Here is a 123,231-nt window from a genome sequence, read left to right as displayed (position 1 = left end):
GCACTCAATGCTTGGTCAAGAGGCACCCAAAGAATGGAGGCACTGGGGATGGGCCCTGGTGTTACGAGTTGAATTGAGTTCCAAAAAAAAACAAACGTTGATGTTCTAACTCCCAGTGTCTCAAAATGTGACCTTTTTTGGAAATAAGGTCATACAGATTAATTAGTTAAAATGAGGTTGTACTGGACTTTCCTGGTTGTCCAGCGGTTTAGGAATCCATCGACCAGTTCAGGGTACATGGGTTCAATCCCCTGGTCCAAGAAGATTCCACATGCCAAGGGGTAATTGAGCCCGTGTGCCACAACTGCTGAAACCTGCACACTCTAGAACCCGTGCTCCACAGCAAGAGAAGCCACCGCAATGAGAAGCCTGTGCATCCGAACCAGGTAAAGAATCTGCCTGCAATGCAGGAGACCCTAGTTCAATTCCTAGGTCAGGAAGATCTGCTGGACAAGGGATAGGCTACCCATTCCAGTATTCTTGGGCTTCCCTGGTGGCTCAGGTGGTAAAGAATCTGCCTACAATGCAGGAGACCTGGGCTCGATCCCTGAGTTGGGAAGGTCCCCTGGAGAAGGGAATGGCTACCCACTCCAGTATTTTGGCCTGGAGAATTCCATGGTCCTTATAGTCCATGGGGTCGCAAAGAGTCAGACATGAATGAGCGACTTTCACTTTCTTTCCTGCTCACTGCAGCTAGAGAAAGCCCGTGTACAGCAACGAAGACCTAGCACAGCCATAAATAAATAAATAATCATTTTTTTAAAATGAGGTTGTACTGAGGTGGGGTGGTCCTTAATCCAATATGACTGGAATCCTTATTAAAAGGAGATTTAGATGCAGAGACACACACAGGGAGAATGCCATGTGAACGTGAAGGCAGAAAATGGGGAGATGCATCAGTATGCCAAGGAATGCCAAAGATGAACGGCAGACAGGTCCCCAGAGCTAGGAAGGATCCCTGGAATAGACCTTCCCTGGCACCTCCAGACGGTGTGTGGCCATGCTGCCACCTTGATCTCAGACTTCTAGCTTCCAGAACTGAAAAACAATCCATTTCTCTTGTTTAAGCCATTGAGTTTGGGATACCTTGATACATGTGTATTAGTTAGGGGTTAGGTTTGACTGTGAGTAATCAAAATGCTGAGACCGTGGCTTAAGCAAACTAAGCATTTTTTTCTCACTCAGGAAAAAACCCAAAGGTAAACCTCCCGGATTTTATCCCCTTTCACTCCTTCATCCTCAACACATACTTTTCTTCCTCAGAGTATCTTCATGGTGGCAAGATGGCCACCCTTCCCCCAGGATCCCAACACTATTCCAGTCAAGACGAAAGGGAAGGGCAAAAGGCATGCCTCAGCTGAGTTGGCTCCCTTTAACCACTTTCCTGGAAACTCTTCTCAGACTTCTATTCTTTTTTTTAAATTAATGTTTTAATTGACGTATAATTGCTTTACAATGTTGTGTTAGATTCTGCTGTATAATAAAGTGAATCAGTGACATGTATACATCTATCCCCTCCCTCTGGGACCTCCCTTCCGCCCCTCCAACTCCAGCCCTCTAGGTTATCACAGAGCACCCAGCTGAGCTCCTTGCACTGCATAGTAACTTCCCGCTAGCTGTCTAGTTGACACTTGTGTGTTAGTTGCTTAGTCGTGTCCGACCCTCAGCAACCCCATGGACTGCAGCCCGCCAAGGCTCCTCTGCCCGTGGAATTCTCCAGGCAGGAATACTGGAGGGGGTTGCCATTTCCTTCTCCAGGGGAATCTTCCCGACCCAGGGATTGAACCCAGGTATCCTGCATTACAGACAGATGCTTTACCGTCTGAGCTGCTAGGGAAGCCCCATAATGTCAACGCTACCCGTCAATTCATCCCGCTCTCTCCTTCCTCACTGTGTCCACAGTCCACTCTCTATGTCTGCGTCCCTATTCCTGTCCTGCAAACAGGTTCATCAGTACCATTTCTCTAGATTCCAAATATATACAATAATATACGATATTTGTTTTTCTCTTTCTGACTTGCTTCACTATATAGGACAGACTCTAGAGTCACCCACATCACTACAATGACCCCCATTTCATTCCTTTTTATGGCTGAGTAATATCCCATTGTCTATATGTACCACCAGGTCAGTATCACATGGCCACCCCTGGCTTCTTGAAAATTTTTTTTAAAAATTAAGGAGGGTTCATTGTTGCCTGAAACAAAATCAGGGTTCCATTGGTAAGGAATTGGGGAGAGGATTTTGAGTGGGCAGCTAGCAGTGGTGGACCAGGTTTCATAGCACCTGGAGCTTTCACAATTTTGAAGGTTCTCTTGAAGAAAAAGAAAATTTAAAATTATATAACAAAACTAGGTACAAAAGTGAATGTTTGTTTAGAATAATTTAGAAAATCAGAACAAATGTTTAAATGTTTTAAGTTGTCAGCTATCACAAGCAATATAAAATCCAGGAAATAAGATAATAATTTTTTATAAATTTATTTTTAATTGAGGATAATTGCTTTACATATCGTGTTGCTCTCTGCCACACTTCAACATGAATCAGCCATAAGTGTACACAGGTTCCCTTTTTCTTGAACCTTCTTTCCCACCCCTTCCCAACCCTCTAGGTTGTTACAGAGCCCTGGTTTGAGTTCCCTGAGTCATATAGCAAATTCCCATTAGCTATCTGCTTTACATATGTTAGTGTGTATGTTTCCATGTTACATTCTCCATTTGTCCCACCCTCTCCTTCCTCCCCTCTGTAAGTTATAATAATTTTAATTAACTAATATTCACCTTTATAATATCTTTCTCTACATTTTTTTTTAAATTTTTCATCCTTTTGGATTGTGTTTCCATAAGACAATTTTGCAATGTTTTTTTCTATGGAGAAAAAAGATAATTCAGAGTACTCCTCTGATGATGGATTTTTTTTAAGTGTTAATTAGGAATTTTTCTTTTGGCTTCATAATTCACCACTAGTAGTCATGGACATTTTTAGGATTGTTGTCAAATTTGGGACAACCTCTATCATTCTTTCCTAAGTGAACACTAGGATTTGGAAGAATTGCTTTTTCTCTTTTTTTCAGTTTCTCCTTGTGATTTTATTAATTTGGGGGATAAAAGACAGTTGTCCAAATTCAAATAAATCTTCCAGAAATTGTATAAATCTTCCAGTTTTTCCAAAACCTCGGTGCCCCTCACAGGCACACGGGGAAGCGTAAAAAACTGCAGATGCCCAGTTCCTCTGCTCCACTATGAAGAGGGACCTTGGAATAGCAGGGCCCAGAAATGAGTATTTTAGTAAGTGCCTCAGGTGATTCCAGTGTCTGCTAAAGCCTGAGAGGCCCTGGATTAGATGATTCCAAAGTTGTCTTGTGACTCAAGTTCTGCAAATCTAGGTCACCTCACGGGAAGGACTCCCTTTTAAACCTCATGCTTCCTTTATCCATATTCTCAGGCAAGGTGCCCGTGGGTTGGCACAGCATAGGGGAGGGCACACTTGGCAGTCATCAGAATCGCTTAAGGAGCAATAACTCAACCTATACAGATCGGGGAGGATATAAACATTGCCCAAGAAGCGCATATCAAGTCATCCTCCAGTCAACTTCCCTTCAGCTACATCCCCAAAATGCCTTCAGCCACCCCAGCACTTCCCAATAGGAGAAGTATGATGATGCGAAACTGGTGGGAAAGAGGGGAGGAGGGAGTTGCGGGCTTAACTGGTCCCCCTGCAAATTTGTATGTTGTAGTCCTAGCCCCCAGCACCTCAGACTGACTATATTTAAAGATAAGGTCTTTAATGAGCTAATTAAGGTAAATGAGGTCTTTAGGGTGGCTCCTAATCTGTATGACTGGTGTCCTTATAAGAAGAGGAGATTAGAGACACAGACACACACAACAGGAAGGCCACGTGAGGACACAGGGAGAAGACGGCCATGTGCAAACCAAGGGGAGAGGCCTCGGAAGGGACTGACCCTGCCGACACCTTGATCTTGGACTTGTAACCTCCAGAATTGTGGGAAAATGGCTCTGTGCCGTCCGGTCTATGGTACCTTGTTATGGCAGCCCTAGCGGTGGTCTTGACCAATTGCAGCTAAAATATCTCACGTTTGCAAAATTTCTAAGACTATGTGACCACCTGAACCCATAGCTCAGGCCCCCCAGAGCTTGGAGGCACCTGCACCTTCACCGTCCTTAGCTTTGCAGTGAATCTATGCCCCTCTGCTCACTACACACCCTCAGGACAAGCCCCTGAAGCTGGTATGGTCACTTCCTCCTCACTAGTGCTGAGGGTCCCCAGGACATAGCAAGCAGCCACATGGGGGCTGGGAACCCATCCTTTCCTCCAAAAGGCGGCCTCCCTGGCACATGGGCTTGTGCTGTGTGACCCAGGCCAGGATGTCACGGAGGTGTGGTCTCAGCTCAGCATCATGAGGACATCATGCCTGTGATGGCCATGAACTTCGGAGAGTGTTGGAGAAGGGATTCTGCCAGGGTGAACTTGAAGCTCCTGCTCGTCTCTGCGGGAGCCAGGCTGCCTGCCCTGGATCCTGCCTCTGCCTCTTCCTAGCTGGTGACCTTAAGCAAGCCATTGCCCTTGACTTTTCTCGCTTTCCCCATCTGTAAAGTGGAGCTTATAATGGTAATAACCTCCTAGCTTTGAGTGGAGATTAAATAAGTTAATGTATATAAATCTCTATTGGTTTCCTAGGGCTGCCATAAACTGGGCGGGGGGCGGGGGGGCTTAAAACTGTAGAATTGCCACAAACTGGGAGGCTTAAAACAATAAATCTATATCATTTCTGTTGTTTTAAGCCTCTCAGTTTATGGTAATTGATTATGGCAGCCCTAGGAAACCAATAGATGTGTAGATGTAGGGGATAGGGGGAGTGGGATGAATCACAAGGTTGGGATTGACATATATATACTACCATACATAAAACAGATAGCTAGTGGGGACCTGCTATATAGCACAGGGGGCTCAGCTTGGTGCCCTGTGATGACCTAAAGCTCATCAGGAGTGGGACAGGGTGGGAGAGGGAGGTCCAAGAGGGAGGAGATATGTGCATACACAGAGTTGATTCACTTCGTCATTGTACAACAGAAACTAGCAACATCCCAAAGCAACTATACCACAATAAAAAATGAAAACAAGTACAAAACAACAGAAATGTGGGCTTCCCAAGTGCCAGTAGTGGTAAAGAACCCGCTTGCCAGTGCAGGAGACATAAGAGATGCAGGTTCAATCCCTGGGTCAGGAAGATCCCCTGGAGAAGGGCGCAACAACCCATTCCAGTATTCTTGCCTGGAGAATCGTATGGACAGGAGCCTGGCAGGCTACAGTCCGTGGGGTCGCAAAGAGTCGGACACAACTGAAGCAACTTAGTATGCATCCACAGTGTTGTAGGGTGGAAGTGCCAAATTAAGGTGTTTACAGGGCTGTGCTCCCTATGGAGAATCCAGGGGAAGTTTCCTTCTTGTCTCTTTAGCTTCTGGAGGCTCCCGGTGTCCCTTGGCCTGAGGCCACATTGCCCCGATCTCTGCCTCTGTCTTCGAGTGATTCTCCCTATGTCTTGTCCTCTTTTATAAGGATACTGAAACTGGATTTAGGGCTCACTTAGATAATCCAGTATGAGCTCATCTCATGATCCTTAATTGTATCTGCAAAGAGCCTTTTCCCAGACAAGTTCACGTTTACAGATTCCAAGATGTTATTATAAATTATACAGTTATTTAACTACATTGTGATCATTCCTAAGAAGGAAGAAACGATGCTAGGAGATCATGTAACATGGAGCTTGGCCTGTCTGAGGATCAGAGAATCTTCCTCAAGGAAATCAGCTCCAAGTATTAGCTAGCTTGAAGGGGAAGAAAAAGAGAGTGAATAGTGGTATGAAGTCTCCAAGTTTGGACTTGACCTTGCAGTTGAAAGGGAGCCACTGAGAGTTCTTGCTGCTCCTGCTGCTGCTGCTGCTGCTGCTGCTAAGTCGCGTCAGTTGTGTCCGACTCTGTGCGACCCCATAGACGGCAGCCCACCAGGCTCCCCCATCCCTGGAATTCTCCAAGCTAGAACACTGGAGTGGGTTACCATTTTCTTCTCCAATGCATGAAAGTGAAAAGTGAAAGTGAAGTCGCTCAGTCGTGTCCAACTCTTTGCAACCCCATGGACTGCAGCCTACCAGGCTCCTCCATCCACGGGATTTTCCAGGCAAGAGTACAGGACTGGAATGCCAGCGCCTTCTCTGGAGAGCTCTTGAGGAAGGGCATTGGTGACAGAATTAAAGGCGGCCTGATGAGCATGTGTAGAAGGGCAGGCCAGCCCCACCAGCTCCACTGATGACTCTGCAGACACCCATGGGCTTCTACTGTATGCCCGTGCTCTGCCTGGGTGACTGGGCCGTGTTGTGGAAACAGCTCTGCCCTCAAGGGCTCATGGACCACATAGAGAGACAGAAGAATACATGGACCACTATTGTGGGGTAGCTCAGAATGACAGGAGTGCAGGGAAAGGAACTGTTAGGGCCACTTAGGCGGTCAGGAGGGGCTTCCTGGAGGAGGAAGCAGGCATTTCAGATAGGGGACAGCATGTGATGAGGGACCACGGAGGCATGAAGAACAAGGCATGGATTTCAACCCACTGTCCCCTAGAGGACACTGAAGGTTAAGAGACTCCAGATGGGGGCTTTCCAGGTGGCACTAGTGGTAAAGAACCTGCCTGCCAGTGTAGCAGACGTGGGTTCAATCCCTGGGTCAGGAAGATCCCTTGGAGGAGGGCATAGCAACCCACTCCAGTGTTCTTGCCTGGAGAATCCCATGGACAGAGGGGTCTGGTGGGCTACAGTCCATAGGGTTGCAGAAGACCCTGGTTTGAGTCAAGGGTCAGAAAGATCTGCTGGAGAAGGCATAGGTTACCCACTCCAGTATTCTTAGGCTTCCCTGATGACTCAGCTGATAAAGAATCCTCCTGCAATGTGGGAAACCTCCATTTGATCCCTGGGTTGGGAAGATCTCCTGGAGAAAAGAACAGCTACCCACTCCAGTATTCTGGCCTGGAGAATTCCATGCTCTGTATAGTCCGTGGGGTCACAAGGAGTCAGACACGAGTGAGTGAACTTCACTTCCATCCCTGCAGGACAGGTGCTGTGATTCCCATTTTCTAGATGAGACAATGGAGACTCAGAGAGGCCAAGTTACTCTAACAAAAAGGATCTGGAAACTATAGCCAAGTCTCTGCAATCCCAAGGTCATGCTCTCCATCAATTCATTTTAAAATCCAAAGGATGGTGATGAGAACTATGCTGAGTGAAAGCAGCTGTATGATTCCAAATATATAATTGTATCAAAATGACAAAATTCTAGAAATAGAGAACTGGTTAGTGGTTGCCAGGAGTTGGGGAAGTGGCTGTGACTATAAAGGTTTAGCAATAGGGATCTTTGTCTTGAACTACTCTGTATCCTGACTGTGATAGCCACACACGGAGCTGCATACATAAAATTGCATAGGACTAAACGATACGTACACGAGTTCATATAAACCCAGGGAAATCTGAATAAGGTGGATGGCTGGTACCAAGGTTAATTATGATACTGTGTTATACTTTGGCACAATATTCCCATGGGGAAAACTCGATGAAAAGTACAGTGAGTTGCTCTGTATTTTTTCTTACAACTGCATGTGAATCTACAATTATCTCAAAATTAAAAGTTAGCAAAAAAAAAAAATGGTAACCATTAAAGTAGCTGATCAAGGCTCTTGCATTGGACAGGGCTCTTCCCTTTGGCAGGCATATGCCGCAGGGTGGGGGGGATTCTCCTCCAGAAACGGTGGAGCAGCCTTGAGGGAGGCAAGGCAGGAAAGCACCCTAGTTCTCTACCACCGTCAGTGTGGAGGCTCCGGCCTTCTCAGCCACAAGGTCCCTGGGCCAGAACAGGCTTCCTTCATCTCCTTTTCCCCTTTCAATGAAAACAGCTTTCTGTGGGCTATTTCTGGTTCTATGAATAATACATGCTCATGTAAAAAGTTCAAACAGTACAGGCAGATATAAAGAGGAAAACAAAGTTCACCTTGAATCTCAATGCACAGGGTAACCCTCATGGGCCCTCGGGTGACTGGTCTTCATGCAGCTCCTCCAGTGCAGATATATGCGACTATGAACAGACTACTTTTATGCAGCATATTTTATTATGGAGGCTTGGAACTATATGCTATATACATACAGATATACACACATGCACACACACATGTAGGGATTTGGAAAATCATTGAACCCATCGCAATTACATTTGTCTGCTTCTAACTTTTCATGCTCATCAACACCTGGTGAAAATCCCTGCCAGCATCCAGAGGGAACGAGACTCACCCTTTTGAAAGGTTGAAAGGATGGCTCCTATGATTGCAGGCATCCTTTTGTCCTTGCCAGCTAAGAACTGTGGACAATAAATACCCTTGCACGCGCATCCTCACATAGCTTTCTACAGATGGATTCCCAGGCACAGAATTGCTGGTTTGAGGTTTAAACTTTTAGTAGACATTGAGAGGTCACCTTACCAAGATTCTGGGACACCTTACCCTTCTATGTCAATGTATTTATTTCCCATCATCAACCAATGCTGATGTTACCACGTACCATAATTGTTGCCATTGTGATGAGTATAAAGTGATATGTCTTTTTCATTTTAGTTTTCATTTCTGTGTCTATTGGGAAATTTGGCAGAATTTGAATATATACATAACTTTAGATTTGCTCTTTTGAGAATTGTCTGTTCAACTCTTTTTAGTTGGGGCTTTTTTCTTTTGTCAGTTTTTAGGAGCAGTTACATCTTTGCCTATCATGACTATCCAGGCACTTTTTCTAAATCCAGTCTTCATTGCTGGATGAACTGTGAATTTTTCTTCACCTGTGGCATCTTTGTCACATTACAACAAACTTTTTATATAATCAAATATATAAATATTTCTCACTTTATCTTTCTTATTAAATATAGTTTCTGAGTTTTATTCATGATAAGAAAGTCTCCAAGATTTCTAGACTGTACATGCAGCCTCTTAGATTTTCCTGCAAGAAAAAAATTCGTTTCATTAACAGTTATTAGGTAGTGTTTACTCAGTTCAGTTCAGTCTCTCAGTCGTGTCCGACTCTTTGCGACCCCATGAATTGCAGCACGCCAGACCTCCCTGTCCATCGCCAACTCCTGGAGTTCACCCAAACCCACGTCCATCGAGTCGGTGAAGCCATCCAGCCATCTCATCTTCAGTCGTCCCCTTCTTCTCCTGCTCCCAATCCCTCCCAGCATCAGAGTCTTTTCCAACGAGTCAACTCTTCGCATGAGGTGGCCAAAGTACTGGACTTTCAGCTTTAGCATCATTCCTTCCAAAGAACACCCAGGATTGATCTCCCCAGAATGGACTGGTTGGATCTCCTTGCAGTCCAAGGGACTCTCAAGAGTCTTCTCCAACACCACAGTTCAAAAGCATCAATTCTTCAGCGCTCAGCTTTCTTCACAGTCCAACTCTCACATCCATACACGACCACTGGAAAACCATAGCCTTGACTAGATGGACCTTTGTTGGCAAAGTAATGTCTCTGCTTTTGAATATGCTGTCTAGCTTGGTCATAACTTTTCTTCCAAGGAGTAAGCATCTTTTAATTTCATGACTCACAGTATAGCAAATTGAAAAGTGGCTTGACTGGCAAATGTGACCCTATAAAGTACTAAAATAGAAGTTTTATATTATTACAAAAATATTTTCAACTTGAGATATTGCAAGAATGCCAAATGATATACGTAATGTATATATTCTCCAAAGCTCAATAGAAAAGTTTCAGGAAAAGTCAGTTGCACTACATACTGCCTTAGAAAGAAAGATTTCCTGAAAGAAAGAATGAAAAGAAAAAAAGGAGGAAAGCAAGAAAAGGGGAAAAGGTACACACAAAATCCGTGATGATATATGTATGCTGCTGCTGCTGAGTCGCTTCAGTTGTATCCGACTCTGTGCGACCCCATAGATGGCAGCCCACCAGGCTCCCCCGTCCCTGGGATTCTCCAGGCAAGAATCCTGGAGTGGGTTGCCATTTCCTTCTCCAATGCATGAAAGTGAAAAGTGAAAGTGAAGTCGCTCAGTCGTGTCCAACTCCTAGCGACCCCATGGACTGCAGCCTACCAGGGTCCTCTGTTCATGGGATTTTCCAGGCAAGAGTACTGGAATGGCTTTCCATTTTAATACATGCATAGATATGTGTATATGCATGTATAAAAGAATATATACACATATAAAAGGAGGCAGCAGAGGATAAGATGGTTAGATAGCATCACCTACTCAGTGGACATGAATTTGTGTAAACTCTGGGAGATAGTGGAGGACAGAGGAGCCTAGTGTGCTACGGTCCATGGGATCCCAAAGAGTCAGACACAACTTAGCGAGTGAACAACAACATATATATATATATGTATATACATATATATATACACACAGAGAGATGCAGTGTAATATTACTTAGTCATAAAGAAGAATAAATTTTGCCACTTGCAGCAACATGCATGGAATTAGAGGGTACTATGCTAGGTGAAATAAGTCAGGCAGAGAAAGGCAAATACCGTATGATTTCACTTATATGTGGAATCTAAAAAATAAAACAAACTAGTAAAAATAACAAAAATGAAGCAGACTCAGATCTAGAGAACAAACTTGTGGCTACTGGTGGGGACTGCAGTATAGGGGTAAGAGAGAGAGATGTTAACTTCTGGGTGTAAGAGAGGCTATAGGGATGTATTGAATAACATGGGCAATAGAGCCAATATTTTGTAACAACTGTAAGTGATTTGTAACCTTTAAAGATTATATTAATTTTTTATTTAAAAGAAAACATGCAATTAAAAAAAAAAACAGTGAAATTTTACTGCACATAAGCAGTGTAGCCCCATAAGGACTTGAGAGAGCTTCAGGTAACCATAGTCTTTCAACCAGTAAGAAATTTTGATTGCCCCTTCTGAGAAGAAAAGATGAACAGAGGATTCAATGCACAATTATTAAGCAGAAACTGGTGTGATCATAGGATTCATTACTTTAAGATTTTACTACAGTCAAGGAATAAAAATATTAAAAACTAATTGTCATTTTACCCACCATTCAACTTAAGAAATGGAATGTTACCATGTCACATGAGCCCTTACCTAGTTAGTAACCATTCTTTTCAAGCATGTGTTCATCTCTTTCCTAACTTCATACACATGGTATCATATATATTAATATCAGTATATATATTAATATAGTGTTTCCCAGGTGGTGATAGTGGTAAAGAACCCACCTCCCAATGGTGGGAGACATAAGAGACTTGGGTTTGATCCCTGGGTCAGGAAGATCGCTTGGAGGAGGCCATGGCAATTCACTCCAGTATTCTTGCCTGGAGAATCCCATGGACAGTGGAGCCTAGTGGGCTACAGTCCATAGGGTCGCAAAGAGTCGACCCTAAGTTGTGCTGAAACAACTTAGCACACATATATTAATATATATTTTACAAAGTTTTAGTTTTTACATGACATTGAGTTTTAAAAATTCATCCATTTTGACACATATGGCTGAACTGTAAATAGATAGTCCGGTGATTTTTTTTTCCTATTTAAACAGTGTGGCAATGGACACAAGGATTCATATCTCCTGATGCACAAAGATAGATTTCTAGAGCAGGGTTTCTCAACAGCAGAACTATTGCCATTTGGGGTAGGATAATCTTTGGGAGGAGGAGTTGTCCCTGGCCTCTAACCACTAGATGCCAGTAGCATCCTCCCACCTACTTGTGACAACCAAAAATGCCTCCAGATAGTGACAAATGTCCCCCTAGACAGCAAAGTCACCCCAGGTTGAGAAGCGCTGTTACAGAGTATGTGCCACAGGAATGGAATTGCTAGGTCATGGCCATGAACATCTTCAACTTTACAAGACAACTGCCAGTTTTCCTAAATGTTCATGCCAATTTATCTTCCAACCAACGTTCTCCAAAAAATCCAGTTCCTCCTCATCTTTGCCAACATATTCTCTTGGCTGAATGTTAACTTGTTGCTGATCTGGTGAGAGTAAAGTGGTGTCTCAGAGTCATTTAATCGTGAATTTCTCTGACAGCAACTCTTCCTGTGTTTCTGGCTACTCATACTTTGTCTCAATGAACGTGCCTTTCCATGTATCATGCCTATTTTCCTACAAGGTAGTCTTTTTCATATTATTTCAGGGATTGTTTATATTTTCTACATACTAATGTCTTGTTGAGCATATGTTTTACATGTATCTTCTTTCAGTGATGGGTTTGTCATTTCATACTAATATACTTTACTTGGGGTGAATATAAATATTAATTTTAATACAGTCCATTTTTCAATCTTTTCATTTATGATTTGTGCTTTTTGCATTTTAAGAAGTTCTTCCATATCTTGAAGCACTAAAAATATTCTCCCATATTCCCTTCTAAATGTTTTAAAGTTTTACTTTGTCTTTTTAAGAATTAATGCCTTTGGAATTGGGTTTGGTGTGGATTGTGAGCTAGAGATCCGATTTCAATTTCTTCTCTGATAGGAATAGCCAGTTGTCACGTCATCACTTATTTAAAACTCCATCCTTCCTCGCAGTGAACTGCAGTGCAACCTGTGATATATATCAAATTTCCATGTATTCATGGTCTGCTCATTTTATCCCATTTGTCTATCTCTATGTCAATATCACACTGTCATAATTACTTTAACTTTACAGTAAGTATTAATATCTGTCAAAGTTAATTCCACCTCATTTGTACATCTTTTAAAGGAACATTTGAGCTATTTTTAGCCCTTTGCACTTCCATATACATCTTGGAATTAGCTTGGCAAATTTTGCAAAGAACCTTATTGGGATTTTGATCAGAACTGCATGAAACCACACAATTTGGAGAGCTGCAACACTCTATCAAGTCCTTCTATTGATAAACACCTCTATTTACTTGGGTCTTCCTAAACATCTTTCTATATGAAATTATGATTTGCCACTTTAAAGTCCTGCATATCTGTCAGTAAATGTATTTCTCATTTCGTTTTGCTTTTGTAAATGGCATCTTTCTTAAAATGACAAATGTTCTTTATATGATAAGTTGAGGATTCTCTATGTGTTCATTAAATAAAGCTGGTTATAAATGTGTTGTTCAGATATTCTCTATGTTTACCTGCTCCTTTTTCCTCTTTGGCTTACAAATCATCAAGAGGTACATTGACAGTTCACACTTATTTTGGATAGCTACTATCAGGAAAGCCCCGAAAACAACAGGTGTTGAGAGGACGTAGAGAAACTGGAATTCTTATGCACTGTTGCTGGGAATGTAAAAATGGCACAGCCATGTGGGAAAATGGTGTGGTGATTCCTCAAAATGTTAAATACAGAATTACCATGATGGTGGTTTAGTCACTAAGTCAAGTCGGACCCTTGCAACCCCATGTACTGGAGCCTTCCAGGCTCCTCTGTCCATGGAATTTCTTCAGGCAAGAATACCAGAATCGGTTGCCATTTCCTTCTCCAGTGGACCTTACCAACCCAGGGACTGAATCTGTGTCTCCTGCATCGTAGGCTGATTCTTTACTGCTGAGCCACAGAATTACCACATGAACCAGCAAGTTCACATTTATACGCAAAAGAAGTGAAAGTAGGGCCTTGAACAGATATCGATACACTCATATTCACACCAGCATTAACTACAATAGCCAAAAGCATTAATTAATTGTTGTTCAGTCAGTCAGTCATGTCTGACTCTTTGCAGCCCCATGGGCATGCCAGGCTTCCTGTTCATCACCATCTCCTGGAGCTTACTCAAACTCATGTCCATCGAGTTGGTGATGCCATCCAACCGTCCCATCCTCTGTTGTCCCCTTCTCCTCCTGCCCTCAGTCTTTCTCAGCATCAGGGTCTTTTCCAGTGAGTCAGCTCTTCGCATCAGGTGGCCAAAGTATTGGAGATTTAGCTTTACCATCAGTCCTCCCAATGAATATTCAGGACTGATTTCCTTTAGGATTAACTGGTTGGATCTTCTTGCTGTCCAAGCGACTCTCAAGAGTCTTCTCCAAAACCACAGTTCAAAAGCATCAATTCTTTGGCACTCAGCTTTCTTTATGGTCCAACTCTCACATCCATACATGACTACTGGGAAAACCATAGCTTTGATAAATGGACCTTTGTTGGCAAAGTAATGTCTCTGCTTTTCAATATGCTATCTAGGTTGGTCATAGCTTTTCTTCCAAGGAGCAAGCGTCTTTTAATTTCATGGCTTCATTCACCATCTGCAGTGATTTTGGAGCCCCCCAAAATTAAGTTTGTCACTGTTCTCATTGTTTCCCCATCTATTTGCCATGAATTAATGGGACCAGATGCCATAACCTTATTTTTTGAATGTTGAGTTTAAGCCAGTTTTTTTCACTTTCCTCTTTCACTTTCATCAAGAGGCTTCTCAGTTCCTCTTCACTTTCTGCCATAAGGGTGCTGACATCTGCATATCTGAAGTTATTGACATTTCTCCTGGCAATCTTGATTCCAGCTTGTACTTCTTCCAGCCCAGCATTTCTCATGATGTACTCTGCATAGAAGTTAAATAAGCAGGGTGACAATATATACAGCCTTTTCATGCTCCTTTCCCAATTTTGAACCAGTCTGTCGTTCCATGTTTGGTTCTAACTGTTGCTTCTTGACCAGCATACAGGTTTTTCATGAGGTGGTAAGGTGGTCTGGTATTCCCATCTCAATTTTCCACAGTTTGTAATGATCGACACAGTCAAAGGCTTTAGCCTAGTCAATTAAGCAGAAGTAGATGTTTTTCTGTCATTCTCTTGCTTTTTCTATAACCCAACGGATGTTGGCAATTTGATCTCTGGTTCCTCTGCCTTTTCTAAATCCAGCTTGAACATCTGGAAGTTCACAGTTCATGTACTGCTGAAGCCTAGCTTGGAGAATTTTGAGCATTACTTTGCTAGTGTGTGAAATGAGTTCAACTGTGTGGTAGCTTGAACATTTCTTGGCATTGCCCTTCTTTGGGATTGAGTGGCCACTGCTGAGTTTTTCAAATTTGCTGGCATATTGAGTGCAGCACTTTCACAGGATCATCTTTTAGAATTTGAAATAGTTCAGCTGGAATTCCATCACCTCCACTAGCTCTGTCCTTAGTGATGCTTCCTAAGGCCCACATGATGTCTGGCTCTAGGTGAGTGATCACACCATTGTGGTTATCTGGGACATTAAGATCTTTTCTGTACAGTTCTTCTGTGTATTCTTGCCCCCTCTTATTAATATCTTCTGCTTCTGTTAAGTCCATACCATTTCTGTCCTTTATTGTGCCTATCTTTGCATGAAATGTTCCCTTGGTATCTCTAAATTTTTTGAAGCTATCTCTAGTCTTTCCCATTCTGTTGTTTTCCTTTATTTTTTGCCCTGTTCACTTAGGAAGCTTTCTTATCTCTCCTTGCTATTCTTTTGGAACTCTGCATTCAGATGGATATATCTTTCCTTTTCTCCTTTGCCTTTCACTTCTTTCCTTTTCTCAGTTATTTGTAAGGCCACCTCAGAAAAACATTTTGCCTTTTTGCATTTCATTTTCTTGGGGAGGGTTTTGATTGTCACCTCCTGTGCAATGTTATGAACCTCCATCCATAGTTCTTCAAGCACTCTGTCAGATCTAATCCCTTGAATCTATTTGTCACTTCCACTGTGTAATCATAAGAGATTTGACTTAGGTCATAGATGACTAGCCTAGTGGTGGTAGCAACCATGTATCTAGGTCACACCTGAATGGTCAAGTGGTGGCAGCAACCCAAGTATCCATCCATGGACAAATGGATAAATAATATGTGATTGATACACACAGACACACACCAGAATATTCACTCTTAAAAAGGAGGAAAATTTGACACCTGTGACAACATGGTTGACTTTATGCTCAATGAGATAAGACAATCATGAAAGGACAAATACTATGTGATTACATTTATATGTGGTCCCTACAGTAGACTCATTGGAAAAGACAGCTGGGAAAGATTGAAGGAGGCAACAGAGGATGAGTTGGTTGGATGGCATTACCGATTCAATGAACATGAGTTTGAGCAAACTTCAGGAGATAGTGAGGGACAGGGAAGCCTGGTGTGCTGCAGTCCATGCGGGTGCAAAGAGTCATACACGACTTAGTGACTGAACAACAAGAGTAGTCAAATTCACAGACACAGAAAGTAGAATGGTGGTTATGACGGGCTTAGGGAGAATGAAAAATGGGAAGTTATTGTTTAATGGATATGGAGCTTCAGTTTGGGATGATGAAAAAGTTCTGGACATGGATGGTGGTGGTGGCTGCACAGTGTCAATCTGAATATTCTCAGTACCACTGAACTGTGCTCTGAAAATGGTTCCAGTGGTAAACTTTATATTTCACCACAATAAATAAAAATTTAAAAAGAGGTATGGTGAACTGTCCCACTAAGACAGTGGATTTGTCAATTTCCCCTTTAGTTCCCTCCATCTTTGTTTCATATACCATGCATGTAATTCTAGCTTGTGGCCTCCTGCTCCTGAATTCATTATGTGGTAGTAATCTTCTTTATCCTAATGATTGTTTATTTTAAGGTTTATTTTGTTCAATAGTAAAAGCTACCACAGCTTTCGTTTACTTCATAAATTTTGTTTCATCCTTTGACTTCCAACCTTCCTATGTCCTTCTCACAGTTCAGGTGTGGCTTATATACTTGGGTTTTGAATTTTTACAACAATAACACTTCAGCCTAAGTCAATCAGCTTGTTCACCTAAGCAGATCATAAGTGTAGGTCTCTTTAGAGCTGTTTCTACCCATCTGATTTTGTCTTGCTTTTTTCTCCTTCTTCTTTTTTCTCTCTTTCTTCTTCTTTTAAATTACATGAACTTTTTCCTTATTCTATTTTCCTCTCTTTGAAAGGTTTATTTTCATCTTTTCAGTTATTAACCTGAAAGTTCTACCATATTTATTTTGCAAAGCCTAAATTAATCAAACTCTCAATTGTCATTACAAACGTCAAGTACTTTAACGTCAATCACTTCCCTTTCAGGTTACATGGTTTTTATCCAGTATTTTAATTATGGCTTCTATTCTTATAAACTCAATTAAGTAGCTCACTAATTTTATATACATAATATGTATGATTCGATTTTAAATATTTTGTTTCCCCTTGTTTCCAGTCAATCCCTTAATTTCTTCTTTGACCCACATATCAATTTCAAATGTGTTGCTTAATTTCCTAATACTTGGGGGATTTTACATACATCTTCTTCTTATTGAATTCTAATTTAATCCTACCATTGGTGAAGATCATACTCTGTATAGGTTCGCCCCTTTTAAATTTATTGAGATGGATTTTATGGTCTGGCACAGGATCTAGCTTGTTGAATTTTCCATTTGTACTTGAAAAGATGCAATAGCTGCTTTCAATGGGTAGAGAAGTCTGTGAATGTCGATGAGGTCATGTTGGTTGATAAGGCTGTTCAGACCTTACACACCTACTGATTTTTGTCAATTACCAAGAGAGTGAGTGGTGTCAAAAAGTCTACAACTACAATTGTGAATTTGTCCATTTCTCCTTTCAGTCCTGTCGCTTTCATTCATGTATTTTGAAGCTTTATTATTACAAATGTGATGGACAGAGAGGCCTGGCGTGCTGCGATTCATGGGGTCGCAAAGAGTCGGACACGACTGAGCGACTGAACTGAACTGAACTGAAGGCTGTCATGTCTTCTTCACGAACTGATCCTTTATCATTGTGAAACCCCTCTGGTAACATTCTTGGCTGTAAAGTCTGTTTTTTTCTGATATTTGTATAGCCTTATGAAATTTCTTATCCTTAAGAATATCTAATGGTCTATTTTTCGAAAGACTTTTACTTTCAGCCAATCTTTCTTCATATTTAAAGAGGATTCCTTGTAAACAGCATATCATTGGGTCTTCCTGTTTATTCCTCTTCCATGGAGTGGTAAATCCATCCATTCTTAATGTAATTGTTAATACATGTGGGCTAAAGTCTGCCTTCTTGGTATATGCTCTCTGTTTCTCCCACTTATTTATTCCTTTTTTTCCCCCTTTACCCTTCTTTAATTTTAAATTAAGTGCTTTTAGTATCCCATTTTCTATCCTCTAGTAACTTTTCAGCTATATCTTTATTTTATTTCTTTTTACTGGCTGACTTAGGATTTATAATATGCATCTTTTATTTATCACTGCTGCTGCTGCTAAGTCACTTCAGTCGTGTCCGACTCTGTGCGACCCCATAGATGGCAGCCCACCAGGCTCTGCCACCACTGGGATTCTCCAGGCAAGAACACTGGAGTGGGTTGCCATTTCCTTCTCCAATGCATGAAAGTGAAACGTGAAAGTGAAGTCGCTCAGTCTTGTCTGACTCTTTGAGACCCCATGGACGGCAGCCCACCAGGCTCCTCCATCCATGGGATCTGCCAGGCAAGAGTACTGGAGTGGGGTGCCATTGCCTTCTCCTTTATTTATCACAGTCTAGTTCAAATAACACGTATCACTTCCCATGTAATGTGAACCTTATATTTCAGTCTTCTCCCATCCTTTCCTTTGTGCTAATGTCCATTATTTTACTTTGATATTTCTTATAAATTGAAAAAAATGAAAGTCACTCAGTCATGTCCAACTCTTTGTGATCCCATGGACTGCAGCCTGCCAGCCTTCTCTGTCCGTGGCATTCTCCAAGCCATGGAGAGTAGTGGAGTGGGTAGCCGTTCCCTTCTCCAGGGAATCTTCCCAACCTAGGGATCAAACTCAGGTCTCCTGCATTGCACGTGTGGTGTAATTATATTTGCTCAAAGCTGTCAATTTTAATTTTTGTGACAGCTTTATCAAAGGAAAATTAGTAAGGATAAGCTGCACATATATAAAGTGCTGATAAACATTGACACGTGTAGACACCTATGTAGCCATCACCACAAATCAAGATAATGAACGTGTTCATCCTTTGAAGGCTTCCTGGACCTGTTCTATGAGCCCTCCTTTCTGCCTCTACCCCTTCCCCACACAGGTGTTTTCCTGGTCTTCTTTCACTAGGCAGTTATTCTGAGATTCAGAATTTTTGTACCAATTAGTAGTTCACTCCTTGTCTTGCTCAGAAGTATCCTGTTGGACACCATTTGCTTGTCCAAATTCTCATGTTAATGTTTGGATTGTTTACAGTTTTCAGCTGTTACAAATAAAGACACTGAGAACATTTATGCATAAGTTTTTGTGTGAACATATGCCCTCATTTCTTTTGCATATGCATCTAAGAGTGTAAAATCCAGGTCAGGTAACAAATGGGGCTTCCCTGGTGGCTCAGTGGTAAAGAACTCGCCTGCCAAAGCAGGAGACATAGGTTTGATCCTTGGGTTGGGAAGATCCCCTGGAGAAGGAAATGACAACCCACTCCAGTATTCTTACCTGGGAAATCCCAAGGACAGAGGAGCTTGGTGGGCTACAGTCCACAGGGTCACAAGAGTCAGACATGACTGAGCGGCTAACCAACAACAGGTAACGAATGTATGTTTAACAGTTCTAAGAGCTGACAAACTGTTTTCTAAAGTGGTTGTACCATTTTACATTCCCACCAGCAGTGTATGAGAGCTCCAGCCAAAACCGGGCATGGTCTGCCTTTTTAATTTTAGAATTCTCATAAGAGTGTAGTGGTAGGACATTATACCTTTAATTTTCATTTTTATTTGCGTGATTAATGCTGTGACATCTTTTCATGTGCTTGCTGTCTGTATGTCTTCTTATAAAGTGTCTATTCAAATCTTTTGATATTTTTAAATGGGTTTGTTTTGTTGCAAGAGTTGATACACATTTATTTGTATAATCATACAGTTTCTCCTAGTATATCATTTGTCTTTTCCCTGATTTATCAATGTCATATGCATTTGGTATTGGGCTTTTCTGGTGGCTCAGTGGTAAAGTATCCGCCTGCCAGTGCAGAAGACTCGAGATGCCGGTTTGATCCCTGGGTTGGGAAGATCCCCCAGAGTATAAAATGGCAACCAACTCCAGAATTCTTCCTGAAAAATTCCATGGACAGAGGAGCTTGGTGGACTATAGTCCATGGGGTCTCAAAGAGCCAGACACGACTGAGCACACAACCTCTCATGCATTTGGTATTGTACCTAAGATCTAGGCCCGAGCCCAAATCACAGCAATCTTCTCTGATGTTTTCTCCTGGAATTTTTATAATTTTTATTTTTATGTAAGTCTATGATCTATTTTGAGGTAATTTTCACATATGGTTTAAAGTATGGATCACAATTCATTTTCATGTAGATATCCAATTGTTCTGGCACCATTTGTTGAAAAGACTGTCTTCTCTACAGAATTTTCTTTGCACCTTTGTCAAAAATCAATTGACCACATAATGTGTGAGTCTATTTCTGGAGTCTATTCTGTTCCATTGACCTATTTGTCTGTCTTTGATGCCAATACCACAGACTTCACACTGAATCTTGAAAATTCAGGTAGTGTAGATCTTTGCCCTTTGCTTTTCTTTTGATGTGATATTTTCTCTGACTGCTTTCAAGATTAACTTTTTTATCAGTGATTTTCAGCAATGTCAGACATGAGTCGGTATGTATGTGTGTGGGTGCGTGTGTGTGTGTGGTGTGCATGCTTTTTGACGTTTGTTGATATTTTTGGATCTTTATGTTTGTAATTTTCATCAGATTTAAAATTTTTTATTGTTATCTCTTTACATATTATTTCCTGCTGTACTTCTTCCAACAAGCTAATTATGTAGCCATTTGATAGCCCACAAGTCACTGAGGCTTTTTCATTATTTTCAGCTTAGACTTTTACATTCTCTCACGTGTGTCTTCAGAACTCACTCTCCTATCTGTCACTTCCTTGTCACTTTGAGTGGCATTTGGGTAACATCTTGAAATCTGTCCTTCAGTTAACTAATTTCATCTTCAGACAAGCAATCTGCTTGATCCACCAATTGAGGTTTTTATTCTTGTGCTTATACTTCTTATTTCAAGTTGCTTTAGTTGGTTCTTTTTCAAATGTTCCTGATCATTTTGTTTGATGTTTGTTCTTTGAACTGTTTTTAAATTGTTTTTATTTCTTTTAAAATTTTATGTTTATACATGATTAATTTTAGTCTGTGATTTGTCTACTCTCAGAAACACTTGAGGATCCTAAATTAATGTTAACTGCAAATTATCTAAGATCATGGCATCCAGTCCTATCACTTCATGGCAAATAGATGGGGAAACAATGGAAACAGTGAGAGACTTTATTTTCCTTGGCTCCAAAATCACTGCAGATGGTGACTGCAGCTATGAAATTAAAAGATACTTACTCCTTGGAAGAAAAGCTATGACCAACCTAGACAGCATATTAAAAAGCAGAGACGTTACTTTGCCGAGAAAGGTCCATCTAGTCAAAGCTACGGTTTTTTCAGTAGTCATGTATGGATGTGAGAGTTGGACCATAAAGAAAGCTGAGCACCGAAGAATTGTTGCTTTCCAACTGTGGTGTTGGAGAAGACTCTTGAGAGTCCTTTGGACTGCAAGGAGATCAAACCAGTCAATCCAAAAGGAAATCAATCCTGAATATTCATTGGAAGGACCAATGGTGAAGATGAAGCTCCAATACTTTGGCCACCTGATGAGAACTGACTCATTGGGAAAGACCCTGCTGCTGGGAAAGATTGAAGGCAGGAGGAGAAGCAGATGACAGAGGATGAGATGGTTGGATGGCATCAGTGACTCAGTGTCCATCAGTGGACATGAGTTTGAGCAAGCTCTGGGGGACTGTGATAGACAGGGAAGCCTGGTGTGCAGCAGTCCATGGGGTTGCACAGAGACAGACATGACTGAGTTGAACTGAACTGCAGACTCTCACTTATACTGCATTATTTTTTTGTGTCTGGTAATTTTTATTATGAGCTCGTATATGGTATATGGTGAAGGGCCTGGACTGGAGATGCCTTTTCTTCAGAAATCATTTGTATCTGTTTATTTTGTGCTCCAGGGGGTGATGTGTGCTGTGCTAAGTCACTCAGTGGTGTCCGACTCTGCGACCCCATGGACTGTAGCCTGCCAGCCTCCTCTGTCCATGGGGTTCTCCAAGCAAGAATACTGGAGTGGGTTGCCAGGCCCTCCTTCAGGGTCATCCCCACCCAGGGATCAAACCTGCGATGTCTTACATCTCCTGCATTGTCAGGCGAGTTCTTTACCACTAGTGCCACCAAGGGGCAATACTAACTTCAGTTCAGTTCAGTTCAGTCGCTCAGTCGTATCTGACTCTTTGCGGCCCCATGAATCGCAGCACACCAGGCCTCCCTGGCCATCACCATCTCCCGGAGTTCACTCAAACTCACGTCCATCAAGTCAGTGATGCCATCCAGCCATCTCATCCTCTGTCGTCCCCTTCCCCTCCTGCCCCTAATCCCTCCCAGCATCAGAGTCTTTTCCAATGAGTCAACTCGTTCCATGAGGTAGCCAAAGTACTGGAGTTTCAGCTTTAGCATCATTCCTTCCAAAGAACACCCAGGGCTGATCTCCTTCAGAATGGACTGGTTGGATCTTCTTGCAGTCCACAGGACTCTCAAGAGTCTTCTCCAACACCACAGTTCAAAAGCATCAATTCTTCGGCACTCAGCCTTCTTCACAGTCCAACTCTCACATCCATACATCACTACTGGAAAAACCATAGCCTTGACTAGACAGACCTTTGTTGGCAAAGTAATGTCTCTGCTTTTGAACTTACAACTATTTTAATTTAGTTTGATGGGTGTTTACCTTGGGGGCAGGGCAAGTTTGAAACTCAGACACACATGGGAGCTGTCTTCCGGCTTCAAATTATCAGGAGAGACTATCATTTGTATTATTTGTGGGTTTTCCTCCCAGATGCAGCAGATATGAGCAGGTTTTTTTCATTGGTCCACCGTACCAGCATGAGTCCCTAAAACCTGAAGTTCATGTTGTAAGTGGTTTTACCCAGTGGAGCTCAGACGTCTGTGTTAATAACCACTCTATCCTGGGCTGATTATTCCTTTTTTGTGTGGAAGACATGGTTCTTGGGTATTTCTCTGTGGGTTCAGCAGAGCCTTTTGTTATAAATAATCCTCCATCTCAGTACTTTCATTTGGTGTTCCAGTGGAGCTGTCTAGCTGAGCATGCTATTGGGATCCCAATGTCTTATATTATTTTTATTGTTCACTTTATTAATTTAGGTCTACAATCCATCTAGAATTTACTTTTATATTTGAAATTAGATTGAAGTCCATCCTTTTTTCTTCTCAGATAGCTAGCCAGTTAATAGTATTGATTAATAATTCTATTTTTCTGAATTAATTATGTTTGTCATAGAGTAACCTAACATGCATTCCTATGCCAAAGCCTCTGACTGTGTGTATCACAATAAACTGTGGAAGATTCTGAGAGAGATAGGAATACCAGACCATCTGACCTGTCTCTTGAGAAATCTGTATGCAGGTCAGGAAGCAACAGTTAGAACTGGACATGGAACAACAGACTGGTTCCAAATAGGAAAAGGAGTACGTCAAGGCTGTATATTGTCACCTTGCTTATTTAACTTATATGCAGAGTGCATCATGAGAAACGCTGGACTGGAAGAAACACAGGCTGGAATCAAGATTGCCAGGAGAAATATCAATAACTTCAGATATGCAGATGACACCACCCTTATGGCAGAAAGTGAAGAGGAACTCAAAAGCCTCTTGATGAAAGTGAAAGAGGAGAGTCAAAAAGTTGGCTTAAAGCTCAACATTCAGAAAACGAAGATCATGGCATCCGGTCCCATCACTTCATGGGAAATAGATGGGGAAACAGTGGAAACAGTGTCAGACTTTATTTTTTGGGGCTCCAAAATCACTGCAGATGGTGACTGCAGCCATGAAATTAAAAGACACTTACTCCTTGGAAGAAAAGTTATGACCAACCTAGACAGCATATTCAAAAGCAGAGACATTACTTTGCCGACTAAGGTCCATCTAGTCAAGGCTATGGTTTTTCCTGTGGTCATATATGGAAGTGAGAGTTGGACTGTGAAGAAGGCTGAGCGCTGAAGTATTGATGCTTTTGAACTGTGGTGTTGGAGAAGACTCTTGAGAGTCCCTTGGACTGCAAGAAGATCCAACCAGTCCATTCTGAAGGAGATCAGCCCTGGGTGTTCTTTTGGAAGGAATGATGCTAAAGCTGAAACTCCAGTACTTTGGCTACCTCATGGAAAGAGTTGACTCATTGGAAAAGACTTTGATGCTGGGACGGATTGGGAGCAGGAGGAGAAGGGGACAACAGAGGATGAGATGGCTGGATGGCATCACTGACTCAATGGACGTGAATCTGAGTGAACTCCAGGAGTTGGTGATGGCCAGGGAGGCCTGGTGTGCTGTGATTCATGGGGTCGCAAAGAATCGGACACAACTAAGCGACTAAACTGAACTGAACTGAACATGATTCTGGGATTTCATTTTGGTTCTACCTTCTGTTCCACTCATATATTTAACCATTCCTCTATCAACACTTTACTGATTAGATTCCAGAGGCTTTATGTAGTCTAATGTATGAAAATATAAATCTCATTTGAATGTTCTTCTGTTTCATAGTTTTCTTAGCTAATCGCAAGGATTTAAGAGAATATTCTTAACTCAGTTTTGCAAGGAGGGGAATCTCATCCTGCATTTACTGCATTTAATTAGATTGAATTGAGAAGATGCATGGGGGCGGGGGGGGGTGGTTGAAGGACCATCACTTGAGGAAGCCACGTTCCCTGTCCAGGACTCAGTTTCCTCCACTGGTGAAAGAAGGACTGGCACTCTGGATCCCTGAACTCCTTTCCTGCTCTGGAGTCCCAGCCCATGTTGACTCAGCCCTGGGGCTTCCCTGTGGACATGGACAACACCAGCTAAGAGTAGCTATTTATGTCATTAGCTAGGAAATACACACCAAACTTGGTAGTCAGCGAGTCTATATACTCCTCACAGCATCTCATTTAATCCTCAAACATCCCTGTGATGCTATTAATACTATCTTTACTCTCTATAGGAAGAAACTGAGGAACAGAGAGCTTTAGTGACTTATTTGTTGAAGCCACTGGTTGGTTAAAAATAAAAATAAGGAAATGGAGTGGGGAGCTGTGCAGAGTATGAAAAGACCAAATTATGTTTTTACACAGTTATTGCTCATTACCCTTGATACATGCAGACGAAGGACCTCAGAAACAATAACTAACACATTCGTTGAGTGCCTCTGATGTACTTTAGGAATATTAACTCATTGATCCCTACAACCATCCTATATAATGGGCACTATTTATTATCCCCACTTGTCAGATGAAGAGAGTGAGGCCCAGAGAGGTGAAGTAACCAGCCCAAGATCACCCAGCCAGAGGTAGGCTGGTGAACCCACATCCTCCGACTCCAGGGATCGTGCATTCCTACAGGAAACCTCGAAATTACACAGAGAGTGTGTTGAACTCATGACTGCCTTCAGATCACCTGCCACAAGCTGGACGGAGACACGTGAATGTGGGAGTGTTGCCACTGAAGGGGTGGAGCTCGTGGCCATCTCTAAGTGTTTAGAATTATCTTTGAAAGTGTTTGTTGTTGTTTTTTTTTTAACGTTAAGGAGGCACTCCCGTGGATTAACAGGTTGTTGGCTTTGAGGGGCAGAATTCAAGGAGAGGGGGCTGGCTGCTTTGAGTTTTCCAAATTTCGCCACAGTGCTAATACAGTATGTATTCCTGTGTGACTTGAAAATATTCAGAGACGTATAAATAGGGGCACTTATGTAACTGAGGGGGCGGGTGGAGGACCCGTAGCAACCAAGGCGGGGGTTCGGTGGCGGGGCGGGGCTTCCCACCCCTCCGCCCCGCCCACTCCCCCACCCCCCTCTCTGGCCCCGCCCAGTCCCCGGCTACTCGGAAAGCCCGGAGCCCGGAGCAGCCTGCGCAGCTGGAACTCTTGCCCCACGCGCCTGCCCACACCCAGGCGGCGCGACGCGGTCCGGGGCGGGTAAAGCCCGCACCCCGGGCACTCGCAGCGGCTCAGCGAGTGACGCCTCCAGAGGGCCCGCCTACGGCGCACGGGGAGGGGTGGAAACGGAGCCCAGGGCGCGGGGCGGAGCGGCAGGCGCTGGGCGGGTGCACCTGGTGGGCCGAGGCCGGGCGGCGGCCCGGGCGGGCGGGCGACATGCAGCGGGACAGCGGCCAGGCTGCGGGTCAGTGGCTGGACTTGCGGCCCCTCCCCTCGGTCGCGCGCGCCCCGCTCCTTGGGAGTTTGGGGGGTCTTCCCCGGGACGGGGTGGGCGCGTCCCGGTGCAGCCCGGCCCCGCGGCGCGGGTGTGGATGCCCGGGGCGGTGCCCAGGGCCTGGCACGTGACTCGGGCCTGCGTCCGGCCGGTCTGCTCCCCGCGCGTCCCTAGGCGCAGGTGCCCATCTGTCAGCCCCCTGCCGCGCTCCCGTCGTCCCCGCGCCGATGACCTCTTCCCCTCTCCAGCGCGGCCCCAGAGCCGGTCCGGTGCCCTCTGCAGCCGCCGGTGCTGATGGAGGGGCGACCCCGGCTCCGGTGACAGCCTGAGATCCCGGCCCCCTCCGCCGTCACCAGCCGCTGTTGGGGCCGGACGCGCGCGTGCGCACGTCAGCCGGAGACTCTGCTCATAAGAGCTGTTGCGTTGTGCGGCGTTCGGGCAGCTCTCGGCTCAGCGAATCTGTTCTCACCTGTCCCGCGTAATGACCTGGCGACCTGGGGGCGGGGACTGTGCTCCACAGTGAAAAATAGAGGACATTCGGTGACTCGAACGCAGCCCCACGGGTCCTTAAGTAACCAGGATTCGAGCCCAGGTCGGTGGGTGTCAGAGCTTTGGCGTCTACAGCGCAAATGTTGACACTGATGCTGGAAAGATCCAGGTCTCAGTCCAGAACCTTCCTGTATGCAGAAAAAGCCCATTTCCTGCCCTTCATGATAAGCCCTGTGATTTGCTCCTGGCTAATCTGTTTCTGTCACCTGCGGGCAGGTGGCATTTGAACTTAAAGTTGAACTTGCAGACTGGATTATCATGTTCCAGTGAGGACTTTGAGGACTGTTAGGCTACCAGCAGTTCTTAACTATAGCCTGCTTCCTGGGTGCCAGGCACTATAATAACAAGTGCCTCTTAGTAGCCCAGTCCTGCAGCTGAGAAAACCTGAGGAACAAGAGACCATGTGGTTAACAGGTGGCAGAGCTGGCTCTGGGATCAAAAGTTCTATCTGAGGTATAGGTGTGACCACAGTACTGTCCAGCCAGTGGGGAGGCCAAGACCCCAGGACAAGCACCACTTGTCTCTGGATTGGAGATCTTGAGCAGGTCACAGAACATTCTAGAGCCTCAATATTAGGCAAAGCAATCACCATTGCAACCACTTTGCCCACTTAGGAGCTGGGACTTAATATGGACCTAGAGCTCCCTGAAGTCTGTATTGTCAGCCACTGCTGTTTCTGCAGCTGCTGCCTGTGGCCTGGCACTCTGTCTGACCCTGGTCTTAATGCCTGTCCACTGAATGAATGAATCAGCTGAGAGCTGTCCCCCCAAATGGGCTCCTTCCTGCTGAGCCTGGATCCTTGGAAGAGTGGGAAGGGAGAGGCAGGGGAGATTTGGGGCTGGCCCAGCAGGATGAAGGCATCTGAGGTCGGGCTGTACTGGATAGGAGAGGATTACTGCTTTGGGGAGATGGCTGGGGAGATGGAAAGAGTAGGCAACCCAAGGTGGGGGGTTCCTATCTGCCCTGCCCTTCTCTGGGCACTTGGGAGAGTCACTGGCCTGAACTTCTTTCCCTACCTGTGGGTGTTGCCATGGCAACTAGAGTCATGCTGAAGATTAAATAGGATAACGTGCATAAAGGGTCTGATTATCACCCATTTTTATCACCACCTTCTGGAGTCAGTTATATCATTTGGATGGGTGTGAGACTAGTTGAGACGTTAGGGCCCAGCCTCCTGGAGCTTTGAATACCAGGCTAAAGGGTCTGGACTTCATGCCAAAGTCAGGAGGAGCCATAAAGAAATGTGAGCAGAGAGGGAGGTGGTGGGATTCTCACCTGTGGGTCCAACGGCAGGGATCCTCGAGAGGAAGTTGAGTCCTGCACTGCTGTGGGCGTAAAATGGATCCAGCCCTGTGGAGGGGCATGTGCCATCCAGAGTCTATCTGAATTAGAAACACACATGCCCTTTGACCCAGCAACCCGATTTTCTAGAGAGCCCATTGCATACATGAAATGCTATGTGTGCAAGGCCCAGAGGAACATGCATTTCTTACTGGGTCTGCTAACTGCTCTGAGACCCCTCCTCACAGCAGAATTCCAGGCCCCCTTCACCAGAAAATGCAGCAGCTCTAAATGGGCTGGTGCAGAAAGTACTCAAAGACATAGTCAACAAAAGAAGTAAAGTTTCAGTGCACCCAGTTTGCCATTATGCAGGGTACAGAAATGTTTGTAAATGCACAGACTAGCTCTGGAAGGGCCCATGAAGAGCCTCCTAATGTAGCCTCCAGGGAGGGGACTGGGTGCTGGAGGACCAGGGAGGGGTGCTGTCTGACCTTTACCATCACCCATGGGAGGGCCACCCCTAGTTCTGAGTCATATCCGCAAGTTATGATTCAAAACAAAAATACCATTAAAAAAAAAACAAGAATAGTCCTAGTGATGGATTGCAAGACTGGATCAGGCTTGGCCATTTGGATACAAGCCAAGGAAAGTTCTGGAATGCTGGGTTTTGTCATCACTCGGCTGTATTTCCCCTTCCTAGGAAGCTGAGAGGGAAGTCAGTGGACACCTTCTTGTCTTTCCTCAACCTCAGACAAGTCAGCATCCAGAACTGTCTGGCAGGGTCTGTTTCCTGCATTGTGGTGGTTAAGTAGGACAGAGGATGAGGTGGTTGGATGGCATCGCCGAACCAGTGGACATGAGTTTGAGTAAACTCCAAGAGTTGGTGATGCGTAGGGAGGCCTGGCATGCTGCAGTCCATGGGGTCACAAAGAGTCAGACATGACTGAGCGACTGAACTGAACTGAACTGAAGCGGGATACCACTTCAGAATGGTAACTTGAAAGTTGTTACCTTCCCCTCCCCATGAGGAAGCACAGAGAGTGCAGGTTGAAGGGAGAGGACAGACCTCGGACTGGCAGCCAGGATGGTTGGGTTCAGTCACACCTGCCTCTCCCACCTGTGTGATTCTAGGCGTCTTTCAGGAATCAATCTGCTTCGGGGTACTTCATCTACAGTCACAGCGACAGTCAAGTGTGCGTGTGGGGAGGGAGGATCGTGCATTACATCTAACAGATTTGAGCTATTTGTTGTTCATTTGCTCAGTCTTGTCTGACTCTTTGCGATCCCATGGACGGCAGCACACCAGGCTTCCCTCTCCTTCACCATCTCCCGGAGCTTGCTCAAACTCATGTCCATTGAGTCGATGATGCCATCCAACCATCTCGTCCTCTGTTGTCCCCTTCTCCTCCTGCCCTCAATCTTTCTCAGCATCAGGATCTTTCCCGAGTCGGCTCTTCACATCAGGTGGCCAAAATATTGGAGTTTCAGCCTCAGCTGAAGCTTCAGCCTCAGATCTGAGCTATCAAGTGTCTCATTCCCACCTCCCTCCCATCTGTAAAATAGGATCATAATTACCATTCTGCCTCCTTCACAGGAGATCAGGAGTTGATTTGACTGCAGACAACATCCTCAACATTCTCAGAGGATAAATTTCTGTAAATGCACTGATTTAAAATGTCAGTAAAATAAGTGACTTTACTGAGAGCCTACTAAGGACCATGTGGTGCTCTGAGGACTCTGTAAGTTTGGGTTTAACCCCCCACCCTCACAATGTAAACTCCAGGGGGACTGTTGGTCAGTTCTACACTGTTGTCTGCCACACCCAGCATACAGTTGGCATCCTGTAAATACCTGTGCTGTGAATAGACCTTTCAACAACTCTGTCAAGTTGGTCTGAAGTTTGCCCTGACTTTGTGAAGAGGAACCCATGGTCCCAGCAGGGGATTGTGTTGCTGATGGTGTGAAGCTAACTCAAGGGACTTAGGGGCTGAGCCAAGAGAAATGACCATCAACTCAGGTTGTAGGCATTTGCTGTCACTTGTGGGCATTTGAAACATAAATCACAGAGTCCCTGTGCTGGACAGACTCTAGGTGGGATGGTGATTTCAATATCTCAGACCTTATGTGGCTGTTTCTTGCTGTTTTAGTACCCACAGAATTCCTTTTCCCACCTCCAAATGGGACAGGCAGCCTACTACCTGGGAGCTCTGTGATCCAGACCTACTGCCGGGACCTGGCATCTCTGCCCATGCAGCCCATTAGGCTGACTGACCCAGGGGACCCAAAGGAGCAGGACTCAGAGGAACCAAAGGCAAGTGCAGTCCAGGCCAAGCTCGGAGGGCCTCCCATGCGGCAATGTCATGGCATCATAACACGAGTGATAACACCTGCATGTTAAACATGTTCTGTGCTCCAGGTTCTGGGCTGGCACTCCTGGGCATTATTTTTTCAAACCTTCACTACACTGCAAAGCACAGAGAAGTCAAGGAACTTGCTCAGGGTCTCATAGTAATTGGCAGAGCAGGATTTGATCTTAAAGAGTTTGGTTCCTGAGCCTGACTACTCCTGGAAACTTGGGGTTTTGGTGAAGGTTCTCGGGTGACGTGAGCAGTTCTTAGCTGGGGGATGACCTAGTCCGTTTTCTGTGCGGGAAAGGCAGTTGGTGAGGCTTGGCACGGAGGGCACCGTGGTGGTTAAGTGGTGGCTAAGTGGGAAGAATGTGGGCTTGGAAGGCAGACAGATGGGTATTGGAAGTGTAGCTCTGCCATCTTCTAGCTGTGACACTTTGCACAAAGTGTGTTAACGCTTCAAGACTCAGTTACTTCTTGGTGAAACAGGGATAACATTATTTGTGTGCACGCTCAGTCATGTCTGACTCTTTGCAACCCACGGACTGTAACCTGCCCCTCTGTCCATGGGATTCTCCAGGCAAGAATACTGGAGTGGGTTGCCATGCCCTCTTCCAAGGGATCTTCTTGATCCAGGGATTGAACCTGTATCTCCTGCACTGCCGATGGATTCTTTACCCCTGAGCCACGGGGGAAGCCCTATAACATTATCTACTTTAAAGGAATTTCTAAAGACTAAACAACTGTTGCGTGCTGAAAGGTCTGGTCCGTAATAGGTGCACAAAAACCCTTTTTTTTCTTTTTACTTTATTATTGTGAAAGTACAGCTAGACATAACCAGGTCTGCTGAGAAATACCAAAAAGAAGCAGTACTCTGTACCAGTTAGGATTAGGCTCAGCTTCACATAACTAAAAACTCCCCAGATAGTAGTAATTTGGGCTTTCCAGGTAGCTCAGTAGAAAGAATCTGCCTGCCAGTGCAGGAGATACAAAAGACATGGGTCCGATCCCTGGGTCAGGAAGATCCCCTGGAGAAGTAAATGGCAGCCCCACTCCAGTATTCTTGCCTGGAAAATTCCGTGAACAGAAGAGTCTGGTGGGCTATAGTCCATGGGATTGCAGAGGTGGACATGACTGAGTGACTGAGCACGCACACACACACACACACACACACACACACACACACACACACACACACAAGCACACAGATACCACAGTCAGAAGAGACCCAGACTCAGACCCACCTCACTGCTCCACCGTCCTTAGCATAATGCCTCACCATCCTTATCATGATGCCGTATGATCCATGGTGGCTGCTTGAGCACTAGCCCTCACATCTGCATTCCAGCCAGCAGGTAGGAGGAAGAGGTTAAAAAACATAGGTTCCTTCCTTGAATGATATGTTTCAGAAGTTCCATACTATACTTCAGTTTACTTTGAATGGACAGAACTTAGTCACATGGCTGCCAGTTGCATGGGAGGCTTTATTCCAGGTGGCCTTGCCCAGCTGAAAATCAAATTTCAATTCCTAACGGAGGAGGGCAGAATAGATACTAGAAAGATGACTGGCAGTGTCTGTCATGCCCCCAGAGAAATGTGCAATGAACTTAACTCAGGACCTGTTCATCTCTTAGAGACAAGGTTTAGTCCCAAATCATGGCATTGATTTGGGAAAGTACTTTCCTTTGCAGAGATCTTCCCCAATGACCTTCTCAACAAGCCAGCTCCACTTACCAGGTGGAGGGGGCTCAGAAAGGACTAATGACTTTCCTGAGGTAAGAGGTGCAGAAGGTGGTAGAGCAGATTTAGAATGCAAGAGGGCTGCCTGTAATAACAATAACAGCTACCCTAACAGCTGGGTGCCTGACCCCACTCATTTAACCTTTGAAGATACTGGGGTAGGAGCTGGTATCTCCATTGCGCAGAGGAGGACACTGATGCACAGAGAGGTTAGGTCATGTGCTCAAGATTTCAGGGCCAGCACACGGAGTCACTGGGACTTGAATCTGGACAGTCTAACTCCTGAATTCATGCTTTCACCATGCTCCACTGTGCTTAGAATCATTACCTCTCTGGCTTTAGTCTGCAAACCTGGTTAAAACTGAGATGAGAAACTAGGCAACAGGATGCTGTAATGTCTAATAACCCTCATTTTAGAAAAACAGAAAAGTATTGGGTTGGCCAAAATGTTTACTTGGGTTTTTCCATAAGAACATAAAAAAAAAAAAAAAACCCAAACGAATCTTTGGTCAGCTCAATATTTCGTTTGCAGTGTGTATATTTCAGAAACAAATGAACTAGAATTTTGTTTTAAGTTAGGACCATGATATCCAAAGGTGGGAAGCCAGCCTTTGATGGTGTCTAAACATGTGATGCAGATAACATCTTGTAATAAACATCTTCAGTGGGAGTGGGGGATGCTGCATGCCCCTCAACAAAGCTCTGCCCACATGAAAACCACCAGGACTTTTCTGGGTGAGTTGTAAAACCACTGGGGCCAAGATCCTTTTCCTAACTGTGATTATAATCATCAATTGAGCTTTGGTCTGGTTCCCAAATGGTTGACACGGTTGTTACATACAGGAAAATGTTCTTCTCCTGGAGACCTGCTCAGTTGCCTTGTAGAATCCAGTTCATTGATGCATTCTGGAGTTTTTCCTACCTGATCGATAAAAGAACACGTGCACTGAGTGCTGCTGTGTGCCAAGAGGCCCTGGCCCTTTGCAAACACCCGCTCACCTACTGCACTGCTACCTTTTTCTGTGTCAGTTAGGAGCTGCGAGGTGATGGGGGCTCAGGGTCATGGTGCATCCAATCCACGGACTCAGCCCATACCTGTCACTCCAGCCCCCACACTGTACCTTCTGCCTCACCCTGCTGACTCCCAATGGACATTTTCTTTGTAAAAGAAAATTTGGTGTATAAAACCAAATATCCAAAATTCCCTGTCTGTTGCAATCTGAACATGAAAGGTCTGTGCTGGTCAAGAATCCTATTGAGATGGATTTTATTTCCCCCTTGAATTTTGCCCATCCGTTGATCTTCTGTTCTCTTGCTGATTGCACTTTTTTGCAATGTCTTTCCTTGCTCAGCCATGTTCTACTTCTGCTTTTCCTTTTAAACTAACATACTCAAGTGTGTGGGAAATGTTCTCCCTGTAGTAACACCCAGTGCTAATGATCAGCTCACTGTGGACGTGGCTTTATTTAGGGCAGAGTCAATTTGGTTTAAATCCTGTGTGAGAAATTCAGCGAGAACAAAAAAGCTTCAGAGAAAAACATCCCCACAGCCTTTCCAAGTGTCTTTGTCTCTGTAACTATGGTTTCTGGACAAATGCAGAAAACGCTCAGGAAGGATTTTCTTTGAATAAAGAAGCTGAAACAAAGGGCCAAGGATGGCAGTAAAATGATAAGCACTTTTATTTTGATTTTTGATTTGGAAAACTAGGATATAGAGAAATAACAATAAATATATGAAAGTGTTTCCTGCAGTTAAAAACAAGCAACTTTCCCTGTGTGCTTCAGCAGAGGAGCTGAGCAGGCAGACAGGAGGAGGCCACTGTGATGCAGGGCACAGGTGACCTGGTATATCTCCCATGTGACTCCAGGCAGCTGTGGGGTCTCCCTCAGAAGGCACAGCTCTAACAGAAGCTGCGGTGTGCGCTCTCAGCCTGGCCATTCGGTGGCCAAGTCAAGTCATCTTTCTGAGTTCCTTCCTGTGTTGTGGGGTGATTGAAAGAGCTCCTTTGAGCAAGGAATGTGAGATTCAAATTCAGGAACGTGTCTTGGTAAACTGGACGGTAGCAATGGTTTCAGCTTTTATCACCAGAAGTCAGAGCTGACCACAGGACCCGGGAGCTCTCCAGGGTCCTGAAAGGCTTGTCATTCCCTTTCTGACTCCGGGACTCAATCACATGGGAGTGAGCAAAGCAGAGTGTTGTTTCTTGTGTACCTACTACATGCCTGGTGCATTGCTAGGTGCTGTGCAGAATTCTCTATCTTAACACGTGTGGTTACTAGCCTGGCTCTTTGCCTCTGCATGGCCTGAGCTCTATGTTCTTGTTCCTTAAGTCCCCAGCGCCAGGTGCTGCCCTGGCCTCCTCTGTCCTGAGGCCCCCAGCACATGTGGCCTGGCTGTGATGGTATCAGATCCTCTCCCAGCCAGCCTGCTGGGCCGCTGACCAGCTGTGTATCTCCTGCCCCTGGGAAGGCTGAAATGGGTATGTCTGGGAGGGAGTTTTGAAAACTGGAAAACTGGAAAGCTGAAACAGCTGAAACAGAGGTTTTTAGGCCACATTTGGATTATTTGGCACCTGTATGTGTTTGATTTAGGAAAAAATTGAAACTGAGCACTGAATGTAAGGGTGTCCAGGCTGTCATTCTGTAACACTTAGTCCCTGAAACGAGTTGTTGCCATTATTTATATGCCCCAGACCTTCTCCATCAGACTGAGCCACTTGAGGGCCAAGCCTGTGTCTTATTCAGCCCTCTAGCCTCCGAGCATGGCCCAGGATCCTAGTGGCAGCGAGGGTGCAGGCACTGTTGATGAAGCAAGAAACACACTCAACAGAAGAGAGAGCTGCAGCTTGGCTCTCCCTCCTGAGAACTGGCTGCCACAGGAGGGGTCTGCATGTCACCATGGCAGCCTGCATTTAGTGAGCACCTACTGCTTGCCTGGCTCTGTTGTAAGAACTACATGATTATTTCCACATTTAATCGTCATCACAACCCACAAGGTTCAGGCTATTATGATTACAAGTCCCACATTACAAGTGGGGAAACAGAGGCACAGGGATATTACTAATTTGCCTGCAGTCACGTGACAAAGAAGTGGCCGAGCTGAGATGGGAACCTAGGCTGAGCTGGTCAAGCTCAGAGGTTAATGCCCTGCTTCCAGTATCAAGGCCTGGCCCCATCCCCACCCCCTCACCTTGAACCTAGTTACCCAAATCTCATGTTGCTTTCTTGTTTGTGCCCAATCATGTGGCCACATGCTTCCTGGTGATTGGGCTTCCCTGGTGGCTCAGATGGTAAAGAATCTGCCTGCAATGTGGGAGACCTGGATTCGATCCCTGGGTTGGAAAGATCCCCCGAAAGAGGGCATGGCAACTCACTCCAGTATTCTTGCCTGGAGAATCCCCATGGGCAGAGGAGCCTGGTGGGTCCATGGGGTCACAAGGAATTGGGCACGACTGAGCGACTAAGCACATACGGTAATAACACGATGGGAGGGAACATCCCTGGCTCTCGCACCTGCTGGGGACACCCAGGCAGTGATTGCATTCCTCCAAGCCTTGGCTCCCTCATCTTCAGGACATGACCGTCTTTACTCTGCAGAGCTGCCAGGAGGTCAGAGGTCACGTGGGTAGAGTGTGGCGAGGACTCTTCAGTGTGTTGCCGTATTACGGGCTGTGACTCAAATATGGTCAATCATTGTTGACAATCCTGAGGTCTTCCTGCGTATTACTCTTTCAGAAAAGGAAAGGAGGCTGGCCTAAAGGCAAGAAAAGGAAACCCCCAAGGGATCTTGCTGTTCCCCGTGCTCCTACAACAGGGTAAGATGGGGAGATCCCCTGACCCACCGTTAAGGTCGCATCACCACATGGCCTGTGCTATGTGCCGAGCCTGGATGGCCTCTGTCCCATCGCAGCCTTTATCTGTTGTTCAGTACCCTTGATTGTTACAGAGTCTCACACCACGGGGAGTGAGAGAGGGTTGTTTAGTTCTTTAAGCTGGAATAAGGTTCTGATACACAAAGGAGAGCTGGGCTTGAGTCACAGACAGGAAAGTGGGTGGCCGTGGGGCCAATGTGTCTGGTTTTCCTTCCAGGCTTGTGATACCTGGGGCTCCACGGCCTTGGATGATCTAGTGAACCTTCCTCAAGGCTCAAAATGCAACCCCCAGGTGCCCTGAGACCTGTGCCTCATCCCCTGGCATCTTGGGCTGCAGAAAAGAGGCCCCAGGCCAGTCACTTCCCACTGCTCTGAGGGTCACCTGACTCTTCTGGAAGCTTGAGTGGTTTTCTCTTTATCTTCAAGGTTCACACGTTTCGCAGGGTGAAGGTCTTTTCTCGGTTTTCCCATAACTCCAGTGCACATGGCCTTTGGTCCAAAGACTGGTTTGTCTCACTCCAACACCTGCAGACTTTCTCCCTGTGCCTTGACACAAATCCTTCGTCAGGAGGGTGGGAGGGCTTGTACCTGGAGCATTTGAGCCACAGAACAACCCCGTGAACAGGTGATATTATGTCCATAACACAGAAGGGGAAACCGAAGCTCGAGTAGGCTTGAGCAAGTTGCCCACCCAGTCTTCATGCCCGTCCTGTGGGAGGGGAGAAATCCCTCTTAAGTCTTCCGTCAGTCTCTGGATAAGTCAGCCATTCATGTATTTCCCCATCTTCAAATAGCCCCCATTTCACTGGTTAGATTGAAAATTACGGGCAGACTCATGGCTGCTGGTTTTCATGAAACCCTGAACGCAGGAGTGGCTGCAGCAGGCCTCCCCTCCAGCAGCAGCTCAGCACCACTCTGTGTGTTCCATTCCTGGCGCAGTTACGCGATTTTCCTGAACGAACAGAGGAGCCAGCTGAGGGCCCAGCACCCCAATCTGCCTTTCCCGGAAATCACGAAGATGCTGGCCGCTCAGTGGGCTCAGCTGCCACAGGAGAAAAAGCAAGTAAGTCTTCTTCTGCGTGGAGTGAACAGAGAACTGGATCTGGCTGTCTGCAGCCTTGATTAGGGGCTGCTCCCCCCGTCCCTGGGCCATCTTTTCATACCAGAGCCAGAGGGAGTGTTCCAGAAGACAGGCACGAGGTGCCTCCCACCTCACCCCTTAAAAGCAATTACTGGTCTCTGCAGCTTTGGCATCCACTATCTCCCAACCTGTCAGGCAGAATGGTGAATCCATGAAAAATGGCTAAATTGTCCAATAAGTTTAGGAAATTCTGGAGCAGACCAAGGGAAATAGATTTTTTCCCTCTGCGGGGTTTTTTGGGAGCCTTTTGGTATAACTTGATTCACTTAAAATAGTTCAGATGAAGTCCATGCTCTCCTGGAATGAGGTGTGAAGGGCGAGATGGAGCACAGCACTCTAGGGCACGAAAATCTCTGCCACCTCTCGTGAAAGGCTTTCTCAGAGTAATCCACCATGGAACCCCTTATGCAGAGCTCCTGTTAACCTCCTATGGAAGTATGTTCTGGGGTCACAGAAGAAGCAGCACTAAGTTAGAGGATAGAGTCATGCTTTTATCACAGCATTTATGTCCAATGTCAACTTCTGCCACCTCGTCCCCCACTGCATTCCAGTCACCCTGATCAAGCCCTGCCTGCTGTGGCGTCACCTCCTACAAGAAGCCCTCCCAAACTCCTTCTAAGTATGTCTGACCCCAAAGCCTGTACTATTCCCAGAAAAGCCTGCTGCCTCCAAAGTGTCATTTCTTTGGGTCAAATGCAAAAACTCTGAGATAAGCTTCTTTAACCCCTGCACTTCCAACTTTTTTTGCCGTAGAAAACCTTTGGTTCAAATGAACTATTACAGAGAAATCCTAATCTGAGAGCATGGTGTCAATTAATAGCGTCCCTCCCTTTGCTGCTCAGATCTTCAACCACTCAGGAAGTAGATCCAATAGCCAGTCAGACAACTGGACAAACCCTGGCCATCACAGTCAGGGCAGGCCCCTGACTCTGGCCAAGAGCAGCCTGGGACCCTGGCTATCTGTCTCCGTCAGGTCTCAGGGGAAGAGACAGGAGGGGCCTCACGGAGCATCTCTGGTTCTGGCTCCCAATTTACCCTTCGATAAGCCCCTCCTCGCACGTGGAGGGGAGGGTGATCCTGGAGAGGCCAGCAGGATCAAGCTCCCCACCTTACAGAAGGAAACATCAGGAGTGGGGAAGAAATGTTCCCACCACACACCCCTGCTAACGTGTAAAAGAGATCAAGGCAAAACTACCGTGACTAAGTTGGGTGAAGATGGTTAGGGTTAGTCCCCACCTGTCACAGTGGCTTAAGCTGCCAACATTCCAGTCTGAGCAGCTGAGACAAAAATGACAATTGTCTTTGGAATAAGCATGGTGCTTTTATGGGTCAGCGAGAGGCAGAACCTCTGATCCAAGATTTTAGGGAGTCTCTGAGCTACTTTCATGATTTCGGAAATCCTTCCCTCTCTCCCTGCCCCAGCCACTGTTCTGGAGCTCCTCCAAGTCATAGTTTCAAAAGCCCTGCTACAGCATTGTCAGCTGTCTCCTTGGTAGAGTCAAGTCCCTGCAGGAATGGGACAGAGGCCGTGCACCACGTGCCCGGTGGAAAGAGGCTCCGGAAGCCCAGGGAAAGAGGCCATGCTCAGCTCCTTACTTTGTTAGGACCAGTTCAACACGTGCATGCTAAGTCGCTTCAGTCATGCCCAGCTCTTTGCGACCCTATGGACCATAGCCTGCCAGGCTCCTATGTGCATGGGATTCCCCAGGCAAGAATATTGGAGTGGGTTGCCATGCCCTCCCTGAAGGGATCTTCCCGACCCAGGGATTGAACCCACATCTCTTACATCTCCTGCACTGGCAGGTGGGTTCTTACCACTAGTGCCACCTGGGAACCCCCCAGTTCAACACATCAGTGCTTTAAAAGTTTTTTTGCTTAACATGATAATTTATTTCAGATTACCAGGTGCATAAAATAGTCACTGTGAATAATAACTACTTGACAAGCATTCTTAGAGCAAATTTTGGCTACACACACACACACACACACATACACACACTAGTCCCTGGGTTACACCAGTTGGTGCCAGCCTCTGTGACTGAAGGTGAGTCCAAGTCCCTGCTTTCAAGGAGTTCGTAGTGTAGGGGGTCGGGACCTCCAAAGTGAACACATATAATCCAGTGTGAGGAGTGCCTGGGACAGACGTTTCTACCCGGCCAGGGGGTGGTATCCAGGAGGTATCTAATCCAGTGTGGGAGTGCCCGAGCCAACCTGGGGGCATCAGATAAATTCCCCAGGAGGTGAATGTTCTGTGATGGATCTTGAAGGATAAGTAAGATTTGGCCAGGGGAGGAAAGCTGAGACAAGTGTTCTAGATGGAGGGAAAACAATAGCAGATGAGGTAGCCTGAGGCTGGATCTGATTCATCTCTTTATCACCTGTTCTCCACCCAGCACCCTGCACAAAATTAAGCGCTGATGTCTTAAGCACTGCCACACTTGAATAGAAGTGTAAGGTCCCACAGTGGGGGTGGGGCCACTGATAGTGCTACCCTCCTCTGCAGTCATCAGACCACACCTGGCAGTTGTGGTGAAAGCCAGAGGGAGGCAGTTTCTAGCTGATTGGAAGGAAGACCTTCCCTATGGTCTGCATCATTGGAACAATGAGTGAGCTTGCTGTTAGGTAGTGAGGTTTCCATCCCTGGAGGTATGCAAGTAGAAGATGAGCAATAGCTTCTTGGTAGCATCCTAGAGAGACTGAGGCAAGTTGGACAAGGGGACCCCACCATCCCCCTCCAAATGAGGGAAGTCTCACAGGATCTCTGTGCTCCTTCTTCCAGAGGTATGTTTGTGAGGCGGATGAAGACAAGCAGCGCTACATCCGCGAGCTGAAGGCCTACCAGAACTCTGAGGCTTACCGAGCCTTCCTGCGCAGGCGGGCAGCGCAAAAGGTGCAGGCGCGGTGCGGTGAGTGAGCCTGGCCAGGGTGGGCTGCAGCTGCTGTCTCCCAGGCTTGGGGCTATGCGATGGTCTACAGCAGATGGAGGGTTTGGAGAGCTCCCTGTTAGTCTCAGCCTCTGTCAACATTCACATCTTTATGTATCTGGGGTGTTAACCCCTTGTGAGATGTACAGTTTGCAGGTGCCTTCTCCCGTTTAGTAGGTTGCCTTTTCATTGTAGTTTGCAGCACAGAAGCCTTTTCGTTTGATATAGTCCTACTTGTTTATTTTTTGCTTTTGTCGCTGAGCTTTTGGTGTGCTATCCAAAACACCATTGCCAAGACTGATGTCTGGGAGCTTTTTCCTGATGTTTTCTGCTAGGAGTGTTTTTCAGTTTCAGCTCTTACATTTAAGTCTTTAATCCATTTCAAGTTCATTTTTGTGTGTGGTGTTAAGATGTGTCCAGTTTCATTCTTTTGCATGTGGTTATCCCGTTTTCCCAAAATCATTTATTGAAGAGACTGTCCTTTCCCCATTGTGTATTGGATTTTCTGAGAGTAGATCATAAGTACCCACTCAGGAGACACACGTTTGATCCCTGGATCAGGAAGATGCCCTGGAGGAGAAAATAGCAACCCACTCCAGTATTCTTGCCTGGAGAATTCCATGGACAGAGGAAGGAGCCTGGTGGGCTACAGTCCATGGGGTCACAAAAGAGACTTGACTTAGTGATTAAACAACAAGATCACAAGTGCTCTCACCACAGATACAGAAAAGAAGACTATGTAAAATGTAACTTGATTGTGGTAAGGCATACTGTAGCCAGTCATCGGAACACCTGAAGTATGCACAATTTTTAATTTGTCAATTATACCTGAGCAAAACTGGAGGAGGGGAAGGAGCCACGCCCCCACACAAAGCAGCTGGCGTCATCCCTTTGTGGCTCTTTTTTTGGGGGGGTTGAGACACCTTGTGCCTGATTATGGAGGAGGCACCCCACTTCCTCCCCTCCTGGGGAATGTCAGAGTGGTGCTGGGCCAGCGATTCCATTTTAATCCTTAGAAGGAGAAAAGGAACCGGCAGTTATGGAACTCAGTTATGCAAAGTGCCCTGGATCACCCCGAGGCCTTTTAAAATGCAGGTTCTGACCCAGCAGGTCTGGGGTCTGCATTTCCAACACACCCCTGATTCAGTCCATGCTGCTGGTGTAGGGACTCAGCCTTGCCCAGCCTGAGTCATGCCTGATGTGCCAGGAAGTAAGACACTGAACATCCCTAAACCAGTGCACACAAGAAGGGCAACAATGGCGGATAAAGACCTCAAGTCGCCCCTACCCGCCTGGCTGAAGTGTGTCCCATGCGCCCTCTAGAGGCTTCTGGTGGGACTGCGCCCTGTTGACGGCTGGCCTCTGCTCAGCGAGCGCCAGCCCCACCCCACCCCACCCCTGCACTACTGGCTTTCCCCTCTCCCTTGACTCACTCCCCACTCCTCTACCAGCATTTCCTGGGATCGCTGTGCAAAAAACAAAAAACAAAAACAAAAACAAAAAACAAAAAACAATGCTTGCAACAGAGTCCTTGTAGTGTGCCTCTGGGGGATGCAGGCCTAAGGCAGAGACAGGAACTCCACCCTACTTGCCGCATGTTCCCCACCAAGGGGCACAGGACCTAGAACAGCGCTGGGCATTCTCACCAGGGCTCATCACTGTCCATCCTAAGGGTTCTTCCTGCATTCCGCATGCTGGGGCTGACCAGCTTCCCAACAGAGCCCGTCAGTTCTCCACTTTCTACTTCCCACCTGAGCCTGGTGGAGAACCGTCTCCATAGAGGTCAGGTGTGGGCTCAGTGGGCCAAATGCCTGGGGTCAAATCCTGGCTCTGTCATCTTGCACAAATCATTAAAGCATTGAGGGCCTCAGTTTCCTCATATGGAAAGTGGGGCTGTAATAGGACCTCCCTGCATTGGCTCTGGTGCTGATGGAGCAAATTAAACCATAGGAGCTTGGTACTCAGTGCCTGGCATATAGCGAGTTCAGCAAATATTCATACTTTGTACCCTTAGTTCTGGGCCATGAGCCCGCCACCATAGCTTCATCCAGATCAGGGATCTGTGAAAGGACTAGGTAGTAAATGCTTTACTCTTTATGGGTACCGTGGTCTCTGTTGCAACCACTGAACTCTATGGTTGTAGCAGGAAAGCAACCATAGACAATATGTTAACAAATGGGTGAGACTGTGTGCCAATAAAACTTTATTTACAAAAACAAGCAGAGGGACGGGTTGGTCCCCAGACAGTTCCACTCTGGTCCATTGTACTTCTTGGGTTTCCACTTAATATTTGTTTTCAGTGAAGCACCTCCAGATAAAAATAATCCTCTGAAAACTACTGGTCTAGGCACCCTACTCCAGTACTGTTGCCTGGAAAATCCCATGGATGGAGGAGCCTGGTAGGCTGCAGTCCATGGGGTCGCGAAGAGTCGGACAAGACTGAGTGACTTCACTTTCACTTTTCACTTTCATGCATTGGAGAAGGAAATGGCAACCCATTCCAGTGTTCTTGCCTGGAGAATCCCAGGGACGGGGGAGCCTGGTGGGCTGCCGTCTGTGGGGTCGCACAGAGTTGGACACGACTGAAGTGACTTAGCAGCAGCAGCAGCTTATAATTGGCATTAACAAAGTGGAGTGTCAGATGGCTCCGAGGGAGTTGTGAGGCCTCTGGTCCTCATGTGCAAAGTTAAGCAGATCATGCCGAGACCTCTGGCTAAGATCCCCAGAGAGCAGTTGTCATTTTCTGTTCATGTATTTCTCCCTAAAAATGCCATCTGTCAGACTTAGCAGAGAACACCTCAGTTCAGTTCAGTTCAGTTCAGTCGCTCAGTCGTATCCGACTCTTTGCGACCCCATGAATCGCAGCACACCAGGCCTCCCTGTTCATCACCAACTCCCGGAGTTCACTCAGACCCACGTCCATTGAGTCCGTGATGCCATCCAGCCATCTCATCCTCTGTCGTCCCCTTCTCCTCCTGCCCCCAATCCCTCCCAGCATCAGAGTCTTTTCCAATGAGTCAACTCTTCTCATGAGGTGGCCAAAGTACTGCAGTTTCAGCTTTAGCATCGTTCCTTCCAAAGAAATCCCAGGGCTGATCTCCTTCAGAATGGACTGGTTGGATCTCCTTGCTGTCGAAGGGACTCTCAAGAGTCTTCTCCAACACCACAGTTCAAAAGCATCAATTCTTCGGCACTCAGCCTTCTTCACAGTCCAACTCTCACATCCATACATGACCACAGGAAAAACCATAGCCTTGACTAGATGGACCTTAGTCGGCAAAGTAATGGTTGGTCATAACTTTTCTTCCAAGGAGTAAGCGTCTTTTAATTTCATGGCTGCAGTCACCATCTGCAGTGATTTTGGAGCCCCCCAAAATAAAGTCTGACACTGTTTCCATTGTTTCCCCATCTATTTCCCAGGAAGTAATGGGACCGGATGCCATGATCTTTGTTTTCTGAATGTTGAGCTTTAAGCCAACTTTTTCACTCTCCTCTTTCACTTTCATCAAGAGGCTTTTGAGTTCCTCTTCACTTTCTGCCATAAGGGTGGTGTCATCTGCATATCTGAGGTTATTGATATTTCTCCTGGCAATCTTGATTCCAGCTTGTGTTTCTTCCAGTCCAGCGTTTCTCATGATGTACTCTGCACAGAAGTTAAATAAGCAAGGTGACAATATACAGCCGTGACGTACTCCTTTTCCTATTTGGAACCAGTCTGTTGTTCCATGTCCACTTCTAACTGTTGCTTCCTGACCTGCATACAGATTTCTCAAGAGGCAGGTTAGGTGCTCTGGTATTCCCATCTCTTTCAGAATTTTCCACAGTTTGTTGTGATCCACACAGTCAAAGGATTTGGCATAGTCAATAAAGCAGAAATAGATGTTTTTCTGGAACTCTCTTGCTTTTTCCATGATCCAGCGGATGTTGGCAATTTGATCTCTGGTTCCTCTGCCTTTTCTAAAACCAGCTTGAACATCAGGGAGTTCACAGTTCACGTATTGCTGAAGCCTTGCTTGGAGAATTTTGAGCATTACTTTACTAGCGTGTGAGAACACCTCATCTTGTTTAATTCTTCAGCCATGTTGGTCTCCTATTGCCTTCTTATTTTTGTGATTATTTGTAGATTGTCATCACACAACAAGTTGCCATATTACAAGGAACAGCTACTCCAAAGAACTTGGCTTTTAAACAAGATGTATTTCTGCCTTATTGAAAACAGTAAATTTTAAAAGCTTACCATATAAATATAATCATAATGAATATTTTTAAAAAGACAACCTAGATTCTGCCATGCTAATAAAAACTGAATTGTTTATATTTTTCCTTGTTTCTCTCTAATCTTCATTTCATACCTGGCTAGATGTTTATTATAAATTGAAGTCAGAGGTATGTGGTGTTTCTTCTTGGTTTATAATAAGGGACTTTAAGACTTCTTTTAAAAAAAATTTTACGCATTTTCCCTGAGGTTTTTAATTAATTGATTTTTAATTGAAGGGTAATTGCTTTACAATATTGCCTTCGTTTCTGCCATATATCAACATGAATCAGCCAGAAATTGAGCAACTGAAGTCAAGTACTGATCCTCCAGCAGGAAACATGGAGACCTCTTAGGATAAGTGTTTTCGTCCTCAGAAGGCACCTCTGACCCTTGAATTGATTCTCTCCCGACACAGCTGAGGCCTTTTCTGACACAGGTGCTTTGTAAAATGATGCTGTTTGTCTATCAGGAACAGGTGCACCAGGACATGAATTTGAGGGCAAGGACCTTGACTTCTCGGCAGTTGATGTAAGTACTGGGGGAGTGTGGTTTTAAACTAATCAGCTTCATTTGGTGTGGGCGCCTGAGAAGTGGTACCTCTCAAAGGAGAGCTGAATTCTAATCCCTGGGGCCTGTGAATGTTACCTTATATAGCAAAAACCGGGGAAGTCCTTGAAGTTGTAATTAAGTTAAGAATCTTAAGAGAGGGGCATTAGTCAGAAGATAAGATGGTTAGATAGCATCACTGACTCAATGGACATGAATTTGAGCAAACTCCAGAAGATAATGAAGGACAGGGAAGCCTGGCATGCCACAGTCGGACATGACTTAGCGACTGAAAAACAACAATTATATAGTCATAAATGTCCTTACAAGAAGGAGATGGAGGGAGATTTGACACCAAAGAGGAGGAGGCCACGTGACCACTGGCAGAGACTGGAGTGATGTGGCCCCAAGGTAAGGAAGGCATCAGCCACCCCAAGAGGCTGGAAGAGGTAAGAACAGCTTCTCCCAGAACCTCCAGAGGGAACTAGGCCCTGCCCATGTCATAATGTTGGACTAGTCAGGTTGATTTGAGACTGCTGGCCTCTGGAACTGTGAGAGAGTAAACTTCTGTTATTCTAAGCCACTCATTTGGTGGCACTTGGTTATGGCAGCCCAGGAAACAGAACATCTGGGCACAGGGGTTCATGCATCGCTGGAACATGGCTCACACATCAGTCCCTTATGGAGGCCTTTCTTTGCGGGTTCCTTGGGCAAGTATGTATGAAGTCCAGCTCAACGGGAGGCGGGGCACCAGACTCAGGTTGCAAAAGTGGGTGAAGTGAAGCGCAGCCCCACGGCTCCTGTCCAGGGCAAACTGGCAAGTGTGCAACCCATGACACTAGGATCTGCTGTGATAGAGACGCATGCACAATAAGATGGACCCCACCCGAGGCTGTCTGGGCCAGTCTCAGGGCAGGGGTTCTGAGATGATGCTCATGAAGAAGAAATGGGAAATTCCTGGAGAAAATGCTGGCCAGATGGAAACGAAGCAAAGAGGGAGCACTAGGCTAGGGAACAGGACGTGCAAAGGCCTGGGGGTGGGAAGCAGCACAGGGTGTATGGGGGCCCTGAACAGTTCTGGAATCCTGGAGCAGACAGTGTGCGTACAGGGTCAAGGACAGGGTGGTGGGGACCTGGGTTGTCAGATGTCCAAGCTAAGCTGTAATTCATAGGCGCTTCCCCTTTGAGTTTTGAGTAATGATGAAATAGATATTTAACAAATGAAGAATAAATGAAAGTAAATCTTAGGGGCCAGAGAGATGCATTTATGGGGCTTCCCAGGTAGGGCCGTGGTAAAGAACCCGCCTGCCCATGCAGAAGACGCAAGAGATGTGGGTTCCATCCCTGGGTCAGGAAGATCCCCTGGAGTAGGAACTGGCAACCCACTCCAGTATTCTTGCCTGGAAAATTCCTTGGACAGGGGAGCTTGGTGGGCTACAGTCCATAGCGTCACAAAGAGTGAGACATGACTGAGCAGCTAAGCACACACACACACAAAAGTGTTTATATCAAAATGTTCTGGAAGGCTACACAAGAAGCTCTTGCCTACAGTGAGTAGAAATGGGATGTTGGATACCTTTTACTGTTTAAACATCCCTTTTCTATTACTTTCAACATGTATTCGTAATAACTTTAAACATTGTTTTAAAGTATAACATTCTTCATCGTTAGACAACGATTGGAAACTTAGAAGGTGAAGGACTTCCTGAGTTAATTGTCCACCTGGAATGGTCAGCCCCTCTGTGACCCAGGCTGAAGCCACGTGAGTGGAGTTTGCCCCCCAGCAGCCCCTCCCCCTGGAGGGGCCTGCTCTGTGCATCCAGCTACCCTCCCACCAGCCTAACCATCCTCTCCCTGGAGCCCGCACTGGCTCCCAGTGCCTGCCGTGACTTGGTCTCCATCTCCCTGCCGGGCTCACGTCTCCACCATTTTCCCCACCTGCCATGGATGAATACCAGCAGGGACTATGCTGTTTCAGAACCTCATTTTTTCTCCTTCCCCACCCTATGGCCTTAGTCCAGCACCTGGTAGTCTGAGGCTGGCCTTCCTCATAACTTTATGTAGCTCAAAGCTTGATTATGAGAGGATATTAAGAGCTGAAACTTCAGGCCTGTGCTAGGACCCATCTCTTGTCAGATCTTGGCAAGTTTTTATATCTCTGAATTAATACGTTAATCAAATATGTATACCTCTTTTATTTTTCGGTTAAGAATAATACATGTGCCTGGTTTTAGAAATGCAAACAGTGCACAGAGGTTTACAGTGTGAGGTGGGTTCGGCTCAGCCAGAGACCCAGTCCCTCCCTCACCCGCCCTGTCCCTGCATCCCCAGGTGTCCACCATGACCAGTTTCTGGTGCATCTTCCAGAAGTGGCCCATGGATAGGCAAGCACCCACAGGTTGGTGCATATGTGTTTTGATAAGAAGACACATCTTTGTCATTTAGTCATAGAGTTTGTTCAGCATTGCAAAGCAAACCCTTTGAACGTATGAAAAACTCAGAATTGGTCATGGACTCAGATAATACCACTGTCTCACTAATCGATGAACCCAGGGTAGGCAAGACGCGTGCAGGGAAGCGGGAAGAAAATTCAAGGAACTGTGGGACCTGCAGACATGCCCTGTTCACTCAAGGCTGATGCAACAGCAAGGGACGTTTCGGGTGGTGCTTATATAAGTATGCATGAACAAAGGCGGTGCGTGGCCAAGCAATTATATCATGTTGCATGTGTACAGTCCTGTGGATGGTCTCAGCCATTACATAACCCTGCAGAGTCATTGTTTACAGGATGTAGGGTGAAAGGGAAAGGACATGGGGCGAGAGAGCCTGGCCACCACTGTCCTGGCTAATTGCTATCCCTATATAACTGCCAATTCTCAAATACTCCCTGTTGTACCCTGTTTGCCGCATGCCCAATATTCTCTCCCACCCAGTGACACAGACCTTGGGATGAATTGAAATTCTCAGCTGTGCTCGGAAAAGCCTCAAACCAGCCGGTGATTTCACAGGTGGAAAAGGGACTAGCTGGACCTGGTTGGACCCCCTGAAGCCCATGTGCCATTTTAAGCTAATTTTATATTCAAAGAGGGGGCTTCCCTAGTGGCTCAGATGATAGAGAGTCTGTTTCCAATGCAGGAGACCTGGATTCAATGCCTGGGTTGGGAAGATCCCCTGGGAAGGGATTAGCAACCCACTCCAGTATTCTTGCCTGGAGAATCCCATGGACAGAGGAACCTGGCGGGCTACAGTCTATAGGGTCCCGAGGAGTCAGACACAACTGAGCAACTAACACTTTAACACTTACGTTTGGAGAAGGCAGGATCCCTGTGCCGCCTCCCTGCTCACCAGGAGCTCTGTCTGTCCACAGGGCGATGAGAACGATGACCTGTACTGTCGGACCTGCAGGCAGTTCTTCAGTTCCCTGCATAACAAGAGGGAGCACCTGCTGGGGAAGCAGCACCTGCAGAACCTCACAGGTAACCAGCTCACCTGTTGTTGTTTAGTTGCTCAGCTGTGTCCAGCTCTTTGCCACCCCATGGACTGTAGCCTGCCAGGCTCTTCTGTCCATGGGATTTCCCAGCCAAGAATACTGGAGTGGCTAGCCATTTCTTTGGCCACCTGATGCCAATACTTTGGCCACCTGATGCGAAGAGCTCATTTGAAAAGACCCTGATGCTGGGAAAGATTGAGGGTAGGAGGAGAAGGGGACGACAGAGGATGAGATGGTTGGATGGCATCGTGAGTTTGAGTAAGCTCAGGGAGTTGGTGATGGACAGGGAAGCCTGGTGTGCTGCAGTCCATGGTGTCGCAAAGAGTCGGATACGACTGAGCAACTGAACTGAAGCCATTTCCTTCTCCAGGGGATCTTCCCAACCCAGGGATTGAACCCACATCTCCTGTGCTGGCAGGCAGATTCTTTACCGCTGAGTCACTAAGGAAGCTCAGCCAGCTTGATGTGGCAAGGCAAACGCACACCTTGACTCCATCTATGCTGGGAGTTCACCAATCCACAGCCCAGAGATTCCTTGTCATTAAATTTAATTTTAAGGCAAGGTCTGTTCAAACAGTCTTAATGCTAGGTGGGTATGTGGGAGGGGAGTGGGTCTTCCAAGGCAGCGCAAATAGACTTGCCTCGTAATTGACAAGGGCCCTTCTGCTCTGGCCCCTCCCCTCAGGGGCCTTAGAACCTCCTGGAGCCCCACTGCCTCCTTAATGGCTCCCAGACCTTGCCACCATCCTGTGTGGCCTCCAGGCCTGAGCACAGCATCCTCTCTGCCTGTAGCACTCAGCCTGTCCCTGCGAGGCTCACCTCCCCACTTCACCTTCGTCTTGTTTAACTGACCTCTTCCCCAGGAGGCCAGCCCTGGCCATGCTGCACACATCCTGCCCCTCCCAGGGCCCCTCTCCAGCTTTCTCTGTCTCCCTGATTCCATCATCTCAGGTTGACCTCTTTTATTTGTCCATCTTTGCTATTGTTTGCTGTCTCCCACCAGCATACAAGCCCCTCGTGTTTGGGGATTTATTGCCCGTTTCAGTCACAGCATCATCCCCCGGATCTAGAGCCATGCCTGACACTCATAGTCAGTACTCACTGTGTATCTGTAGAATGAATGAATGAATATGTTCAACAAGTAACTCCTGGGCACTTATTCCTTCCTGGCACTGAGCCAGGTGCTAGGGACACAGCAAGAATAAGGCAGAGCTCTGTCCCAAAGACATGGAAGTATATGGATTAATGCAACATCTTTCCATTAAAACATCTTGCACTGAAGTGAAAGGAGACCCACAGAAGACAGAGACCCTGCAATGACTGGAACTGCACAAGTCAGAGGTGCGCTCTGGGACTAGGGAAGATGCTCAAAGAAAGAAAACCGTCATGTCAGGTGCAGAACTAGGGGGTGACATTCTTTCCCACCTATTTAATGTTAAAACAGAAATAGATCTGACTTAAGCCTGTCTTCTGCACCTTGCTTGCTGAGTGGCCTGGGGCCAATTACTTAACCTCTGTCTGCTTCCACTACCGCCTCTGTAACAGAAGGATGAACTGCTCTCCTCACAGGGCTCTTCCGAGGATGGACATCAGAGCCTTGTGCCCGCTTGGTGCAGCTGAGATGCCACCTCTGCTAGAAGGTTGTTCCTGGTCCCAAACTTGGGGGGAGGGGGCACTCCTGAGCCTCCAGCGTGTACCCTTTGGTTAGAAATTATCTTCCTCTTCTACTGTTACCATCGCCCTGTGACACGTGTGTTCACGTGCATGCAGAGACACAAGACACGCTTATACACAGACATGCCAACACACACAGACACACCCACATAGACACACCCACACGTCTACTGTCCTGGAAGGAAGGAGCCTATGGTTTAGGACATATCTCTTGCTAGATTCTCGATAGACATTTGATGAAGGAATGTACAGTTCTGCAGGAAGCTGACCTTCATCTGCGGTTTGTAAGGCAATAAACCATCTTCAGTAATGTCTTGTTGAAGGTGAATAATGGCAGTGAAGGTGAGAAGGCATCTCATTACTTGCAATTGAGTATAACGCGTGAGCTCAGATACCTAGAGTTATATCGTGTAAATTACCCACTGGAGAGGTTTACTGCTCATTTCAAAATCTATAAAATCATGTGCTGGGAGACGTGAGGCTGTACATACATGTGGCTCTGATTCCGAGTAACTCTCCAAGGACCTCTAAAGCTATTTATAGGGAAACGGACATGGGCACACCTCGCTTAGTGTTCCCCCTAAACAGCCTGCAAGTTCTGTGTTGATGGTCAAGCTCTTGAGAGCGTTTCCACACCTGCCTTTACTGCTGTGATATTGCTGGAAAGCAGGGCCTTGGGCAGCCGCACTGTCTGAGTCTCTGGGTCTCTGAGTCTCAGTGCTGATGGGAGGGGGTGTTAGCCATGTGTCCCTTTGGAGCTGGATCTCACATGGTTCACAGTACCCTTCGAGGCAAGTGTGAGCCCAGGGATCACCTGCTCCAGCCCTAGAAGAAGCTGTCTCTTGCCCAGCTCTCTGTTTCCGCTCACCAAAACCAGGACGTGGCACAGATGGGAAGCCAGGGCCCAGAGCTCGTTTTAACCGTGTTGCTGGGATCTAATTCACACACCATAAAACGCACCCACTGAGAGTGGTTTTCCGTATATTCCCAGATATGTGCAACCACTACTACAGTTTAGTTTAGAACATTTCCATCAGCCCAGACAGCACCGTACCCGTGAGCAGTCACGCCCCATTTCTGGGCAACTGCTAGGGTGCCTTCTGCCTCCACAGGGGGCTCTGGGGGTTTAATACTTGGTGTTTCCTTTCTGTGATGATAATAGGCATCCCCGCCTTTGTGATATCTTAGGTGGGCAGAGCCCTGTCACCACGAATAACCTGAGTTTGCCTCCCTCCTCTGCCACTTACTGCCTTTATCACCTTGGTTGAATTTTCTACCCACTGCCTTCTCTTTTTCAAGTGCAAAATTGGGACTAATGATAATAATACTGACCTCACGGGCTGCTGTAAGGAAACAAAATAATTCTGTGATGCTTGGCACACTTCGGGGTCTACTATTATTATGATGAGCTTGGGGGCTGTAGCAGATAAGCAGACCAGTTCCCTACCCCGCTTACCTTCCAGGAATCTCACACTGCTAATGGTCCCCATAGCTACATACTCTGCAGTTTCTTTGTCTCTCCCCTCAAGTTGTCCTTCCCTAGGAATGGCTTTCCCACCTCTGTGCACCTGTTCTCCCTCCTGTTCATCCTCCAAAGTCCTAACAAAAAGGTGAATAATAGCATGTTTTGGAGAAGATGGAGAGGAATCGTAGCCCTGATTCACTGCCGGTGGGAATGTCAAGTGGGGCAGCCACTTTGGAATGTAGTCTGCTGCTGCTGCTGCTGCTAAGTTGCTTCAGTCGTGTCTGACTCTGTGCGACCCCATAGACGGCAGCCCACCAGGCTCCCCCGTCCCTGGGATTCTCCAGGCAAGAACACTGGAGTGAGTTGCCAAATGAAAAGTGAAAGTGAAGTCGCTCAATCGTGTCCGACTCTTAGCGACCCCATGGACTGCGGCCCACCAGGCTCCTCCGTCCATGGGCTTTTCCAGGCAAGAGTGCTGGAGTGAGGTGCCATTGCCTTCTCCAGGAATGAAGTCTGATAGTTCCTCAAAAGGTTAAGCATAAAGTTACTATTGAGTTGGCAAAAAAGTTTGTTCAGTTTTTTCCATAAGATGTTACTGAAAAACCCAAATGAACTTTTGGCGCACCCGATATAGGATCCAGCAATTCCACTCCTAGGTGTGTGCCTAAGAGAACTGAGAACGTATGTTCACGCAACACTATGAATGTGCGTAACAACATTATTCATAGTAGCCCCAAGGGGGAAGCAACCCAAACATCCATCAGCTGATGAATGAATAAACAAAATGTGGTCCCTCCACGCAGTGGAATATCATTCAGCCGTAAAAAGGAGTTAGGTACTGATATGTGCCATAATGTAGATGAACCTTGAAGACATGGTAAGTTAAAAATCCAGTCACAAAGGACCACTTGTAGGATTTCCTGTATATGAGTTGTCCAGAATAGGGAAATTTGTAGAGGCGGAAAGCAGATAAGTGGCTGCCTAGGGTTGGGGCTTCCCAGGTGATGCTAGTGGTAAAGAACCCACCTGCCGAATGAAGGAAAAAGAGATGCGGATTCTATTCCTGGGTCGGGAAGATCCCCTAGATCTTCCCGAAAGCAAGAAAGCAAGGCAACCCACTCCAGCATTCTTGCCTGGAAAATGCCATGGACAGAGGAGCCTGGCGGGCTACGGTCCACGGGTCACAAAGAGTCAGACACAAGTGACTTAGCACGCAGGGGTGAGGGAGTGGTGGGGGATGGGAGGTCATGGTTAAAAGGAACCAGGGTTTTCTTGGGGTGGTGATGAATATATTCTAAAAATGATTGTTGTAGTGATTGCACGTATCAGAATACACTAAAACCCATTGAATTATACCCTTTTAATGGGTAAATTGCATGGTACGTGAATTAGATCTCAAAACTGTTTGGAAAAAAGATACCGATCTCCGTCTAGGACCCCCTTCTCCAGGAAGCCTCCCCTGCTGGCCTGCACTCGGCACCAGTACCAGTGCATTCTTTTTTTACATCTGGGGACCTGGCACTCAGGGATGGGGACTCAGGCAGGACGGGCCTGCCCACATCTGGAGAGAGGGCCAGGTCCAGAAGAGCTGCTCATCTTGTGCTCAGGGGCTGACCTTTGACATGGAGTTTCTTTGCTTTTTTAGGGGAATTTGAAAAAGACTCTGCTGAGTGCTTGAAGCATCTGGAGCTTCTGGAGGGAGAGGAAGGTCAGAATTTGAACAAAGGGGACTCAGAAGAGGAAGCTGAGTATCCTGACCCGCTTCTTCTTGGAGGCCTGATTCCAGAGAAGGGTTTTGCTTCATTTGACTTGTGTTTCTTGCAAGAGTTCATCTTTAAACTTCTGCAAAGTGAGTAATCAAGTTCTACCATTTGCTAGTAACTTTGGTGACCAAAGATTTTATAATCCCAGTAAAAGTAACCTACCTAATAGATTATATTATAATATTAAGTGGGAAAAATGAAAGATTGTTATTAATATTAGGAGAATAACAATAAATAAAGATAATCAGATGGAAAATAGCTGAGGCCTTCCAACGAATCAGGCACAGGTCTAAGACGTTTACATTAACTACCTTTTAATTGTCATAAAGGTACTGTGAGGTCGGTTATAGTATCACCTCCTTTTAAAGATGAGACAAGTGCAGCGCAGAGAGGTTAAGTAACTTCCCATGGTTGCACAGATAATGAGCTGAGATTTAAACCCAAGTCCTTGGGTTCCAAGACCCATGCTCTTCATAACTTCCTTATGATCTCAACTATATAAAACTACGCATATGTGAATCCATGCAAATGTTAACCATGTTATCTCTGGCAGGCAAGAGGAGGGTGTTTTTCTTTATTCCTTTTTATATCGGCCACATTTCCCCCAATGAATTGATGTCCTTTCTGTTATCAAAGGAGAAAATTAACTCTATTTAAAAGGGTTTTGAGGTCACCTGCACATATCAGGGTCTCAAATGTTGCCTATGTGAAGTAAATGAAAGTCACTCAGTCGTGTCTGACTCTTTGAGACCCCATGGTCTATACAGTTCATGGAATTCTCCAGGCCAGAATACTGGAGGCCTTTCCCTTCTCCAGGGGATCTTCCCAACCCAGGCATCAAACTCAGGTCTCCTACATTGCAGGCAGATTCTTTATCAGCTGAGCCACAAGGGAAGCCCAAGAACACCTGAATGGGTAGCCTATCCCTTCTCCAGGAGATCCCCCTGACCCAGGAATTGAACCACGGTCTCCCGCATTGCAGGCGGATTCTTTACCAACTGAGCTGTCGGTGAAGCCTATGCCTATGTGAGGTGTGGTTCAAAGAGAAGGGAAGGTTTTGGATGGAAAGGAACAGATAAAGACGGCCTTCTCTCTTTCTTCCTTCCAGTCAAAGAATCTGAGCTCAGAGAGCTGAGGAAGACTCTAGAAAGGGCGCAAGCAGAGCAGGAGGCCCTGCAGAGGCAGCTGCTGGAGTTCCAGGTGAGGCGCTCCAGAGGGAAGCAGCCAGTCCCCATCCCTGTAGCCCCCTGCTCAGCTCAGGGCCCGGCCTGGTGGGTCAGGAAGCTGGAGAGGAAGACCACGTGGTCCGATTAAAAGAACTCTTCGCAAGCTGCAGTGCCGCTTCCCTCCACACGGTTCCTGCTAGAGCACTCTTGTTGCATATTTTTGTAAAATACGGAGTGTCTGTCTGTAAAATACAGACTGTTTCCGAGGTACAGAAATCGTGCCATTGAAAGGTTGTTGTTGAATCATGACGCCGGGATTCTTGGCCCCCGCAGGAGAAGAATTCAATCCGGGGCCAGAGACGAGACTTGATCGCTCAGAGCTTTTGTGTAATAAAGTTTTATTAAAGTATAAAGGAGATAGAGAAAGTTTCTAACATAGGCATCAGAAGGGGGCAGAAAGAGTACCCCCTTGTTAGTGTTAGCAATGAAGTTATATACTCTCCAATGAATCCAAAGACTGTCTGGAGGTTGTAAAGACCTCACCAGACCTACTCCATTTTAAGATAACAGAATTAGCCAGAAGGTTTAATCCAGAGACTGTCCTCAGGCAGAATACATTATTGTTATATAATCCTAAGGAATGTAGAGAAGGAAAAAAAAGCTTGTCCTTTCTTCCTCCTCGAGAATTCCAGACCCCTCTCTCCTTGGGGACCCCTAGACTTCTTATCAACCTGCCTAGGAAATGACTGTCTCACCATGGGCCTTCTTGTACTGCCTGCTGGCTTCACTCAAGGCTCTGTGGTCATCCACCCTGCCCCGTGGCATTTGGCCTGCTATTTCTGCATGTCCTTGGCCCGCTACCCCTGTTGTGGCCCCTGGTTTGCTGCACTCCTTTGAGTGTAGTTTATTAAAGAACAGTGAGTATTTAAAACAAAAAAAAAAAAATAAAAAGAAACACCCCAGTTATTGTGCAATGGTCCAACGGACACAGGTCCCTGGATGTCAGCCCAGCCAGGTCCCCTGACTCAGCAGCCTGGCTGGTGGGGAGGGTGTGAACCGTGGGGCCGGGAGGGGGTATCCCTTACTGTCCGGGACCTTCTTAACAAAGCGGCTCACTGAGCTCCCAGCCCTCATCTTAGAGGACAGCCACGTCTGCCTCGCCAGGGATGTTGGGAGGGGCCGAGGGCCTGGCACACAGTCACACTTTATCTGCAAATCCTGCCCTCGCCCTGGGGCTGCCCCATCCTGGGGCATCCTGGCTGGGGGCCCTGCAGATGGGAGCCCGAGAAAGACTGACTTAGAAATCAGGCCCAGCTGTGGGTCTGGGCTCCTCTCCCTGGCTGTGGGGCTGGGGCAGCTCCCTGACCCTCAGGGAGCTTACTCCCCAGGCCTATTTATATACAGGAGGCAGGGACACCACCTGGGCAGGCGGGCAGGTAAAATGCTGAGAGATATAAAGAGTCCGGCACCAAGTAGTACTTTTAACAAGGGGAGAGGGTGGTGCTCTGTCAGTGGGACAGCTGTTTTATTCCTCGGACTCAGGGAGGGGAGATTGACTATGTTCATGGCCTCCGTGTGTGCCCTACAAGAGCAGCTGCGAGACCCTTTTGGTCTAATTGTTTGCTTATTTGATTACTTATTCACTTGGCGCCTATTTATTTACATGTATCCTTACTTCCTTATAATTATGTACTTATTTACTGGTTCACTTATTTACTTCCTCACTTATATACATAGTTATGTATTTATTTATTCGCTTGCTTATTTACTCATTCATTCAGCTATTCATTCATTCGGAAAGTTTTGGGGCTAGCCACATGAACACCTTGGTGTTCCTTTCAGAACCGACAGCAGTGGCTGGAGGTGGAGCTGGCCAGCCTGAAGACCTATGGGGTCGTCCTGGAGAAGGAGTTTGAGAGCCTGAACATGGTCATCATGCTGCCCCACTTTGGCCTGCGAGTAATGGACACAGGTGAGTCCCTCAGCCCCTCCTCTGGCCTCACACATGCTTCCTCCAAGTCCTCACTGGCGGTGAAACTGAGGCCTAGAAATTCCTGTCCATTCACTTAGCTGTGCCTGCATCCCTCACTTCTTCACTTAGCCTACTTCTTGCACGGCCAGCGAATCCGAGCTTGGTGCTAGGTGTGAGAGATGTGGAGATGAATGGTGTCGCTGTCACCCTAAATCCAGCATCCGCTGGGCATCAGTCCCTGATCTGGGTGCTTCCAGGGGATGAAGATATGGAGAAGCCCCTGGCCTCAAGCTCTAACTGCCTGTACAGACCCTCGGTCACTAGACTGTTGGGGTGCAATGTATCCCAGAGGAGAGCTGACCCCCATGGACAAGATGCTGTGGGCACTCAGGTGCGAGGCAGTCCCCTATCTCTGCGAGGTGGGCTTCTAGAAGGACTTGACAGAGGAAGGACCCAAGAGGACAGTCCCAAACTCCTGAGACAAAGAGGGCCCAGAGGTCTGCCCGGTGGGGAGAGGTGAGCGAAGGTGCAGAGCACGTTCATGCTGCGTCTCACGCAGGCCTGGTGCCAACACCCTTCTCTGAAGAAAATGTCACGAGTACCACTTCATTGTAAATATTTAAACATGACTGTTCGGGGGAACATAAAATGTGAACATTCCTCTTCACTCCCCACGCCCCTGCCCAATCCCTTCCCTGGAAGTTTTTACTGTTCACATCTTGCCATTTCCTGTTTATGAATGAGGTGGTGGTGAGTGCCTGTGTCCTAAGTCACTTTAGTCTTGTCCAGCTCTGCAACCCCATGGACTGTAGCCCCCCAGGCTCCTCTGTCCCTGGGGTTCTCCAGGCAAGAACACTGGAGTGGGTTGCCATGCCCTCCTCCAGGGGATCTTCTGGACCCAGGGATTGAACCTGCATCTCTTATGTCTCCTGCATTGGCAAGCAGGTTCTTTACCACTAGCGCCACCTGGAAAGCCCGAGGTGGTGGCAAAAGTCATTAACAAGGGGGAACTTCTCCGGACATGGCTGCCACATTGCTATATTGAGGCAAGGGGAAGGGGGCAGTTCCAAGGCAGTTAGGGGCCCTAGGACAGTGTCTGTGTACCAATCCGTCTGGCAGATTTCAATACTTTCAGACCTGGTACCACCTCACTGGTGCATTATTGGCTAGCTATCAGCATGGTGCCAGCGAGAAACAGCTGGATTTATTCATCAACAGCTTATCTGTTTCCTACAGATGGGATGGCACCCCAGTCCCCTGCTAATTCACACTGAGGTGGGGGACCCCTGGGGTTTCACCATCACTGTGGAGCAGTGACTCCAGAACACACCGCAGCGGGTACGAGGTGTAGCATCCCTGCTCTATAAATAGCTGAGCCTCAAGGCCAAGGGCAATGAGAGGAATGGAGCAGGTCCTGCTGCTTCAGGAGCTTGGAGGCCCCTCCCCTTCTTCCTTCCGTTCTCCTCTCCTCCCCATCCTTGCCTGAGAGCATTTGCCCCGGCCTGCAGAGTCGGACACGACTGAGCAACTGAACAACAACACGTAAGTATCAAAATTCACATGGATTCAGTCCGGGGCAAATGCTCTCAAGCAAGGATGGGGAGGAGAGGGAGAGAAAAGGAAGAAGAGGTGAACAGCCACTGTCCCAGAGCCCCTCACTGCCTAGCAACCGCCCCACTCTCCTCGTCCCAAGCCAGCAACCTGGCAGCCATGTCCAAAGAACCGATTATATAAGTGAGATTTAGGGAGAGGTGCCAGGGGTGAGCGTGCCACCTGGTACCTGATGTGGTGTGCTCTGGAATCACAGGTTCACCGTGATGGTGAAACCCCAGGTGTCCCCTACTTCGGGGTGAATTAGCAGGGGACTGGGGTGCCGTCCCATTCGTAGGAAACAGACAAGCTGTCAGTGAACAAGTCCATCTGTTTCTCGCCGGCACCGTGCTGGTGGTTAGCCAGTAATGTACCAGTGAGGCGGTACCAGGTCTCAAAGTGTTGAAATCTGCCAGACTGATTGGTACACAGCCACTGTCCTAGGGCCCCTAACTGCTTAGGACCTGCCTCACTCTCCTTGCCCCAATCCAGGAACCTGGCAGCCTTGTCCAAAGAACTGATTATATAAGTGAGATTTAGGGAGAGGTGCCAGGGGTGAGTGCTCCATCCGGTGCCCGATGTGGTGTGTTCTGGAGTCACAGGTTCACCATGATAGTGAAGCCCCATGTCAGTGTGAATTAGCAGGGGACTGGGGTGTCGTCCCATACATAGGAAATAGACGAGCTGTCAGTGAACAAGTCCAGCTGTTTCTCACTGGCACCATGCTGATGGTTAGCCAGTAATGCACCAGTGAGGTGGTACCAGATCTGGAAATATTGAAATCTGCCAGACTGATTGGTACACAGCCACTGTCCAAAGGTCCTTAACCGCCTAGGACCTGCCTCACTCTCCTCGCCCCAGTCCAGCAACCTGGCAGCCATATGTCCCAAGAATCAATTAGACAAGTGAGATTTAGGGAGAAGTGCCAGGTGGTGAGTGCTCCTAAGGGAGAAGGGTTACCCAGGCTCGGGTTCCTGTTGGATGAGGGAAGCAGATGGGAGGCGTGTTCTCCAGTCTTGATAAGCCCATGGACCCCTACTCTTTCTCCCTCCCTGTGGCCTCTTCCTTACCTTGTGAATCGGATCCTTTTACTGCAGTCACGACACCGGCAACTCTGGGGAACAGACAAAAGATGCTGTGGGGTTTGGTTAATGCCCAGGTGTGTTCGCGTGGGTGTCCTTCCCAGGGAAGGCCTGATGGGAGGCATGGGACGTGGTGCCTGTGTAATGTGTGTGCAGGATACAGTATAACGTGAAAGAAGGTCGGCTTTCAGAAAGCGTTTCTTGATCATTGGCTCCAAATTTGTCAATGCACCTGGCGTCAGGTAATGTCCAGGAAGCCGTTTTGCAGGTTCAGCAGCTTCTCTGCTCCTGCTACTCACTCTCTGCTTCCTGAAGTTCCCCTCGGCCCACTCAATCCACTCCATCCCGAGATGTCCTTTGAGCCCAGGGCTCAGTGCTGGGAAGCCAGAAATTCAAGATGTTTTATGACCTCACGGAACTCTGGGTCTCAGAGGGTGACACTGGGGAGTAAATCAAGGCTCATGGTGTGACCTGCTTCCCAGGTGGCACAGTGGGAAAGAATCCGCCTGCCAGTACAGGAGACATGGGGGATAGGGGTTCGATCCCTGGGTCAGGATGATCCCCTGGAGAAGGAAATGGCAACCCACTCCAGTAGATTCTTGTTTGGAAAATTCCATGGACAGAGGAGCCTGGCGGGCTAAGTCCATGGGTTCACAAAGAGTTGGACATGACTAAGCGCACACACACACCATGATGTGACTCAGCCATCCTATCTGAACCTGAGCTGTGTGCACGGGGTACCAAGCAGGCCCTCCTGTCAGGGGCCCCTCTTCCAGGACCCTGTCCCACTTCTCCGTCTAGGACACAGTTGTCTGTCCAGGAGCATCTGGGATAAGCAGAGCAGATGTGGATTGGGCTCCATCTGAAGCAGCCCTTGGGCTCCACAACTTTTTCCTGGTACTAAACTGTCTTCTCTCCCTTCCCAACTCTGCAGCATAAAGCAGTGCCCACCTTTCACCAGTGGAGACCCCAGGATGCCTCCCAGGTGCACAGAGGTCAGCTTCCAAAGGGCCATCTCCCTCGGTGGAAGAAGAGTGGAGGGTCCTGGGCCCCTGAGGATGGGGCAGCAAGGATGAGTCAGGAGAGCCATCTGCTGTACTGACCCAGGAGAAAATAAATCATGCGAGTGTGTGTGTTTGCACAACAGACTCAGTCTATCTTTTGTCTTGGGCTTGGCAGTGTCTGCCCTGTAAGTACTGCTCTCAGGAACTGTAAGCTGAGCGGCTTTGACCTGAGAAGATGTTGGTGGAGTGTGTCTGCCTCTGCGAGCACCGAGAGTGAGTGCCGCACACACCTGCTCTTGGAGCCCTTGTGCCCAGCGTCCCTGAGCCTGTGCCCGCCCCTCCCTCTCATGGTCAGTCTTCGTGGTACAGGAGCACGTCGGTTTCCTCTCCTGAATTATAAGGACACCAGCACTGCCCACCAACCACAAGGGGTGGGGTGAAGATGAAGTAATACAGCCAGACCCCAGAAGCTGACCTACAGGCAAGCAGGTTGTTTGGGAGGTAACCCCAGGTAGACGAGTAGGGAAGTGAAACAGGGAGGGGAGGACAAATGTGAGAGGGTACGTTGTCCAAGCGAGATACTGTGGCTGGGCCCCTGGGGAAATTCTGGGAGCCAGGGTGGGACACACACCTATAAGCATCCCACTCTGTGGCCTGGGAAATGGGGGAGTTATCCACCAACTCCCTTCAGACTCTGCTAGAGGATGACTTCTGGGAGGGGTTAATTCCTTTTTCCTTCCTGCCTGCTATGCAGATGACATAGAGAACACAAGAGACCAGAAGAGCCTTGGGCAGGGAAGGCTAAGATTAGAAGGCTGGCCCTTGGGGTGGCAAGGACAAGGGGTGAAAGTGGGACCCAACAGTGTTTGTTATGGGGCTGCTGTGGGGCTTTATAGGCTATTAATCAATACACAGCCACAAAATAGGGGCAATCACGGTGGTTCCTGCACACAGGGGTGTAGACATCAGGGATTAGGTCTGCCTACCTGCAACAAAGATGTGACCGCAATGGCCTTACCATGTAAGAAATGGTCCAGTGGTGAGCAGTGGAGACTAAGACAGCAGTTCTTGTGTGTACATGCATTGCCCACAAGGTAGCTCCCCAACCTCCAGCACTGCTTCTGTGCTCCAGGCAGGATGGAGGCAAAGGGAAGGGCAAAGAGGGGAGGGTGACAGCTGGTCTGCCTCTTTTTACAAAGAGCTTCCAGAAAGTCCCAATAAGAGTTTCCAGAAAGCAACTTCTATTTGCATCTCAGGGACCAAGGTGGCAGCATTTGGTCAAGATAGCTGCAAGGGAGTCTGGAAAAATGTAGTTTTAGCTGAAAACAGGGGTGTCCAGAGCAAAGCTGGGTTGGGTTAGTGAGGAAGAAGTGGGTAGAGAAAAACTGGTGGAGGGGACAGAGGGCAGTATCTGCCCCAGTGGACACTGTTTCTAGAGGAGAAAGCCAGCTTGTGACCCTGCAGAGGTCTGTGTGCAGTCTGGCTGGATCCTGGCAGAGGATCCCAGTGTCTTTCTCTCTGCTCAGCAAACATTGATGGGGTGTCTCTGAGCATTTTTATGGCAGGTGTTCAGCCAGGGTGATAGCTACTACGCTAGTGCTGCTGAAGGCCTGCTCTGTACATACGTGATGCTTGGCAACTCACTCCAATATTCTTGCCTGGGAAATCCTATGGACAGAGAAGCCTGGTGGGCTACAGTCCATGGGGTGGCAAGAGTCAGACACAACTTGACAACTAAGCTAGCACCACCACACACATCCAATCTCGTTGTGAGGCAGGTCCGCTTGAGCCACTCACAGATGGAAAGAGAGAAGCCCAGTAATTGGCCAGAGATGCCATCAGCAAGGAGATCAGATTTAGTTTCCATGACGACTGTATCCTATGGAGATTCAGCTCTTTGCTTTGACCACATGGACCTACAGGATGGGTAGCTGCTTTGCAGGAGGACAGTTGTCTTTCTCTTTCAAACCAATCAGCCTCTCCCTCCCTTTAATGACCCTGTCCTGCACTAACCTACGGCCAAGGTTACACTTAACAAAGTTTGCGGAATAAGAATACCTGGATTATCCAAATTAGACCATGAAGAGGCCTTCCAGATTTAGCAAATGAAAATACAGAACACTAGTTAAATTTGAATCCAGATAAATAAGAACTTTTAGTATAAGCATGTCCCATGCAGTAGTTAAGAAACACTGAAAAATGGTTTTTAACCGGACACCCCATATTTTATCTGGCAGCCCTCAATGGTTGTGCCTCAATGGTTGTGTAACTCATCAAGCTCAGCCCTTTATTTCATCACAGGAAAATCTGGATTTCTCCTGGAAGGGTGTACAGCACACTGATAGTGACCCCTGAGCTATATCCAGGTCCCAGGGTCTCAGGCCCTGACCTTTGGACCAAACAAACCAGAGAAGCCGGTAGTGGCAGGTTTTCAGTGAGGCAGAGTAGACCCAGGTGTCTCAGGGTGAGGACGACTCTTCTCGGGTGTGGGTGGAAGGCTTAACCATGGATGGTGAGCAGGGTTGATCCTCGCCTCAGCTTTGCTTCCGAAAACCTGCAGGGCCTGGAATCCATCCCTTCGTCTCCGTTTCCTCACTTGCCGCAAGAGAGCTGGACAAGCCTGCGTCTAATAAAGTGAAGTTGCTCAGTCGTGTCCAATACTTTGCGACCCTGTGGACTGTGTCCATGGGATTTTCCAGGCAAGAGTACTGGAGTGGGTTGCCATTTTCTGCATCTAATAAGTCGAGTCCGAATGCCCAAACATACCTAGACGTGTTATCTCCACTTAGCAGCTGTGGGACTCTGAGCAAAGCACTGCCTCCATGAGCCTCAATTTTCTGCTCTGTAAAATGGGGATGTTGACACCTAGTGGGGTCACTGTCGGGACTGAGGAGTTGTGCCTTCCAAGTCACCCTGCACAGGACTGCATGCTGTGGGGACACTGGATGTGGGTGTGCCTGTTGTCCCTGACAACTGTCCTGCCAGGATCCGTCCCGTGGCCACAATAACACCTGGATCGCCTGACAGGTGCTGAGCGGACGCCTGTCTCATGCTCATCCCCACGGCTGAGCCTCTTTGCTGGAGTGACTCCATTCCCCAGGCACCGTGGGGACCTGCTTGGGTTTAGGTTTCTCATGCCACTCAGGGGAGCTGAACTCCATGCCACTGTCCTAGATGGGATGTGGGACTGGGGTGGGAGATGATGCTGTTGGGGTGGTCCTGATGCAGAGAGGCCGGGTCTCAGAGCTCGGTGATGCCTCCTTTAAGAAGCCCTGCCCTCCACAGCCAAAGCCTCATCTGTGAAATCTGACTCCCTCCAGATCCAGTTACCTATGCTTCTGGGCAGTGCCTCCACCGTTCAGGCCCAGCCTTTGCACGACGTACCCCAGGGAAACCAAATCGCTGGGGGTGCTGGGGCTCACAAGGGGGCCACGGTGCCCTCAGATGGCAGGAGTGGCCTTTGCACTTCTGTAGCATGCCTGGGTGGATCCCTGTGCCAGGGGAGCTGAAACATAATTATCTGAGATGGACTTACATTCAAGGAAGCACAGAAAGAAAGAGAATTGCTGTGTGACCCAGCACATACAAACAGAATTAAAACCAAACTCGTGCAAAGCAATAGTCACCCTACTTCAGAGGTGCACTCTGACACTTTGTCTTCTATTTCATATTTTAAAACTACTGGGCACAGCCCCCTAAATTGATTTCAGGGCTTTCTAATAGGTGATGACTATTATAGTTGAATAGATGACTATTAATAGTTGAATAAATCTGGGGCATCCTCATTACAGACCCCTTACATTTGATTACCAGAGTCTATGACTGAGCAGGTCAGAGTTCTGGCCTGAACGGCTTCCTTTCTTCATGCTGGGAGATAAGAAACCTGGGCATCTAGCTCTGCCTGCCTGCTGGGATGGGCCAGAGTGGATGAGAGGCTGAGGACTCTGAGAGTAGAAATGGTGGATAATCCTCCTGCCCTAGAGTGAAGTAGAGTAAACTGTACAGCTGATGTGTTAGGAGCACTGGCTCTGGGGCCAGACTAGGTGCCCGGACACTGCCACTTGCTAGCTCTGTGACCCTGCATAAATTGCTTTACCTCTAGGATGCTCAGTTTCCCCATCTGTAAAATGGGGATGATAGCAAGACCTCATCAGGAACTACATGGGTTCCTAGACCAGGTCTGGCATGTGGGGAGTTCAGTAAATATTGACCAGGATGGTCAGCAGGGCTGGCTTCACAGATATGCATCTTCTCAAGTCTCACAGAGCCCTGCTCCCAGAAAGACTGAGTTTAATGCTTTGCGGTCTCCATCTTGAAAGTCTTAATCATTTTTTCTTTGAACCTGTGCTTTATAATTGACATCTGACAGGATGACAGAGCATGCTCAGAGGATGTGCCAGGTGGCAGTGCTGCGCTCCAAGCAGTCAGCTTGGTTGCTGGGTTACAAACATACACACATGCCTGGGGTGGCCTGGGGCACTGTGGGGTCCTGGGGAGGTTGTGACCGGGGCTGGGACCTAAGCTGCTGGTGGTGATCATGGTGGCCAGTGGGAGACCCTGGAAGAGAGGAGGAACTTCATGCCAGGAGTCTGTCCTGGGGCGAACCTATATAAATACAGGAACCAATATAAATATTGACTCTCAGGCCTGAGGGCTGGAGTAGGAATTGCTAGCGCTCTGGCAGGAAACTTTGTCAGTAAATTATTACAAAATTGTACACAGGGACATTGCAATACAGCATGCCAAGAGTTATTAGAACTCTTTAGTGAGCTTAGAATCTCTGGTTTTGAAAGCTATTGCAATACTTCAAATGTTCAAGGGCTTATAAATAGAAATTAAATGTAAAGATTGTCACTTTTGATGAAAAAAAAAAAACATTATCTCCATATCAAGCTTTGATGAACCAGTGATTAAAGAGGAAGACAATTTTAAAATGAATTTTCCTTGTAATTAAGATATAGTGAAAGAATGCATAAATAGGTGATCGAACTATATACAAGTCATGAAGTCACTTTTGCTTTCTGTTATAACCTCCACAAATTGGGAAATGAGTATGTCAAGACTATATTGTCACCCTGCTTATTTAACTTATATGCAGGGTACATCATGTGGAATGCCGGGCTGGATGAGACACAAGCTGGAATCAAGATTTCAGGGAGAAATATCAATAACCTCACATATGCAGATGACACCACCCTTATGGCAGAAAGTGAAGAGGAACTAAAGAGCCTCTTGATGAAAGTGAAAGAGGAGAGTGAAAGAGTTGGGTTAAAGCTCAACACTCAGAAAACTAAGATCATGGCATCTGGTCCCATCACTTCATGGCAAATAGATGGGGAAACAATGGAAACAGTGAGAGACTTTATTTTCTTGGGCTCTAAAACCACTGCAGATGGTGACTGCAGTCATGAAATTAAAAGATGCTTGCTCCTTGGAAGAAAAGCTATGACCAACCTAGACAGCATATTAAAAAGCAGAGACATTAGTTTGTCAACAAAGATCTGTCTAGTCAAAGCCATGGTTTTTCCAGTGGTCATGTGTGGATGTGAGAGTTGGACTATAAAGAAAGCTGAGCGCTGAAGAATTGATGCTTTTGAACTGTGGTGTTGGAGAGGACTCTTCAGAGTCACTTGTACTGCAAGGAGATCCAACCAGTCCATCCTAAAGGAAATCAGTCTTGAATATTCATTGGAAGGACTGATGCTGAGGTTGAAACTCCAATACTTTGGCCACTTGATGCAAAGAACTGACTCATTTGGGAAAGACCCTGACGCTGGAAAAGATTGAAGGGGGGAGGATAAGGGGACGACAGAGGATGAGATGGCTGGATGGCATCACCGACTCAATGGACATGAGTTTGAGTAAGCTCCGGGAGTTGGTGATGGACAGGAAGCCCTGGCGTGCTGCAGTCCATGAGGCCACAAAGAGTCGGACATGACTGAGCAACTGAACTGAACTGAACTGAAATGAACTCCACAAGTTACAGGAAATGTCAGACAGTAAACATCAAAATACCACTGTATACAATTACATTCAAAACTAGATTCAGGCTTACAACAAACTGATGGATGTGGGGGCCACTGGCTTTCCAAGGTCCTCAGTATAAGTTCCACGCTCACCAGCTGTGTGTCCTCAGGGGAATCACATCTCTGCCTTTTCTCTGGTATCAGGGTGGTGAGGTAGCACATGGAAGCACCTCTGTACTCAGAGTAAATCAAAGATGTAAATCAGATGTAAATCAAAGTTCCCCATCTCTTCCCTCCTCAAAATTCTGCCTTAGGCACCAGCTGCATAAACATCACCGGAGAGCTTGTCACAAACACAGAATCTACAGGCATGTGAGAGTCTTAGTGTCACAACCTTAGATAAACTGCTTGGGGAAGTTGTCTGAGTTCTTCGTCTCTTGAGTTTAATCCTTTTGTTTTTGTTGACTTATACTGAGGACCTTGGAAAGCCAGCAGCCCTCACATCCATAGCAACATGTTAGAAAACACTAACTAAGCGCACTACAGTTTACACAGTGCTTTTCACCTGCATTCCCATCACTTGGCTAAAAATTTTGGACCCAGTGAAAAATAAAAATGTTCCAAAAGCAGGGGAAAAGTGCAGTTGTTGCTGTTTTTGTTGTTCAGTCACTCAGTCGTGTCCAACTCTTTGTGACCCCCTGGACTGCGGCACGCCAGGCTTCCTTGTCCCTCACCGTATCTCAGAGTTTACTCAAACTCATGTCCATTAAGTCGGTGTTTCCATCCAACCGTCTCACCTTCTGTGGCCCCTTTCTCCACCTGCTTTCAATCTTTCCCAACAACAGCTTTTAGGAATTTAGTCCTAAAAATGGCAACCCACTCCAGTATCCTTGCCTGGAGAATCCCATGGACGGAGGAGCCTGGTAGGCTACAGTCCACGGGCTCGCAAAGAGTCGGACTCGACTGAGCGACTTCACTTATTGCTATTAAAAGTGTGTCCAGTAGAGGTCACCAGAATCAAGTGGTTAATTGATTTGCCTACCATCTGCTGGGAAAGATTGATGGCAAAAGGAGAAGGGGGCAACAGAGGATGAGATGATTAGATAGCATCACCAACTCAGTAGACATGAATTTGAGCAAACTCCAGGATATAGTAGAGGACAAAAGGGCCTGGTGTGCTGCAGTCCATGGGGTCACAAAGAGTTGGACACGACTTCACAACAGAACAACAGCAACCATTTCCTTGGAAAAAGAAAAAAAAATGTCAGTAACACGGCTGGGAGTAACCAAGAAGAGTCAAATCCTCCTGCACTCCCACCTCCCTCATACAGAAACTTTCTGCCCACCTTCTCATAGGCAAGTTTAATCAGAAATCTGCATTTGTAGAGAGCCTGCCATCAGAGGTCAGAGCACTGGTCTTCAGGTGAAAACCTTTCAGGAGGGGCTGGCCTGGTGGGATGGTGGGGTCCAGGGCCGGGGTGCTGAGTGCTTATGCTGCCCCCACTGCCATGGGGTGACCTCAGGCAAGTTGCTTCCGCTCTCAGCCCACAGGACTCCATCCATAAAGTGTAGGCTGTCAGACTACAGATTCCCAGGGCCCCCTGAGCTTGGATGATGTGGGTCTCTTCCTGATGCAGCTTTCCATATTGTGCCCCAGAATTTTCCAAGGAAATAGAGCCCATCTCCAAACTCCTGTGTCTACCCCTAAGCTGCCCTTCTGGCTGCTACAGCCGTGCCATCCAGGTTATCTGGCCGGCCTGGAGGCTTAAGGCACCCAGCATTCTAGAGGTAAAGACACATTCTTCTCTGTGATGAGTGGAGTGGATTCTGAGTGTGGGGGGAGACGTGTAAGATGATGGAGGGACAGAGCTGGAGGCTCCAACCATTTCACAGATGGGGACTCTGAGGTCCACGGAAGCATGTGACTCTATCCCAGGTCCCAAGAGCTCAGAGTCAGTGGTGGAGCTGGGACTGGAATACAGGAATTGCTGGTTGAGAGGGCTGGAGGATGCTTATTTTCATGGCTCACTTCCGTCTTTCTGGTATTCTCTCAATGACTATAAGCACTCCTTTTGGTTTGTTTTCAGAGGTTTAGTTACTCAAGTAATATCCTAGGCTGCCCAGGAAAACCCCTATGAGGGCATGTGTAGTCTTGTCTGGCCCAGAGCAGGAATGAGACAAAGATTTGTTAGGTGACCTGAGAAAGGTATTGGGTTTGGCAGGGGAGGGAGTTGACTTTGGTTAAGGCTACTTAATGGCTGCCAGGTTTTGTGCAAATCACTTTGCATGGTTTAGTAACCTTTTACACTCTTCACAACGACCTCTGAAGGCACGTGTTACTCCTGTGTCATAACCAAGGCTAGAAAAACAAGAGATACTTGCTCAAGGCTAGGTGGCCAGTGGAGCTGTGGACTCAGGTTTGTCTGTATGTCAGTTAAACAATGCTGACTGTTGTAGTAAATAATCCCCAGACCTCAGTAGTTTAACCAGTAGAAGGTAGTTTTTGTTTTCTGACAGTGCTATCTGGTGATCCTGATTGGTGGACACCCTTCCTCCACATGGTGATTCAGGGACCCAGGCTCTCCCAGTGAGTGACTTCACCGTTTCCCTGGCTTCAGGGACCTCCTGCCTGGCTGGCAGTTGGAGAATGAGTGTGTAGAGAAGGCGCATGCTTCTCTATACCCACAGCCTGGAAGTGACATCACTTCTCATGCATTTCATTGGTGAGAAGTAGTCATATGACCACACACAGAACCGGGGATGCTGGGAAATACAGTCCTTGCCTGAGCGGTGGCACTATGGAAAGAGGGGTACACGTTTTTGGAGGATAGTTTATCATCACTGCCGGAGTGTGATACCAAAGGCCATGCCCCACCCCTGCCTCTCCAGGCCACCATGCACTGGGCTGGAAGGAGTGTGGGCACTGCCCTCTGGGTGTGACTGGCCCTGCAATGTTGGTTGTGATAATAAATCACACAGCCTCAGGATTAGAAAGGCTCTTAGATTCTGCTCATCCATCTGAAGCTCCTCAACAGAGTCCCTGGCAAGATGGTGACACAGCTGTTGCTGGGCATGAGGCACAGATGCCCAGTGACCTGGAGCTCCCTGCTGATGAGGCAGCCACCCACGACCAATGTCCCTGCGACACTCCTGTCCTCTCTCCACCAGCTGAACCGAGGCCTGACTGCCAAGCCCAGTGGGTCAGTGAAATAAGGAGATGTGGGAGCACGCTGGCCCCTCTCAGTCACCACTAGTCCTTCTTCCTTTTGAGTTGAAATCTTCCTCCTTGACTCTTGCCCCATGTTCTGTCCTCTAGAACATTCCAGAGCATACATGCTCACTCTCCGTCTGGAGATAATGGTCATCTGGATAATGCATTAATTGAGTCATTCATTTAACAAACAGTGGACTGCTTGCCAGGGATAGTGGGTGCAGAGGGTTGAATTAGCATTGCCCCCTTCAAAAGTTATGTCCACTTGGAACCTCAGAATGTGGCCTTATTCGGAAACAGAGTCTTTGCAGATGTAATCCAGTTAAATTGAGGTCATCCTGGAATAGGATGGGCCCTAATCCAAGGATTTATGTTCTCTTATAAGGAGGGAGAAACCTGGACACAGACACACAGAAAGGAACGCCATGTGAAGATAGAGACTCCCGGGGAGAAGGTCACGTGATAACAGAGGCGAGGACTGGGTGATGTCACCACAAGCCATGGTCACCGAGGACTGCAGGCCACCCCCAGAAGCTGGGGGAGGGGAGGGTGGGTGGACGGTGCCTGGAAGGATCCTCCCACTGAGCGCCCAGGAAGGCACCTTCCTGCCAATACCTTGATTTTAAACTTCTGGCCTCCAGAACTGTGAAAGAAGAAAATTCTGTTTCAAGCCCCCTTGCCCCAGCCTTTTGAGGACGTTATTAGGCAGATACAGTGGAGTAACTAAAGTTCGGCTCTGACCATCAATCTACCTGCAGGCTAGTAAAGAAGAAAGATTAAAAATACAGTTCACAAACAAATAAGGGATACTTAGAAGAGCCTGCAGCAGGGTCAGTAATGCAGGGTGTTGGTGGAAGAAGCATGCTGTGAATATAATGGTCTGAGAGGAAGAAAGGCATAGAGCATGAAGAGTGACTGGTCAGGGAGGGGAGTGTGGGTGGAGGGAACAGTGTGGGCAAAGGCCCTGGGGTGGGAAGAGCTTGGTACCCTCTCAGAACAGAGGAGAAGTCAGAGTGGCTGAACAGGTGGGAACAAGGGAGATGGGTGTGAATTCAGTGGGGCAGTACCACTTCAGGGGCCAGGAAAAGGAGTGAGTTTTTTCTTCGAAGTGCAGGGGTGAGGAGGTCTTTGGACGATTTTTAAGAAAGAGAATGATATGACCAAACATGTCACTTTGACTGCTCTGTGGACGATTTGGAAACATTTCACACTCCATTCATTTATTCATTAAATGATTAATAATGCAAATAAATAATCTGGAACCATTTCATCTTCAGTCTTGCAGATGAAATGAAATGGCCAAGAGAGTACCCCGGGTGGTCAAGGTGGCCAGAGATTTCCACAATGGTGTAGATTTAAAAAAATATTCACAACCTAAAAGTTGAGAGTGGTATTTTATTCATTGGGAATTTTGGGGACTTCAAGCTGGACAGGCAGCATCTCAAGTAACTCTGAGAGAACTGCTCCAAGGAAGGGAGGGGAGGAACCAGGTTATACAGAAGTTTTGTAACAAAGGACAGGTAATCTGAACATCAAAAGATTATTGTGAATTAAAGGAAAACCAGATATCTCAAGTTAAGGAATTTAGTGCTTTTTTATTATGGGAAGATGCACATGGACTCAAAGAAATCATTCCTTCGCTATGCACCTCAGCTACCTAGGGCCAGTATCTGGTGTTTTCACATCCTGAGTTTCCTTAGGGCTCTCTGTGTGGAGTGGCTGCAGTCTGATGGCTGCTAGACAGCAGGTGTTATCCTCCTTCCTGAGTTTCCTCCGAGCTCAGCGGCTCACATGGAAGGCTGCAATTGTCGATGACTGTGACATCCTTTGTTACTGATATGGCAGGAAAGATTCCATTTCTTGATGGCGAGATGAGCTTCAAGCAGAGACCTGCTCTGCCAGGAGAGGGTCAGGGGACGGTGGCCCTAGAACCAGGCAGAGTGGGTGCAAAGTCTGAACCTGCTCTTGCTTCCACAAGCCATCTCTTCTCCAGGCTGGATGTGGCAATTCTTGCAATTATTTCTCATAATACTTTTTTCATGTTGTAATAAATTCCTGAAATGACACTGTCAGCTTGCTATCCAAGAGCTCAATTGTTCCACAGGCCTTACTAATCAGAAAGTTTATCATAACAAGTTTTTATAAACACTTTAATTTGCAGAGCCCTTTTGCAATTCTGATCAACACATCCTCCTGTGGCCTAAGGAGTGGGGAGAAGGAAGACATGCAGACAGATCTTATTTCACCTCCAGAGAAGTCTCATTCCATTCGGTCATGCAAGATAACTACCTGCAAGCTCCAGAGAGAGGCATAGGTAAAGACACACATCCAGGGGCTCCAACATGAGGGTTCAATTGTCTTTGAGTGATAACAGCCATAGTACCTAGAAGGCAGCAGTCTTTGAAGACCATAAAATCTGGCAGGCTTGATAAAGAGCTGGCTCTCAGGGTGTGGACTCAGGCACAGAGCCCCCAGCCAGGAGGAAAAGACAAGGTCTGTCCCTGGCTCAATGGCCTGGAGCAAATCTCTTAACCTTTCTGAGCTTCTGCTGTAAAAGCAGGATGCCATTTGAATTTCACAGGAGGACTGAGAGGAAAGCACCGAGTGGTTGGGAGTGAGTCAGGCTTGCCTCTGCCACCAGGATCTACATGACCCAGGACATATTATTTAAAGACTCTCTTCCTCCGATTGTAAAATGGGGGAGGGGATAACAGCACTTGTTCCATGAGGCTGTTGAGAGGATCAAATGAGACAGTAGATAGTAAGTGCTCAGTGACTACTAACTAGCACTATCCTGGTTTCAAGATGAGGAAGAGAGGTGAAGTCCCTAAGTTACTTGGGTATGTTTCTGCTCAATTTCCTTGTTGATGATAATGGTGATGATAATGATGGGATGGTGGTGATGATGGGATGGTGGTGATGATGGGATGGTTGTGGAGATGGTGGTGATGGCGGGATGGTGGTGGTGATGGCAAGATGGTGGTGGTCATGGTAGTGATGGGATGGTGGTGGTGGTGATGGGGGGATGGTGGTAATGTTGATGATGGTGGTGGTGGTGATGGTAGTGATGGGATGGTGGTGATGGTAGTGATGGGATGGTGGTGATGATGGGATGGTTGTGGAGATGGTGGTGATGGCGGGGTGGTGGTGGTGATGGTAGTGATGGGATGGTGGTGATGGCGGGATGGTGGTGGTGATGGTAGTGATGGGATGGTGGTGATGATGGGATGGTTATGGAGATGGTTGTGGTGATGATGGGTTGGTGACGGTGATAGAGATGGTGGTGATAGTGGGGGTGATGGTGGGATGGTGGTGGTGATGGCGGGATGGTGGGCTGGTAATGATGATAGTGTGGTGATAGAGATGGTGGTGGTGGTGATGATTGTGGTGGTGATAGAGACGGTGGTGATGGTGGTGATGGTGGTGATGACGATGGTTGTGGTACTGGTGATGGTGGTAATGACAGTGATAACAAATGCGTTCCTGTGTGCTGGAATAGTGATTTCCTCAGCACTAGGATCCACTACTGCCTGGGATGCCTGGAGCCTTTGGGTCGAGTGAGCTCCTTATAGGAGCAGCCTCACCCCTTTTCTCTAATCTGCACAAGTACCATTTTCTCTGTGAGCTGTGACTTCACAAAGGCTGGGAAGCCCTGTTTAATTTGATGCTGTTCATATCATTCTGCCTTATATTTGTTGCTTGGTAACACTGACTCCCACTTCTTTTCTTTTCTTTTTTTTCTCCAAAGACAAAGGCTTCCCACTTTGCTCTTTTCATTAATTTCTGCAGACTCTTTAAAAGGTCTCTGGACACTTGGTGGAAGGAGAAAATCAAAGCCCTGATCCCAATAACTTGTCTCTTTAGATGAAATATCTTCCTTTTCTGATAAGTGGCTTTGAAGCCTCTGTATTGAGGAAAGACCTCTGGCCAGGAGCCAAGGACTTGAACCTGAGTTCTGATTCTCCACTATGTCAGCCTGACACTGAACTGGTTACTTAACTTCCTGGGGGGTCCCATGACTGCAAACTGTTCATCACCCATCATGTAGAATGTGGGCTGACTCCCTGTGACTCATTTTGAACAATAGCTTGTGAACATATGATGCAAAGAGATGTTCATTTCTGAGGCTGGGTCTTAAAGGATGTTCAGCTTTCGTCCCCCTCTTGGACCTTCCTTCGTGTAAACCAGCTGCCACATAAGAAGCCTGACTGCCCTTGGCCACCATGCCAGGAGGAAGCCCAAGCAGCCACACGGAGAGACAGAGGCCATGTGCAGGAGCCCAGTGTCCACTTTATGTGAGTGAAGCTGAGGTAGGAGATCAATGGGTTCCAGGTTAGACATTTACAACTGGGCCTCCTGTTTGCATTTCATGGTGCACAAAGAAGTTGGCTTCAGGCTGGATCCTTAAAATTGTTAGCATTTCCTGAGACAGTGTTCTCCAGTTACGGCATTTACAATCAGCCTCCTGCTTGCCCTCTGAAATGGAAGTAACGACAGAAACAGGGTGAACAGCCAGTCTTTATCTCTTATAAGTACCTTAAGGTAATAATCTTGGCAAGGACAAAGAGGGGCAAGATCCTGTTTGAGTAAAGGATTAAGGGACCTCTGCTTCCCCTCTTTTTGAAACAAGGAAGACACTATACATGTGCAGAAAGGGAGTCAAAACTTAGTGGATAATGCCAGGCCATAATGAGTCTTGCTCCTCCCAGAAGCCTTCCCTTTGAGATCTATCTTGGCTGGGCATGCAGGCACAGCCAGGGAACAGTCCCAGGATAGGTCAGGTGTGGAAAAAGAAACCAGATAACTGGCTAAAGGTAAACAAAGACCCGGAAGAACTGACCTGTATCAATGACTTAACTGCCCGTTTACTGCTCTCCTCCTCACTGGGGGGGACACCCACACCCTTTCTCTCTGGGGTGCCTCTCTGCCTTCCATCATAACTAAGCGAACCATTTCACTGTGTGTTCTCCTACTTGTTGCTGTGCTGTATCTCTGATAAACTTTGTAGCTGCGTTCACAGTTTTGGCCTCCATGATAAATCCATTATCACCCGGGGCAAAGAGCTTCTAACCTCTAGCCCTAGCTGGTCGGGTGACTAGGATTCCTGGTTTTCATCCAGGCCCCCCAGGTTCACTTCCTGGGCAGAGAATGAAGATCTTGCTTCACGTCATGGCTCACTACTGCCTTGCTGAGATCAAAGCCTTCTTGGACCTTCCAGCCCTGCTCAGCTGCCAGCAGAATTCTGCCAAATGGAGGACCCCAGCTGACCCCTCACTGCCCCCTGCAATGAAAGAACCACCCAGCTGATTCCTGCCCAAATTCCTGACCCAAAATGAAGGGCAGGTGAACTGGTTGTTTTCGGTCACCGAGTCTGGGCATAGATTCTTACCTCTTAGTAGTTAACTGATTATCATGAAACATGCCTTCGTCCTCTCCAGGGGACCACTTTGGGACATCGGGAGTTGGGGAAGGGGTTGCTATTCCTTCACCAATTGGGTAATCTGCAAACTCCTCCGAACTCTTCACCATCCAGCCCTCTACGGCCTCCTGGGCCGCTGCTCCCACCCCCTTGGCTCTCATCAGCCGGGATCTCTGCCTGGCTCAACCCTGCTCTGTCTCTTCTCCATGCCTTTGCATCCATCCTGACTTCTTCCTGAAGAGCCTTTTCCTCCTCCTCTCCTACAGCAAAACTCTGTCCCTCCTTCGGGATCTAGCTCAAATGTCACCTTTTCTCCAGCTGCCCCCAGGCTACCTCTGGACCCCACAGGCCCTCACGAAGACATCTGAACCTTATTCTGAAAATAACACTGCTGCCCTTGGTGGGGCACATCCTGGATCCTGGTGTTTCTCCAGGCAGACTGTACGTGCAGACATCAGGCCAGACTGTCCCTCTTGGCTCAGGGACCAAGTTGGATGTGCTCTGGGATGGCAGCTCGTGGTCCCTGTATCAGGGCAACACAAAGACCACCTGAACCATGGCTAACCACCGATACTCTTATTTCCTATAGGAAAGAAATTTCAATTCAACACATTCGTGCAGCGTTTCGGGTACCACACAGTCTCAAAGAGCCAAGAGGATCTCCTGTACCCAGGCTCCTTTCTTGTTCTCAAAGTTCTTTTGCAAGTCACAGAGCAAGTCGCAACCACAGTCTGACAGCTTCCATTGTGTCAAAAACTTCGGGAAAACAATTATATTCGATCACAGTAAGCTCTCTGGGTAACTTATATTTCTAACAATTGTCAAAAACAATATCTCTTTTTCTAAACTGTCCAAATTGCTCCCACAAATATCAAAAGTGCTTTTTTTCCCCACCCAGCTTTCTCTGCCAATCTCCGTGTTGACACATACCTATGGTGTTTCTATCGCTGCTGCTAAGTGGGTGTCTGGAAAGTTTTGGGGAGGATTTCGAATTGGGTAATGTTCAGCACTTCTTGACATTGTTTGAATGCTGTGTGCCTAAGTTTTCTTCTATTGTTTCGTGCTAAAGTGAGTGATAAGTTCCCTCTCCCACTAACTCTGGGTTTTGTAAAGATGACAGCAGGGACTCAGACTGAGAACTTGTCACTTTGGAAGGGAGGGAGGAAAAGCCACACTCCCTCCCCAGGAAGGCACACGAGGAAGTTGGGAACTTACAGACTGGGGGTGTTTGTTTAAAAGGGCGCTTTTGGTGACACGTTTTATCTTCCCTAAAGCCACCTGACCCTCTGCCCAGGTGAGCTTGTTAGGGTTCAGACAGGGGGTCTGGGGGTAGTGTGGCATCACAGCAGGGATTGGGGACAATCAGACCAAAGAGGTGTCATGGCGTGACCTTGGTGGAGGTCCCTCCACCTCTCAGAGCTTCTGACTCTCTGTCTATAGCCTGGGGATAATACACACTCTCAGGGTCAAGTGTGGATTTAATGAGCCACCAGGTGTAGTGATCCTTTGCAAGGGGTACTAATTATTTCTGTGATGATGTGCAGGGGCCAGAACCCACTGGCCCTTCTGTGCACTGGCCCTGTGCTGGCTACTTCCCACAGGTTAGTTCATGGACCTTCCCAGCAACCTGTGGGGTAAAGTGTGCTCAGAGAGATCCCTGAATCTCCTGGGCCAGGCTTACCTAAGGACCCTCTCTGCTCTGTTCTCTGATGTCAGGCCTGCACCTCTCGGGAGCAGCCATGATGTCCTTCAGTAGGTGATGGATAGGTCAACTGACACATCCTCACCTAGAATACCATGCGGTGCTAAAAAGAGATGAGCTATCAGGGGAGGAAAGAACATGGAGGGACCTTATATGCATATTACTAAGTGAAAGAAACCAATCTTATAAAAACTCCCTACTATGTGTTTCCAATTATATGACATTCTGGAAAGGCAAAACTATGGAAAGAGTGAAAAATCAGTGGTTGCCAGGCTGATGACGGGGGCTGGGGATGAATGGATGGGGTACAGAGGATTCTGAAGGCAGTGAAACTGCTCTGTGTGATGCTATAATGGTGGATACATGTATTTTAAATTTGTCTATACCCACATAAGGTCTAAGACCAAGAGTGAACCCTCATTAAACTATAGACTTTAAACAATATAATGACATCATACTACAGGTTCCCATGTGGCACTAGCGGTAAAGAACCCACCTACCAAAGCAGGAGATACTAGAGACATGGGTTGGAGCCCTGGGTTGGGAAAATCCCCTGGAGAAGGGTGTGGCTACCCACTCCAGTATTCTTGCCTGGAGAATTCCTTGGACAGAGAAACCTAGGTCGCAAAGAGGCGGACATGACTGTAGTGACTTAGTACAATGCAAGTTCATTGATTATAACAAGTGTAGCACTCTGCGGGGTAGGGGTGAGGGGGCTGTTGACAGTGGAGGGGGCTCTGGGTGTTGAGGAGTAGGGGGTATATGTTAAAAGTATCTGTACTTTCTGTTCAGTTTTACTGTGAACCTGAAATGGCTTTAAAAAATAATGTCTGCTTTTTAGAAAAAACAACAATAACAAAAGTAAAGTCAGCACCTCCTCCAGGAAGCCTTCCCTGACTGCTGCAACTAGTGGCAATTTCTTCACGTTCTGGGAATCTGTAAGCCAGCACCACTTCTCCCTAGTTATCTCTTCATTCCTGTTCTCTTAACAAGTGGCTGGTATTTTCCAGCTTCTTGACCAAACCAGTCCATAAGCCCCTCCAGAACAAGGAAGTGGATACACCTTAGACTCTTCCATCTCATGCTGCCGTGCCCAGGAAGGGAACAAGTGGGGAGGTTCTTGGCAAATGTGGCTGCTGCTGCTGGTGACACAGAGCCCTGTGGCTTGTTGACTGAACCATCTGTGGCCCTTGAGCTGCCTTCAGTGATGCCATGGGCAGGCCCCCACGTTGGTGGCTTTTGCGGTCACCTCTCCCCACCCATCCCAGGGCAGCAGGCTGGGCCCATTTCTCAAGTGAAGGAGCCAATGCTGGGGGAGTGGGTGCCCCCCGACCCCGGCACTGCAGTGGCTGTGATGGTTAAGTTTATGTGCCGACTTGCCTGGACCAAGGGGTGTGCAGAGAGCTGGTAAGGCCTTCTTTCTGAAGGTGTACATGAGAGCGCTTGAGTTGGGACTGAGAAAGGCAGATCACCCTCCCCAGTGTGGGCGGACACCCTCCATCTGTTCAGGGCCTGAATAGAACAGAAAAGGCAGAGGAAGGGCGATCCCACACTGCCTGAGCTGGGCCGTCCATCTTCTCCTGTCCTTGGACCTTGGCTCAGGTGCTCTGACTTGAGTTGGAACCACCAGCCTTCCTGGGCCTCCAGCTTTACAAAAGGCAAACAGTGGGGCTTCCCAACCTCCATAGTTGCGTGAGAACCTCTCTAAGGCATTTCTGTCTATATATCCACATAGGTCCTATTGGTTCCGTCCCTCTAGAGAACCCCCCTAATGACCTAGTTGGGTAATGGGGACCCTGGGGGAGGCCTGGGCCTTGCTTCTCCCCTGAGCAGGCATTTGTCTGTCTTCTGCCCCAGAGCTGCCTCGGCATGTTGGGAGGTCTTTTTTCCAGTATGAAACTTTTTGATGTGTTCGGTGACTCATCCATCGGAAGGCCCTTAAGAGTGGCAGTCACACTGCCTTCAGAGATGAGTAAATCACGACTCAGACTCATGGGGGCTCAGAGCTCCCCAGCAACAATGAAGTGTAGGGGGGTGGAAGTGCAGGTCGGCGTGGGTAGGTGAGGTGTGTCGGGGGCGGCCCTCATGTAGCACCCGGCCCTGGTGACACAGAGCCATGTGACCGGCGCCAGGCCCTCTGTCACAACTCTGGACACTTCTGTTGCAGTTTTAAGGATTCTGCAGAGTGGACTGTGAGCTCGGGTTGATAAAGGCACATAAGAAAGGAGGGTGGTGGGGGATGGTTAGAGAGGTGGGGATAGAGGAAGCGGGGCTTGGGAGCCCAGAGATTCTGCCACCGACCCGCCCTGTGATGTGTGATCTGGGGAGCCTCCATCTGCTTGGGGACAGAGGGAAGCCACCCGGTCGTGGTGTCAGGAAGATCCAAAGGAGATGTAACACCAAGAGAGTTTCCTGTCTTAGACGTGGTCAAGGGCAGGGAGAATGGCCTCTAGCTGGGAGGCTGGGAAGGGGCTGGAGGGAGCATGGCTGGAGTGCGCTCCTGAACTTGCTGAATGCCGAGCACACCCTCTCTGCTGTCAGCTATCCAGGACTCCCCATAAATCCAAATTTCTGACTCCTTTGGCCTGGGCAGGGTGGGCTTTCCAGGTGATTCTTTGACGCATGCAACCTGGGCTGGGAACCTGCAGCCCAGAGCAGGGCACCTCCTACTTTACCATCCACACGAATCACAAGGGTGTCTCTCTGAAATGAAGACTCTGACTCGGGAGGTCTCAGGTGGAGTGGGTTTCTGCATCTCTAATAGGTGCCCAGCTGAAGGACGAAGACCACACTTTCAATGACGCACCTTTACAGTCATGGGTCTCAAATTTCCCTGCACGTCAGAATCCCTTATGGGAGTCTGTGAAGCAGGGCACTCAAAGCTGGTCCTCTGGGGCAACCCAGAGGGATGGAGTGGGGAGGAAGGTGGGAGGTGGGTTCAGGATGGGGGAACACATGTGTGCCCGTGGCTGATTCATGTCAATGTATGGCAAAAACCACCACAATTATTAATAAAGGAATTATCCTCCAATTAAAGTAAATTAATTAATTAAAAGAAATGTGGATACATGAGCGGTCCTAGGGTCTCACAGTCCTAGACACCCCGTGTGTGGCTGACATGCCCCAATGTTGTTCTGATCTCACTAGCTCAGGGGGCTACACACTTAGTACCTAGGTCACTGGGTCTGTGGAACTCTCAGCCTGGTCATTCAAAGGCACTACCCAGCCCTCAGTATGGCTTCTTTATCTTCCTGGTCCCTTGATTCCTTGATTTTGATGAGTACGGATTTGAATGCCAAGGGGTTGGTTCAGTGCTCTGGTTATGTTTATCCCAAGGCTGTGCTTGCAAAGGTTGGAATTTCCATGCCTTACTTCAGCTCATCTGCAAGACCCTGGTGAACAGCAGGTGACAGCAAGACCATAGAGACAACATAACATCAGGGTTACCTTAGTTTCCTGAGGCTGCTGTGAAAAACTGCCACAAACTCAGTGGCTTTAAACAACAGTTCTGGAGCCAAAGGCCTGAAATCAGTGTTGTTGCACAAAAATCAAGGAAAATCCATTTCTTGCTTCTTCCAGCATCAGTGGCTGCTGGCATTCCTTGACTTCTGGCTGAATCACTCCAATCTGTCTGCTCCATCTCCACATCACTTTCTGTGTGTGCGTGTGTGTGTGTGTGTGCGTGCGTGCGTGTGTGTGTGTGTGTAACCTCTCTTTGCCTCTCTCCTTCAAGGGTATCTGCAAGTCTTTGGTGCCCACCTGGATAATCCAGGATAATCACTCCATCTCATGTAAAGACATTATGTGTCATTTAGTCACATCTGCAAAGACATCTTTTTTCCAGATAAGGTAACATTCACAGATTCCAGGAGGTAGGGCCTGATATCTAGGGAACCATTCATGGCCTAATAATGATCTGAAAAAGGCCCCAACTCTGTTGCCTTTCAGATGATAGCTCACCAATGGCCTTCCTCATTTTTCCTTGTACGCTTGGCATGTAGCCCAAGGCCTGGAGCTGGTAGGACATCGCTGAATGTTTGTGGAGTAAACTAAAGTGGTCTTCCCTGGTGGCTCATCAGTAAAGAATCTGCCTGCCATGCAGGAGACCTGAGTTTGCTCCCTGGGTCGGTAAGATCCCATGGAGCAGGGAGTGGCAACCCACTCTAGTATTCTTGCCTGGAAAATTCCACGGACAGAGGAGCCTGGCAGGCTACAGTGCAGGGGGTCACCAAGTCAGACATGACTGAACAACTAACAGTATCTTAATATCTTAAATAGGAAGGAAGTGGGCAAGCACATGAATTCAGAATCTGAAAACAGTGAGGCATTAGAGAACTGCAGTGGGAAAGTAAGAATGAAGTGTGGGAGGCAATTTTTTTTTTTTGGCCGCACCGTGTGGCATGTGGGATCTTAGTTCCCTAACCAGGGATGAAACCCACGCCCCATGCAGCGGAAGCATGGAGTCTTAACCACTGGATCACCAGGGAAGTCTGTGGGAGGCTTTTTTAGATGTTCCATTAAAGAGCCTGGACACTGACTTGAATGCAAGAAAGAGCTCCTTATGAAGCCATTCATTCATTCAATACTCAACAACAAAGCACAGGGTTATTTTGACTTTGTGGGGAAGTGAAGACAGGCCTCCTAGAGAGATGGCATTGAATTAGGACAAGAGCTGTGTTTCAGTAGGTTCTCTTACTAGGTCTAAGTTAGTGTCCTATGAGTTTGGGTGCTGCATCAGTCAGGGTTCACTAGAAAAACAGAACCAATGGGAGATATCTGTACTTATATCTGTATCAACATCTGCATCTGTGTCTAATATATGTATGTTGTTCAGTCACTAAGTGACTAAGTCACTTAGTCTGACTCTTTGTGATCCATGGACTGCAGCACACCAGGCCTCCCTGTCCCTTACTATCTCCTGGAATTTGCTCAAATGTATTTCCATTGAATTGGTGATGCTCTCCAACCATCTCATCCTCTGCCACCCTCTCCTCCTTTTGCCTTCAATCTTTCCCAGCACTAAGTTCGTTTCCAGTGAATTGGCTGTTTGCATCAGGTGGTCAAAGCATTTGAGCTTCACTTTAGCATCGATCCTTCCAATGAGTATTCAGGGTTGATTTCCTTTAGGATTGACTGGTTTGATCTCCTTACTGTCCAAGGGACTTGCAAGAGTCTTCTCCAGCACCACAATTCGAAAGCAGCTATATATATATATATATGTAGAGGGAGAGAGAGACACAGAGAGAGAGAGAGACAAAGACAGAGAGACAGAGATTTCAAGGAATTGGCTTATGCGATTGTGGGGGCTGACAGGTCCAAAATAAGTAGGAGAGACTGGAGACCCAGTGAAAGGTTGATGTTGCAACTCAAATCTGAAGGCCATCTGCTGCCAGAGTTCGCTTTTCCTCAGGGGACCTCAGTCATTACCTCTTAAGATCTTCAACTGATTGGGTGAGACCCACCCACATTACAGAGGGTCATCTTCTTTGCTCAGAGTCTACTGATATAAAATGTTACTCTCATCTAAAAACTATCTTCCCAGCAACACCTAGACTGATGTCTGACCAAATCTCGGCCCTGTCAAATTGATGCAAAAAAGTAACCATTACAGCTGCTATATTTCCTGGTGAATTAAGATTTATAACCATTGAATCTCTGCAGATTGTATCTTGCTCCATTACATAATAGCCCTCTTTGTTCCTGTGAATGCTTTATTCCTTGAATTCTTTATGCAACATTAATTTGTCACTCTTGTTACATTTTAAATTTCAGTTTTCAAATGTAGTCCACTTTGGACCTCTGTTTGTCAGCATTTCGGGTGCAGTTCTTGGAAATAGCACTTAACCTGGCTTTGTATCCATCTCCCCAGTCTAATGGACTTTAAATAGGAAATGCAGCCCATTCATCTTTCTTATGAAAGTTGATGCCCATGGTTTTAATTTTTCATCTTTTATTATGTTTTATTGTTACTGCTGTTTCTTTTTTCCCTTTTCTTTTTGTCTCTTTATGCATACTCTCCCAATCCTCCCAACGTCCACCCATTAAGTCAGAAATTCTACTCAGCTCCTTGAACTTTTCCACTCCACCCCTTGCTCCCTCTTCTCCTCGGTTTTGCTAAGATCAATTCTATGTTTTTACTTCCAGGCTACACAGGTTTCCCTTACAGTATGTGGCTTATGTTTCAAGAATCCCTACTTAGCAATTATGGTACAGAATCCCAGGCATATTTAGATTAAACCATCAATTTTGCAAGGGTCATTGCTCACCACCATTTTCTGAGTTCTATCTTGGGATATCAACTCTGACTGAACTGTGTTGATGAGAAAGAAACTTCTGTGGGTAAAAGGGACCTTCTCTGTGTCTGGCCATGTCAGATTATTTCCCTTCTTTTGCCCTGACACATGAATTTTAGCACAGGAGGGGAAAGTCTCAGTGTCCAACATTCAGAATCCCTAGATATTGTCCCAAAGTCACTGAGGAATATGACTCTGCTCTGATTCTCCTTCTCTTGGATGTGACTGGCTCTTTCTGGAACTCTGCAAGACTTTCTCCTTATCCTTGGAGTTGGAGACTTTATGGCATAGCTTCAGCCCCCGAGACATTTTCTACTAGCATTTCTTTCATTTCTGCTTCCCCTCAAGCTCCTTTTGGAGTGCCTGTTCTTTAAATGCTGTACCTCTTAGAACTGCCTGCTGCTGCTGCTGCTAAGTCGCCTCAGTCGTGTCCGACTCTGTGCGACCCCATAGATGGCAGCCCACCAGGCTCCCCCGTCCCGGGGATTCTCCAGGCAAGAACACTGGAGTGGGTTGCCATTTCCTTCTCCAATGCATGAAGATGAAAAGAGAAAGTGAAGTCGCTCAGTCGTGTCTGACTCTTAGCGACCCCGTGGACTGTAGCCTACCAGGCTCCTCCATCCATGGGATTTTCCAGGCAAGAGTACTGGAGTGGGGTGAACTGCCTGCAAGCCTCCCATTTTCTCCCTGATGATTTTCATGTGTTTTTCCTCCACATTATCTCCCAGGTTTTCACTTTTTTTTTCCACCTTGACTGTTTTCTTTCTGAATTTACCTATGACTTTTAAAGCTTTTTCATTCCATGCACTGTGCTGTGCTTAGTTGCTCAGTCGTGTCCAACTCTTTGTGACCCCATAGACTGTAGCCTGCCAGACTTTTCTGTCCATGGGGATCCCCATGCCAGAATGCTGGAGGGGGTTGCCATGCCTTTCTCCAGGGAATCTTCCCAAACCAGGGATTGAACTCAGGTCTCCCGCATTACAGGCGTATCCTTTACCATCTGAGCCACCAAGGAAGCCCATGGTGTATGTTAAATGTTTCTGTGCTCTGACTGTAATTCATTTTCTCTCTTCCTTTCCCAGGAGGAACTGTTTACTCTGTCTTCTTTCCTCTATTTATTGGGTCCTTTCAAAGGTTTTGTCCTCTACTTGATGGTGGTCTCCTAGGCAGTGGCCAGCCAGTGGGAGTGGACGACAAGCCTCTTATGTTCTTGTAGACAGTGACAAATGAACTGGAAAACTCCTGTCGAGATGCTGGAGGAGGCGTCTCTGCTCCCAGGTTTGCAGGTGCAAGGAAGGCTGCTGGTTCTCAAGGGTGGGCTGCAGGAGCCATTCGGGTCAGCCTCCAGCCCTCTGAGCTGAAGGAGAGGGTGGGCAGTAAGGATGAGGGCATGTGTGTGCGCGTGCTCAGCTGTTTCCGACTCTTTACAACCCCACAGGGAGCAGCCCGCCAGGCTCCTCTGCCCATGGCATATTCCCGGCAAGAATTCCAAAGTGGCTTGCCTTTTCCTCCTTCAAAGATACCCATCTTTGGGTTAGAAATAAAAGAAATTCATCTGATTCATTTTCAAAGAGCCTCTAAGCTCCCAATATATAAACGAGAGAGTGAATGCTTCTCAAAATTAAGAAATATATAATGTCCAGCCTCTGAGTTACCATGGAAATGCTGATTGAAATTGCAAAGAGACCATTTTCCACTTACCATATTAGGGAAGAGCAAAACATAAAGTAATTGCCCAAGCTAGTGTGTGCCCCTTGGAGATACACTGGAAGTAACTTTGAGAAGCCTGTTTTAGAAAAATGTATCTATAGATGTGAAGAATCCTCTCAGAATCTAGTGATTCTGCTTCTAGGGTTTTGCCCTAGTGCCTTGGCCCCCAGCCTTTTTGGAACCAGGGACCAGTTTCTTAGAAGACAATTTTTCCATGGATGGGTGGTTGGGGGGATGGTTCAGGCAGTAACATGAATGATGGGGAGCAATGACAGGTGGCAGATGAAGCTTTGCTTAGTCGCCCACCACTCACCTCCTGTTGTGGAACCCACAGCCTGGGGGCTGGGAATCCCTGCCCTAAGGTACACACACATGCACCAACACGTGCAGTGTAATCACAGTGATTTCTGGAAACCCTTCCTTAAATATGCATAAACCATTACACAATGTGAACAGTAATAGCCTGTGGTTTTTTTTTTTTTCTTTTTCCTATTTTGTGTAATCCTCCAAGTTTTCTGTAATTAGTATATTGTATGGGGGAAAGAATTCTGTGTGACTCTGGACAAATAAACCATCTATGCCTAGAGCCTTAATCTTCTCATCAAGAAAGATGAAGCCAATGCTACCTGCCTCACAGGGTTATTGGCGGTGAAATGAAAACCATGTGAAAGCCCCCAAACTGAGCCTGGAGCAAAGCAAGTGCTGCTGGATGCTGGTTCCTTCGTTCTTCTGTGGGCCTCACAGGGTCGCACGAGAAGATGGCGATGGGATAGAGGTGGGGCACCTGGGAATAAACTGAGGAAACTGATGTGAATCACGAGGCTTTAAAAATTCCCTGAGGTAGTGTGTTCAGTAGATAGACCTCATCTCCGGAACCATATGGAATCTTTGCTCCCAACCTGTTGGTAACATGTTTCCAGCGGTCATTCTGAGGCGCAGTCTGCAATGATAACCCAGGACAGGCATCTCAGGTTGGCTGTGAGGATCAGACATAGAGCAGACACAGCCCAACCCAGGCCTCTCAACCCCAAGGCCTGGCTTAAGAATAGACCTTTGCCCTCATCTCCAAACCACCCCTCTCAGACCCCAGGGGTAGTGTCAGTCGCTCAGTCCAGTCCATCTCTTTACAGTCCCACAGACTGTAACTCACCAGGCTCCTTTGTCCATGGAATTTTCCTGGCAAGAATACTGAAGTGGGTTATCATTTCCTTCTTCAGGCTCAGACCCCAGAGCAGGACCGAAAGAAGAGGGTTTCCAGACTGCCTCATCCTTACACCACTTCTTGGGCTGGTAATAGATATTTTTAAACGAATTTTACAATTACTCTGTGAACGCATGCTATATTGCTTTTGATCTTGTGCTTTTAAAGCAGTCCTTGGTTAAATGAGTCACATTTAATGGGATTTCCAATTCGTGCTCCTCCATTAGGGCAGCCCTCTCCATCTTTGATGGGGCCGAAAATTAAGGCGTCTGGTGCATAGTAGGCCCTCAACGTGTCAGTTAATATTGTAAAAGCAATGATAATAAATCTGAAGTTGGGGAGCCTGGGGCCAGAGTACTGGGTGAAAGGTCGTCTTGAGCCTCGCCCGTCTTGAGCAGCCGGGCACAGCAACCCGGACGCCCTGTGGGTGTGGCGTGGCGTGCAAGGGTTCGGTCTGGGCCGCACCGCCCGAGTTAGCTCGGAAACTTTCGCAGTGGGCGGGCCGGACCCGCCCTCCCGGCGACCTCGAGCTTGGCCGCGCCATGGGCCCGTAGGCTGTAGCCGCCGAGGCGCTCTGTGATTGGCGAAGGTGCAGAGTGATTGGCAGGCAGACCGGCCGCTCAGCGGGCCGAGTCGGAGCCGCGTCCTCCGGGCCGCGTCGGGAGTGGAGGACGGCCTGCGGCCCCGCCCAGGCCCCGCCCAGGCCCCTCCCCTCCCCGCGCTGCTGCTTGCGCTCACGGGCTTCCACTGAAACCGGCACAGTCCGCTTGGTCCCGGCTGCTTTCCTTCGGCCCTGGTCTTTCCAGCTGCTGCCGATCAACTTTGTGGCGAGCTCGGAGGCCCAAGGGCGTCGCAGCGCCGCGTGAGGCCCACTCACGGGCCGGTGAGTACTTCGGGGCGAGGGGCGGTTGCAGCGGGACCTGGAAAGTGAACCGAGAGCACCTGGACTGGCCGCCCGCCTCGGCCTCAGTTTCCCCATCTGCGCGGTGGGCGGCTGGTACCAGTGTTCCCTGCAAGTTCCCCAGAAGTTGGAGGGCCAGGGCCCGTCCTCTCCGCGACACTCAGGGCTCCCCCTGCCCGGGCCTGGATTGCGGCTTCCTCCCGGGGATGCGCGCCCCCTCAACCCCAAGCCTGGGCTCCCCGGGCATCGTGGGGGCACCGCGCGCTCTGAGCACCGTCACGCCCACGAGCCCGGCTTCGAACCCTCCCCGCGCCCCGTCCCCCTCCCCGCCCCCGCCACCGCCAGCGGGAAAACCGGCCTCAGAGGAAGGCAGCTCTTGGCGCTGGGGACCCGGTGGGTGGAAGGGGGCGCCCCTGCCCCCTGCGTTCCACAGCGTGGATCTCGAGTTGCCCCGTCACGATGGCCCTTCCCCCGCGGCTCTCGGCCTGCTCGATGAGACCCTGAGCTGCCCTCAGTGCCCCTGGGGCCGCTGGAAGGCGCTTGTCACCCCCTACCCCGCCATGAGGGCTGCTGATGGTGTGTGTGTGTTGAGGGTCAGGTGATCCCAGCCCTCGGGGGAACATCAGTTTCTGCTTTGACAGATGGAAACTCTCTGGGAAATCTGACCCATCTCTTCTGGGTGTGATGGATCTGGGACCTCTCACACCAGTGGTTGTAGTTGATGTTAAGAAATTCCGAGGAACTAACACACAGTATTTGACTCTCCCAGCAGTCTTAGGGGTATGGGATTATGGACCCATTTGACAAATGAGGAAACCAAGGCTCATTAGGGTTTGATGACCTGCCCAAGACCCCACAGTGGATGGGGCAGAGCCTGGTGGAAATCAGTGCCCCTCCTGGGCAGTCGCTGAGAACAAATGCCTGCCTCTCCTCACCTTGGACAGTGACCCCTGGCACAGGGTCCATTTGTAAAGGGCTTTCCCTTCTTCCGGGATCCATCACTCAGGAAGCAGTGCCGGGGATACCTGGTGTGCTGGCTGTCTCCCTCACTACAGCCCCAGTGAGGAAGCCGTGCTGAGAAGCCCAGAGGTCACTCTTCCCTGCTGCTCGTCTCCAAGGGGCTGTGATTCTCACCGGTGCCCCCTTGGCATCTGACGGGGATTTGGAGGAAGGTTCCTTTATATTCTTGCTCCCCCCAGCAGCTGGGCCTTGACTAGACACAGGAAAGGTTGCCCGGAGACCACATCTCATCTTCTTTCCCAGATAGAAGGAATCTGGAGGGCTCCCCACTCAGGCCACCCCTGCCCCTCCCAGGCCAAGTCTGGATAGGCCTTTGGGGGCTGGTCACAGAGGGGATCCTAGTTCAGTCCCCAAAATGCCTGGACAGAGACCAAACCCTGGTCCACGATGCTGGTGATGAGAGGGTTCTGGTAGAGAGGTTGCTCCATGCTTCAAATGACTCCGTCCCCTCCCTCAGATCCCCTCCCAGAAAGTGGCACCACCACCATGGCCCTGCCCCATCAGTCAGACCACATTCTGCTTCCACACCCTCTCGTTCAGTTGGGGATGCTCTTGTCTCTCCTGGCCCAGGAATTGTCCTTAGATGCCTGCCCCAGGCCAGGCCTCCTCACTTTCCCTGGAAGGCTGCCCGGCTCCCTCCTTGGTCTCCCTGGCCTGTCCCCACACAGCCTGGATGGGCCTCAAACTGCCACTGCCCTGCAGCTCAGCCCTCAGTTTTCCTTCTGCCCAGGGCTCAGCCCCAGCACCAAGCCTGGCACTTGTTTAGGGCCTGCCCCAGCTTCCTGGCTGTCCACTCAGCCTCTGTTCTCCTCCCTGTGTCCTCTGCCCAGTCTCAGTTCTGTGCCACTTGCACCTTCCCCACCACGTTGCCATCTCCTTCTCTGTCCACTGCCTTTTCTCCTGGGCAGTCCCCCACTGAAATGCCCAAACACCTCCGTTCTTCCCCCTCCTTCACCCTTGCCTGGCTTGTCCTGAAGGCTTGGTCCAGGCCTCTCGTGGAGAATCCCCGCCCTGCTCCTTTCCCACGGCTGAGGTTGGACCCCTTCTGTGCCTGCTGCCCCCATCCCCCCACCCCTGCCAAGTAGGCCATCCTGGTGGTGGTTTGTTTAGGTGTCATCCTTCCCATCTGGACTGAGTTCACGAAGGCTGGCCCTGTGGGATCCTCAGTGGGGTGGGGAGGCCCAGCACAGGCCAGGCACAGAATCAGCCCACAGTCCATGCCCACTGACCCAGCCTGGCCAGGTGGGGGCATCCCCAGCCTGATTCCCCCTTAGTCCTGTGAACTTGGCACATTGGTAGAGCTGGAATGTTCCTTGGTTTGGCCCTTAAGACTCTGGGACAAAAATAGATACCTGGGAATCTCCAAGGGCTTTGTGCCCTTGTCTTGACCAGCCTCGTGCCAGGAGGCTGGGCTGTCCAGGCCAGAGCAGACATCCCAGACCCTGCGAACCCCGGAACCCTCTAGCTTTGGGCTCAGTCACAGATGGGTTTCAGGATTAACGTTTTGTTGTAATTCCAGAAACCTTCACATTCATTATAGAAAATTAGGGGAGCATATTTAGAAAAAAGAATAAAATAAAACTACCTCAGTGGCTCAGTGGCATAAAGAATCTGCCTGCCAATGCAGGAGACGCAGGAGACAGGTTCGATCCCTGGGTTGGGAAGTTTCCCAGGAGGAGGAAATGACAACCCACTCCAGTATTCTTGCCTGGGATATCCCATGGACAAAGGAGCAGGGCAAGCTGCAGTCCATGGGATCACAAAGAGCTGGACATGCCTGAGGACTGAGCACACACCTAGCCTCTTCACCCAGATGTAAACACTATTGCTATCTGTTGGAGGGGGTGCATTTTATTCCATCTTTTTCTACAGATGCATTTTGTTTTCATCTAAATAGACTCAGGGCAGTATCTAATGCTGCTTTAAATCCTGCTCAACAGAGTTATACAAACATGTCCTTACCTTTAAATATTCTTACGCAAGTCGTGGCTAATGGCTGTATAGTGTAGCAGCATCTAGAGGGGCTGTGAGTTTCACATCTGCCCTCTCTGGACGGCGCTGGAATGTATGATGGACACACCTGAGAGGTGTTCTGTAAGAGCAGAGACGTGGAGGTCCACAGTTGGGTGTGATTGTGGGGTGGGTGTGAAACAGTGGGCATCCCAGGTTATTCCCTTGCAGCTAGCATCAGAGTTCGTGAATGTCTTTGAGTCTTCCCCTGAGGGCATGTTTCAGAGGTGGGGTGGTCCCCTGGGGGTGGAGAGCCGAGTGGGCGTGGCCCTTATAAGCAAGGGTTAGAGAGCTTGGGAGAGGGCAGTGGCAACCCACTCCCCCTACTCTTGCCTGGAAAATCCCATGGACAGAGGAGTCTGGTGGGCTGCCGTCTATGGGGTCGCACAGAGCCAGACACGACTGAAGTGACTTAGCAGCAGCAGCAGAGAGCGTGCGCTGAAGTCCACATGCTGCCCTTCTCCCCCTGTCGGTAGTTGTGTGGTCCCAGCAGCCCCCTTCCAGGGGTGGCAGACCCTCAACTGAGCTCTGTGGTTGCTGGCGTTTTTGTGTTTTGCTGGGGTAAAATTATGCCTGGGTGCTCATGTGGAAAGAATGCCGGCCACTCTGGATCTGACACAATGACAGGTTCCAAGCCACTGCCCTGACCCTGGGGTGGCAGTCGGGTTGACCACCCCCCTTCTCGTAGGCATTGGAGGAGCCCTGGAGATGGGGCGGAGCGCGATGCTGATGCTCTCGTTCTGTGGTTGGGATTCAGGATGCCGGCAGGGCCGGAGGGAGGGACCTGCTTTCTCTGGTCACACAGTGAGATGGGGCCGGCTCTTCTCCAGCCAGGGCTCCTCCCCCCAGGCCAGACTACCTCAGATGTACCTTGCAAAGCACGGAGGCAGGTATTCTGAGTGAATGAGATGCCGGAAAGAAGACTGTCAGAGAAGGAAGACCAGACACCACTGTGGGTCCCTCCACCAGGAGAGCATCTGTGGTCTCTGTGACCTATCCATGGCGATGGGTCATCTTGTTTGTTTTTAAGTAATAAGGCGTTTGATCCATAAAAGTTTCAGGAAATCTGAAAATTAATCCTCCTCTGTTCGTCCATTTTCACTAACTAGAGATTTCACTTTAAAAGTTTCATTGTGATTGTAATGTGACATGCACGATACTTAGCCCAAGATGCCAGCCAGGGAAGCTACCTGTTCTCCTGAAATTTCTATTATAAGGTGGCTCTCAACTGAATGTGCCTTTGTTTTGCACTTGGGAGAAATGGTGCTTTTTTTAATGGTTGGTAGTTTGCAGGCTGGTTTCTCTTTCTTCACACCCTTGTGCCCCAGAGCACCCCTTCATTGGAGGCATTATTCCTTCTGCACAGATGGGTGAAGTGAGGCCTTGTGAGGTTTTGTGCTCAGTCGCTCAGTTGTCCGCCTCTCTTTAACCCCATGCACTGTAGCCCGCTAAGCTCCTCTTTTCTGTCGGATTTTCCAGGCAAGAATACTGGAGTGGGTTTTCATCTTCTCTTCCAGGGGATCTTCCCAAACCAGGGATTGAACCCGCGTCTCTTGCGTCAGGTGGGTTCTTTACCACTAAGCCACCAGGGAAGCCCTAAGTAGCTAATGAAAGGTAGAACTGACATGCACTCCCTGTGTTGGCTATTGGTGGAAAAATTGTGTCCTGATGGTGAGGGATGGTGCTGTCCCTCCTGACCCGTCCTTCCTTGTAGATGGGGAGACAGACAGGTGTGAGTTCTTCTTGTCCACCTGGCAGAGAGAGGGCTCTCCAGGAGACATGCCCTGGGTGCTGTGTGGTTACCTGAGAGCAGGTGATGGAGACAGGACTCGGGGCAGAGGCAGCTGGGAAACTCCCAGAAGGGGGCGAGTTGGGCCCTTGATTTGAACGACGTGTCGGAGCAACATGTCAGATTGGTCCTGGCGGAGAGGACACTTCCAGGTCTGGGGGGCGCTTCAAGAGCTAAGGCATGGGGGTCACAGAACTGTAGGTTTGGAAGTGAGTGGTGGGGGAAGGGAAGGCACGGTGGGGCTGGATCGCAGAGGCAGGTGGGCAGATTTTGAGAGGCCTCTTTTTCAGAAATGAGGTCTTTCTGAATGAGAGGCTCTGTGGTTTTGAATTCTAGCTCCAAGACTCTGAGCTACGAGGCCTTGGGAAGGGATCTCACCTTTCTGGAGCCAAGGTTGCTGTCTGTGAAAGGGGGTGAGCGTGGAAGGACAGGTTATCTCACCATCCATCGCAGCCGGGTAACAGCAGGACGCTCCTCCTGGGCCAGCCACCCCCACCTGCACCCCCAGGAGAAATCGGTGGGAATTGCTAAGAAGGGCACATTCCAGACATGCTTGTTGCGTTGTTAGTAGTGACAGAGGATCCCTGGTGTAAGTCAGCTCTCCGAAGGCCCGCTGCCCTCTGCAACTCCAGGAAGGTAGCACTTGATTCCGGGGCAGTGGGAGCCACAGGAGATGGTGAGGTCAGACGTGACTCCGCGTGGTTTGTCTCCGATCGGCCGGGGACCTGCACAGCTGGGTTCTGTCTGCAGAATTCACGGCTGACTTTCCCCGCCCCCCTGCAGCTGGCCGCCCGCCCACGGGGCCTGCCTGCCCGTCTACCCAGATGATGGATTTCACAAAAGTTGCCTCTTTGTTTGGTTCCCGGAAGCCTGGCGTTCGGGAACAGCACCGAGCACCGCATTGGTTTCCAAGCAGAGATCCGTGTGGCTTGATACGCTTTTGGTTCGCAGCCAAGGGGATGTTTTAAAATAAGGGCTCGGCCCCTCCAAGGGAGTCGTGCCCAGATTGAAATCTCCAGGGTCCTTTGGAGAATGAAGGTCTGATCTCTGGGGCCTCCTCTGACTCTTCCGGTGACGGCAGTCTCCAGGCACTCTTCAGGTACCCACTTTTGCAGGCTCAAGGGAGCCGGAGCTGGACACTTTGGATACCTGGGAGCCTGGCCCTTCCGATCTGTGATCTCATATAGTCCTCACAGTACCCCCATTTACAGTCGAGGAAACTGAGGGACAGAGAGGAATGTGACCCGCTCAGGACCCCAGAACTGGCAGCACAGTGGCCGTGGTGGGTTGGTCTGGGAGCCGGATTCCTCACCCCCGGCCTTTCCCTGCTCTGCTCTCATTTCCTCACCTCTGCTCTCATTTCCTCAAGGGTGAACGTGGCCTTGAGCCTGGGGTGGGGGCCATGGGATCCTTGGGGATACCCCACTCAGTGTACGCGGTCCTATCTGCTTCAGTGTCTGTGTCCATGGAAGCCCGTCCCCGCTCCCCAGGGCCCCGGTTTGGGGTCCTGGGGCTGGGGAAGGCCTGGAGCTCTCAGCCCCATAGTCCGGGGCTCATGGTCGCCCTCAGTTGTGTCAGTGGTGATTTTCGCCTTGTTGCTAAACAGCAGCATTGACTAATCGAGCCCTTTGCCCCTGTTTGTCATCAGCTCTCTTTGCTTGCCAGTCTGTTCCAGTCATCGGTTCCGACACACCAGCCCCCCGGTTTCCATCACCCACGTCTAGCATGGGCTCGTATCCGGTGCCGTCAGGCTCGCTGAGTTGTGTCCTGGGGGTCGAGCCTGGTGTGGGGGCTTTGGAGTTGGCCAGGCCTGACCACATCCTGCTCCAGGGGCTGTTCCCCCCACACCTGTCTTCCACGCCTCTTCCTCTCCCCTTTCCCTCCCTCCCTCTGCTTCTCATGTTTACTTTTTAAAAATATTTTATTATTCATTTATTTGGCTGTACCAGGTCTTCACTGAGGCATGCAGGATAATTTTGTTGCAGCATGTAGGATCGAATTCTCTGACCAGGGATTGAACCTGGGCCCCCTGCAATGGGAGCTCGGAGTTTTAGCCACTGGAACACCAGGGAATCCCCTCTCAAGTTTATTTTAAACTTCCACTTTGTGCCAGTGTATTCCTTTCGTAGAGCTCTAAGGAGAAATTGACAGAAGCTTGGTGGCTTTAAACAACAGAAATTTTTCGTCTCACAGCTCTGGAGGCAGAAGTCCGCGATCAGGATGTCGGCGGGGTTGGTTGTCCTGGGGGACTCTGTGGGAGAGTCCTTCCTTGTCTTTCCTGACTCTGGGTGTTGTTGGTGTCTCTGGGCCTGCAGCTGTGTCTCCTCCTCCACGTGGCATCCTCTCTGTCTCTGTGTTACCCTTTTATAAGGACCCCAGTCCTTGGATTAGGGACCACCCTAAGCCAGGATGCTCTCTTGTCAAGATCCTTGATTACATCTGCAAAGACCCCCGTCTTCCAAATAAGGTCCCTGCACAGATTTTGAGTGGACAGACTGGGAGACCAGCTTCATTCCAGCACAGCCAGATGCTGTGCCCAGGGCTCCATGTGGACCATCTCACTGAAGCCTCCCAACCTGCCACATCCCCATTTCTCAGATGAGTACACCTGAGGCTCGGGACTCAAGTCCTGGAGACTAAGGGCCCAGCTCATGGCTGCTGTGGGACCTGCCAGGCCAGCGGACCTTGAGCGAGTTTCCTCCCTCAATTTCCTCATCTGTAAAATGGGAGTGTCTTTGCGGGGGCTGTTGTGAGATTGAATGAGACCACGTGGAATGCTGGGCAGCGCCCTTCCATTTCCCTTTGCCATCCTGTCTCTCTACCAAAAGCTAGAGGCCAGGGCAGCCTGGGCTTGGCTGGCCTCATGTGTTTGATCCCCCGGTTTTTCTCGCATCAGAATGGCTTCCAGTGCCCCTCCTCTGAGCCCCTCCGGCGCCCAGCCTCCGCTGCCACCACAGCCACAAGCCCGCTCACGGCTCAACGCCACCACCTCGGTGGAGCAGGAGCTCAGCGGGGCGCCCCCCGCTCCTGGACCCCAAGTTGGACCTGGATCGGATGCGAGAGACCCAGCCGCTCCGGCCATGCCCCAGGCCTCGCGGGCCAGGAGCCGAGAGAGGATGGACAGAACAGGTAAGGGGCGGGGCCCGGGATGCCGGACTGTCCTCCGTGGGGGGTGTTTTGTGGGGGCCGTGGACACCTGGGTCCTGGCACGTGGGCCAGATGCCCCTGCAAGGTTCCTTCGCGGGTGGGCGTCCCCTGAAGTCGGGCCCAACCACTCCACCCAGGCCTGTCGACTCCCACCTCCCAGCAGGGTTTGCTCCCAAGTTCATAGACTTGGGCTGCAGCAGATGTCATGCTTCCTTCCTTTTTTTATCATCGAATGCACCGGCTCCCACCTGCTCAGCGACTCGGCAGGTGGTCTGCATCAGGCACTGTGTGGTGGGAGGTGGCGGGAGCCAGGCTCCCCTCTGGTCCCCCCCAGCACTCGGGGCGGCCCACGTCATCATCCCTTGTCCACCATGGCCACTTCTCAGGTGACCGTTCGGTCAAGTCCCTCTGCCTGGTCTGGGGGCCCCCCGTGGCCACTGCCCTTTGAGGCCAGCTGACACCCTGGAATTCCTGGCCCCTGGCCCCTGGCCCAGGTCCCTGCTGCCCTCTGGACCACCATCCTCCATGCCCAGGCCCAGCAGCCAAGGATGGCCCCAAACCCCAGTCCACTCTTGGGCCCCCCACTCAGGTTTCCAGTCTGTCCCAGGAAGCACTTCTCAGGGGCTGAGATGAGATAGTGTGAGGCCCCAGGTGGGCTGGGACTGCTGGTTGTCATGCCATTGACATTGGGGGAGGGTCGCCAGGGTTTGGTCAGTCTACCTGCTGTTCACTGAGCACGGCCTGGTGCCAGCCCTGAGCGGCCATTACCTGGTGGCACAGGTGAGCCCTGCCTCTAAGGGGTCCACAGTCTCCCAAAACATGGGGCCTGGGGATCACAGAGGTGGCCCTGGTGCTGGGCTGGGGAGGGAGCTGGAGGCCTGCCTTGGGAAGAGAGGATGCCTGAGCAAGTTGGAGCTTGCAGCGAGGAGAGAGCACAGCACGGGCAAGGGCCGGAGGGAAGAACTGACCTCGCCTTGGGTGGGCTTGGCCTGGAGAGAGCCCTGGACCTCCTGGGTGACGGGGTGGAAAGAAGGTTGGAAGGATCGGATGTGTGATGCTCGTGTGTCAGGCTTGAGGTTGAGCTACAGCAGGAGTGAGCAGGACCGGGCAGTGGGCTATAACAGGAGCTGTTGTGAAAGGCTCCTTTGCGCTTCGGGGGCTGTTGTAGGTAAAAAAAGCCTCAAGCCTTGCTGTCAGTTTCATAAAAGCAAGGATCCCTGGGTCTCCGGCTGTGATGTTTGGGGAAAATATAGCTGGCATCAACGTTACTTTTTCTAATAACTCACGCAGTGCTTCTCAGTATGTCTGTCTTGTACTCACAGTGACCAACCCCGTGAAATAGGGGCCTTGGCTTTCACTGTAGGTACAGTGATCAAAACAGAGCCCGCTGGGGACACAAGCTCCAGGAATGGTGAAAGCCCCGCGGCTTCTCTTCATGGCTCACTGCCTGTTAGACTTTCTGACCTCTGCCCACAGTAAGAAATACATGTACCGTAGTCATAACCTGGCGCCCACGCCCACGTGCCTGCAAGCACACAACACACGCGCACGCACACGCAGTGGGAATGGAAATTTCCAAAGCAATACTTGCCTTTACTGTGTGCCTGGCTGTCTGGTAGGTCTCCATGATCTTGCTTTTATGTGCAAACAAATGCTGCTTTGGGCAGTTCAGTTGGTTCTGTGACCTTCTGGGTCGACGTCTGCAGTTTGAAAACCGCTGTCTGGTTTGGCGCCAGTGCTGATTTCCTGCCCACCCCGGCTGGGACGCCAGAGCACGCGTCTCTCCATACGAGCTGTTTATGTATGGAGCATCCGGAGCCACGAGGTGGTGCAGGAAGGGTACAGACAGCCGGGGTGGGACGCTTGGCTGGGCTATCGACCTTGAGCTGTGTGCCCTCTCCTGGGAATTGGGAGGCCTCTCTGAGACTGTTTCTGTGAAGTTAGAGCAGCCACGTGGAGCCTGCATGCTGGGACCTCATGCTCATCAGCCCAGCGCGTGGGACGCAGTGCTGAGTCAAGGCCCCTGGTCCCTTAGGTGCCTGTGTGGTGGTGTGGGGGAAGGGGTCCGTGCCTCGAGCTGCAGAACCCGATGTGCTGCGTGGGTGTCATCAAGCCTTCCCCCCACCCCCACCCCTCTCCAGGCCCCTCCTGGGGCATCACCATGTGCATTGAGGCATCTGTCCAGTTTTAGGGCCCCACCCAGTCCCTCTTGGGTGACCGGCCTTAACCTCAGCTTCGGGCCCTGTGTGTATGCAGCAGCTTCGTGTGAGTGTCAGCCTCTTCTCTCCCCCTGGGAGGCTTGTGCTGCAGACTGTGTGTGCGTGCGCGCGCATGTGCGTGTGCTTTCTCGTGATTTGCACCAGCACAAGGCAAGATGTCGTGACCTTTGTGGTCACAGGGTCCTCCTCTCCCCCAGGTGCTCCGTGTAAGTTAAGGGGGTCTCAGCCCCCACCCCACCCTTCTCCTGCTCAGCCAGCCTTGTCGTTTCGTTTTTCCCCTTGAGAAGCCGGCTGCCTGAGGTGACCACCTCCAGCTCAGTACCACCCCTACTCCGTGCAGAGGCACCAGACGCGTGGTGGCAACACCTGCCAGGTGCCCTGTGAACCTGGAGGCTTTACGTGACCCCTTACGGCAGCCTGAGAGGAGGGCTCTGTCCGTGTCCCCATTTAGAGACCAGGAAACCGAGCCCCTGCCTTGCCAGAGTGGCCAGCACTGAGTGATGGTGGGTGTAGGGGTGACCTCAGTCTCCTGTCCCATAAGGCCCCCTGCCCCCAGCAGAGCTGCAGGGACCTCCAGACTCTGGAGGGTGAACCAAGCCTGAGCTCCCCTGTGTAATCGTGCTGGACTAATGCCCAGCTTACCCCAGAAACACACCCACTGGGCCCTTCTGAGCTCCACATCTCCTTCAGAGATCTGTGTTTTGTCTCCAAGTCCTTTGGGCAGACCCGGGCCTGATCTGGAATCTTGGTCTAGCCGCAAACACCACCCTGCAGCCGCAGGGCGTGGAGACCAGGGCTGGAAACATGCTTGGTTTCAATCTGGGTGAAGCAAAACAGCCTCCGAGGACAGACCGAGTCAAGACTGCCAGTTTCAGATAAGGAGAGTCAGGAAACAGATGTGGTCTTGATTGGCTTCTGTCCCCAAGGGGAGGTGCGGAGAGTACTGAGTGAGTTCTGGGCAGGTTGGCAGCCTTGGGCTCCCGACCCCACACTTCTGGGCTGTGCAGCGTCCCTTTCCTTAGTGCCGTCACCATCGCTGAATTGAACACACAGACCCTGCCCTGCCAGCCCTGCACAGCTCAGAGATCATCCACCCAGGGAGGGATTGGGGTTAGTTTTCATTAACTCCCCTGTCCATCTAGCAAAGTCTGAGCATCGGTCAAGTACCAGTAAGTAACAGCAAGAGGAAGATGGCATCACACCTCCCAGGTTAGGCCTTGCTTGTGGTCCTTGTCTGCGTTAACTCGCTTCTCCAGCCACATCCAGTTCAGTTCAGTTCAGTCGCTCAATTGTGTCCAACTCTTTGTGAGCCCACAGACTGCAGCACGCCAGGCTTCCCTGTCCATCACCAACTCCTGGAGTCTCCTCAGACTCATGTCCATTGAGTCGGTGATGCCATCCAACCATCTTATCCTCTGTCATCCCCTTCTCTTCCTGCCCTCAATCTTTCCCAGCATCAGAGTCTTTTCAAATGAGTCATCTCTTCACATCAGGTGGCCAAAGTATTGGAGTTTTAGATTCATCATCAGTCCTGATGAACAGTTGGGACTGACTCCCTTTAGGATGGACTGGTTGGATCTCCTTGTAGTCCAAGAGACTCTCAAGAGTCTTCTCCAACATCACAGTTCAAAAGCATCAATTCTTCAGCGCTTAGCTTTCTTTATAGTCCAACTCTCACATCCATACATGACCGCTGGAAAAACCATAGCTTTGACTAGATGGACCTTTGTTGGCAAAGTAATGTCTCTGCTTTTTAATATGCTGTCTAGGTTGGTCATAGCTTTTCTTCCAAGGAGCACGCATCAGGGGTTAAGTAGAGGGCCCCAGGCCACCAGCTGGTGAGGGGTCAAGTTGAGATGGAACATAGTCTGCGAGTCTGTGCTCAGCCACCGTGATAGCCTTCGGTGGCAGCGGTGACCACAGATGGAGCTCTGGAGTGCCCGGGGCCCTGGGCCTGCCTCCTGCATCGCGGCTCTGAGCAGTGCCCTGCGTACCAGCACAGCAGGGATGGCCAGGGTCGGAGCCCAGGCTGGTCTTCAGACTCAGGCGGGTGAAGGCTCAAGGGAAGGGAGAGACAGAAGAACCAAGTAACTCTGTCCTCTGTGGGGGGCGCCAGGCAGGGGCCGCGGAGGACGAGGCGCCCTCTCTGCCAACCTCGGTGGGTTGCAGGGTTCACAGGCCCTCAGGAGTGCCAAGTCCACAAGGCCTCCAGTTCTGAGTGTGGGGCTGGCACTCGCTGAGGTGGCCACAGGGCTGCAGACAGGAATGGTGTCTGGAACCCCTGGTGAGGGTTCCGTTTGCCAGGAAGCATACACCGCAGTGTTAACTGAGGGCCTGCCCGGCGGGTGCAGGAGACGGTGGGCAGGGCAGGCAGGGCCCACCTCTAGGAGGGAGACCCCGGGTCAGTGAAGGGAGGCCCAAACGATGCAAGACACACAGGGCGTGAGGGCTCCAAGGTTGGTGGCTCTGGGCAGCGGTTGGACGTGGGGTCAAGAGGTCAGACAGTCTCAAGTAGGGCCTCAAGGGTCAGGATATGGGGAATGGGTGTTCTGGGGAGCATTAAAGCCTTTAAATGAGAGGAGCAGCGTGATTTCTGTTACATGGAGATGACCGTGGACAACCGTGGGAGCTGAGGCCAGTGGCGATGCAGGGCTGTGGGTGGACTGGGCTTTAGGGGAGAGGCCTCTGGCTGGAGTCATCAGGTGGGCCTGGGGGGTGGGCAGGCGGTTTCGCAGTGGGGTTCAGAGCTGGACAGCAGGAATGGGCCCTGAGGAAGGCCAGGAGGTGAGAGGAAGGCTGGGATGTGATGGGGTGAGGGGCTGGATGCAAAGCGCTGAGTCCCTGCTTCCCTGGGGACAAGTCACAGCCATAAAAACTCAGTTTCTCCTTGTCCGGTGGAGGTGCTGTCGTGATGATCTCAGGAGCTCTGTACCTGGATTATTTATCCTGACTCTGATGGAAGCCCTGATCTGTCTGGTTGCCGTAGCATCCCTGTGATCCCCTCACTCTAGGATGACCTGTCGTGAGGACAGATGGCTGGGGCAGTGAGGCTCTCTTGGGTCTGGTGGCTTCCTCAGATCTCAGGAAACTGGACAATATGCCCTTCATCCCTTACCTTTCCCCTCCTCTTTGAATTCCGAGTCTTGGGTGTCACCTCCTCCGAAAAGCCTCTCCCATCAGGATTGATGACTCCTGGCGCCTCCATAGATTCCACTGTTGGACTGTGGCTGTCCTCGCTGGCACCCTGGGTGGGCAGGGAAAGCTGGCGCTCCTACCTCTTTTGGCTCAGTGCCCTTGGCTCCCGGCATCTAGACCGGTCCAGGGCAGGTGCTTGGCAAATGTCTGCTGGATGAGTGATGAGGGGCAAGGTCCATGACTCCTGCTCGGGCCTGTGGGAAGCTGGGACCTCCTGGCTGGGACCCCCGCCTTAGAACTCAGCCAGGCCCCTGGGAGAGACAGGGTCGCAAGGCTTTGTCCTTCCTGTGTGTTCATGAGAGCCAGCATCTCGAAGGCTGATGGGGCACCCCCGGGTGCAGGGTGACCCAGCTGCCCACACTGATAAGGACACGCGGGATGCCCTTGGGTTCTTGTCACCTTTCCCTCAGTTCAGCCCACGCAGCGGGCATCAGGAGAGGACCAGGGACTCTGGGAGGCCAAGGCCTTGCCACGGGGCCAGTGAGTAAGGATGTAGAAGGGCAGCAGCCCCAAGAGACAGGAGCAACACAGTTGCTCACTGCGTGTTTCAGATTGTGCTCTTCTTCTCAGAGCCTTTGGCGTGCATTCAGCAATTTAAACAATGCGCTCCAGCCAATCTAGATTGCAGCGGCCGGGTGAAACTGGAAGCCAGCTTCTCTCTCTAGCTCCCAGCTGACTCCAGGAGAACTTGGTGGACATCAAGGGGCTGGCAGAGCCCTCGGGGCTGCTGGGAGGGGGTGACTGAGGCTCCCCAGCCCACGAACCTGGGATGGTCCTGAAGAGTGGGAGCGTTTGACTTGCTCAGTACTCATCCTTGTCCATTTCTGCTTAGAACCTGCTCAGATCAGGAAGTTGAGCTTGGCAGTTCAATCTGTGGGCCACACATGTCCCAGGCGCTGTGCGAGGATTTGGGGAGACAGAGCTGGAGACCCTTCCTTGTCGGTCCCCCATCCATTCACCCCTCTGTCTGTTCAGCATTTGCTGATCTGTGTCCTGCCCCAGAGGATGGAGATGGGCCAGACCTGCTGGACACAGATCATCTCCATTAAAGGCCTGTGGGACCGTGAGAGATGCAGGAACACGGAGATGGGCTGTGCCGGGGGAGGGGACAGTTTCCAGGGCCCTCCTTTCATTTCATGACAAAATGTCAGGCTATGAATAACTTCTATGGAAAATTAATCATGGACAGAATAATCTTTTTAGCCAATAGATCTACACTTGAATCTTCCATGACCTTGGACTTGTGAATTCAGTCGGTCAGGAAAAGAGCTGTGAACTCGCAGGAGGTACCTGGTGTTGAACTAGGACACGTGGCCTCAGTGAGCCAGGGAGGCCCTGGGGTCAGCAGAGAGGTAGGGCATGGAGGAAGGAAGGGGACGCACCCTGAGAACACCCAACTCTGGACCAGGCACCGAATCCCAAGTGTCCCATTCTTCATTAACAGTCCTGCCGGCTGGATATGATGATGGGTTTGGAAATGAGTCTTGCACGGTCACACAACACTTCGATATTGTCAACTGAAAAAAAAAAGCACAACCTAAAAGCTGAGAATTATATTTTATTTGGTGGACAAAATCGAAGACTTAACCCTGGAACACAGCCTCTCAGATCTCAGATTGCTCTGAAATACTGCTCTCAAGAGACAAGGGAGGAGCCAGGATACACAGGAGTTTTTGCAACAAAGATCAGGTAGTCGGAACATCAGTAGATTACTGTTAATTAAGGAAAACCAGATATGTTGAGTCAGGGAATTGGGTGCTTTTCTGTGTACGGGGAGGATGCAGGAGTCTGGGCTCACGGAAATCATTCCTTTGATCTGCCCCTCAGCTCTCTGAGGTCAGTATCCTGTGCTTTCTCATCCTGTGTCTCCCCAGAGTGCATGGTAGGAGGGGCTGCCGCGTCCTTTGTGTACCGATAGCTGCTCCATCACTCAGTCGTATCTGACTCTTTGGGACCCCATGGACTGTAGTCTGCCGGGCTCCTCTGTCCATGGAATTTTCCAGGCAAGAATACTGAAGTGGTTTGCCATTCCCTTCTCCAGTTTACCAATAGGGTAGCGATGTTCTCTCATTCCTAAGGCTCAGAGTGCTAAAGGCAGATTCACACTCGGGTTGGATTTCTCTAACCCTGCACACCCTCCTTCCCTGCCCTCCTCTTTGTTCTCTTAGTCTGAGCCGTTGGCTGGAAAGTGCATTCCAGGGCCGGCAGAGTGTGACAGCAGCCAGAAGGGAGGGCTGACCTTGATGACTTAAGAAGCACTGAGGTCTGGGGCCGGGGCTGGGGTGGACATCCTGGGCCCAGGCCAGGTGAGGTCCCAGGACCTCAGTGCGGGAGCTCAGCACGGGGAGCTCCACAGCAGGGCGGGTATCACCAAGCCATCCACCAAGAGGGGCACAGCGCAGGGGCCTGACCTGTGAGTCTCAGGAAGACTCTTTCCCTTTGAGCCATCCCCAGCCCACCCGTTTCCACTCCTGTGTGCCCCAAACTGGACGCGGCTGCTCTGCCTTTAAACTTCAGAGCTGTGTCACCGTAGGCCCCTGCCCTGCTGCCTCCCGACCGGGCACCCTGCACAAAGGGGCTAACTCTGAGCCTGGTGGACGGAGCCGGTCCTGGGAAAGGTCTGGAGGAATGGATCGGGATAGCTAGACATCCAGCACTGTTCCTAGGGACTGCTCTTATTTCCCTGAATTCTGCCTTCCGTTCCAGAAGTGTCTAGAGATCGAGAGTCTGTTAACCCCAGATAAGCACCTGCTAAGACGGGAGGTGACCATGGGTGAAGGCAGGGTGTGGTGTCGGCCATAGGCCCCCTGTATTGATTGCTTAAACCAGAAAAAGGGATTGGTGAAAAGTGATTAAAAAAAAAAACCTTTTTGTTATGCTATACACTGTAGGAGAGGTTGTAGTGAAATCAGTGAAGTTACATGATGCTTTCGTAACTTAAGATAACATTTTGCAAAGTAAATATTGCACGAGGTATGTGATATTTGGACCCTTGGATCAAGTAATTCACCTGAAGACCCCATGCCAGGAGAATGCCTCTCGAATAAAAATACACGCAAAGACTGGTTTGTGGCATCGTTTTATAAAATTACGGAGTCTGGGAGTAATCTAAAGGCCCAATGGAGAGGAGAGGCCCAGAGGCCCTGAGTGTCCCCTCGGTGGGATTTCTGAGCCACTGAAGTGGTACATTTAACTGCAGGGCCGCATGCAAAGTTGGTTGTGATTCAATATTACAAATATATATGTGTATATTTCAAAATGTATGTACTGTGATTGTGACCTCCCAAAGTCAATCGTGTGTAGATGACTGTCTTGGAAAACATACATTTGGTTTGTTTATTGGGGTGCTTGGCATTGGGGTGCAGGTTCTTTAAATCATTAAATAAAGAACCTCAGGGACTTTCATTCCATCTCTTGCATCTTTCTAGAGCCCTGTTCAAGCCTGAGATCAGCCGCTCTGGCTGCAGTGAACCCCGGGGGCGACAGTGGTTATTGGTCTGTGCCCTGCTCTGTCCCTGTGCCTGGAACAGGGGTTCCTTCCTGGAACCCCTCAGCAGCTTTGCGGTCCCTGCTCCCTGGCTGTGTGGCAATGGAGGGAGCGTCCTGGCAGGTCCTCTCCACACCTGCTCTCATGCTCCTGACTTGGGGCTGAAGCCTGTTTCTGCCAGCCCCTCTCGTCCTCCAACAAGCGACAAGGACCAGCATGGTGACAGTCCGTCTGCTTGCTTTCCTGTGTTAAAGGGCCTGCCAGGGGAGAGGTGGACACGCCCTTTGAGGAAGTCCTGGAGAAGGCCAAGGCTGGGGACCCCAAGGCACAGACGGAGGTGAGGACCAGTGTCCACGGGGAGGCTCAGGGGGCCCGGGACAGGCTGGTGCTGAGCATGCTAGCTGGGCGTGGGTACAGCCTGCCTGCACCTGCCATGTGCGGGCCCTCGTGTGTGGGGTTTCCGTGTTTGTGGTGTGTTGCTTTTCTTCCCACCACCCTCCGGGGAACACGTACGTGTTCACCTCTGTCCAGCTCACACCTGAACTTGGGCATCACCTCCTCTGATGCCAGCCCTGCCTCCCGCCTGTCCGCATGACCCCACCCCCTCTCTCATCTCATCAGTGGAGGGGTGGGGTCCCCACACCCTGCTCTGGCTTGGGAGCACTGGGTGGACTGGACCAGGTGAGGGAGCCCAAAGCTGCCTGGTTTGGGGGAGGGGCAAGGCAGGACGTGGACTGGGGGCCCGCGCGCTGCACGGGGAGGCTGCCACAGTGTGTGGTGTGATCAGATCGCGCTTGCAGGTGGGGAAGCACTACCTACAGCTGGCTGGCGATGGGGACGAAGAGCTCAACAACTGCACCGCCGTGGACTGGCTGACCCTCGCCGCCAAGCAGGGCCGGCGTGAGGCCGTCAAGCTTCTCCGCCGATGCCTGGCGGACAGAAGAGGTAGGTGAGGTGGCTTGGAGGGACCCACGAGGGATGCTGTACTACTCTGCTAAATTAACAACCGAAATAGCAATAGGGGAGCCCGGTGCTGGTGATGCATGGGGAAAAGTAAGTGGTTTCTGCTGCACTCGTGGCTTTTCCGCGTAGATGGTTTGGGAGTATAACATGGACTATTTAGGGAACAAAGCCATTTTCATCCTCTTTAACTTGTGGTGGGGTCTACAAGGAGATATACCATCTGGATTCTCATCCTAATTGAGGAATAGCCCAGGGAGCCAAATTGGAGGGCATGACAGGCCTGAGGTAGGAGTAGCACTTTCTGAACTGACTTTCCATCCGGTCTAAGCGGAGCAGCTGGGGACTGGGGCCCAGCGAAGGGCCCACCCAGGCAGGCACTCACTGCCAGGACGGGCGTGGGTGCTGGGGGACAGTGATGTGTAGCCTGGCCACTTGGGGATACTTACTATGTTATCCTGCCCAAGGGAAATGGTTCATTCCTGGTGTCAGGGAAAAGTGTTTCCTGAAGGTTCAAACCTCAGAAGAAAGGTGAAAGTGTGTGTGTCATAACGGGGGCCTTTTTTATCCCACTCAGATTGCGGAAGTGTTTATGGTTGTTATAGAAAACTTGTACTACATAGAGAACATAAAGATAGAAATTATCTCGAAACTCAGAAGTGCTCCGTAGTTTACTATTTTTCCTTCTGGTTTTATATTGGAATTTTTTTTTTTTTTAACATTAGGGTTATCATATACATATGTATAAAACAAAATTTATATACATTATTTTATGTATATATATTTATTATGTATGTATATCTAATGTATAGAAATTATATTTATTAACATTATTTATTATTGTATAGAATCTCCTTTCTCTGGACATTAGGCTGATGGCTTTAATGACTTAGAACGGTCATGTTCTGCTGGCCAGAATTTCTTACCAAGCCAGTCTCTCTTGCTTTAGGGCAGGTGGGATGGGCTTGCCTTGGCCAGTTGAGTCAGTGTGGCCCCCAGAATTCACGGTTGGAGCCAGTGGTCTTCCCAGAGGCCCTGAGGGGGCCAGGGCAGGCCTGGAGACTGGCCGGTGTGTGAGGGAGGGGGCCAGGTCTCACGTGGCCCACACCCTCCACCTTCTCACACTGAATGCATCCTGATCGTAAAAGAAACGTGGACTCCCGTGGAAGGTTAGGGAGATGCTCCAAAGGAGAAAAGAAATATCAGTCCTCCACCCCCATTCTCACTGTCCCCTGGGGTGGGGGTGGCCGGGCTGATGTCCCCCACGTGCAGGGGGAAAGGCGGCCTCTAAATGGCCCATGAAACCTGCTCCCCATCTTTCTGTGGGCTAGTCTTGCCCCCTGGGAAAGGGCCATCTACGCGGGGACACTGCTTCTGGCTGCCCTCGGAAGGGCTGATGCTGTGAGTGTAGGGGTGCCCCCCGTCTTGCAGCCTGGCCACTCACTGCAGTGAGACTGACTGGGGTTTGAGACCAGCTCAGCCTCTCTGACTCTGTGGCCTTGGCGCCAAGACCAAGACCACCACCCCTGGGTGCCTCAGTTTCTCCATCTGTGAGATGGGAAGAGTAGCACCCCACCAGAGAGGTCCTTGTGAGGGGGAACCTGGGAAGGGAAGGAGCCAGGAAGGTGGGGAGGCCTTGCCCAGCGCCAGCCTTCCACGGCCACTCGGCGAGCATCTGCTGAAAGCCTAGGCTGAGCCTCCCACCCTCGGGGACTCAGGCCAGACACTTGTCTGGCTGGACCCTCGTTTCTGCCCTGGTGACGAAGATGCCTGCAAAGCCACTCGTGGGAATCGCTTCCCAAGCCCCTTCAGGCGGGGCTAGCCGGGGCTGGGGCGTCCCTGCCAGCTTCCAGGCAGGCGGGTGGGCGACCCCAGGCCTCTGACGCCTCCCTCTCCCAGGCATCACCTCCGAGAATGAGCAGGAAGTGAGGCAGCTCTCCTCTGAGACCGACCTGGAGCGGGCCGTGCGCAAGGCAGCCCTCGTCATGTACTGGAAGCTCAACCCCAAGAAGAAGAAGCAGGTGGCTGTGGCGGAGCTGCTGGAGAACGTGGGGCAGGTCAACGAGCACGGTATGCACTCTGCCCGTGGGGCCTCCTGGGCTTCTGTGCCAGGATCCTGGGGGCTCTATGGGAGCTTCTCGTGGGGACCTCGCAGGTGTCCTGTAAGGCTCCGGAGCATCCTTCCTGGGTGTCCTGTTCCTGGCGCCCCTCAGGGCACCCCCCAGCTCTGGTTCTACCTGACTCACTCCACCCCTAGGGTTCTCTCACCTGCTGCCCATGGGTGGAGCTGCAGGCCTTGGCGTGTCCAGGGTGTCCTCCTCCTCCTCCTGAAGGGGACAGGGCGTGGGGAGGGTGAGAGTTGCCAGCAGCGACCTGGGTCCCTGAATCCCCGAGAGCCTCTCCAGGGCTGGCCCCATTGCCAGCCTCTTCAGTGCCCCCACCTCCTTCTAACCCGGCTTTGCGAGAAGGGCATGGGCAGCCGGAAGGACAGATGGACCAGGAGAATGGGCGTCCCTGACTGGGTGTGGTCTCTCCGTTTCCAGGAGGGTCGGGGCTGACTTCTGTCTCTTGGTAACCTTGATAAGCACCTGCCCAAGGCTCCACCCAGCTTCCTTCTGCCCCAAGGGGGAGATGCTGGGGGTGGCGGTGGGGCTAGGGCCACCTGCCACGCATCAGAGAAGATGGGTGGGTGGGCACCTCTGCCCCTTCCCCGGGCAGGACTTGTCTGATCTCTGATCCTCTGGGGCCTGACAGAGGCGGCCATGAGGCCTGGGGCTCCAGTGGCAGGACCCCCGAGAGGCATGCTCCACCTGAAAGGCCCAGCCGCCCCTCGTGGGGCCCCAGCGACCTTGTGGGGCCACGTCCCCACCCCGTTCCTGCTGCTCCCTCACCTGCTCTGGGCTCACCTGTGATCCCGTGACCCCTCTCAGTCACGGCGCCCCTCCCCTTGTGTTGTCTCGCCCTGTAGTCCAGCCCCTACCTGACCCAACCCTGCCAAGGCCACCTGGAACCTGACACGGGAGACCCCAGTGAACGCCTGCCTGGGTGTGGGTGTTGCAGGGGGAAGGTGTCGACAGAGGGCAGGATATCTCAGTCCTGGCTCAGTGTTCACCCACTGAACTAACTTCTGCACCAGGGCTGGGGACACAGGAAGGCCTGCCTAGTTGCCCTGGGGAGCTTGGTCTCTTCCAGGGAAAGATCACACCAAGGGACAATGCCAGCAAAGATGTCCGGGGGCAGGCTGTGCTGATCAGAGAGTGTGGTGTGTCCAGGGCTCAGATTGTGCCCAATGGGGCCTGGGTCACCTTGTGATGGAGGTTGAGCAGTAGGGGTTCCAAGGGTTGGCCCTTGCATAGCCCTCCAGGGCTGCATGGGGAACACTGACAAGTTTCTGGGGGCTTGCAGGGGATGGGGGCTTCCCTCATAGCTCAGTTGATAAAGAATCCGCCTGCAATGCAGGAGACCCCAATTTGATTCCTGGGTCGGGAAGATCCGCTGGAGAAGGGATAGGCTACCCACTCCAGTATTCTTGGTCTTCCCTGATAGCTCAGCTGGTAAAGAATCTGCCTGCAATGCAGGAGACCTGGGTTCGATCCCTGAGTTGGGAAGATCTCCTGGAGAAAGGAAAAGGCTACCCACTCCAGTATTCTGGCCTGGAGAATTCCATGGACTGTATAGTCTGTGGGGTCACAGAGAGTCGGACATGACTGAGCGACTTTCACTCACTCACTGCAGGGGATGGGGCAGTCAGCCAGCCTTGACTCTCCCCCATTCTGTCCGTGCAGATGGCGGGGTGCAGCCCGGGCCCGTCCCCAAGTCCCTGCAGAAGCAGAGGCGGGTGCTGGAGCGCTTGGTCAGCAGCGAATGTGAGTACGGCCAGTCCTGTGCTAGCGACACCTTTGGCCATGATGTCGCCCCCAGCACCCGGGGCATCGTGTCTGCGCACTCCCCAACCCCCATCAGTCCAGGCCTGGCCCCCCGGGTCTCAGAAGCTGACGGATCTTCCGTCCAGTTCCTTCAGAGCTATTGGTTGGGCATCAGTGTTCTGGGCTCTGGGATTTGGACCCCACTCACTGGGAACACATACACACTAGAGGGACAAGAGGGCAGTGTAACTGTCCCTGATGGAGAAGGATGCTGGGGCCTGTGATGGCTGTGAGCCCGCAGTGGTGGGGAGGTGGGTAGCCCGTGAGGGGCAAGGAGGTGGATGTTCCAGACTGAGTGAGCAAACCTCATTGGCAAAGGCCTGGGAGCACCCAGCAGGCAGTGGGGGCTGTCCCCAGCATGGGCTGTGGGGAGATGGGGATGTTGGGCTGAACTTAGGGGTGGGGGGTAATGAAGGTTTGGGCACATGCCTGGCACATACTAGGCCCTTGGAGGATGCGTGTTGGCTGGAGGGGCTAGTAGGTGGCTGGGCTACAGGGGTCAGGGCTGAGGGAGTAAGGGGATCTGAGCAGCATGGGCGGAAAATGTTCTGAAGAAGGGTCCACATGGAGCCTGGCTCAGGCAGCCCCCCCAGGACTTGAAGGGCAGGGGACGCTTTGGGGGAGGGATGGCAGGCCTGCCTGCCTCTCTCTCCTCTCATCATCTGGGTCTGAGAGGGGTCACCCGTCTCTGGTCTGACCCTGGCACAGCCGCTGCCCACCACGTGCCCATCTCCATGGGGCAGCAGTGCTTGTGGTCTCACCAACCCCACGTGTGTCCTCTCCTGTGCTTCAGCCAAGAGCTACATAGCCCTGGATGACTTCGTGGAGATCACTAAGAAGTATGCCAAGGGCATCATCCCTGCCGACCTGTTCCTGCAGGATGATGACGATGACGAGGTGGCGGGCAAGAGTCCCGAGGACTTACCCCTGCGCCTGAAGGTGAGTCCTTGGCCTGGGCCACCTGCCCGCCTGGGTGCCCCCCAGGAAGCTGTAGGTGGGAGACCTCACCCAGCAGGGAACCTCCAGGGCTGTGTCGCTTGTCCTGGGGAGGCCCGTGCCGCCAGGTCGTCCACGTAGCTGCATAAGGACGCGTCCTTGTGAAAGGAGGCCTCCCGCACATGCTCAGGCTTTGGAGGCAGGGGCGCTGTTGGGGTTGGGCGGGCCCAGTGGTTGCTGGACGTGCACGGGCATCTTTGCATCTTTCCCTGCAAAATGCCGTGTGGGGAGCAGGGTGCTGTGCGCTGGAGACCGCCTTTCACGTAGACTCCGTCCTTCGGAAAAATTGTCCATTTATGGCCCAGAAGGGAGGTCAGTTCCTCGAAGGTGCCTCCCCCCAGAAGCAAAGTGCGGTCTTGTGTTCAGGAGGGCTCTGCGGTGGTGCCTGTTTATCTGGATCTTCAGGGGTTTGGGGAGCAAGCAGATGTGGAGAGGGTGGCAGGGGAGGTGACCGAGGGCAACCTGAAGGTGGACGGGGGTGGTAGGAGGAAGCTTGTGTTTGCCACCGCCTCCTGCCAGCGAGCAGCCGTGATGACAAGGGATGAGTGCGGCGCGTCCAGATCTGTGCCAACAGCCAGGAGTGGCCGCTCACGCCCCTGGAGTCACAGCTTTTGTTTTCCTGACCATGTAGTTTGTGACTAAAAGGGGCAGATATAAGCCTTGGTGAAGTGTGACCACGCCCTCGCTTCACCAGTTTCTCCAAGTTCAGCTCAGGGGGTTGAATTTGTCTTCTGTATCTCCCTTTGCTGAGAGCACCAGGATTTTCAGAAGTCTGGCCACGTGGCCCCAGACAGGTCCATCCCCACAAGTGGCCAAGGGGACCCGGCCAGCACAGGGGGTCTCTGGGCAGACAAAGCATCACAGAGCTCCTGGCGTTGGTCCCCAAGAGTCCGTAGGGTTCTGTGCTTCCTCAGCTCCTGGGCCTGTGTGTGACCTGCCCACAGTGCGGTTGGAGTGTGAGCAGGATTGGGGCTGGTAATGGGAAATGTGCTGGTATATCCTCATCCCAGACATGGCCTCAGTGTAAGCCCCGTGCTAGGGGCTGAATATGGAGGCTCAGAAAGCCAAGGCCGCCTCTGGGAAGCAAGTTCCTCAGAGAAGCTGCAGCCCAGAGGGTGGGTGTGAAGGCCACGCTCCGGACCAGCAAGCTTCCTGAGAGCCCCTGAGGGCAGGTTGGGTGTCGGGGTGAAGGTTCTGAGGCGCAGGGTCAGGACAGCCCAGGAGCTGGACCAGGGAGGTCACCGCCTTTATTGAGGGCCCACCTGGGGGCAGGCCTGGGCTAAGTGTGTTTCAAATGCCATGAGAGAGGCATGTTCTTACTAACATGAGGGAGGAAAGGTGGAGCGTTTGCCATGGTTCTTGGCTAAAGAGGAGGTGCTCCCCAAATGCCAGTGAGGGTCAAAGGTGAGGGAAGAAGCCCTGTGGGCCAGGCGGTCCTGGCCTGGACATCCTAGTTTGCATTGTCCTGGCATAATTACTAATATTGCCTGCTTTCAAAAACATCTCAGTTTGAACAGCAAGTTATGTCACATTCCTTACGGGTGACAAACTCGGTGCTGTAAGATGTCTGAAACTCCTTTTTGTGAAAAAGAGATTTCAAGTATCCTGACAAGAAATAAGCCTATTTTAAATTTTTTTTTTTCATTTTTTGCAATTGTTGTCAGAGCACTTTTGATTGCTTTACAATTTATCTCATTATAAGTGTTTTGGAAGGCTTCCCTGGTGGCTCAGTGGTAAAGAACCTGCCTGCCAACGCAGAGGACACAGGTTCGATCTCTGATCCGGGAAGATCCCACATGCGGTGGAGCAACTGAAGCCGCAAGTGCTACTACTGAAGTTTCTGCCCTTAAAAGCCTGTGTTTCACAGCGAGAGAGGCCGCTGCAATGAGAAACCCACGAACTGCAACAAAGAGTAGCCCCTGCTGTCTGCAACGAGAGAAGAAAGCCCGCGCAGAAACAAAGACCCATCTCAGCCAAAAAAAAAAGTGTTTTGGAAAAGAGAGAATGAATCGGAGCAGAATGAATTTCCTGGAACTCAAAGCTGTCCTGGCTTTTATTAACCACTCCCTGGGAACAGAGAAGGCGCACGTGCCTGGGGAGGGCCTGGCACCCCCAGTGGAAAGTGCCAGACACCTCTCTGCAAGCTGATGTGACCCCCAGGGACGTTCTAGGCTCCAGGCTTCTCCAGCCTTTGTGACAGATAAAACCTTCTTAAAGATAGATTCAGAAATGTCTTAAAATCATAACAGTGTTTGCATCACATTATTGAAAATCCAGCATGTGGACGTGCGCTCGGGTCTGAGCAGGGTCTCGATGAACCAGCCGGGACCCTCTGGGCAAGGGGTGGCCTCCTTGGTTGGCTGCCCAGGTCGGTACCAGGCAGTTCTCTTCAGGTTTTCACGTCAGCCAGGCGTGTCCAGGGTGAAGGCTGCTGGTGACCGCAGCCCCTGGTCAGGGTGCCCTTTCCCGTCCTGTCATGAACTGACTCCCTACTCGTTTTTTAAAAAAACTTCTTTCTTGCTCAAAGTGAAGTTCATTTTAATTTATTTGGACTGCCTCTACAGAAAAGGTTTCTACTGTCACAATTTGGTGGAGTCCCAAGCAGCAGGGCTTGGGTAGAAGCAACAGGGGGCAGAACAGGGACCTTAAAGGACAGCTCTGGTCACGGCGGCCACAGGGGCTCACTGTGTCAGCAGAGGCCAGCACTGTTGGATTGCAGGTTCTAGAAGCTTCGTTGTCTTTTAAATATCCTCTCAGCCATGTGATTGTGTGGTCTCAATAGGCCAAAAAAAACCCAACAACAACAATAGATAATGTGAATGGTTTTGAGCATTAGGAGTTTCAGGTTAATTTTAAGGTGCCAGCTACTTGGGTGCCTCCAAGCCAGCTCCCCCAAAGCTGTTCACCACTGACTGTGCAGAGTGAGAATGGAGGTGAGAACAGGGACACTGGGTGCCTCTGGTCTGTCTGGTTAGAGAGGCCCCGTCGACAGGGATTAGCAGAGCAGACAGCGGCTGATGCATGCATGGGTTCTTTCCGTTGTTGATGTGTCTGGCTTTTGGTTGAAGGGGCTCCTGCAGAGCTGGAGCAGGTTCTTTTTGGAGATACTGGTTTGCTGTCTGGCAAGTGTCAGATATGTGGGTGATACCACTCTAATGGCAGAAAGTTAAACTAAAGAGCCTCTTAATGAAGGTGGAAGAGGAGAGTGAAAAAGCTGGGTTGAAACTCATTATTTAAAAAACAGGGGATCATGGCATTTCGTCCCATCATTTCATGGCAAATAGAAGAGGGAAAAAGTGGAAAGAGTGACAGATTTTACTTCTTGGGCTCCAAAATCATTGCGGATGGTGACTGCAGCCATGAAATTAAAAGACGCTTGCTCCTTGGAAAGAAAGCTATGACAAACCTTGACAGCGTATTAAAAAGCAGACGCATCACTTTGCTGACAAAGGTCTGGATAGTCAAATCTATGGTTTTCCAGTAGTCATGTGTAGGTGTGAGAGTTGGATCATAAAGAAGGCTGAGAGGTGAAGAAATGATGCTTTCGAATTGTGGTGTTAGAGAAGACTCTTGAGAGTCTCTTGGACTGCAAGGAGATCAAACCAGTCTATCCTAAAGGAAATCAACCCTGAATATTCATTGGAAGGACTGTTAGTGAAGCTCTAATACTTTGACTACCTGATGTGAAGAGCCGACTCATTGGAAAAGAGCTTGATGCTGGGAAAGACCGAGGGCAAAAGGAGAAGGGAACCACAGAGGATGAGACGGATGGCATCACCGACTCAATGGACATGAATTTGAGCAAACTCCAGGAGATAGTGGAGGACAGAGGAGCCTGGTGTGCTGCAGTCCATGGGGTTGCAAAGAGTCAGACCTGACTTAGCAACTGACCAACAACAAGTGTCAGAAATCCCCACCAAGGCTGACTTTATGGTATCCGAAGTTCCTTGGTACCCTCCTCCAGACAGGGTGAGCACTGGGTCTCCTCCTGGGGAAGCTGGCCCCAGTGAGCTGGGGGAGCCCTGAGCTGGTTTGTTGGTTTCATCATTTTCTTGCTTGTTCTGAAACAGAGGGTAACTGTTAGTTAAATGAAGAATTCAGCTCTTTGAACATATACAAGTGGGGTTTCCCAGGTGGCTCAGTGGTAAAAGAACCCGCCTGCCAATGCAAGAGACTTGAGAGATACTGATTCAATCCCTGGGTCAGGAAGATCCCCTGTAGCAACCCACTCCAGTGTTCTTGCCTAGAGAATCCCTTGGACAGAGGAGCCCGGCAGGCTACAGTCCATGGGGTCTCAAAGAGGCAGACACAGCTGAGCATGCATGCACTCCCCCATGTGGGTGTCTATAGAAGTGCGCACACACACACACACACACACACACACACACACACATTGTTAAACACTCCTGTTTCCCCTGTAAGCCCAGGTCCCTCTTACCTGGAAAACTCACTCTGCCAACTTCTCCCGGGTGTCCTGGTCATCCAGAGTTGACACCCCAGCCTCTTGGGCAGATGACGGCCACACCCTACAGTCCATGGGGTCTCACAGAGTCAGACACAGCTGAGCATGCATGCACTCCCCCATGTGGGTGTCTATAGAAGTGTGCACACACGCACACACACACACACACACACACATTGTTAAACACTCCTGTTTCCCCTGTAAGCCCAGGTCCCTCTTACCTGGAAAATTCACTCTGCCAGCTTCTCCCGGGTGTCCTGGTCATCCAGAGTTGACACCCCAGCCTCTTGGGCAGATGGCGGCCACACCCCAGTGTTGCCACTCAGTCATGCTCCCCCAGGATCCCAGCTCCTCCTCTGCCCTTATGTTCATGGGGCAGAAGAAGCATGTCCCCAGGATGTAGATGGAGGCAGTGCCACTCACCTCACCTGGCTACTGACCGGGCTTCCATCACATTGCCCCTCAAATGGGCTGTGGGCTCCACTGGGCTTCCCTGCCCCGACATGGGTGTTCCTCACAAGGACCACCCCTCTCCAGTGTGGTCCAGTCCACGCCCCTGACCTCCTTGCGTGAGCCCTAGCACGGTCATGGACACGTTCTCTTCTCAACTCCTTCAGCTTCTTTTCCGTCTCCCTGGAGCCCTGGTAGAGCTGAGAGCCTCAGGACCAGGCAGGTGTGCGGACCACCCTGGGTGGCGGGACCGTCCCTGCCTCCTGCCCGAGGCTGATCCCCTACTTGCCTCCCTGCCAGCCCCTCATTCCTCTTCTCTTGTGGGAAAGGACAAGGGTTTCTGCTGCCCTTGGCTCTGTGTACAGTCTGGGGTTGGGGAGGTGGGACGCGATGCAGGGAGCACCCCCCGGGGGCTGTGTGTCTGTTTTGAGCACACGGGTGTGCAGGGGTGGGTGGTGCAGGCGGCGGGTGTTGGGGCTCCTGCTGCAGTGAAAATGTCACATTAGCCCTGTTACAGCTGAATCATTTCCATTCACGTGGCGTGAACTCTCCTTTCTGGAGTCCCCGCTCCTGGGATGGGCAGGGCCCAGGGTAGGCTGGTAAAGCAGCACTTCCTCTCCCCCTGGGTGGGTCACCCACCCCACCCCCAATCCACCAGAGACAGAGGCTTAGGAGGTGAAGTCCTCATCACAGGGGTGGCTGAGATGCAAATAGCCTGGTCCTCTGTTGTCTTTGCAAGTGTGAGGCCCCATGGGGAAGGAAGAGGGGGCCAGGTGGGCTCCCTGAGGCACCCAAGATCTCACAGGGGAAACCGGCACTCATGAGCCTGGAGACCCTTGTGGACTGTCGGGTACAGTCAGGGACTAAGGTTCGGCGGAGGTAGAGGGCAGACCCTGCAGAACTGGGTAGAATCAAGGGCAGGTTTGTGGGGACCATGTGGAGCATCACCGCCTAGAGAGAGAGAGCTACAGGTGGAAGGACTTTGCAGACCGAAGGACCCGCCATTGGTTGAAACAGTGGGTGAGTTCACTTTGCCCAGGGACAGGCCCCGGTTTCAGGGAGACTGGAAGGGCCAACCAGGGAGCAGTGACGCGGCACAGAGCGGTCCAGGTTCTAACGCCCCTCCTTCGTCTCCACCCCTCCTCCCAGGTGGTCAAGTACCCCTTGCACGTCATCATGGAGCTCAAGGAGTACCTGATTGACCTGGCGTCCCGGGCGGGCGTGCACTGGCTGTCCACCCTCGTGCCCACCCACCACATCAACGCCCTGGTCTTCTTCTTCATCATCAGCAACCTCACCATCGACTTCTTCGCCTTCTTCGTGCCCCTGGTCATCTTCTACCTGTCCTTCGTCTCCATGGTCATCTGCACCCTCAAGGTTTTCCAGGACAGCAAGGCCTGGGAGAGCTTCCGCGCGCTCACCAGCCTGCTCCTGCGCTTCGAGCCCAACCTGGACGTGGAGCAGGCCGAGGGTAACTTCGGCTGGAACCACCTGGAGCCCTACATCCACTTCCTGCTGTCCGTCTTCTTCGTCATCGTCTCCTTCCCCATCGCCAGCAAGGACTGCATGCCCTGCTCGGAGCTGGCCGTCGTGTCGGTCTTCTTCACGGCCACCAGCTACATGAGCCTGAGCACCTCGGCCGAGCCCTACACCAGGAGGGCCCTGGTGACCGAGGTGGCGGCTGGCCTGCTCTCCCTGCTGCCCACCATGCCCGTCGACTGGCGCTACCTGAAGCTCCTGGGCCAGACTTTCTTCACGGTGCCCGTGGGCCACTTGGTCGTGCTGAACGTGAGCGTGCCCTGCCTGCTGTACGTCTACCTGCTCTATCTGTTCTTCCGCATGGCCCAGCTGAGGAACTTCAAAGGCACCTACTGCTATCTGGTCCCCTACCTGGTCTGCTTCATGTGGTGCGAGCTGTCAGTGGTCATCCTGCTCGAGTCCACCGGCCTGGGGCTGGTGCGGGCGTCCGTGGGCTACTTCCTCTTCCTCTTTGCTCTCCCCATCCTGGTGTTCGGCCTGGCGCTGATGGGCGTGGTGCAGCTGGCCCGCTGGTTCGTGTCCCTGGAGCTCACCAAGATCGCCGTCAGCCTGGTGCTCTGCAGCGTCCCCCTGCTGGTCCGCTGGTGGACCAAGGCCAACTTCTCCGTGGTGGGGATGGTCAAGTCCCTGACTCGGAGCTCCATCGTCAAGCTCATCCTGGTGTGGCTCACGGCCATCGTGCTCTTCTGCTGGTTCTACCTGTACCGCTCAGAGGGCATGAAGGTCTACAACTCCACGCTGACCTGGCCGCAGTATGGCTTCCTGTGTGGGCCGCGGGCCTGGAAGGAGACCAACATGGCCCGCACCCAGATCCTGTGCAGCCACCTGGAGGGCCACCGGGTCACGTGGACCGGCCGCTTCAAGTACGTGCGGGTGACGGAGATCGACAACAGCGCCGAGTCGGCCGTCCGCATGCTGCCGCTCTTCCTGGGCGACTGGCTGCGCTGCCTGTACGGCGAGGCCTACCCGTCCTGTAGCCCGGGCAACGTCTCCACGGCCGAGGAGGAGCTCTGCCGCCTCAAGCTCCTGGCCAAACACCCGTGCCACATGAAGAGGTTCGACCGCTACAAGTTCGAGATCACGGTGGGCATGCCCTACAGCGGCGCCAATGGCAGCCGTGGGCCTGAGGAGGACGACGTCACCAAGGACATCGTGCTGCGGGCCAGCAGCGAGTTCAAGGACGTGCTCCTTCACCTGCGCCAGGGCAGTGTCATCGAGTTCAGCACCGTCCTAGAGGGCCGCCTGGGCAGCAAGTGGCCCGTCTTCGAGCTCAAGGCCATCAGCTGCCTCAATTGCATGGCGCACCTCGCGCCCGCCCGGCGGCACGTGAAGATAGAGCAGGACTGGCGGAGCGTCGTGCACAGCGCCGTCAAGTTCGCCTTCGACTTCTTCTTCTTCCCCTTCCTGTCGGCGGCCTGAAGACGCGTCCCCTGCAGGAGCGGCGGTTGCGCGTGGCTGCCAGGACCTCCCCCATGTGCACCCCCCTCCCCCCCACCCAGCTGGACGGCACAACACTCATCTGTGTGTGTGTGTGTGTGTGTGTGTGTGTGTGTGTGTGTGTGCAAACGCAGGGCTTTGGAGATCCTCAGTCGCTCACGGCCGGCTCACACCTCTGTGAACAGGCTGACCGCTGTAGCTCTCTCCACCCTGAGCGCCCGGCGTGGTTGGAAATTGCATGCACGGCCTCCACCCGTAGCCCCGACCGACCTCTCCACGTGCAGCTGGTATGCCAGCCAGACTAGGATTCCGGTGCCCGGAAAGCACTTTACAGACACTTGTTCTCCCTCCTGCACCTCCCCCACGCACGACCCCCACCCCCCTACCCCCTCATTTACTTTCGTTTGAGTTTGTTCTTTGAATAACCAGTAGTGCTGCTGTGTAAACTTGATAGCCTTTCTTATTTATTTGATCCCTGCTAAGCCTTGACAGCTGTTTGCCGAGCCCGGGGGTGGGGGGGTGGGGGCTGCAGAGCTGCTCTGTCACGTGCCTGGGGCCCCTCCTGACTCAGATGGAGGCCACACGGGCAGAAGCCCTAAGCTCTGCTTTAAGCAGCCTACCCACCTGGAGGCTCTCCTGCCTGCTGGGTTGTGGGTGAGTTTGCCAGGGTCTTGCCCAGATTTACAGGGACCATCCCTGGGTAGATGCGGGTTTGATCCCTGGGCCAGGAAGAGCCCCTGGAGAAGGAAATGGCTACCCACTCCAGTATTCTTGCCTGGAGAATCCCATGGACAGAGGACCCTGGCAGGCTACAGTCCATGGGGTCGCAAAGAGTTGGAAATCATGGAATCTGGATTGCAAACCCTTCCCAGTGCTCCGAAAAGCTAGACCATGTTCAGAACCAGAAAGCAGAAAGTCAAGGTCCTGAAGCAGCTGAAATAAAAACCGTTGGTGAAATTTGCTATCCTTTAAGTCATTTTTTTTTAAGTGCATGCTAGAGAATCAGCAGGTGTCTACACTTGCACTGAATTACACACAAGTACAGTTTGAGTTACAAAGAGCGGAATTCTCAATAAGCAACCCCAGCCCCACTGGGCCAGGGACCCCACCACCCAGCTGTCCACTCAGGCCTTGCTAGGTGTGAAATGCACATGGTTTCAGTGATTTGAGAAACTCAACGCTGCTGAGAGGTTCATTACATGGTCGTTCGTGACTCAGTAGCTGCTGCCTTGTTCGGGAGTATCCTGTGTTCAGAACCATATCCTGTGTTCAGAAATGAACGATGATAATCCCATAGCATTATCATCAGACTTGAGCCATGCTGGGGGCTCGAGCAGCTTGGGGTCCCTCAGAAGCCTTAGCGCCCTGGGTGGGGGTGCCTGTCTGTCCGGGTCTCTTGGGCAGGAGGACATGTCCTCCTGGGTCCCTCTAGTCCCTGGCGACCTCTGCTTTCCCCTAGTGGGCCGTGCCCTGACCCAGTGAGCAGCAGGTCCAGTTTGTTGTGTGGTCAGGAAACCTGGAGTTGTTCACACATTGGTCTGTGGTCGGGACTTGGTTCAGGGAGCGGCTGCCTCTGTTTTGAACATGCATCTCAGCGTGGTGGCCGGCAGCTGCGTCCTTGTACAGCTGACCCTTCCAGTGTTGTCCTCCAGCCTGGTCAGTTCTGCCTGACATCCCACATGTTGGAAAGTGCTCAGGAGGGCAGTGGCCCTCAGAGCTGTGTGTTTGCTGCCAGGTTTCTTCCCAGGCAGTGAGATGAGGTTAAAGGTCAGCCCCACCCCGCTTCTGATCTGGAGGTTTGTGAGGCCCTGAAATGGGTTCATAGTTCAGCTCTGCCTCCCAGACTCCCCACGGATGGTCCAGTTGCGAGAGCGGGGCGGGCGGAGCTGCCTGGTTTTCTGAGTGAATGCAGATGACCTCATCTCATCCTCCTGGGCCTGGGGGAGGTGCCGTGACAACACTGATCCGCAGAAAACAGTTTCGGGAGAGGAGGTCACACTGAACAATGGGGCCAGAATTAGACCGTGGTCCCCTGGGCCAAGCTGTTACTCTGCTCCCCAGCAGAGCTGCCCCCTAGGAGCAGAAGGTGGGGTGGTCTCATGGGAGGATTGCCCTGGATCTGCCGTTCAGCCCCTGTCCCCAGGTTCCAGCATCCTGATCTAAAAAATGGTGAGTCTGGGTTAGATCAGTGGTTTGCAAAAACTACTGGGTTGGCCAAAATATTCTCTTGGGTTTTTCCATAGGAGGGGATGGAAAAACCTGAACAGACTTTTTGGCCAACCCAATACCTAGCAATGAAACCCTTTTTTAAAAGTTAGATGTACAGAACTCCAAGTGAAAACAGTGTTATTTGTAAGTTTCGATGTAACCTACACAGCAGACGAGAAAGGAGGCCACCCGGCTGGTTCGAACCCCTCGTCCCAGCTGTGTGACCTCAGACAGCTTCACCCTTTCCAGGCCTCCGGTGCCTCTTCTATGACAGGAATGTAAGAGGGCTGGCCTCATTGGTTGTTTTTAGGGACTAGACTAGTTAATTTTATTGCAGGGTGGTTACAACAGTGTCAGGCACTAGTAAATACTCATTTGTGAATGTTTTAAACATAGTTAAACATTCATGGAACTTCAGAACCGATTAAGAACCTTATACAGGCCCTTGGGCTTCCCAGGGGGCTCAGAGGTAAAGAACCCACCTGTAATGCAGGAGATGCAGGTTCAATCCTGGAGATGTGGGTTCAATCCCGGGTCGACCCCCTGGAGAAGGAAATGGCAGCCCACTCCAGTATTCTTGCCTGGAAGGTTCCATGGACAGAGGATCCTGGCAGGCTACAGTCCATGGGGTTGCAAAGAGTCAGGTATGACTGCGCACATACATACACACGTATAAGCCCTCACCAGAAGAATGTCCCTTCTAGCTTTTTAAAAACTTAACCTTTGTGAAAATAATTCATGTTTGGCCGAACAGAACTTACCGGAGTGGCTGAATCCCAACAGGAGCCTCGTGTTGGATGGTACTCTTGTCTATACCCTCTTCCTCAACACTATACCCCCCGGGACCCACCGTCTTGCCTTTCTCTCTGCATCACGACTTTAATTCCTCATGACTACATATCCAGAAAAGGTTGGCTGGTATGTGTGGCTTATGATCTCAAACATTCCTTATTTAACCTAACTAATGAGCTTTGGATGCGTTCGCTGCCGCCCTCGAACAAATATTTATGGCACTGTGATGCTGAGCAGATGCTGTAATTCCATGTTTGAGTCAAACCCAAGTCCCACCCTCGGGAAAATCACCCAAGTCAGATGTGAGTGGGCCCCTGATTCAGACAGAAGTGCCTCCCTGCCTTCATACACAGGAAGTGCTGTGAGGGCCCAGAGAGGGTGGAACCCAGCCTGGGGTGGGAGACAGGGCCGGAGGGCTCCTAGGAGGCTGTGGGGTCTACCCTGTTTTGATAACAAGGGGAAGGGTGGGATTTGTCGAGGTCAGAGGAAGACTTTTCAACCTTCGGGGCACCCATCGGAGCCTCAGGCATCGCCTGGGACGCAGGAGGTCCCAGAGGATAGAGCCTGGGGTCCAAGGGCCAGGGTGGGATTGAGTCTTGGTCTTGCAGGCAGCTGCAGCCCCTCTCTTGGCTCTGAAGCCAGGGCCCTGGTAAGGTCAGGAAAATGGACCGAGGGCACTTTAAGACACAGTGTGGAGGAGGAAATGGACAGTGGAAAGACCATCCCCGCTTTCCCAGCAGACCTGGCTGGCTGGCCCTTCAGAGGCAGATGCTGCTTCTTTGAACAGTTTCCACGGGACTGTAAACATCAAAAGGCCCTTGGCCCCTGTGGTCCTGAAGATCCCTGGCCAGTTCACCATCATCCTTTCCTATTGATAAACAGGCCACGCCTGAAGGGCCCAGGACCAGATGGTAGACGCATGGAGGGATTTACAGAGGTCAGGCTGTTGGGAGCAAAGGCTCCTGCTTCCGGGAGCTGATCCCCACTCCCTGCGAGGAGGGGAGGGGACCTAGGTCTCAGCATCACTGTGGGCCTTGCACTTTGTGAGGCCATTTGATCCTGATATCTAGGTCCCATGACCTGCCACCTGCCCTCCCAAACATACACACGTGAGAATTAAAGGTTCATGTCTGTGTTGTGTGGGCTTGGCCAAAGTCACACGGCCAGGAGGTGGCAGAGCTGGACAGAACCAAAGCCTGTTCTTTTTACAGAGCTGTGAAGAAACCACCATTTACCTGGGCCATAAAATCCCTCTTCAGAACAGAAGGATCACCCTCAGACCTGCCAGGAAAGAACGGTGGTGACCGCAGGGGCCACCAGCAGATTATCCCGTGTTTGAGCACCCGCAGGGGCCTTCACCTTCTCTGGGTCTGCAGTGTGGGGGGGTAGGGAGTGGGGTCTCACGATGCTACCATGAAACCATCACAGCCTTTGCACTGCACAGGGAAGACCCTGTTGAGACCTGGAGAGGGTTTGGTACCAATTTCCCATACAGTGCGTTGATACCGCCAAACGCCAGGACTCGGAGGGGCATCTTTCACGGAACCTTCCCTGTCCATCTTCTCTGGGGGTGGAGAGCAGTATCGGAAAGACTGCCCTCAAAAAAATTAAAAAAATAAATAAATAAATAAAAATTTTTAAAAAAGAAAGAAAGACTGCGCCCCCCTTGTGGACATGCCTCAGAAGACCAATTCTTCAGGACTTTCCAGGTGGTCCAGTGGTTAATAATTCACCTTCCAATGCAGGGGAATATGAGTCTGATCCCTGGTCAGGAGATCAAGATCCCACATGAAAAAGTTAAAGAAGCAGTGACAGTCCTTAGTCAGGTCTGACTCTTTGCAGCCTTATGGACAGTAGCCTGCCAGGCTCCTCTGTCCATGGGGATTCTCCAGGCAAGAATACTGTGCTGCAGTGCAAATTAAGCCTGTGCCCTGAACTATTGAGCCTGCGTGCTCTAGAGCCCATGCACCCCAGCATGGAAAGCCTGTGTTCCACAACGAAGACCCAGTGCAGCCAAAAAAAAAAAATCAGTTTTTCAACATTCCCTTATTCAAATGCTCTTTTCCTTTTTTTTTTTTTTTCATTTCCATTCCTATATCCTGAACACACCTCATGTACCTGCAAAAACTCAAATTTCTCCAAGTACCTATTTCAGAGTTGTCCATAAAGCAGGACCTTGTCGTTCCTGAACATGCTGTGAGACCGCAGAATCCTTTAACCCTCCCAATTCCCGATCCGCACGTCTGGGTATCAGGGTTGAATCCACACCAGTCTGCTGTGCGCACATGAACCTCCCCGTGAAGCTCTGGGAGAGTGTACTTCGGCTGGCTGGGTCTCCACCTGGGGACCAATGCCACTCGGTCATCATAAAAAAAAAAAAGAGTATTCATTTGTTCAACAAATTGGTGAAGAGCAGTTTGAAGTTCTTCTGTCACTGAAACTGAAGCACACACTAAAGGCAGTGCTGATGGAGAAGGAGAGTGGCTGTCCTCCTGGTACACGGAGGACAGAAAGGCTCGGCATTATGATGACAGTGCCCTTGACAGATGAAAATTTCCAGGGGCCTCAAACCCTTACAGCAGATAGGGGAAGAAGGGGTTATAAATCATATATGAAATGCATGGATGAAAAAATAAAATATACACGATAGCTACTTTTAGAAAGTAGCAGGAGGAAGAGATTAGGATAGTCTTCAAAGGGTATATAGCTAACATTTTTATAATAAGATGTTGGGATGAAAAGTTCCCCCATGATCTAACTATTTGTGCACCCAACCACTCGTATTTTGATGTGTTCTTGGGAACTCGCTTATGTCACTTTCTTAAACGTGGTGTGAGGAACTTCCCAGATGGTCCAGTGGTTGCAACTTCATCTTCCACTGCAGGGGGTGTGGGGGTCCCATTCCTGGTCGGGAGTTAAGATCCCACGTGCCTCACAGCCAAAAGAGGAAAAAAAAAAAAAACAACCCAAAACATAAAACAGAAGCAGCAAATTCAACAAAAGCTTTAAAAACCCCCCACATTAAAAAAATCTGTAAAAAAAAAAAAATTGATATGAACCTAAAATTCACCACTAG

At 49.8% G+C, this 123,231-nt stretch overlaps 2 protein-coding genes across 5 annotated transcripts; both read left to right on the top strand.

Moving 5' to 3' along the window:
- The first annotated feature begins 26,098 nt into the window (after positions 1-26,098).
- LOC101112981 (high mobility group protein 20A-like) lies at positions 26,099-60,252 on the top strand. The gene is made up of 11 exons (XM_027971172.3): positions 26,099-26,221; positions 30,229-30,392; positions 35,904-35,983; positions 36,980-37,103; positions 39,961-40,087; positions 44,833-44,891; positions 48,277-48,385; positions 53,184-53,387; positions 54,410-54,501; positions 56,310-56,439; positions 60,046-60,252. Exons 1-11 carry the CDS (start codon positions 26,194-26,196, stop codon positions 60,048-60,050), a joined length of 1,122 nt encoding a protein of 373 aa, XP_027826973.1. The 5' UTR covers positions 26,099-26,193; the 3' UTR covers positions 60,051-60,252.
- A 13,183-nt stretch (positions 60,253-73,435) lies between these two features.
- WFS1 (wolframin ER transmembrane glycoprotein) lies at positions 73,436-118,112 on the top strand. Of its 4 annotated transcripts, XM_042251623.2 has the most exons (10): positions 73,436-73,602; positions 74,412-74,635; positions 75,301-75,496; positions 94,234-94,466; positions 103,640-103,722; positions 104,186-104,330; positions 106,245-106,415; positions 108,131-108,211; positions 109,065-109,210; positions 115,329-118,112. In XM_042251623.2, exons 4-10 carry the CDS (start codon positions 94,235-94,237, stop codon positions 117,135-117,137), a joined length of 2,667 nt encoding a protein of 888 aa, XP_042107557.1. In that variant the 5' UTR covers positions 73,436-73,602; positions 74,412-74,635; positions 75,301-75,496; position 94,234; the 3' UTR covers positions 117,138-118,112. The 4 variants fall into 4 exon arrangements, with proteins under 4 accessions (XP_042107557.1, XP_042107556.1, XP_027826972.2 ...); XM_042251622.2 differs by having other exon boundaries at positions 73,436-73,587; positions 74,412-75,496; XM_027971171.2 differs by lacking the exons at positions 73,436-73,602; positions 74,412-74,635; positions 75,301-75,496 and adding an exon at positions 86,367-86,500.
- The last annotated feature ends 5,119 nt before the right edge of the window (positions 118,113-123,231 follow it).

Source organism: Ovis aries, chromosome 6 (genome assembly GCF_016772045.2).
Source record: "Ovis aries strain OAR_USU_Benz2616 breed Rambouillet chromosome 6, ARS-UI_Ramb_v3.0, whole genome shotgun sequence".
NCBI lineage: Eukaryota > Metazoa > Chordata > Mammalia > Artiodactyla > Bovidae > Ovis > Ovis aries.
This window is presented reverse-complemented; position numbering and strand designations above follow the sequence as displayed.

What these genes read in the sequence shown, in the direction of transcription:
- LOC101112981 (XM_027971172.3), top strand. Translation starts at nt 26,194, where the DNA reads ATGCAGCGGGACAGCGGCCAGGCTGCGG. An exon ending in CCCCGTGCTCCTACAACAGG is followed by an intron (nt 35,984 to 36,979) that starts GTAAGATGGGGA and finishes TTCCTGGCGCAG; the next exon opens with TTACGCGATTTTCCTGAACG. An exon ending in AAAGGTGCAGGCGCGGTGCG is followed by an intron (nt 40,088 to 44,832) that starts GTGAGTGAGCCT and finishes TTTGTCTATCAG; the next exon opens with GAACAGGTGCACCAGGACAT.
- WFS1 (XM_042251622.2), top strand. Translation starts at nt 94,235, where the DNA reads ATGGCTTCCAGTGCCCCTCCTCTGAGCCCCTCCGGCGCCCAGCCTCCG. An exon ending in ATGCCTGGCGGACAGAAGAG is followed by an intron (nt 104,331 to 106,244) that starts GTAGGTGAGGTG and finishes TCCCTCTCCCAG; the next exon opens with GCATCACCTCCGAGAATGAG. An exon ending in GCGCTTGGTCAGCAGCGAAT is followed by an intron (nt 108,212 to 109,064) that starts GTGAGTACGGCC and finishes CCTGTGCTTCAG; the next exon opens with CCAAGAGCTACATAGCCCTG.